The 141161-nt window shown below is 52.6% G+C and overlaps 1 protein-coding gene, 1 long non-coding RNA gene, 1 other non-coding gene and 1 pseudogene across 7 annotated transcripts; all 4 read left to right on the top strand.

Moving 5' to 3' along the window:
• Positions 1-12592: 12592 nt before the first annotated feature.
• LOC114228800 (uncharacterized) lies at positions 12593-23694 on the top strand. 5 transcript variants are annotated; one of them, XR_008556026.1, is made up of 4 exons: positions 12593-12834; positions 14773-14989; positions 17280-17371; positions 18185-18609. It is a non-coding gene; the product is annotated as an uncharacterized LOC114228800 (long non-coding RNA). The 5 variants fall into 5 exon arrangements; XR_008556027.1 differs by lacking the exons at positions 12593-12834; positions 18185-18609 and adding an exon at positions 23392-23694 and having other exon boundaries at positions 14538-14989; XR_003614917.2 differs by lacking the exon at positions 12593-12834 and having other exon boundaries at positions 14538-14989; positions 18324-18609.
• Positions 23695-29945: 6251 nt separating this feature from the next.
• Positions 29946-126597, top strand: RCOR1 (REST corepressor 1). The gene is made up of 12 exons (XM_054715722.1): positions 29946-30446; positions 30529-30588; positions 80971-81054; positions 107360-107412; positions 108886-109047; positions 109592-109710; positions 112613-112691; positions 117273-117467; positions 120951-121028; positions 121190-121247; positions 121807-122036; positions 124026-126597. The coding sequence occupies exons 1-12, from the start codon at positions 30173-30175 to the stop codon at positions 124065-124067; spliced, it is 1434 nt and encodes a 477-aa protein (XP_054571697.1). The 5' UTR covers positions 29946-30172; the 3' UTR covers positions 124068-126597.
• Positions 42796-42900, top strand: LOC114228807 (U6 spliceosomal RNA). Its single transcript, XR_003614928.2, has one exon. It is a non-coding gene; the product is annotated as a U6 spliceosomal RNA (small nuclear RNA).
• LOC129149089 (non-histone chromosomal protein HMG-14-like) lies at positions 84672-85749 on the top strand (annotated as a pseudogene).
• Positions 126598-141161: the final 14564 nt, after the last annotated feature.

Here is a 141161-nt window from a genome sequence, read left to right as displayed (position 1 = left end):
AAGGACGTCCGGTCTAATTAGCATATTATGCTTTTATTTTTATAGATGTCTTATTGATGTCAGAGAGGAAGGGAGAAGGAGCATAGACAGGAGAGGACAGAAACACCAATGATGAGAGAGTCATTGATCCGCTGCCCCACTCTAGGGATGGAGCCTGAAACCTGGCTTGTGCCCTGACTGAGAATCAAACCGTGACCTCCTGCTTCACAGGTCGATGCTCAACCGCTGAGCCACACGCTGGGCCCCCAGGCAAAATATTGGAGGCCTCTTCTCTGGAGACTGAATGCTCCACCTCTGGAAGGTCCTGGGCACTCGCTGCCCTCGCTGCACAGGCCGTGTGATCTGCTTCCGCAAAAGGACAGACGGGGGAGTGAGACAGGCGCGTCAGCCGGACACGTGGAACCGGGCAACGGAGACAGATAGTTACGAACCAAGCAGGTTACAGGCATCTAATGAACAGAAACATCCCATCTTCTGTGACCTAGGACCCTTCAGAGCAAATGGCTTCCACTCCTCCCCAGCCAGAGGGCAAATAGCTTAAATCCAGCTGCTCAGGGAGACAGCCAGCAGAAATCCAATCAGTGCCATTTGCCAGCCACACCCAAGGACCCAGGAAGCGAAGGGAGTAAATCTCACTCTGGGGCAGCAGCACAAAGCTGATGACTATGCCACCGACCCTCCCGGAAGACCGCCCCAAACTCCCAGCCTTTGAAACCCTAACTGAGCCCAGGCCTAGAGGCTCCGGGGCTGAGCGTCAACTTATGGACCAGGAGGTCACGGTTCCATTCCCAGTCAGGGCACAGGCCTGGGTGGCAGGCTCGATCCCCAGTGTGGGGCGTGCGGGAGGCAGAAGGTCAAAGATTCTCTCTCGTCCTTGATGTTTCTATCTCTCCCTCTCCCATCCTCTCTGAAATCAATAAAAGTATATATATTTTTAAAACCCTAGCCAATTTGACTCAGTGGATAGAGCATTGGCCTGCAGACTGAAAGGTTCTGGGTTTGATTCTGGTCAAGGGCACCTACTTCGGTTGCAGGCTTGATCCCTGGCCCTGGTCAGGAGGCTTGCAGGAGGAAACCAATGGATGAGTCTCTCTCACATCAATGTTTCTCTCTCTGGTTCCCTCCCTCTCCCTCTCCCTCCCAGGAGCCTGCTCTGCTCCTGCCACGCCCTCCCCTCCCCCTCCCATTCCCCCACAGGAGTGCCTCTCCTGAACTCTAGGGGACCCGCAATCCCATTGGAGGTTGATGGGGCAGGACCCCTCCCAAGCGCTCTGCCTGAGGCTGCTGAGATTCGGTCCTTGCCGTGTAGAACTGAGGACTTCCGGTTCTTGCTGACTGTTGGCCAGAGGCCGCCCTCGGCTCCTGGAGGCCAGGGGTGCCTCCTTGCCAGGTGGACGTCTCCACTCGGGCAGCCCAGCAGGCAGCGTGCTTCTTCCCCCCAAGGAGGAAGCCGGAGGCACCAGTAATGTGGGCTCTGTATGTTCCCCTCATCCCATGTATCCTGCATGTATCGCATGTATCGCCAGACTTCATGTCACCCACTTACCTCTAATGTGCTCTACTGGTGAGGGCGAGTCACAGGCATGCCCGCTGGGGGGAGGGGCTACAGGAGGGTGTAGGGAGCTTAGCAGGTGGGGGATCTCTGGGCGCTATTTTTCATGGAGACATAGTTGACATCTAACATATTAGCTTCCGATGTACAGCATCATGACTCGATAGTTGTATAGTTTGTGACATAATCACCGCGGGCCTAGTTAATAGTGAACATCTCATAGTTATAATTTTCTTTCCCTTGTGATGAGAGGAGCCATTCTATTATTATTATGAATTTAATAACGGGATGAGCTAAATGATGTTCTAATCCCACGTTCTTTTTTATTGATTTTTTTTTTAGAGAGAGAGAAGAGAGCGAGAGACTCTTTGTTGTTCCGCCCATCTGTGCGTTCACTGGCTGATTCTTGTATGTGCCCTGACCAGGGATGGAAACTTCAACCTTGGCCCACCTGTACCCGCCCAGATCGGAGCCGTTCCTGAAGCAGCCTCATCAAAGGTATTTACTAAAAGTGCCCGACCGGGTGGCTCAGCAGTTGAGCGTCGACCCAGCAACCAATCGGTCGCTGGTTCAATTCCCGGGCAGGGCACATGCATGGGTTTCAGGCTCAATCCCTGGTGGGGGCTGTGAAGGAGGCAGCCAATTGATGATGTTCCTCTTCATCGATGTTTCTCTCTATCCCTCTCCCTTCCTCTCTCTCTAAAAAAAAAAATCAATTAAAAATCATATTAAAGCCGAAACCGGTTTGGCTCAGTGGATAGAGCGTCGGCCTGTGGACTCAAGGGTCCCAGGTTCGATTCCGGTCAAGGGCATGTACCTTGGTTGCGGGCACATCCCCAGTAGGGGGTGTGCAAGAGGCAGGTGATCGATGTTTCTAACTCTCTATCCCTCTCTCTTCCTCTCTGTAAAAAATCAATAAAATATATTTAAAAAATAAAATAAAAATAAAAATAAAAATCATATTAAAAAAAAGAAAAACTAAAAGTCAGACCATACATATATGGTTATAGTCCCTGGCTCACTGGTAGACAATGTTCATGGAACCATTCTGATGAAACAGCTGAATATTGGCTTAACCAGGTGACAGGAAGGGGGTGTGTTGCAGGCAAGGGTGAGGAAGCGAAACCCTCATCTTCCCTGAGCAGGAGTTTGGTAAATCCCGCAGCTGCCGCTACCAGCACGCTATTTATAAACATGGAGAGGAAATCCAGAAGACCTGACTGTGGTCCTCTCTGGGGAGGGCGGGGTGGGACAGGGGGCAGGTGGCAGGGCGAAGGCCTAATCATCGTTTAAAAGTCTGTGTGTCATGTGGGTACCCTTTAAACGACTGCATTAAAGGGTAAAAATACACATTAATTAACAGAGAAAAATAAGGGGAGGAGAAAGGGCCTCAGGAGTGACAGGCAGTCCCCCCGGAGCCTGAACCGCCAGGAGCGCCTCCCGGGGGGCGGGCTGGCAGGGTGGCACATACACGGGGAACCGGTAACCAGAGCTTCCACGGGGAGAATACCGGAACCCCGTGGGGACTGGGAAGCCATGGCTTTCCATTTGGGAAGCTTGTGGTGTGAAGGGAAGGGACCCCCCGCCCCCCGCAGGATGGGGAGGTGGCCCAGCGGGAGGTGCCCCCCAACCCCGCCTGGGAATGCCCTCTCCGTAGACATTTCCTGGGAAGACGCTGAAGGCTCCCACCAGGTTTTGTTTGTAACTCAGTGGCTCCGCACACTTTGTTTTTATCTAAGTACTGAGTGCTGCTGGTAGACATCCGAGAGGCACGGTGTCCTGGACAAGCGCTGCCCAGCAGTGACAGCAGTGTGCTTCCAGTTCCTGGGGTCAGGTCACCCAGGGACCCGGGGGCCCCCACCCCACCCCGCCACCTCACCCCTCTTCCAGGCCTCTGTGCGGGAGACCCCTTTGTGCACGTGGCCCCGGGGTGGGGTGCAGGTGGGGTGCAGGATGTTGCTGTGCTAACCCAGCGGCGGATGGCACGCCTCTGCACACCCCGCCCGGCCTGCTTCGTGGCCCTGCGGGAGAAGCCTGCCCTGGGAGGCTGGGTCTGGCTGGGAACACTCGCCCAGGCTGGAGTCCGGCCCAGCAGCCTGTGGCCTGAATGTTTAGAGGGTTTGGTGGAAAGGAGCGAGGGGAGAGGAATGGTGGGGAGGCGTGGGGGAGGAAGGGATTTCTGGGGGTGCTTCAGTGCCTGGCCACCGCTAAGGGCACAGGGCCAGGTCTGCGGCTGCCCACGGCCACGCCGGGCACTGGCTGCCACGCTCCCTGCCCGAGAACAGCGGTTGGAGGGTGGAGCTGGCTTTACTGGCTCCCTGCGCATACGTTATTTTTTAAAATATGTTGTTATTGATGTCAGAGAGGAAGGGAGAGGGAGGGAGAGATAGAAACATCAGTGATGAGAGAGAATCATGGATCGGCTGCCTCCTGTACACCCCACACTGGGGATCGAGCCTGCAACCCAGGCATGTGCCCTGACCGGGAATCCAACCGGGACCTCCTGGTTCCTAGGTCGACGCTCAACCACGGAGCCACCGAGGCTGGGCTCCCTACGCATACTTTAAAGTGACCCTGGGCAACTCGCTGAACCTCTCTGGGCCTCAGTTTCCTCACCAGGAAAATGGGATGACAACCCACACCTGGCAGGAGGCCTCGCAGGCCGGGCTGTGAAGAAAGTTCACGGGAACTAAAATGGGAGGGGGATGTGGCCGAGCTGCCTGCTCCTGTGGCTCCACCCCCTCCTGCGGCAGGACTGGCACACCTGCCTCCAAGCCTCAGTTTCCTTCACAAATAATGGGCACGGCAGCCCCTCCTTGAAGGGCTCCGATTGTGAGGAATATCCCCCGGAGCCCCTGTAGCCCCTGTAGCCCCTCCCTTCTTCCTCAGGATGCCTGGGCCACCCCACACACACACACTTGCTGTCCTATTGGGGACCCCAATTTTGGCACAGGTGTATTTCCAGAAACAAAGAGCATCACCGGCCTAAGCCCTGGGGGTGCCTGGCTTCTGCCTGGAGCTCCCCCACCCCCAGTGGTGCCTGGACCCAGCAGGAGAGGAGTCTTGACCATGGGGACAGGGTCCTGGGGGAAGGGCTGCTGAATAATGCGGGTCCCTGGCCCGAGAGAGAGGGTGGGAGTCAGAGAGAGCGTGGGGCCCGGGAGCAGAGGCAGCAGTCGCCCACCCAGGGACCTTTAGGGGGGGTCCCCCCACCCGGTCCCAGGGGAAAGGCCGCGTTTCTTTCTAGGCACAACCACCTCCCCCCTCCTACCCTTGCCCAGAGCAAGGCCTGATGTTCTGATCCGGAGCCCACGTGCCCTGGAGCGGACACGGGGTGCCAGGCCCCGGAGGCGCCCCGAGCTGGCCCTCGGCAGCAGACGGTGCAGGCTATCAGCGCGGTGCACACAGATTCCCTTACGGAAACGCAACGCGAGCTGCGGAGCGCGGCTTCCCCTTTCACAGCGCGAGGCTCCCTCTGCCCTCTTACCTTTCTCCGATGCGGCTGCTGCATTCCAACCGCCCCAAATGGAACAACCCCATTGCCCTCCCCGGTGCACAGGGAAACGGGTGTGATATGTGTGTAAGAAGGAATGCCGCTTTGCGTGAAAATGAGCAAATTACTGAAGACACCCTCTCCCCCAGGGACGGGTTTCAGTCACCACCCCGAGCAAGGGTCCTCCTCATGCAGGAATGCCCACCGAGCGTTTGCATGTGCGTGCAAGCCTAGAACGGGCAGAGTTAGTCTATGGTGGCAGAAAGTGGGTGAGTGGGCACCTGGGCCCGGGTGGGTCGGGGAGGGCACCCCGAACATGGGGGATGGGAAGGTCTCCCTGTGACTGAGGCATACAGTGGCCTGAACTAGAGAACTGGACGCTTTACAGGGGCCACTGCGCTGTGACTGTGCTGCATAAAAGAGGATGGTTTTTCTGTAAATGACTTCATGACCCAGGAAGGAACCAGTGGCCCGCAACGCGGGGTGCGCTGACATCTGTGTGTGTGTGTGTGGGGGGGGGGCAGGGAGCACGGGTGTGCCGAGGGGACTCCCATGCTGGAGTGGTGGGGGAAAAGGAGGGACGCTAACCCAGAGCGGGGGCGAGGCCCGTGGGCAGGGGCCTGGCGCAGGTCCAGGTGGGCAGGCCCGGTGCACGCGGCTGCCGGTGGGCTTCCCCCTCGGGCGGCGGGCCTGCCTCTGCAGTGGGCCTCTGTCCTCCTTCCTGTGGTTCACCCCCAGTTCGGACTCATAGATTTTTTTCTTTTAAGTTAAAGTACATTTTATTTATTTATTTATAATATTTTTTTAATTGATTTCACAGAAAAGGGAGAGACATAGAAACGTCAATGATGAGGGAGACTGCCTCCTGGACGCCCTACACTAGGGAGGGAGCCCACAACCCAGGCATGTGCCCTGACCAGGAATCGAGCCGTGACCTGGTTCGTAGGTCGACGCTCAACCACTGAGCCACACCAGCCAGACTAAACGACATTTCATTTATTTATTTATTTTTATATTCAGGATTTTTTATTGGTTTCAGGTGAGCAAGTGTGGTGGTTCGACAAGCATTTCCTTTACTAAGTGTCCCCCTGATGGTTCCAGCACCCACCTGGCCACACATGGTTATTACAATACTAGAGGCCCGGTGCATGAATTCGTGCATGGGTGGGGTCCCTCGGCCTGGCCAGCCATCAGGGCCAGTTGGGGGGCTGGCTTGCCAGGGGGAGGGACCATGGGAGGTTGGCCCAGCAGCAAGCTAACCAACAGCCGATTCCATGAGGAATCGGGCTCCCTCCTCCCTCCTGACTGGGTCCGGGTGCAGGTGAGCAAGATTGCGGCTGTCAGGGCCCCAGCAGCACGGTCTGGGCCATGCGTATCACAGCTACCAGCTGGTCGTTCCGGTTGTAATGGTCGCTTAGGCTTTTAGATATATAGATTATTGACTATATTCCCTGTGCTGGACTGTACATACAGTAGTCTTTTTTAATGTTTTTTTAAATGAGAGAAGCATGAATGCTGAGGATGAGGGAGGGTAGTGCCAGGTGAGGCTGAGGCTGGGCTGGTGTGGCCGTGAGGGGCTCAAGGCCCCAGGGGGCCCACGGGCTCTATCCTTAGGGCACTGGGAGGCGGCTCCTCGGTGAGCCTGACAGAATCCAGCTGAACTAGGGAAGCCCTGGGCAGTCACTCGCCCCTTCTGATCCAATCACTGAGCTCGGAAAAATGCCTCGCACTGATTGGCTGACCTGATTCCTGATCAGTTCTGGAACTCTGAAGACCTGCCCACTCGGAGTGGGCACTCCCAGCCCGGCCTGTGCAGCGGCTGCTTCTGCCCGATCCCTCCTTAGCGCAGGGGCCATTGTGAAGGCGGTGAGGTCCTCCCCATGCAGGAGGCAGAGAGAAGCAAGTGAAGCCCACTAGCTCAGCCCACGTCTGCCTGACACCCACGGCCCCCAGGCCTGCTATTCTGTAGCCACAGCTTTGCTTTCTGGTTCTGTATGCTGGGCCCATGCTGTACCCCCCGAACTGCCACCCTGCTCTTGCATAAGCCACGTTGCCACCAGCTCTGGCCAGGGGGTGGAGGAGTTCTGGCCAGTCCCCCCAGTTTTGAACTTTGGGTGCCCCCACCCCACCCGAGCCTGCAGTGCACCTGGCCTCTTCACGTGGAGAGCCCCCTGCTGATGGAGGGCCTGCTGGTAACCCCTTCTTTCCTGGCTCCCCAAGTCCAGCTGGGCTTCTCTCCCCCAGAGGCCCCTCTCCAGAATAACAACGGCAATGGATGCAGCTGCGCTATGCACTGCCCTAAATTTCGGCACCTAGTAACTCATTCAGTTCCCCAACAGAGGGTTCCAGTACAGTCACCCCTTCCACACGGGAGGACACCCAGGACAGAGGCATGACTTCCCAGCAGAGAGCCAACACATGGCAACCCGGAATTCACACCTAGACTCTGACCCTATGCCATGCTCCTCCCACAGGACTATCCACCTCCTACCGTCAATTTGCCACCCAGCTGTGAGAATAAACAAGTCATCTCTTCTGACAAAGAACAGTTTAGACAGCCGCCATTTTGGACTGCGTGACTTGGCAGCCACCATGTTGGCCACATGGCTTGCAGCTCCCTTGGGGGCCACCATCTTGAAACAGCAAAGGCCAACTTCTCCCTTTGAATTAGCCAATCACGAAAGACTGTGCACCTGAGCTCCAATCAAGAGCAAGGAACAGGTCACGTGCATCAGGGATTATAAAGCCGAGCACACTGCCTGCTCAGTGTGTGCACGCGCTTCCAGACCATGTGTGCGCACCCTTCTACGTAAAAGTAAAGATGTTTGCCTTGCTGCCTGGCTCCCGAGTATGTTTTGTGTTCTACCAGGACCCCTGACTTGGGGGGCTTGCCTTATTTCTAACACAGACAATGAGCAACTTTTTATTTATTTATTTTTATTAATTTCAGAGAGGAAGGAAGATGGAAAAAGAGATAGAAACATCAATGATGAGAGAGAATCATTGATCAGCTGCCTCCTGCATACTTCCTACTGGGGATTGAGCCCACAACCCGGGCATGTGCCCTTGACCAGAATTGAACCCGGGACCTTTCAGTTTGCAGGCCGACACTCTATCCACTGAGCCACACCGGCCAGGGCCCAGTGAGCATCTCGATGGCCCCCTCTGACCACAGCACTCTGCCCAGGACCCTCCCTTGGGTAGACGCACCATGTGACCCAGCAAGTCCACTTCTAGACATGCGCCCAAAGAACGGAAAGCAGGGATGGAACACATGTTTGCATGCCTGTGTGGATTGTGCATTGTTCACAACTAGAGGCCCGGTGCATGGAATTCGTGCACGGGTGCGGTCCCTAGGCCTGGCCGGCAATCGAAGCACGAGCGTCTGGTGTGGAAGGGCAGGTCCCAGCTGACCTCTGGGCCCTGGGCAGCACTTGGGCCCCTGTGCGCCCCCTCCACCTGAGTCACGGCGCCTGAGTCCCCACACGGAGATGCAGTGAGCGTGGCCGGACGCTGCGGCCGGGTGCAGTGTGGGCCTATGGGTCGCCCAGCGACGCCGCACAGAAGCTGGGCGGGCAGCGTGCTCTCTCCCGGCCAGCCTTGCAGACTGGCTCCTGCTTGAACCCACGGTGAGCCCGACTGGCCCCTGCGGTACCGGCAGCTGCGGCCCGGCTCACCCGGGAGATGCTGCGTGGGTGCAGGGCAGGCACCTGAGCACGGGGCTTCCCCGGCACACGAGCCCTGGCGTCCTGAGGGAGGGTAGCAGGGGGAATGAGAGCGAGCTTGGGGACACCCTGCATTCTCACTGCACCTCCGTCCCCATCACCCCCGCCCCCAGGTAGCCAGCGAGAGATCGCAGTGCCTTGCTGATGTCCACCGTGTTCCGCGCCGCCCCCTGGTGGTCAACACATGTCATAGCGAGCGGTTGAACTCCCGGTCAAAGGACCACCCGAGGGGGCAATTTGCATATTAGTTTTTATTATATAGGATACCCCGAAGGTGGAAAATCCCGTGCCCACTGACAGCTGAGTGAATAAGCCTCGGATCCATACAGTGGCATACGGTCAGCCTTACGAAGGAAGGAGGTTCTGACAGATGTTCCAACTTGGATGAGGCTTGCGGACACCATGCTCGGTGAAATGATCTGGTCACAAAAGGACAAACTCTTTAGGATCCTTCGTGCACGAGGCACCTGGGGGAGTCGAATTCTTAGAGGCAGAAAGCAGAACGTGGCTGCCGGGGCGGGCAGCCTGGAGGGAAGAGGAGGCAGTGTTTAATGGGACAGAGCTGTAGTTTTGCAACGTGAAGAGAGTTCTGTGGATGGAGGGTGGTGAGGGTTACACAGCAATGTGTGTTACCTAAGGCCCCTGAACTACACTTTAAGTGGCAAATTTTATGTACATTGTTGCTGCACTTAAAACATAACTAAACAACAATCCCTCCCTTGGCCCTGCATTGCCCCCGCCGCAGGCCCAGCTACATCATTTGGGAGGCCCCTTGTTAAAAAATTAAGACGTTTAGACGGCGTGGCTCAGTGATTGAGCATCGACCTATGAACCAGGAGGTCACAGTTCCATTCCCCGTCAGGGCACATGCCCTGGCTGTGGGCTCAATCCCCAGGAGGGGGTGTGCAGGAGGCACCCGATCCATGGCACTCTCTCATCATTGATGTTTTCTCTCTCTCCCTCTTCCTTCCTCTCTGAAATCAATGTAAATATATAGATAGATAGATAGATAGATAGATAGATATAGATAGATATAGATATAGATATAGATATAGATATAGATATAGATATAGATATAGATATAGATATAGATATACACTGAGTGGCCAGATTATTATGTACTTCTTTTTTTTTTTTTTTTTTTTTTAGATTATTATGTACTTCGTTGGCCACCTTTTGCCTTCAATACTGTGGCCATTCTTCTTGGCATTGACTCCACGAGATGTTGAAAGGTGATGCGAGGAATCTGACGCCATGCCTGATGGATAGCCCTGTCCAGTTCAGAGATTGGATGGTTGTGGAACCAGCTGCCTGATGGCTCTTTTAACTTCGTCCCACAAATGCTCAATCGGATTGAGATCTGGTGATTGTGGGGGCCACCTAAGCAAGGTCAAGTCTCCCTCATGTTCTTGAAACCACTCCTGCACAATACGAGCACCGTGGCATGGCGCATTGTCTTGTTGGGAGCAGCCATCTCCACTGGGATACGCCAACAACATGATAGGATGAACCTGATCAGCAACGACACTTAGGTATGTTGTGCTATTCGGACGTTGTTCCACACGAATTAAAGGGCCCAAATCATGCCAGGAAAACGTGCCCAAACCGTAACACTGCCCCCACCAGCTTGAAGGGTGGTACTCATGCATGTGGGGTGCATGCTTTCATGCTGTTTCTGCGAAATTGTCACTCTGCCATCTGCATGAGGCAACTGGAAACGTGATTCATCAGACCACGTGACTTTTTTCCAATGCTCGACTGTCCGATCCTTGTGTTCCTGTGCGAATTGGAGACGTTTTATCTTGGTAACTGCAGACAGCAAAGGTGTCCGAACAGGCCTCCGGCTTCCATATCCCACGATGCAGTGTACGGCTAGTTTGCCTACAAACATCAGGTGGTCATAAGAATCTGGCCACTCAGTGTACACATGACATTTCAGAAAACTAAAACTAACAATTTCAGGATGCAGCAGCACAGCACGAAGCCCAGGTCTGTCTGGGCACAGGGCCCTATCCCGGCAGCCAGGCAGCAGAGTGTGTGTGGGGGGGGCTCCCCGGCTCCTGGTGAGGGACTGCGGCCTGGGGCAGGGCCCCGGCTTCCGGCAGCTTCCTGTACTTCCAGGTCCCCGGCTCCCCTGAAATCCGGACGGGGAGTGGGTGCACCTCCCGGCCACGAGCTGATGACTCCACGGACCTGGAACCAGGCGAGTCGGAACCAGGCGAGTCGCTCCCGAGTACTCGGCACCCAAGGCTCCTGGACCTTCACGCCCCGCGGGGACTCGCACCCAGGAGACGGGGCGGGGCAGAGAGCCCGGGACGGCCAGGGCGCTCAGCCAGGGGCGCGGGGACCCGCGGGGCAAAGTCAGCGTCTGCGCCTCCGCGCTCGCGGGCCTTCCCCACACCGCGTGCCCATTGCCCGGTGAGGAGACTGAGGCCGGCCTGGGCGGGCGTCCTCGGGGACAGCAGCCTGGCCGGCCCCGCTCCCAGGCCCCGCGCCGTGTGGCTGGACCCGCCCGGGCCTCCCGCAGGGACATCCTCCCGAGGCCGCTCCCCGCCCGGCCCGGCCCGCCCCCGCCCCAGCCCGGGTTCCCTCCGCCCCCGCCCCCGCCCCAGCCCGGGTTCCCTCCGCCCCCGCCCCCGCCCCAGCCCGGGTTCCCTCCTCCCCGCCCCCGCCCCAGCCCGGGTTCCCTCCGCCCCCGCCCCCGCCCCCGCCCCCGCCCCCGCCCCAGCCCGGGTTCCCTCCGCCGCGCGGAGGAGAAATCCCGCCGGCGGCCGGAGGAGGCGGCGCGGCCGGGAGCCGTAGTCATGGCGACGGCGGGAGACAAAGAACGGGCGGCGCGGGCGCAGGGGCGGGAGGAGGCGCGGGCGGGAGACCCGCGGGAAGCCCGGGCGCTGGCGGCGGCCGAGCCCTGCCCTCGGTGGCCCTGGCCGGTCTCGCTCTCTGGGCCTCAGTGTCCACATCTGGACCGCGTGGGCACCGCCCAGCCGGGTTTGGATAAACCTGAAGGTCCCCGTGGGACCTGGGGCGTGTGCTGACTTCTGGGGCGCAGGCTCCTCCCCCCATCGCAGAGGCGGGGCGGGGGGGCGGTCACCGGGCACCTGCTGGGACCCAGGGCAGCTCCTCCCAGCTGAGGGCCAGACTGAGGGGGGAGGGGGCAGGGGAATGGCACGGGGATCCCCTCTCTTGGCCTGGCCCTCGCTCAGCACCTGCCCCAGCCCAAGGGCCCCACGGGACCAGGCAGTCAAGTCACTCCACCGCCCAGACACTTGTGCCCTCCTCGTGGGTGACAAGGCCCGCCCCTTGGCGGCTAAGGCTCCCCTCCTCCTCCTCCTCCTCTCCCCTTCCTCCTCTTCCCTTCCTCCTCCTCCTTCCCCCTCCTCCTCCTTCCCTCCTCCTCCTCCTTTTCTTCTCCTCCTCCTCCTCCTCCTCCTCTTCCTCTTCCTCCTCCTCCTTTTCTCCTCCTCCTCCCTCCTCCCTTCTCCTTCCCCTTCCTCCTCCTCCCCCTTCCTCCTCTTCCCTTCCTCCTCCTTCCTTCTCCTCCTCCTCCTCCCCTTCTCCTCTTCCTCCTCCTCTTCCTCCTCCTCCTCTTCCCTTCCTCCTCCTTCCCTTCCTCCTCCTCTTCCTTTTCTCCTCCTCCTCCCCCCTCCCTCTCCTTCCCTTCCTCCTCCTCCTTCCCCCTTCCTCCTCTTCCCTTCCTCCTCCTCCTCCTTCCTTCCTTCTCTTCCCTTCCTCCTCCTTCCTTTTCTGTTTCCTCCTCCTCCTCCTCCTCCTCCTCCTCCTCCTCCTCCTCCTCCTCCTCCTCCTCCTCCTCCTCGTCTTTTTTTTTTCTTTTTGCTGCAAACAGCTTTATTGTTTCCACTTGGTCCAATGCATGGGAGTGGGCTCCAGGGTGGTGAAAAGAAAGGCTAGGGGTTTCGGGGAGAGGCTCAGGCAAAAGCCAGACACCGGGGGGGATGCAGAGGGGCCCCTCGAGGCCGCTGGGCTCCCAAGGCTCCTCGGGGTGCTTGTGTGGGGGCGGGGAGCCTTTCCACGCCCAGCCCAGCCCAGGCCACCAGCCTGCCCAGGTGAGTCAGGTGTCGCCATCTCCTTGATGAGTCCCACCTGCTCACCCGGGCAATGGCTCTCCAGGAAGTCAGAGCTGAGGGTCTGCGGGTGGGACCAGGGCCTGCAGGTCCCCATGGGCCTGGCCAGGTTCCTCCCAGGACCCTGGCGGCGTCCATGGCGCCTTGAGTTTCGCCCCTGGTGTGGGGGGGCTCACAGGCCCTGGGAGAGCCCCCCGCTGGCGTGGCGTCTTCAGGAGACCCGGGCTCTGTCTCTGCTTCTCCGCCGCCAACGGGCAGCGAGGCCGCGCCCTCCAGAGCCGCACCGTGTGGTGGAAACAGAAGCCCAGAGGGGCAGGCGGAGGCCGCGGAGGCCGGGGGCCGGCAGTAAGGAGTTTAGTAGGAAACCGGTGCCGGCTGGTCCGGAGGCGGTTCGGAAGGTGGTGACTGGGTAAGAGGCTGGGGGAGCTCAGGCTGGAAGAAGGGGATCCCTGGGTCTGCTCCGTCGTCACACACTGTTGAAGCAAGAGACAGATCCAGGGGACCGCAGACATCCCCCCAGTTCGTCTTGCAGTCACAGGCTGGGCCTCAGTTTCCCCACCTATAAAAGGGGATGAGTGGAGGCTCTCCCCTGTTCCACACTGTCAGCGGGTCTGGCCCCCTGGCCCTTGAGGAGTGTCTGCCGTAGCGGGTGGGCTAGACGCTAAGCCAGGGGCCAGTGAGGGGTGGGCCTGGTCCCTCTCCCTGCCCCAGACCCCCCAGAGCCCCCAGACCAGGATTAAGCAGGGCAGTCCGGTCAGCAGGTGCCCTCGCACCTGTGGGACCTGGGCTTGATGCCCTCACCTGACCTCTGGGTTGGTCTCAGATCCTCCTGGTGGCCGGCTGTGGGGTTCTGACCAGTGGGGATGGGGGTTCCTCACGGGTCGGGGCAGAATGACGAGTCACTCTTGGGGGGGCCTCTAAGAGGCCCAGCCAGTCCTCCTGGCCCAGCCCACCCCAGGAGCGATCCCTCCAGGTCTCCCCCGGAAGCGGGCCTGGCTGGCCGCAGCACGTGGTGCAGATAACGCCAGTCAGACAGCCAGTCCTCCTGCCCTGCGCCCCTGCCCCCTCCCCCTCCCCCTCCCCCTCCCCGCTGTCCTTGGGCCTCCTGGCTCCGGCCCCTGGGCCTGCCGCCCCTTTTTCTCCCACACCCTGGCCCTGAGCCCTGCTTTGAGTGTCCGAGGAGCTGTCTGGGATGCTGGGGGCCCATGGGCCCCGGGGCAGGAGGCTTGGGGGGCTTTGGTGGCAGCACTGGCAGGGGTCAGCTGCCAGTCAACAAGCTGCAGGGTGAGTGTGGGGAGGCAAGGAAGCCACATGGTCAGGGATAGGGCAGGGCCTGCCGTGTCCTCCGGCCAACTCCCTCCTGAGGTTCAGAGGCCTCGGCTTTGGAGACAGGAATCCCCTTCCCCTCAGGGGCAGCCCTGGCCCCCTCACCCTCTCCCTAAGGCCGACCTCCCTGCACGCGCCCAGGCTAACATCCTGGTGCTTTGGTCCCGGCTGCCAAGAGGAAACGCTCACACCGTGGGCCTGCCCACCCCACTGCCACCGTGATGGAGGGGACAGCCAGGTCGCCTGGGCCCTGGTGGCCGGCGGGCTCTGTGGTGCAGCGGGCCCTCCAGCTGAGCCAGGACACTAGGCCACGATCAGTAAGAAGGAACAGGAGCGCACGGCCTGGCAAGGTGCCTCGACCTGCTGGCAGCTGAGGGAGATGGGCCTGCTTGGAAGAGACTTCCACTGGGTCCAGGCAGGGCTGAGCCTGCAGGACTGGGCCACCAGGGGGCGGTGGCAGGAGTGGCCGAGGGTCTCCGGCGGCCCCTCCCCCCTGCTCGGCCAGGCAGCCTCGGAATTGGTTCCTAGGGGTCAAATGAATATGCTGGGTTCCCTTGAGTATAATCTGTGATTCATACCCCTCGGTTGTTCCAGAAGGAATAAGCAATGACCTACAGAAAGTGAGAAACTACCAACTCATAACAGGAGTCATAGATAACATTGAGCAGTCAAGAATGTGGAAGACATGCATTTACCCGATTCCAGGGCATTCGGGACTGGTAATTGGGCATCAGATACAGCTACGAGCTTCCTGGCAGGCAAGGCATAAAGGGAATGAGAATGGGCGTCGGAACCTCCCTATCTGATCAAGGTGAGCCTCGCAGGCAGCTAGGACGGCAATTCTATCTGGGGACTCAGCTGTCCCCGCACTTTAGCTGTCAGGCAGTCTCTGTAGGAAGCCACAGCTGTGCCCCGGGGCGGGGCGGATGGGTGGAGGGGGCAGCCTGTGCATTCCCCAGGAGCTCTCCAGGCCTCAGGACCCAGGGCCCAGGGCCTGGGATCCAACAGTCAGAGTCCCCATTCCACATTCCAGGCTGGGCTCTGCAGGCTGCTGGCTCCGAGGTCTGGGCAAGCCTTCCCCTTTCTGAGTGCCGTCCTCAGGATGGACCAGAGGACGTGACAGCACCAAACACCCAGCACCCGGAATCTTCTCTTTTCTTAAAGATTTTTTTTTAATTGATTTCTAGAGAGAGAGGCAGGGAGAGGGAGAGAGGAAAGCATCGATGTGAGAGTGTGACATCACAACCCCCACCGGGGATGGAGCCTGCAACCTGGACATGTGCCCTGACCGGGAATCAAACCAGCAACCCCCAGATGCATGGGATGGTGCCCAAACCACTGAGCAACACCGGCCAGGGCCAGAGTCTTTTGTTAATTGCCTGCAGATATTTAAAAAACTTTAAATTGATTTTAGAGAGAGGAAGAGAGAGAGAGAAACATCGATTTGTTGTTCCACTCATTAATACATTCATTGGTTGACCCTTGTATGTGCCCTGACCAGGGGCCGAAATCGAACCTGCAACCTTGGCATAGCAGGTCAACACTAACCAACTGAGGTACCCAACCAGGGCTTTATATTCTGATTTTTTATAAACAGACTAGAGGCCCGGTGTACAAAAATTGTGCACTTGGGGTGGGGGTCCCTCAGCCTGGCCTGTGCCCTCTCACAGTCCAGGAGCCCTGCAATCCATCACCCCAAAGAGGTAGGCCCTGCCCATCTGCTGCAGCCCACTGGTCGGTGGCCTGGGCCTCCCTCTTTGGGGTGATCTCGGAGCCCCCCCCGATTGATTGCCCCACTGGCTGGTGGCCTGGGCCTCCCTCTGTGGAGCAATCATGGAATGATGGTGGGCCCCCCCGACCAATCGCATAGCACCCTGGCTGGCCTGGCACCAGTGCGTGTCATAGCGTGGTTGTCCGGAAGGTCATCCGGACAGTCGTTCTGCTGTTTGGTTGTTTGGTCGATTTGCATATTATGCTTTTATTATTATAGATTTGTTTCCCCAGCTAGGCATGAACTTCTGGAGGGTGGGGACCTTGACCTCCCAAATTCTTTTTTTTTTTTTAGCCAAAACCGGTCTGGCTCAGTGGATAGAGCGTCGGCCTGCGGACTGAAAGGTCCCAGGTTCGATTCCGGTCAAGGCATGTACCTTGGTTGCGGGCACATCCCCAGTGGGGGTTGTGCAAGAGGCAGCTGATCGATGTTTCTCGCTCATCGATGTTTCTGGCTCTCTGGACATGTGCCCTGACCGGGAATCAAACCAGCAACCCCCAGATGCATGGGATGGTGCCCAAACCACTGAGCAACACCGGCCAGGGCCAGAGTCTTTTGTTAATTGCCTGCAGATATTTAAAAAACTTTAAATTGATTTTAGAGAGAGGAAGAGAGAGAGAGAAACATCGATTTGTTGTTCCACTCATTAATACATTAATTGGTATTAATGAGTGGAACAACAAATACCAAAAAATATTAAAAAAAAAACAAAATTCTTTTTTTTTTAAAATATATATATATTTTAAATATATTTTATTGATTTTCTACAGAGAGGAAGAGAGAGGGATAGAGAGCTAGAAACATCGATGAGAGAGAAACATCGATCAGCTGCCTCCTGTACACCCCACAATGGGGCTGTGCCCGCAACCAAGGTACATGCCCTTGACCGGAATCGAACCTGGGACCCTTGAGTCCGCAGGCCGACGCTCTATCCACCGAGCCAAACCGGTTTCGGCCAAATTCTTTTTTTTTTCTTTTTTTTTTTTTCACTTTTTTTTATTTAGGTATTATATGTGTACATATCTTACCATTGCCCCCCCCACACACACACACCCATACATGCCCTCACCCCCCAGAGTTTTGTGTCCATTGGTTATGCTTATATGCATGCATACAAGTCCTTCGGTTGATCTCTTATCTCCCCCACCTCTCCCTAACCTTCCCCCTGTAATTTGAAAGTCTGTTTGATGCTTTCCTGTCTCTGTATCTATATTTTTGTTCATCAGTTTATAATGTTCTTTATTATCCATAAATGAGTGAGATCATATGGTATTTTTCTTTCATTGACTGGCTTATTTCACTTAGCATAATGTTCTCCAATTCCATCCAGGTTGCTTGACCTCCCAAATGCTGACCTTCAGGTCCAAGGAAGGGAGACCTGGCAGAGTCAGGGCTGCTGAAGACTGAAGGAGATGGGACGAGGTAGGAGGCGCTCCATGTGGGGATCAGGGCCTGGGCCGGGTGGGGAGGGTGAGTCTGGAACGCTGGAGAGACCGGCAGACCAGGGTGAGAAGACACACATGTCGCTGTTTTAGAGCGATGCTAGGGAAGGTAGGCTTGGTGCAGGTCAGTAATAGGGAGCCATGGGGGTTCTTGAGCAGAGGAGTGGCTTCATGAAATTGATGTTTGGAGTGAGGCCCCTTGGGGTGACCTTGCTCCGTCCTGGCCAGGTCCAGCACCCCGGGCCGTTCTCTGCTACCCGAGGTGTGTGGAGCGGAGGTGGAGAGTGAAGACCTGGAAGTGGTCTGAATTGAAGTGGCTCAGGCTCTGAGATTGTTCTGGAAAACCACATGAACCCACAGCAGCCCCGGCACACCCTGGGTCCCCACCCCCACACCCCGACCCCAGGGTTGTGCCGGATGACCTTGGGACCTGAATCTGAGCCCAAAGACCCTCATTTTACAAATGGGGAAACTGAGGCCAGAGAGGTCCAGGGACAGCTCAGGGGCTCTCAGGCGGCCAGAGGCGAAGCCAGGCCTGGTGCACTGCCCGCTCCCCTAGGGTCCACCCAGACACGCCCTGGCAGTGGCCGGAGGGTCTGGGCCACTGTGGTACCCCCCCCCCCGACCCCGAGACGCAGATGCCAGGACATGTGGGGAGTTGGTGCCCTAATGAGTCACTTCATCTTGGGCGGCTCACCCAGCCTGGGGCCCTGGAGAATGTCTTTGTCAAAGTATTTGTGAACATTTGCCTTCTCAGCAAGAAGATGCTGTGAGAACACACTGTCTCCCGCAGGGTGGGTACTGACAACAAGGCCGGAGCTGGGCGGGTCGGCGCTTCGGGGAGAGGCCTGCAGGACAGCCTGGTCCGCTGGCCACAGCGGCACCCCCTTCCCTTCTGGGACGCCGCCCCACAGCGGCCCATTTATTCTCAGCTGCTCAGGGACGGCCACTGTGAGCCCGCACCGCTCCGGGCTCTGGAGAAAGAGCAGTGAGCAGAACAGACAGGAGGCCCGGCCGGTGTGGCTCAGTGGCTGAGCGTCGACCTACGAACCAGGAGGTCACAGTTTGATTCCCGGTCTGGGCCCAGGCCCAGGTTGTGGGCTCGATCCCCAGTAGGGGGCGTACAGGAGGCAGCTGATCAATGATTCTCTCTCATCATTGATGTTTCTCTCTCTCCCTCTCCCTTCCTCTCTGAAATCAATAAAAATACAAAAAACAAAAAAACAACAGACAAGAGGGCTAGGAGGGCCTGCCCTGGGGAGGGAGGGGCCTTCAGTCCAGGTGGAGCTGATGGCACACAGCAGTGAGAGGGCACACAGCAGTGAGAGGGCACACAGCGGTGAGAGGGCACACAGCGGTGAGAGGGTACATGGCGGCGAGAAGGCACACAGCGGAGGGCACACAGCAGTGAGACTGCTGGCGGGTGGCGTGCGGGGAGGGTGGCAGGGCGGCTCCTGGGCGGTGAGAGCTGAGTGGGGACCTGCAGGCGGGGAGCGGGGAGCGGTGAGACCGGGGATTCCTGGGGAGGCGCATTCCTGGCACCCAGGGCAGCAGGTGCCCAGGCCCTGAGGTCTGGGCGTGGTTTGTTCGAGGCCAGGCAGGAGGGCCATGGGGTAGAGCTGGTGGTGACAGGGGAAGGCAAGATGGCAGAGCAGGGTCTGAGGTCCTGCCTGCTGTGCAGGCCTTGCGGGGCGCAGGAAGGACGAGTGCAGGAGGCGGGGCTGAGTCCAGACCAGGGTCACCCCTCCAGTCCTGCAGGTGGGCCCTGATGTGGGATCTGAGGGCTGGGCTCCAACTCTGGTCCCTCAGGTCCGCGTGTGTGCGTGTGTGTGTGTGTGTGTGTGTGTGTGTGGAAACACACATAACGTACAATCGATGGTTTTACCCTTTGAGATGCCCAGAGGCAGCACGGACGTCCACGGGGCTGTGCCGCCGTCTGGACTATCTAGTGGCCGGGACAGGAGCGCCGTCGCCCAGACAGGAAACCCTGTCCCGTTCAGGGGCCGCCGCTGTCCCTCCCACCCCAGGGCCCTCAGCGCCATCGGCCTCTCGCTGTGGGGGCCTGGCCCTCGTGCGCCCTGTAAGTGGCCTTTGGGGCTCCTCTGGTCACATCGCTGTGGCGTGCCCCGCAGCTCGCTCCTCTGGCGGCCTCCCCTGTGCCCTGAGAGGCAGAGCCCCCCTGAGGGGGTCGTGAAGGGGAAATGCACCCCGAAGTAGGGAGTCCCCTTGTCCCAGGCCGAGGGCAGGGGCGGTGAGTGCGGGGCTGCCGGTCACTGTCCCCGGGCGGGGCAGGGACCACTCAGCGTCCGAGTCTTGGCTTCCGGGACTGTGGCCGTCCGACTGTCCGTACGTCCGTCCTTCTGGCGTCTCTGTCCCTGTGTTTTCATTTGCGGGGCTCCGGGCAGGACCAAAGGGCAATGGATGGGCTCCCCCATCTTTCCTTCCTTCTAAGAGTTCCTGCGACTTGGAAGTCGCCCTCTGGACAAGCCCAGCCCTCCTGGGGGGCGGGCAGCGAGGCACTGGGAGCCCCGGCCCAGCTCTGTGCGGCCTCCTCCTCCCCTCCCCTCCCCCCGCCCAGCTGCTAATGGGAAAGGCCCCCCACACACACCTAGAAGGATGCCGCCCTGCCCTCGTGGTCCACCCAGCCAGCACCCCAAACCCTCCTGAGGCCCGTGGGGCGCTAGGCCATGGGGGCAGATGCAGCGAGTCAGAGGGAGGGCTGAAGGGCGGGAGGCCCCTGGGAGAGGGAGGCCTCCGGGACGGTGGAGGCCGAAGAGGCCTTGGCCGTGGCCCTTCTCATGCAAGTGGCCATGGTGGCCTTCCCCAGACCCACCTCTTCCCCCCTCTCCCCCACTCCCCCAGTCACTGCAAGGAGGACCAGACTTCTCCCCTCAGGCCAGGATCTCCTGGGGGGCGGGGGACGGGGGCAGGACTGACCCAAGGCAGGCCCTGCCAGGCCAGGGTGGAGTCCTGTGAAGAACAAAGGGAGCCCTAACTGTCACTGAGATAAGGGTGCGGCCTGGAGGCCCTCAGGGAGGGGAGGGGGGAAGGCCCCGAGGTGGTGCCACATGAATGAGTGAATGGGGAACTGCGTCTCCCGTCCTGTCCCAGGATGAGGAACAGCCTGTGCAAAGGCCCAGGAGGCGGAGACCCAGGAGGGAGGTGGCCTGTGGGGGGAGGGGCTGCTGTGCCTTTCTCCTCCAGCCCACAGTCTAAGGAGCTGTCTGTGGGGAGGGGGTGGGGCTTGGCCGGGGACAGGGACAGGGACAGGGACACTCAGGGGGGTGCTGTGCTGTGCTGCCCTCCTGATAGGGCTGGCCCCTCTGGGTGGCCGGTCCCCGGACTGAATGTTGACAGGCCAGTGTGACCCCAGTACCAAGTCCGCAGCGATGAGCAAGGCCCCTGCTGGCTGGGGACCCCAAACACACCTGGCCCCACATGGGGCCTCCTGGAGCCCATTTCCCAGTGGGAGGAAAAGGCAGCACCCCCATGTCCTTCAGCTGGGACTGATGCCAGGAGGAGATCACGGGGACCGGGGCTGGGAAGTCAGAGGGGCTCCCTGGAGGAGGTGACCTGTGAGCCGAGACATGCAGACGAACGGGTGGCACAATTCCAGCCAATGGCCTGGTGGGAGCAGCATGCCCTGAGTAACCCCGGGAAGGAAAAAGTCCCCCAAACAAGGGAGTCTTGAGCCAGACCCGGAGCTGGAGGACCGCTGGTCTGCTGGTCTTCAACCTGGAGACCTCCCTCGGCCACCTCTCAGGGCTGGGCCGCTCAGTCCGCCCACGTGGCTGTGGCCCCGGAGGGAGTCGCCTTGGGGAGCCTGGTTGCCCCAGGCCTGCGGCCAGCTCCCCACTCCTGCCGGGGAGACTTCTCAGATAAAGAGTAAAACATTCCTGAAGGTATTTAGATAAAAATGGGGGAACTGCCCGGCCAGCGAGGCTCGGTGGCTGAGCATTGACCTATGAACCAGGAGGTCAGGGTTCGATTCCCGGTCAGGGCACATGCCCGGGTTGTGGGCTCGATCCCCAGTGTGGGGTGTGCAGGAGGCAGCCAGTCCATGATCCTCTCATCATTGATGCTTCTATCTCTCTCTCTCCCTTCCTCTCTGAAATCAATAAAAATATAGTTTAAGAACAAAACAAACAAAAAAAACAAAAGAGGGCAGAAAAGGGGCTGGGCCAGATGCTCCCCCCCAGTCCTGCCCTGACGACAGACCCAGCTGGGCCTCCGTCTCTCACGTGAGAAGTGGACCTGGTTAAACTGTGTGAGTCAGCGGACTTGGTGCATCCATCCCCACAACCAATGCCAGGCCACCTGATCGCTTCAAAAGAAGCCCTCCCGCGTTAGCAGCCATCGCCTCGTCCCGCCTCTCCTGGCCCCTGGCCACCAACAATCTACTTCCTGTCTCAATACATGCGGCCATTCCAGACGTTTCATATAAATGAAATAAGGGAACATGAAGTCTTTTGTGAGTGGCTTCTTTCATGTAACGTAACTCTTTCAAGATTCACTCATGGTACCCCAATAAATTAAATTAAAAAAGTAAAATAGGGCCTTGGTAGGTCAGTTAATTACAGGGTCATCCCCATACACCAAGGTTTCGGGTTCGATTGCCAGTCAGGGCACATACCAATGAATGGAACAACAAATCAATGTTTCTCTTGCTCTCTCTCTAAAAAAAAAAATCAATAAAATATTTTAAAAATCAACTAATGAATGAATAAATAAGTGGAACAACAAATTGATGTTTCTCTCCCCCCTCCTCTTTCTCTCTCTAAAAAATAAATAAATAAATAAATTACCTAAGTTTAAAAAAAGATTCATCCATGTTGTAGCATGTGACAGTATTTCATTCCTTTTTATGGCTGAATAATGTTCCATTGGAGACTACATTTTATCTTTAATTTTATTTTTTTGCTTTTAGTCTTTTTTAATATATGTATATATATATATATATTTTAAATATATTTTATTGATTTTTTACAGAGAGGAAGGGAGAGGGATAGAGAATTAGAAACATCGATGGGAGAGAAACATCGATCAGCTGTCTCCTGCACACCTCCCACTGGGGATGTGCCTGCAACCAAGGTACATGCCCTTGACCAGATTCGAACCTGGGACCTTTCAGTCCACAGGCCAATGCTCTATCCACTGAGCCAAACCTGGATTTGAATATATGTTAGGGTTTTAATATATATTTTTATTGATTTGAAAGAGGAAGAGGGAAAGAGAGAGATAGAAACACCAATGATGAAACATCACTGATCGGCTGCCTCCTGCACGCCCCACACTGGCCTGAATCATGAATCGAATCGTGACCTCCTGGTTCATAGGTTGACACTCATCCACTGAGCCACACTGGCTGGGCTTGTTTTTGTTTTTATATTTGTTTTTCAGAGACTACATTTTGTTCATCCATTCATCAGTTGAAGGACATTAAGTTGTCTCTACTTTTTGGTTATTGTGAATAACACCGCTATGAACATATATACAAGTTTTTGTGCGGACATATGTTTGCAGTTGTTTTGGTTATGTATCTAAGGGTGGAATTGTTGGGTCATATGAGAGCTCCATGCTTTATTTATTTATTATTTATTTTTTAGTTAATCCTCACCCGAGGATATTTTTTCCATTTATTTTTAGAGAGAGTGGAAGGGAGGGACGGAGGGAGGAGAGAGAGAGAGAGAGAGAGAGAGAGAGGGGAACACTGATGTGAGAGAGACACATTGATTGCTTGCCTCCCACATGCACCCAGTCCAGGGCCAGGGATTGACCCTACAACACAGGCACCTACCCTTGACCGGGAATTGAACCCAAGACCCTTCCGTGGGCGGGCCAAGGACACTCTAACCACTGAGAGCCACTGGCCGGGCTTGTGTATTTTTAAACTGATTTTAGGGAAAGAGAGAAACGTCAATTTTTTGTTCAGCTTATTTATGCATTCGTTGTTTTTTTCTTGTGTGTGCCCTGACCGGGGATGGAACGGCAACCTTGAAGAATCAGGATGATGCTCTAACCAATCAACTACCCGGCCAGGGCGGTAGCTCCATGTTGAACTCTCTGAGGAGCGTGAGACCGTCCCACAGCAGCTGCACCCTTCCAGCCCCACCAGCAGGCACGAGGGCCCAGCTCCTCCACGTCCTCGCCGCCGCTGGCCTCTGCATGGAGCTCATTGCACTTCTGATGTCATTTCCCCGACGGGCATCTTTTCACGGGCTCACTGGCCATCTGTGTGTCTCTTTTGGAAAACGTCTTTTCCGATACTTGATCCATTTTAAAATTGGGTTATTCATCTTTTTATTACTGAGTAGTGAGTTCTTTATATACTCTGGCTAAAGTCCCTTACCAGGCATGATTTGCCAATATTTTTGCCCATTGTATGGACTGTTTTTTTTTCTTTTTTGTTTTTTTTAAATATATTTTAATGATTTCTTACAGAGAGGAAGGGAGAGGGAGCCAGAAACATCAATGAGAGAGAAACATCAATCAGCTGCCTCCTGCACACCCCCCACTGGGGATGTGCCCGAAAGCAAGGTACATGCCCTTGACTGGAATCAAACCTGAGACCCTTGAGTCTGCAGGCTGACGGTCTAACCACTGAGCCAAACCGGTTAGGGCTACTTACTTTCATTTGTTGTTGTTAACCCTCATCCAAGGATATTTTTTCTGTTGATTTTTAGAGAGTGGAAGGGAGGGAGGAAAGGAAGAAGAGAGAGAGAGAGAGAGAGAGAAACATCGATGTGAGAGACATCCATTGGTTGCCTCCCACATGGGGACTGGGGATCAAACCTATAACCCAGGTTCATGCCCTTGACTGGGAATGGAAACTTCGAGGGGGTGGGGTGATGATCTAACCACTTAGCAACACTGGCCAGGGCTGTGTTTACTTTCTTGATGGTATCATTTGAAACACAAAAAGATTTTAATTTTGATGAAGTCCAGTTTACCTGTATATAGCTTTTGTTCCTTATGCGTTGGAGTTGTGTTTAAGAAGCCTTTGCCTAACTCAAGGTCATGAAGATTTCCCCCTGTGTTTTCTCCTAAGAGTCTTATAATTTTAGCTCTTAAGGTTAGGTTATGGTCTATTTTGAGTTATTTGTTAACACCTTAAGTAACAAGATCTGGCAGCGGGTCTAAAGCCGCCTGTGATTTTGGAGATGCGTGCACACTGCTCTGCGATCCCTCCAAGAACTGTGACGCGATGAGACAGAGTCAGGACTTGTATGGGTGGCAGAGCTGCAGCCATTGTTGATTCGGCGTACATTCATGATGGAAGAAAATGCTGGGTTCCGGTTACAGACTCATTTAAATGAAGCTGTAATTAACCTCCGAGGTCCATGGTCCCTCCAAATTCTGTCCACGGACTTCAGGTTAAGAATTCCTGGGGATGCCCAGCCGGCGTGGCTCAGTGGCTGAGCATTGACCTATGAATCAGGAGGTCGTGGTTCGATTCCCAGTTAGGACACATGCCTGGGTTGCAGGCTTGATCCCCAGTGTGGGGGGCATGCAGGAGGCAGCCTATCCATGATTCTCTCTCATCACTGATGTTTCTCTCTCTCTCTCTTCCTCTCTGAAATCAATAAATATATATATATTTTTAAAAAAGAACTCCTGGGGGTGGCAAAAATTCCTGCCCAAAGTCTCTATTTCTGAATTGAATTTTGGGGGTTTGAAACTTCCAAGACTGGCTTCAGGGCTGGGTTCCTGGTACCCCCAGCCCAGGCCACCACTCTTGGTCTGGCTCCAGCCGTGGGAAAGTTGTTCTTTGCTTAGAAGAATTTCCTAAGAAGCCATCTAACAATACTAATACTAAAACTAAAAAATTGGCTCTGACCAGTGTTTCTAAGTGGTTAGAGCACCAGCCCTCACACCAAAGGGTCAGGGGTTCAATTCCTGCTCAAGGGCACATACCTGGGTTTCAGGTTTGATCCCTGGCTCCAGTTGATGTCTCTCTCTCACATCGATGTTTCTCTCTCTCTCTCTCCTCTTCCCCCCTCTCCCTCGGCTTCCACCCTTCCACTCTCTAAAAAGCAATGGAAAAATACCCTCCGGTGAGGATTAACAACAAAAATTCCCTGGCCAGGTAGCTCAGTTGGTTAGAGCATCGTCCCAATACACCAAGGTTGTGGGCTTGATCCCTGGTCAGGGCACATACCAAAATCAACCAATGAATGCATACACAAGTGGAGCAACAAATCGATGTTCCTCTCTCTCTCTCTCTCCCCCCAAAAAGGAAAATATCAATAAATAAAATAAAAAATAACACTGAAAATAACTGAAAAAAACGCATAATTAATCGTTATGAACACTATGTGTACAAGCAGGGCATTCGGGCACATCCTTCCCCCTTGCCCTCCCAGCCTCCGGGTGTGCAGGGAGGCGCAGGGCTGCAAACTCTGTGCCTGAGACCTCCCTCTTTCCACGCCAGCTGCTTGGAGCCTCAGTTTCCTTCACTCAAGGCGTGGATGCGCCGTCATAACTGTTCATCTGGTGGGATTACCCGGCGGATCACAAGAGCTGAGAGCAGGCCCAGGCCCGGTCACACCCTGAAGACAGCTATTATCGTAGGCCTTTCCCGGGAGACAAGATGCTGTTTCTCTGCCTGCATGTTCCTTCCTCGTTCTGCACCGGGGGGGGGGGGGGGGGGGGGGGGGGGGGGGGGGGGGATGTCTGGTTATTTGTATCATTCTAGATTCTGAGCTGTAACAGAAACTCAAGTTGCTCACTTTAAAGGCCAGGGTTTCAGGCCTGGTTACAGGGTGGGGGCATTGGGGAGAGTTCAAAGATCCTATCAGGACTCAACCCTCCTCGCCTCAGGCTGGCGAGGCAGGCTGGGCTCCCAGGAGCAGGGCCCGCTCTCCAGGGCCCTGCACTGGCCCGGGCCTGCGCGGCACCTCCTCAGCCTCCCTGCCCAGGCCCTGTCCTGGAGGCTCTCACTTTTCCAGGGCTCGGGCCCAGGTTTCACACAGAAACACTTCCCTGAAAGCTCCAGAAAAGGGGCCTGATGGGGCTTTTATTGGTCTGGCATGGTCACGTGCCCACACTGAGCCAATCGCTGCCGCCAGAAGGCTGGGGCGAGCTGATTGGCCAGGCCTGGGGCACGTGCTGGGGTGGGCAGGCCGGGCCAACCACCTGGTCCTGGAGGAGGCTGGGGAGGAGGGGCCCCAGGCCCTCGCCCCCCATTATTTGACCTCTTGGTCAGGCCTCCCTTATTCCAGGAGCCCTCCCCTCTGTGCACCCACAGCGGCCTGACATTCATTTCTCCACGAATATTTAACAGGTGCTAGGCACAGAGCAGGGGGTCCAGGAGGAACCCCAACAATCACAGGCTGGAAGGAGGGGGTGGAGGCAGCAAAGGGAGCTGAGGGGGGTGCTCTGTGCGGTGGGAGAACGAGGCCTGAGAAGCGAGGGGATTTCTGGGAGGAATGTGGGCTCAGCTGAGACCAAGGGGTGACCGCTGGATTGGGCAGCAGGGAGGGTGCGGTGACCTCGCAAGAGTTGCGAGCGGGGACACAGCCCTGCGGGGCGGGGTGAGGAGGCTGGGAAGGTAGGGAGTGGAGAAGGCAGGAATAGACGCATTAAAAAAAAATCATCATTGTTGAAAGTATTACATGTCTCCCTCCCCCCCCATCAACCCCCTCCAGCCCACCCTGCCCCCGCCCTCACCACTCTACTGTCTGTGCCCATGGGCCACGCATGTGTGCACACACGGTCTTTGGTTGATCACCTCCCACCCACCCTCCCCGCCTTCCCTCCAAGATTCCGCACTCTGTTCCATGCTTCCATGTCTCTGGGTCCACTCCGTTCATCAGTTTATTTAGTTCATAAGATTCCACATATGAGTGAGATCATGGGATACTTGTCTTTCTCCGACTGACTTATCTCACTTGGCATGATACTCCCCAGGTCCCTCCATGCTGTCCCAGAGGGTGAGAGATCCCTTTTCACTGCTGCATAGTATTCCACGGTTAGACACACCTTTGGCGTTTCCTGTCGGGGGAGCAGAGAGATGGGAGGAGGCAGGAGGACATGTAGGAGCAAGGGAGAATTTCCCCACTCTTTTTGAAAATACTGCCCAGGGGGACGGAGGCTGACGGCTCAGGAGAGCATAAAGGGGAGGGCAGCAGGGGGAGGGTGCCCGAGATCAAGCTCAGGGTAGGAGAGCCCGCGGGGCGGGTGGGTGCCAGGCTGGGAGATGTGCCCGTCTGGGGACCGGAAGGTGAGAGGGATACTATGTGATGGCTTCCGTTTTTTCCACTGAGGAGGGAGGTGAGGGCTGGCGCTGGGTGTGAGGGAGGGCAGGAGGGGCTGTGAGGGGTGGAAGGCAGGGGAGAGGGGGTGAAATCTTAGTCTCAGAGTGGGAGTGTCACTGAGAAACGTGGGGAGCTGCTGACTCTGCCCGTTTGCAGTTTATCACACATTCCCAATCAGAAGGGTTGTGTGTACCCCACCCCCACCCACCCCAGCTTTAGGCGGGGCAGGAGGGTGGGAGGGCTTCCCGTGGTGGGAGGGAGGAGGAGCTGGGAGGGCCAGGAAGTAGGTACTGTTATCTGTTTCGACGACGGGGAAGCTGAGAGGTTCAAGGCCAGAGTCGTACCCAAGTGGCCTTGGGATCAGACAAACTAGTACAGGGCCTGTTAGGTGTTCCCACGTGTTTGTTGAGAAATGTGAATGGTGGGACAGCCCGGTGATGCACCCACAGTCCCGTCCGGACGCCAGGCAGCCCCAAGCCTGGAGTTGGCGGGTGGGGCTGGTGACTTCCTACCCTAAGACGTGACTCAGGGTTACCTGTGCCCTTGTGGGCCGGTCTTTTCGGAGTCCAGGGGCAGAACTTCGCAGACACCCACTGAGCATCATGCTCTCCGCCCCGGTTCTCAAGCAGTGCTCACTTCCAGAGAAGTCACAGCCCTGAGCCGGGCGGCCCAGCCCCGGGGGATGCCACCTCAGGACCTCTCCCCGGCTTTGCTGTCTACACCTACCCAGGCCAGCTGGCAGGGGGTATGCCAGGGGCTCACCCCTGCACTGCCTGGGGCTCTCCAAGGAGAGGCTCCCCTGGAAGGGCAGTCCAGGGCCATGGGCTCTGAACCCGGTGGGGCAGGGGTCCTCCTGGGGGAGGGCGGGCTCCCAGCCCTTTATCTCAAAAGCCGTTTAGGCAGAAGCGAACCCGGCCACTTCACTGAAGTTAATAATAATGGTTCAAGTTGAAAAAAAAAAACACAAAAAAAAAACCACCATAGAAGCGAACAGTAGTTATTTGGGCTATAAAACCATGAAACTCCAGATTTCTCCCTGTAGCTATTTATAACCCTGAGCTGGTGTAAACTGTCCCCATATTAAGCTCAGGTTTGAAGTAACTTAAAAGAAAAATAGCCGTCGCTGCATTTAAAAAACTCAATTACAGACCTCTCGCTTGCTAATTATGGACGAACAGCCTGGGGTGGGGAGGGGTGGGGGTGGGGCAGACGCCGACCCTCCAGCTCTCCAGTGGCCCCGGGCCGCCGGTGGGGTGGTCGGTCTCCGGGGCAGGGATGCCGAGGGCGGGGTCGGGCTCCCCCTCTCCGGGCCCGGGTGGAGGGGGAGGCCAGGCCGGCAGCAGATCCGGAAAAGTGGCTCCTGCCTGGGAGGAAGCTGACCCTCCTCCCCCAGCCCGGGCTGGGGATGAAAATAGCTTCTTCCTCTTTACCCATCCGGGCCCCCAGCCCGTTCCTCAGGTCCCCTCCCCCCGGGACGGGTCGGGCCCCGCGCTGGTCTCTAAGCGGCGTCGGGACCGCGGGGACCCTCCCGTCCGGCCTCGGCGGGCGCGGCGCGCCCCGCAACTCGGGCAATTACGGCGACTTCCCACCTCCCCCACCAATTAGCAGGACGGGCCCCGCGAGCGGCCGCACCGCCGCCTTCCCCTCCGGACACTGTCACCGGGGAACCCCGCCCTCGGCACCAGGGCTCCCCAGGCCCTGCTGCACCCCCGAACCCCTTGGGGAAAGTGGGGGCGCAATTAGTTTCTTTCAATTAGTTTCCTCTTTGTATAGCCCCATTCAAACTGTGAGTGTACTCCTCCGCGCGAGGGGGAAAGTAGTCCCGACCTTCCATTCCATTTCTGCTCTCGTGTCGCCCACATTTTACTTTTTGAAGCCGGCGGGCCCCTCGGTGGGGCCCCTCGGGGGATGTGGGGGCCGAGGCCGCCGGGGGTGCGCGCAGGGGAGGGGGTGGGCACCCCGGCAGCGGGAGGGGGCGGGGAGGCGGCGAACTCCTCGCGGTGCCGGGAGAGAGGGATCATGGGGCGTAGAGAGATTGCAAACCTCAAACCACGTACAGCGGGCGATACGCGTCAACCGAACCTGACCAACGGAAGCCCGAGCCCCTCCCCTCCTCCCGCCCCGTGCCTGGGATAGACGGGTGCGCCGAGCCAACCGGGAGGCAGCTCCCCGTCCAAATCCCACGAGAGCCAATGGGAGCGCGCGGGGGCGGAGCCGCTCCGCATCGGGTTGGGCTGCACGCGGCTTCCCCCCGCGGCCAGGCCCCGCCCCTCCCCTGCCTCCCGCCCGCTGCTCCCGGAGTAGTTGGAGCAGTGAAGTGCGGGCGGTGATGAGAGCGAAAGTTGCGCTCGGCTCGGCGCTGGGGGCTTGAAGCGGCCCCGCGCTCCGCCCGCCCGGGCCGCCCCCAGCCCCTGCCGCGCCCGCCGGGCCCCCGCGCCCGCCGCGCCCCCGTCCCGTCCCGTCCCGGCGCCCCCTCCTCAGGAGCCGGGGTCCCCGTCACTCTCGCGCGGCCCCGGCCCCCGCTGATGCCGACCATGGTGGAGAAGGGCCCCGAGGTGTCAGGGAAGCGGAGAGGGAGGAACAACGCGGCCAGCGCCGCCGCCTCGGCCGCCCCCGCCTCGGCCGCCTCGGCCGCCGCAGTCTCCGCCGCCGCCGCCGCCTCCTCCTCGGCCGCCTCGGCCGCCGCCGCCCCCAATAACGGGCAGAATAAAAGTTTGGCGGCGGCGGCGCCCAATGGCAACAGCAGCAGCAACTCCTGGGAGGAAGGCAGCTCGGGCTCGTCCAGCGACGAGGAGCACGGTAGGTGCAGCCGCCCCGCGCCCGGCCCGCGCCGCCCCGCGCCGCCCCGCGCCCGCTCACCCCGTGCTCTGCTTCCCCGCAGGTGGCGGCGGCATGCGGGTGGGACCCCAGTACCAGGCGGCCGTGCCCGACTTCGACCCCGGTGAGTAGCGCCCCGGGCCGGCCGGGAGCCGAGGGGGCGGAGAGCCCCTGGACAACTTTCTTTTTGTGTGTGCGCCCTGCCGTCCGCGGGGGGAACAGCAGGCGCGACGGGGAGGGAGCACGCCCGGCGTGGGGTGCCCGGCCGCCCCCCGCGAGTCCCCGGGACCCGAGGCCGCCCGGTCGGACACCCCTGGCCTGGGGGCCCCGGCGGTGGCCGGGCCGGACGGGCTGCGCCTCGGCCCGCGGGAGGGTGGCCGTGCCGGAGAGTTAGCATCCCGGAGCCGGGCCCGGGCGGCCTCGGACCCGGTGCGCCGGCGAGGGCTGCCCGGGGCCTCTCCCGCGGCGGTCGCCCCACGCCTCCGGGAGGCCCCGTGCCGCAGTCCTGGGACCTGTCTGCCGTGTGTGTCCCCCGGCCCCCCTTCTTCAAAGGGAGGGGTAATGGGAGACCGGGACCTGCGGGACTGGAGCCTAACCTGGGATCTCCACCCCAAGAACCCCCGCACCCCGGCCGGAGCGCTGCCTCCCCTCGCGGCTGCCCCGTGTGGAAGCCAGTGTCGAGCGGTACCGGGAAAACCCAACCAGACAAAGGAATCGGTCGGGTTAATGCACGCGGTTCTCGCCGTCTTCGGAGGTTGCCGGCGTCGAACCGGTTTCAGAGGGCGCGGTGTGACCACCCCTCCGCCCCCGGAGGAGACGCGGAGGCTCCGGGAGCCCGGAGTGGGCAGACCCCCGCGGGAGGGTCGCTGTGTCGGTCGCCCCGCTAGTTTCTTGGAGAACGGAAGAGCCCAAATGAATGCTTTTCCTTGGAAACGAGGCTGCAGGACACTGCGCGGATGAGGTCCCGGAGATCGGCCTCCGCGCCGAGGCTGCTGTTCAGGTGCCAAACTCGGGGTGTCCTTTGAAGTGGAAACGCGCGGGGATCCCCCGAGCGAGCTCTTGGGTGCCCTGGAGATGAGGGACCTTTCCACTCGCGCTTCCAGACGCTGGTCCCGGGCGTGAACCGCCGAAATGCGGGTAGTCCAGCGCCCGGCCTTCCCTTCCAACTCCGGCAGGGTTTGGTCCCCCCTCCCCCGCACCTCCTTTTTGGTCCCGTCTCCCGGACCGAGTGACAGGACCGGGCCGGCGCCTCCGTTCCCCGCGCGGCCGCCAGGGGAGCACTGCTTCTGGGCTACCGCTGACCCGCTCTGCATCCTGTAGGTCAAGTCCATCTCTGTGGCCGCTCACGGAACAAGGCTTTCCTGGGAGCAAGCTGGTCAGTTTTGGGTGCACTCTGGTTATGTTCGTCTGGAAAGCTTTTCTGAGAGAGCCCGCTGTGACTAAGGAAGAGGGCCTGGGAGGGGCGCCCCCAGGGGTAGATACCCGACCTTCCGGTGTGTGTCCAGCTCTGCGCTGCATTGAGCCTAACCTTAGAGTTGTTCTCTTCTTTGAAACGGCAACCGTCACAGGACTGGTTTGGAGTTGTCCTTGCCTGTTTGCGGGGACAGCCACAAGCAGGACCTGCCGCTCGGGCGGTGAGACTTTGGAAGAGTTCTGCCAGGTGTCTTACCGCCAGGTGACTGGGTCTGGCAGTCGCATTTCCAGATTGCCCGTTTGTGTTTGTGTTCATCTCGAAAGGCATCTGACGGGTGTGGGATACATTCGACCCTGTTGTGCCAGTCTGAGCAGCGGGTCACGGCCCTGCGTAGTGCCGGGCATTGTGGGGCTTACTGCTTCCTAGTGTTTCAGGTGTGTTCTCATCCAGCTTAAAGGCTAAGGGAGAGAGGACTTCCATTTTGGAACAGACTTAAAACCTTAAGACTATCCCCCCCCCCCCCCCCCCAGTACTAGTGAGGAGTAGTATGGATTGAGACTGTGATTGTTACTATTTCTCCGTGCCTGTTTTTTTTTAAATACATTTTTATTTAATTTTAGAGAGAGAGGAAGGGAGAGGGAGAGACAGAAACTTGGATGAGAAACATGGATGGCTGCCTCCTCACGCCCACACTGGGGATGGAGCCTGTAACCCAGGCCTGTGCCCTGAAGGGGAATCCAACCATGACCTATTGGTGCACTCAACCACTGAGTCACACAGGCGGGGCCCTGCCCGAGTTTTGAATGCATCTCTCTCTCTCTTATCAGAATTTGAACAGGTAGGTAAATGTGAAACTCATCAGAAAGGCTTTTTCCTCCCTGTGGTAAAGATGTGTGAGTGGAAGAAGTTGATTTCAATTTTTTTGAAGTCAGATTTTATTTTCCCCCAGTCTCCCAACTTGACCCTATTTAGCTTTAAAAGCAAATGGTTGAGACCAGGACCACCTGTTATTCCCTAGTATTCCAAGGAAAATTCATTCCTCTCATCCCTCGTAAGTAGTGAATGAAGTGGCCCTGACGTGCTGATTCAGCTCTTCTGATCTAATTAAGACGTAGACTAACTCAGTGGATTATGGCATAACTTGTAAGCATCTGTTTACAACAATAGAAAAAGTTTTATCAGTTCGATTTAAAAACAAAGCAGAATGCAGTCTTATACCTTCTTTTTTTGACATTGACTCTTTAAAAAAATTCTTTATTGTTTAAAGTATTACATATGTCTCCTTTTCCCCCATTGACCTCTCCCCGGCCACCCCACCCCCCAGCACATGCCCTCACCCCCCCTAGTGTCTGTGTCCATTGGTAATGCTTAATATGCAGGCATGTAAGTCCTTGGGTTGATCTCTTCCCCCCCACCCCCCTCCCCTGCCTTCCCTCTGAGGTTTGAGGGTCTGTTTGATGCTTCTCTGTCTCTGGATCTATTTTTGCTGTTTATGTTGTTCATTATATTCCTTTAACTGAGGCTTCTTCTTGCTGGTGTCTAGGCCAGCTTTCCCTTCCCAGTGCCACAGCCTGTGCTGATGTGTCGTTTCCGCTAGTTTAGTGACCACGGTCAGTAAGGGAGCCATGCTTCCTTACCCCATCCGTGGCGAGTTATCTGCTGGCAAAGCAGGCTTTGTTTGGACGTGAGTAGTGTTTTCTGAACAAAAAGGTGCGTGTTCCCAGTGAGCGTGCAAAGGGGAAGGAGCCTGGAGCCCGTGCATTTGGTGGGTCACGTCTTGACTACTCTTTCTGTCTGTTGTCTTCTCGCTGCAGGAGCGCAGGGACAGGGTTTTCGGGTTGACTCAAGCTCTGTTTTCTGAAGCATGTGTTGCTGTCGCCTTGTACCTGAGTTGGTTTTCAGTATCACAGTTCACTAATAGTAAAATTAAGGCTCTTACAGAAGAGGAAATGTTAATGGTACATATTTTTGTGGTAATGGGCCTTTAAACATGCAACCCATATTTGGAACATTGAACCCAATAGATTTAATCAGATTTGAAATTGTGGTTGTATTGGTTCAACTATCACTTCAGAGTTGACTGGTATTAAAACATGTATTACACTTTACTGTGGAATAATTTTACTGAATAGGGCATCTTGATCTGCTTTTCATTTCTTTTTATTGGTGGTTCTATGTACCTCTGTGAGCACATTATTTTCTATGCGTTAGTTTCATTGTAAAAGTCAGTTTTATAGATATCCTAAAAGTCATAAGTTACAGTGAATGGTTTGTGAGTCAAACATACTTTGAAGCAGTCTTCACCAAAAGAGCAGTCAGGGTGGTGATGGATCCTGCGAGCGGTCACGTCATTAAGCGGTGTGGCAGGGAGACCCCAGAGCTGGCCTTCAGGAGGTGGGGTGCCCGGCCTCTGTGATTAAGACGGTGACAGCAGGTAGAGTTGGTCGTTTTATTCCCAGAAGCCTGTTTCCCGGGTCATGCATGAATCAGGTTCTTTTCGTCACTGAGAGTCTGTGGTTATGCCGGGTACAGTCACCTCTAATTTCATGTTTACTTCGGGAGCAGGACAGAGCAGACGGCGAGCTCGGCCGGAGAGAGTTGTGAAACCCGCTCACCTCCTCGCAGTGCTTCTTGCCACCTGTGTGCTGACCCTTGGGCAAGACGCTTCATTTTTTTGTTGTTAATCCTCATCCGAGGATATTTTTTCCATTGATCATTAGGGAGAGTGGAAGGGAGGCAGGGATGGGTAGAGAGAGAGACAAACATTGATGCTAGAGATGGAGATATACATCCATTGGTTGCCTCCTGCACACACCCTGACTGGGGCTGGGGATCGAACCTGCAACCTAGGTATGTGCCCTTGACCAGGAATTAGGAATCGAACCCATGAACCTTTGGTACTCTGCCAACACTCGAACCACTGAGGCCACCAGACAGAGCCATTTGTTGATTCTTGTATGTGCCTGACGGGATCAGACTGCAACCTGGGCATATTGGGACAAGGCTCTAACCAACTGCGCTATTGGGCCAGGGCTTCTTCCTTCCCGTTTTTTTTTTTTTTTTTTTAATTTCAGATCAAGTTTCTAGATGTACAAAAGAAACCTTGAATCCATCCCTGGGTCAGGGAAGTACACATTAGGTAGGTTGTGAGCTAGGGAGTTTTTTTGCTTTATTTTTATTTTTATTTTTAAAAAAAATATATTTTATTGATTTTTTTACAGGGAGGAAGGGAGTGGGATGGAGAGTTAGAAACATCAATGATAGAGAAACATCAATCAGCTGCCTCCTGCACACTCCCTACTGGGGATATGCCCGCAACCAAGGTACATGCCCTTGACCAGAATTGAACCTGGGACCCTTTTGAGTGCACAGGCCGATGCTCTATCCACTGAGCCAAACCGGTTAGGGCAAGGGAGTTTTTTGCTTTAAACTTGTCTTTGAGAGTTAATGCTTTCGAGGCACGTTCTATGGCAATCTTTTCTTCCATGGGTGATGACTGTGATTAAAAGGTTAGCTAGGCCCAGCCGGTGTGGTTGAGTGGTTGGTCATGGATCTAGGAACCAAGAGGTCACCGGTTCAGTTCCCGGTTAGGGCACATGCCTGGGTTGTGGGCTCAGTTCCCAGTGTGGGGCGCACAGGAGGCAGCCGATATGTGATTCTCTCTCATCATTGATGCTTCTCTCTCTCCCTCTCCCTTCCTCTCTGAAATCAATAGAAATATCCTATATAATAAAAGGCTAATATCCAAATTGTCCATTCCACCAGGGGGCAGGGCTGGCCAGCCAACCGCCCTTGGCCCCTCCCCCGGCTGTGCATGAATTCGTGCATCGGGCTTCTAGTATCTATAATAATAAAAGCCTAAGCGACCATTGCAACCGAACGGATGACCGAACAGGCTGCATGGGGCGACCAGGTTGGCAGGGGGGTCAGTGAGCGGCGACCAAACGACTGAGCAGCAGGCTGCGTGGGGTGATCAGGCTGGCAGGGGGGGGTTTAGTGAAGGGCGACCAAATGACTGAGCAGCAGGCTGCGTGGGGCAACCAGGCCGGCAGGGGGGTTAGTGAAGGGTGACCAAACGACCAAACAACAGGCTGCATGGGGCGACCAGGCCCGCAGGGGGGGGCAGTTGGGGCGACCAGGTTGGCAGGGTCGGGGGCAGTGAGGGTCGACCAGGCTGGTGGGGGGGGCAGTAAGGGGCGACCAGGCTGGCAGGGGGAGCAGTTGGGGGTGACCAGGCTGGCGGGGGGCAGTAAGGGGCAACCAGGGTGGCTGGGGGGGGGGCAGTTGGAGGGGACCAGGCCGGCAGGGGGGGCATTTGGGGGTGACCAGGCCAGCAGGGGGGGCAGTTAGGGGTGATCAGGCAGGCAGGCAGGTGAGCAGTTAGGAGCCAGTGGTCCCGGAATCTGAGAGGGATCCCGGATTGGAGAGGGTACAGGCTGGGCTGAGGGGACACCCCCCCCCCCCCCGCACGAATTTCGTGCACTGGGCCTCTAGTTTAATAATAAATAAATAAAAGCAATGTTAAGGGTCATTTGTACTGAAGAAATTTAGACTTACTCTTATTCATTTTCCTTGGTATTATAAAGTTCTGTGGGGCAATTTAGTTTAAAACGGTTGTTGGAGATGAAACATCAAAGTTCTACCTAAGTTACTATATTCTTCCCCAGTTTACCAAACTTTTAATATTTTCCTCTCTGCTACAGAGATTGTTTTAATTGACTTAGTTTAACCTTCACTTCCTCTGAGCCTTTCTTCAGAGGTTCCATGCATAATTTAAAAGTAAGAAATAAGGCTTCTATTTTGTTCCCTTATTCTAATGGAAAACAATGTTTGCTATGGAGTAATACGTTAGTGTTTATATTCAAACAGAGAAATCATGTCTGTTTGTCTGTTTCTATAAGCATAACCAATGGACTCAAGACCCTGGGTGTGTGTGTGTGTGTGTGTGTGTGTGTGTGTGAGGACGTGTGCCAGGGTGTAGGGGAGGCTGGGGGAAGGTCAATGGGGAAAAAAAGGAGACATATGTACTACTATTTATAATACTTTAAACAATAAAAAAAATCAAAAGAAATAAAATCAATTAAAAACAAACAAACCAAAAAAACAGAGACTTTGAAATCATGTTCTGGTGAGAGCTACTCTAGCAGCACAGTGAAAGTCTGAGGAAGGTAGGGATTGTGAATCGAATGCTGACTTCATGATTGGGGCTGCGTTAATAATTCTTGCAGAGCTAAATAGCAATTGTGCAAAATACTGTGATCCTAGAAATGACAGGGAGGGGCATAATTGCAATATAACAGTTTCATTTTGTGTTCCAGAAGCTAAATCTCTGGTTGATTTTTATTCTTTCTATAATATTTTAAAGTTGGTGTAAGGTAGCAAGTGTTTTGCTAAAATGTTTGAGAGAAATAAATATTTTAAAATAACATTGAAGTTATTAAAACCCTAAAACTACTTTTTCAAATTAGTCAAATTCTTTAAATGTGTGGATCTTAATAAAAATTGCACACCAGACCCAACTCTTTGAAATTTCTCGATTCCTTCCCTCAGAGTAATGAGAGAGAAAATGATAATGTCCGTATAATCCAGCCTTCTTGTGCTCTAGACATGGAAAAGGAGACCTAGAGGGGTAAAGTGACCTGTATGTCTGTCTTTGGAAAGCATCTAAGTATGAGATTAGAGGCATTTCAGGGAGACCTGAGGCCATGATGAGGGCGAACCTCAAGGTCTTTCATTGCCAGACGTTCCAGAGCCTTGTTCCTGGTGCAGGAATTGGGAACAGTAATATGTGTTCATCACTTTATTTATTTATTTATTTATTGGCTCATTCTTACCCGAGGATATTTTTTCCATTGATTTTTAGAGCGAGTGGGAGGGAGGGAGGAAGGCGGGGGAGAGACAGAGAGTGAAACATTGATGTGAGAGAGGCACATTGATGCAGGCGGCAGCTGATCAATGATTCTCTCACATCTTTGATATTTCTATCTCTCCCTCTCCCTTCCTCTCTCAAATCCATAAAAAATATTAAAAAAATGTTCAAATAGAACAGAAAATAGCACACACAGTTATGTGGCCGCCATTGTGATGGACACTTACTGTTTGGCCATGTTTGCTTCAGTGCAGCTGAAGCTGATGCCTTCACTCTCTCCCTCCTCCTGTGAAGGTGATGGATGTTATTCCTGTGATCGTTCGTTTGTATCCTCTGAGAAGCAGGGGACAAAATAGAATTACCGTATTTTCCGGCATATAAGACGACTTTTTAACCCAGGAAAATCTTCTATACGCCCAGTCGTCTTATACGCCGGAAAATACGGTATATGTACAAGAGATGCACAAGTGTAAATGCCTGTGGAGGATAGAGAGTAGAGCAGTGGTTCTCAACCTTCCTAATGCTGCGACCCTTTAATACAGTTCCTCACATTGTGGTGACCCCCAACCATAACATTATTTTCGTTGCTACTTCAGAACTGTAATTTTGCTACTGTTATGAATCGTAATGTAAATATCTGTGTTTTCCGATGGTCTTAGGCGACCCTGCTAGCGGTTCTCAACTTGTTGCGACCCACAGGTTGAGAACCACTGCTGTAGAGCCTAAGACCATCGGAAAACATCTACCCCACTCATTGAAATCTGATAATTTTAGCCTAGAATTTTAATTTTCCAAAGGAGGATAGTATTTAAAAAATGAACTATTCTTTAAAATAAATTATTTAAAAATTATTACTTCTAATTAATGTACTTCTGTGAAAAGTGTAATTTAATAGATATGTCTCACTCTTGGACTGCCTTGGACTTCTATCTTGCTGCAATGCAGTAAAATGAGTATTTGTGTGTTTGAGTGTGTATGTATTTCCTGTTGAAGTATTTCTTATAGAAATTTCTTTTATTTTCTATTCATTTTCAGCTAGATGCCTTTTTTATTTTTGAACATCTGGCGCTTTTTCTATGCCATATATTGATGCTCTAAACTGAATTAGAGCTTTATATATCAACTGGTGAACTATGGTTTTGAGCCTTGCTTGATGTTCTGCTTGCTTAGCAACAGGTCAGTTTCCATGGCGTTGCTGTTTTACACACCACTGTCAGCGGAGCTGAGAGGTTAGGGGTGGGGTGCAGGCCCCTTACCCTGCTAAAGCAGCTATAAACTAGAAGAGCTGAGCTTTTATTTAGTTTTGCCTATTTACGTTTCTAGATAATTTTTAAAGTAGGAGTCTTATTGATGTAAAAAATTTTAAAATGACACTTTCTGCCTTATTAAGTGCAAGTGGCAGTGGCAAAGTGCAAGTGTTGATACCAATGACGTGTAGATTCTACAAACTTTAATGCAGTTGAGACAAAGCTAACAATAGTTAATTCAGCATTCTTAAAAGCATGCTGTTTCTACCTCTGTTGGACACATTTGTTGGTTGACTTTAATTGTGAAGAAAAAACACCAATAACTTAAGAACTTGTATGAAATTGGAACTATCCTCTGGAAAAGTAAGACAGGATGTAATTGTTTTACAGTTTTTAGCTTTTCAGGAACATAATTACCGTTAAGACATGTCTATTGCCTTGCTTTTTAAAAAAAATTATTGATTTCAGAGTGAGAGGAAGGGAGAGAGGAACAATAACATCAATGAGGAGAGAGAAGCATTGACTGGCTGCCTCCTGCAACCCCCTCTCCCCCCAGGCACGTGCCCTCACCTGGAATCGAACCTCAGCCTCCTGGTTCATAGGTAGCCGCTCAGCCCCTGAGCCATGCCGGCCAGGCATCACATTCCAGTTCTGTATGTGTTTTGTATGTGTTTGAGGAAATGGTGGACTGTGTGTACTGCTGGTGATCTAAGAACACGAATTTTCCTGTTACAGGATATTACACTTACATAGTTCTCCTAAACATTTAGTACATTTGCTTTTTTGCTTAAGGAAAATTTGAACGTATAGAAAAAATAGAATGTTAATGAATCCTATATGTCCAGCAACCAGATTTAATAATTGTTAGAGTTTGGCTTTATTTGCTTAATAAAATGCTTGTTTGGCTGCAGTTGAGTACATTTCCTTTTGAGTGGCACGTGCACATGACAGAAAAGCAGTCGTACCTCTGCTAGACTCCGTGCCGGGGGTACTTATCCTTCCACAGCGGAAAGCCCGCGCCCGGAGAGGGGGCCTGTGCTCGGAGAGCGGGGCCAGTGGGAGGAGGGGCTGAAACTGTGAAAAGCAGAGCTTGCGTGCCATAGGGCCCTTTAGGTGGGTCTTGAAGGACAGATGAACGAAAAATACTTCAGACTGAGGGAGCCACATGCTTATTATTTATTTACTTTATTTTTAAAATATGTTTTTATTGATTTTGGAGAGAGAGGAAGGGGGAGAGAGAGTGAAACATCAGTGTGAGAGAGAAACATTGTCGGCTGCCTCCTGTATCTACCCTGACCAGGAACTGAACCACGACCTGGGTATGTGCCCTGACGGGAAGCGAACCTGTGACCTTGCAGTGCCCGGGACGACACTCCAACCACCTGAGTAACATTGGCCACGCACAGTGTGACTTAATAACCCTAAAGACTCACGTCTCTGATGGGCATAAAATAACAGGCCTTCCTTAATGTTTGTGTAACATTTTCGTGAAATCATACATGTCATGTTGACCATGCATTTTATTTAAAAAAATTGATTTCAGAGAGGAAGGGAGAGGGAGAGGGAGATAGAAGCATCAATGATGAGAGAGAATCAGTGATCAGGTGCCTCCTGCACGTCCCACACTGGGGGTTGAGTCCGCAACCAGGGCCTGTGCCCTGACTGGGAATCGAACCATGACCTTCTGGTTCATAGGTCGACGCTCAGTCACTGTCCACAGGGCTCCCCTGTGGAGAATCTTTGTTCTCTGGTCGGGGACCTGGAGAATGCTGAGCCCGAGGGCTCTGAGTGCGGAAAGAGGATTGCTTGTGAGGAGGCTTGTAAGAGTGGGTTTGCAGAAGGTGGGGAGACTCATTCATTTGGAAGCTTTCACTGAGCAGCTGTGGACAAACCAGACATCCCAAACAGTTCTGGGAGGGGCTGCGGTGAGAGTTGTGGTTCCGGAGGGAAGGAGGAAGGGTTGGAAAGCTTCAGCTGTTAGATGGACAGACTTGAATGACAGGTGGGATGTGGGCACAGGAGGCCTAATGCTCCTGGATCGCTGCTGCAGGTGACGTGGTCGCTGTCGCCGGGGAGAGAGGCGTTTTGGCGTTGCGTTCCCCACACACAAGTCAGGCAGCACTTCTGAGAGTGGTCAGGGCTCTTCTCCCGTTTCCCCTCTAAGCTGGGTCACCTCTCTGTCTCCTTACTGTACTTGCTGCTTACCTCTATCTTAGTGCTTCTCCAGTTTTCAAAGATCTTTATTGTTAAAGTATTACAGATGCCCCCATGTTCTCCCATTGACCCCTTCTAGTCCGCACTTGCCCCCGCCCCAGGCCTTCACACACTGTTGTCTGTGTCCATGGGTTATGTATATAACAGGTTCTTGGGTTCATCTCTTCCCACCCACACACCCACCCCAGCACTTCCTACTTTTAAGTAATTGTTAGCTTTTATGTCTTCTCCCCTGCCTGTCCTGCTGAGGGTGGGACCTGCCTCTGAATGTTTGCATCCAAAGACAAGCATACTAGCTTGGAGAAGATAATTCCTCTGTTGCCTCCACTGCTCACCTCCTCTGTGAGCCATCATCATCTGTAACTCAGATTACTGCAGTAGCTTTCATAAGTCTGCTTCTGTGTATTAAGATATAAGTTAGTATGTTTCTCTCAAAACCTCACAGGTGCCCGCCCGGATTTTTACTCAGGTGTAAAAGCAGAAGCCCTCACAATGGCCTTGTAAGACCTGCTAATTTTGGTCTTGCGTTACTTTTCGGACTTTATCTCCTTCTTTCAAATCTTTGCTCAGATGTTACCGCCTCGATGAGGCTTATCTTGATACTTACCTATCCATTTCTAAGTATACGACATAACAATCTAGCTACATACTGTATGATTCCAGCTATATGACATTCTGGAAAAGGCAAAACTGTGGGTGATGAAAAGATCAGTGGTTGCGAGGGTTTAGGGTAGGAGGGAGGGATGTATAGGCGGAGCACAGAGGAGTTTCAGGGCAATGGAAAGACTCTGTCTGGTGGATGCTGTAGTGATGGACACATGGCATTATTTATTTGTCCAAACCCCTAGCATGGACAGCACCAAAAGTGAATTCTATGGTATGCTGTAGGCTTTGTGTGGTTATGATGTATCAATGTAGGTTCATCATTTGTTAGAAATGTCGCATTCTGGTGAGGGCTGTTGGTAATGAGTGAAACTGTCCATGTCTGGGGGCAGGGGATTTATGGGAAATCTTTCTGCCTTCCTCAATTTTGCTGTAAACCTAAAATTGCTCTAAAAAATAAAGTCTTCTATAAAAATGAACATTAACAAGCCGAAACCGGTTTGGCTCAATGGATAGAGCGTCGGCCTGCGGACTGAAAGGTCCCAGGTTCGATTCCGGTCAAGGGCCTGTACCTTGGTTGCGGGCACATCCCCAGTAGGGGGTGTGCAAGAGGCAGCTGGTCGATGTTTCTCTCTCATCGATGTTTCTCTCTATCCCTCTCTCTTCCTCACTGTAATAAATCAATAAAAAAAATGAACATTAACAAAAAAATCTAACCACAAACATCACAGTTAAATAAAATTAATATTGTGCTCGCTTTGGCAGCACGTACATTAAAATTGGAATGGTGCAGCCCTAGCTGGTTTGGCTCAGTGGATAGAGCCTCGGCCTGCAGACTGAAGGGTCCCAGGTTCGATTCCGGTCAAGGGCATGTACCTTGGTTGGGGGCACATCCCCAGTAGGGGGTGTGCAGGAGGTAGCTGATTGGTGTTTCTCTCTCATCGATGCTTCTAACTCTCTCTCCCTCTCCCTTCCTCTCTGTAAAAAATCAATAAAATATATTTTAAAAAAATTGGAATGGTGCAGAGAAGATTAGCATGGCCCCTGGGCAAGGATGACACGCATATTCGTGAAGCGCTCCATAAAATAAATATTTATCCCCTAGTGTAATTAAATCTCCAGTCAACTTTTTTAAATTAAAAAAATGTTTTAAATATATTTTTATTGATGTCAGAGAGAGGAAAGGAGAGGGAGAGAGAAACATCAATGATGAGAGAGAATCGTGGACTGGCTGCCTCCTGCACACCCCCTACTCAGGATCGAGCCTGCAAACCTGACATGTGCCCAGACCGGAATCGAACCGTGACCCTCCCGTTTCATAGGTCAGTGCTTAACCACTGAGCTATGCTGGCTAGGCTCCAGTCTGCTGCTTTTAAACAGTTGGTTTGTTTAGATCAGGATTCAAACATGATTCATATGTTGCATTTAAAAAAAGCTTTGTTGCCCTAGCGGGTTTGGCTCAGTGGATAGAGCATCAGCCTGCGGACTGAAGGGTCCCAGGTTCGATTCTGGTCAAGGGCACATGCCCTGGTTGCGGGCTCAATCCCCAGTGGGGGACGTGCAGGAGGCAGTCAGTCAATGATTCTCATCATTGATGTTTCTATCTCTCTCTTCCTCTTCCTTCTTCTCTGAAATCAATAAGAATATATTTTAAAAAAGCTTTGTTGAGGTATAATTGGCATTCAATGAACTGTCATATATAAAGTTTATAGTTTGACTAGAGGCCCGATGCACAAAATTCGGGCAAGAGTAGACCTTCCTTCCCCCAGCTGCCGGCACTGGCTTCCCTCTGGCACCCGGGACCCAGGCTTCCCTCACGGCCCCGGCTTCGTCCAGAAGGTCATCAGGAAGGATGTCCGGTCTAATTAGCATATTACGCTTTTCTTATTATAGATTAGTTTTGACTTACGTATACACCTGTGAAGTTATCACGATAGGGTACTGAATATATCCATCACTCCCAAAAGTTTTCTTGTGTCCTTTTGTAATTCCTCCTCTCCCAAGCAGCCACTGACCTATCTGCTCCCTCGCACGATGGATTAGTTCGCATTGTCTAGAGCTTTATATAAATGGAAGCTTAAATTATGTACTACTGGTCTGGCTTCTTCATTTAGCAGTTATTTTGAGATTCCCTTCACTGTACATGTATCAATTGATTTTCCCTTTTTGCTGCAGAGCCGAGTATTACAATGTATGGGTACACCAGAATTTTTTTTATTCATTTATCTCTTGATGGACATTAGGGTTATTTCTATTGTCTGGTTACAATAAATAAAGCTGCTATGAATATCTCTGTACAATCTTAGTGTGACCATACATTTCCTTTTCTCTTGAGTAAATACTCAGGAATGGAATCATACAGTTAGTTGTATGCTTAACTTTTTAAGAAGCTGCAAACTTCCAAATTGTACACTCCCACTGGCAGTGTGTAAGGATCCCAGGCCACTCGGGCGGGGTAGTGGGGAGGACAGCTGAGGAATTCATTCGTGGGCTCCTTCCCGCTCCCGTCTCTTCATGGTCAGAGGTGCCCGCAGAGTCTTAGCTAGCCTGTGCTCTGGGTTTGTCACGTGGCCTCTAGGCAGCTGCTGGAGAAGCAGCTGAATTGAGCATTGGAGCTGCTGTGGCTTCTGCCGTGGTGGGCACAAGGGCGGCCACCACAGCCCAGCCTTCTCCGGGAGGGGTGGGGAGGCAGACAGCTGGTGGGCTGGGCTTCCTGGTCATGCGGGCTTGCCAGCTTTTGCTAGACCTTGGGGGGCTGCTCCAGCGGTGGGGGGGGGGGGGGGGCGCAGTAGAGCAGCAGGCAAGTTGAGTGGATTTGGGGGGAGGTGCACGAACTGCATCTGTTACAGCCTGTCAGTCCAGCCTTTGCTAGTCTTTGCCCCTGTTGGTGCACTGACTGTGGCTGGAGCAACCAGCTGACTAGTCTCACTTTAAAGCGGTGCTCACCAAAGTCAGGCTTGCCCTCTACCACATCTGTCTCACTGCTGCCGTTACTCTCCTTGACAGCATTTAAATCTCACTTCAGACCTTCAGTCCTTCCCTCCGCAGCCTTTGTTTCACCGGGGAAACTTCTGCAGGCTCCCCTTCCCTCACCTTCTCCTGTACCTGCTGGTGCTTCCCGCTGAGGCCGCTCTGCATGCGCATTGGACCCTGTTGCCTTGTCTCCTCAAAGATATCACTCTTTCACCCTTTATTTGCCTCATCGAGTTTTTCTTCTCTGTTGTATTCTCAGCAGCATATAAATAGGCTGTAATTCCTCCCTTGTTTTAAAAATCCCTCTTGGCAATTGTCTGTGTCCTGCTTTCTATTTCTTTTCTCTCTTGAGCACATTCCCTCAGGCTTTGCCCCTGCTTCTCCGGAATCTCTCATACGGTCACCAGTGACCTCCGTATTGCTAAACCCCGTGGTCAGCTGGCGGGCCTCACCTTACTTGACCTGTTTACCCCAGGAGACCCAGTGAGTCACTCCTGAAAACTGGCTAGACACACTGCTCCAGAGAAACAGAACTGGTGGCACACACACATAGCACACACATATGTGTACACAGATTGTAAGAGGTTTGAGCAGTCCCAAGATGTGCAGTCAGCAAGCTGGAGACGCCGGAGAGGCCCGCGAACCGGGAGGTCCCCTGCTCCCGCTGATTGGGTGAGGGCCACCCGCGTGATGGAGGGCGATTTATTTCACTCAGCCTCCCAGTTCACATGCTGACCTCACCCAGGAACACCCTCACAGAGGCGCTCGGAATATTTGACCGATATCTAGCACACTGGCATGCTGTGTGACTTGGTCATGTTGACTCATAAAACTAACCATCACACAGCCCTTTCTTCTGTGACATCGCCAACAAAATGCGTTTAGCTCCAACAAGATCTGGTCCCTGTCACCCCTGACGCAGCTCCAGCTACCCTCCCCGTTCCCCGCCAGTCACAGGGACCTGCTGGCCGGGTCTTGGCCAGTGAGATGTGCTTCTGTCCTAGCTTCTCTCCTCCTCTTCCCGCTGCCTGCGGTGCCTTTCTGGGCTCCTCCTCTCCCTCGGCGGCTCGCTTCTCTCCCTCTGCGGGCAAGCGCACGTGCGCAGTGAGGGTTTTGTGGTCCGTCTATCTAAAAGTTCCAGCTGCATCCCCGGTGTTTCCTGCCCCTTCCTCACTTCATTGTTCTCTCACCCACTCTTATCCTCCTCCAGCATGCTTCCTCACTTGCCTTGTTAACTTCTCTGTGAGGGAGGGCTTTTTATTTTGTTGCCTTTTGTACCCCAGTTTCCAGAGTAGTGCCTGGTGACAATGTGTCTCTCAGTAACAACTTTCTGGTTGTTTAAGAACAGGGACAGGAACTCTTCCATGGAGTTTATAAAGTATAGGTTTCTAGTCTGCAGCTCTCATCAATGAGTACCTTTATTGGCTTACAGATGCCGGTTACATGTTTTTTATAGATCGGCCTTTCATAGTTCTGAAGGCGCCTTACCAGCCGCCTCACCTCCTTTCCTCCTGGCTCCGTGCACGTGTGTGTGTGTGTGTGTGTGTGTGTGTGTGTGTGTGTACCAGCTCTGTACTGCAGGCTTTACAAAGATGATCTTATTTAATCCTCATAACAATCCTACAACCCAAGAGGCATCATCCCCATTGTACAGACTCTGAGACTGAGATTTAGAGCTTAGACAACTTGCCTGGGGTCTCAGTTGGTAAGTGGCAGAACCGAACTTGGGGTAACTTGATCTAGATCCTATATTCTTGACTATTTTTACATGACATGCCACCTAGATGTAGGAGGTCATCCTGTTTTGTGTCATGCAGGAACTGAGGAATCGTGGGCAGGCTGTTTAACCCCATGTAAGAGTGTTAAATGCTTAAAGCACCTGCCTAGCATATCCTCAATACAAAGCAACCGCTCCGAGTTCGGACTCCTGTCTCAGATCAGTGCAAGAAGAACTACGCCACGAGCCTTGGTCAGCTATAGCCGCCCCCCCCCTCCCCCCGTGTCTCTCAGGTCAGACCTGGTGGTGCCTGCATCGGAGGTCCGTTCTTTGTCCGGAAGGTTAGAGAGTGGTGGCGAGGCCATTACAGAGGACCTGCCCTTTGTCACTCAAGTTCTCCACCAGCCCCACCGCCTCCGGGCTCTCTAGGAGGTTCCAGGAGCTCTGTGAGCAAACCACTCGGGTTTCAGGGCTTAAAATGACAACTGTCACCCCATGTTCCTGTTCAGCTGGCAGTGTCATTGGCTGTGGTCTGGAGGTGTCATCTGGGGGCTCACTGAGGTGCTGGGGCAGCTGGGCCTGTTTCCTTCCCCTGTCGTCTCAGGGCCTAGTCTTTCCTGGTGGGCGCGGCCTCTGCGGGGAGTTAGATTCCTCACCCAGTGCTCAGGGCTCCCAAAGCAAGCATTCCAAGAAGGAGGAAGCAGACTCGCTAGTCCCTTCACAGTGTAGGCCCAGACTGGCACATTATCACTCTGACATTTCCTTGGTTAACATGAGTCACCGCCCAGCCCAGATTTGTTGCGAGTTGACTGCAGGGCGTGGGAGTGAGTTCATGGGAGGAGGCTAGTCCAGACGGCTTTTAAGAGGGAGAGGGGCCTGTGAAAAGCTGGGCCGGGTGACAGGGGTAAGCTGGACCACTCCAGGACTAAGCTAGACAGAGGGTCATGGCCACCGTTCTCACATTGTGCCCGGAGGAAGCGAGAGAGAGGTGTTGCCTTGAGTCTCCCAGTGTGAAAACATGACTGTGTGAAGCATTGTTCTCACGTTTTAAATGGAACATGACTTCTGTACACACCCCAACAACTCTGAGTGCTCGACAGCTCGGGAAGGCGTTATTGACAGTGGAGGAGAGCTGGCTGTGAGCCTCCTGAGATGCATGTGTGTGTGGGTCTCCAGTGGGCACTTTTCCTGAGGTATTTTTCCAGTTGATTTTGACTCTGCGCCACGTTCACCTTGCTCGATGGTCACTCGGAGCCTAATCTCCTAAGACGCAGCTCCACCCTGCAGTTCAGAGGTGTCCTCCAGCTCGCAAGTGCCCTTCCCGCCGTGGGCAGTGGGCACAGGCCCCGCAGACAATGCAGAGCTGTAACGGGCTGTCATGGCCGGATGGGATCTGGACAGTGGGATCCAGCACACTTGATGGGTAAAGTGTTTTTCACTCTATACTTTGAAGGAAAGTTAGTTTGTCATCCAGAGTGGGATTTGCTCTCAGTAGAATATGAAATCTGGAAAAGTTGACTGTAAAGGAAACTGTGGGGGGGGGCTAGAAGAGGCCGGTCGGGGGCAAGAGGGGCATATGTAACACTTTCAACAGAAGAAAACTCAAGTTAGACACGCTGCTTTTCTGTCCAGTGAAAGATGTCCGAGACGTGAACCTGAAGGTCCCCTAGTGATGGGAGGTGCCTCCAGAACATCTCATCCGTGTACCGCACGTGCTTGTGCTCCCCTCACACCTCCGTGTACCGCCTGTGCTTGTGCTCCACTCGCACCTCCGTGTACCGCACGTGCTTGTGCTCCCCTCACACCTCCGTGTACCGCCTGTGCTTGTGCTCCACTCGCACCTCCGTGTACCGCACGTGCTTGTGCTCCACTCACACCTCCGTGTACCACCTGTGCTTGTGCTTCAGGCCCCAGGACGAAGGCCCATGGGTCGCCCACAAGCTTTTCAAGGGGGCGATGCAGTGCCGTGGAGGGTCGGCCCGGCAGGGCTCTATCTTGCCCGGTTGGTGAGGGGAGGTGTCAGTGAAAATTCTTGGCTTGAATGCAGTGTAGTCGCCTCTTGATTAATCCTGACCAGAGTGAAAACAAAACAGCTCTCTACACCAAGTGTCTGCAGATTTGAATCGCTGCGAGAGCTCTTGGGTTGAACAAGTTGCTGGTGTGAGTGGGGTCTGCTGAAGTCCATGCTCTGTCACCCAGGGGCAGTGATCTCAGGGCGTATAGACCACACATTCCGCACAGGTCTGACACCGCCACAGGTCTTTATATTACACTAGAGGCCTGGTGCACAAATTCATGCACCAGTTGGGTCCCTCAGCCTGGCCTGCAGGATTGGGCCAAAACCAGCTCTCCGACATCCCCCAAGGGGTCCTGGATTGTGAGAGGGTGCAGGCCAGGGTGAGGGACCCCACCGGTGCACGATCGGGGCTGGGGAGGGATGGGGGAGGCTGGCCAGATGGGGAGGGACTGCGGGAGGGCTCCAGGGTGTGCCTGGCCCGAATTTCTCAGTCCCGATCTGCCAGACCCCAGCAGCAAGCTAACCTACTGGTCAACTGTCTGCCCCCTGGTGGTCAGTGCATGTCATAGCGAGCTGTTGAGCGACCTTATTATATCATTAGCATATTACGCTTTGATTGGTTGAGCGGACAATTGGCCACTTAACATATTAGCCTTTTATTATATAGGACTAGAGGCTCAGTGCATGAAATTCATGCATGGGGGCGGGGCGGGGGTCCCTCAGCCTGGCATGCACCCTCTCCATTTGGACATCCCTCTCGCAATCTGGGACCGCTGGCTCCTAACCACTCGTCTGCCTGCCGGCCTGGCCTCCCCCTAACTGCCCCCCCCTGCTGTCCTGGCCGCCCCTTAATTGCCCCCCTGTTGGCCAGGCCGTCCCCTAACTGCCCCCTGTCGGCCTGGTCACCTCTAACCACTCTACCTGCCTGCCTGCCTGATCGCCTCTAACTGCCTCTGCTTGTCATCCTGATCGCCCCTAACTGGTCCCCTGCCAACCTGGTTGCCCCCTAACTGCCCCCCTCCCCGCTGGCCTGGCTGCCCCCTAACTGCTCCCCTACTGGCCTGGCTGCCCCCTAACTGCTCGCCTGCCGGCCTGATCACCCCCTAACTGTTCTCCCCTGCCGGCCTGATCACCCCTAACTGCCTCGGCCGCCGCCATCGTGGCTTTATCTGGAAGGACGTCCGGAAGAGGTCTGGTCTAATTAGCATCTTACCCTTTTATTAGGATAGATAGCAGTCTTGTGAAGAACATTGGCATTTTACACACCAGGGAACTAAGCCTGACTTGCCCAGTATTATATGTGGTGTAGACAGTAATTGTCAAAGCTTGGATTGGACCTCAGGCGTGCTGACTTAAAACTCTCCTGGTTCTCCTCCACCCCCCATTTTGGGAACTTGTACAAAGGTCCTTCCCAACTGCACCATGTATTCCTTATTTTCCACTAAGTGCAAAAGTTTAACCTCCCTGGAGAAAGGGTTCCATCTGGCTGCATTGCCTTCATATTGTTTGTCCGCCTATTTCTTAACATACTGAATGTCGGGCTTTTCAACCTAGGACTTATGAACCTTCTGATGTTGTGTGCAAAATGTTGTATGTGAATTTTTGTAGAAAATACCAGGATCCATAGCTTTCATAAAATTCTCAATCATTTCTGACTAAAAAAAACCAACAATCTCAAGAACCACTGCTTTATGCCGTTAATAGTTTTCTAACAGTATTATTAAGTGAATTAATACACATAAGGTACTCAGAGAACAGTGCCTGACGTTGTTCGGATATTTGTTCTGCATGGTCTTCAGAATTTTTAAATTGGATGATTATCCATGGAATAGATTACAGACATATCAACTCCTTACCATTAGCAAAGTTGGTTAAATTTTGGTTTTTTTCCTGCCCGGTCAGCATGGCTCAGAGGTTGAGTGTCAACCTATGAACCCGGAGGTCACAGTTTGATTCCCACTCAGGGCACATGCCTGGGTTGTGGGCTCCATCCCCAGTAGGGGGTATGCAGGAGGCAGCCAATCAATGATTCTCTCTCATCATTGATGTTTCTATTTCTCCCTTCCTCTCTAAAATCAATAAAAATATAAAAAAGTAAAATAAAAAATTCCCCCCTCATAACTAATTTGAGATGAATCTCCCTGTTTATAATACTCTCCTATATTGGGGATTATTTCCAGAGTCTCCAAAGGGAAATTACTGGGTCTTATGTATGAACATTAAAAAAAAAATACATTTTTTATTGATTTCAGAGAGGAAGGGAGAGAGATAGATAGAAACATCAATGATGAGAGAATCATTGATTGGCTGCCTCCTGCACGCCCCCTACTGGGGGGATCTAGCCCACAACCCGGGCTTGTGCCCTTGGCCAGAATTGAACCTGGGACCCTTTAGTCCGCAGGCCAACACTATCCACTGAGCCAGACTGGGTAGGGCATGTATGAACATTTTGAAAGCCTTTAGAACTGTTGCCAGATTGTTTTCCAGAAGGCATGTCCAGGTTATACCAGCAATTTAGTGCTATAAACTGTTTTGCTGTATGCTCTTGCTTCCACTCGACAAATAGCTAAATTTAATAAGCAAAAGATTGCCTTATTTAATGAGTATTTTTCCAGTTTCCAGAGAGGTAGAAAATTTTGTGTGCTGTGTTATGAAATGTCTTTATGTCCTTTCCCCATTGAATAGGGTTTTTATGGTTTCTTATCAGTTTGAGGTATTAACACTTGGTCATGTTACACATATGTATTCTCAAGATCGCTTGCCTTTTATTTTTTACTTATTTTTTTAAAATATATTTTTATTGATTTCAGAGAGGAAGGAAGAAGAGGGAGAGAGATGGAAACATCAATGATGAGAGAATCATTGATCGGCTGCCTCCTGCATGCCCCCTACTGGGGATGGAGCCCATAACCCAGGCATGTGCCCTTGACTGGAATCGAACCCGGGACCCTTCAGTCCACAGGCCCTGCACTCTATTCACTGAGTCAAACCAGCTAGGGCTAGATCGCTTGCTTGCCTTTTAAATTGTTCAGTTACTTTTTTTTGTTAATCCTCAACCAAGGATATTTTCCCATTGATTTTTAAAGAGCTCGGAAAGGAGGGAGGGAAGGATGGAGGGAGGGGGGGGAGAGAGTGAGAGAGAGAGAGAGAGAGAGCGCGATCGAGCAGGGGAGGGGAGAGGAGGGGAGAGAAACATTGACTGGTTGCCTCCTGCATGTGCCCCAACCCAGGACAGGGTTCAAACTTGCAACCCAGGCCCCCCAGCTGGTGTTGCTCAGTGGTTGAGCATCGACCTATGAACCAGGAGGTCACAGTTCAGTTCCCCGTCAGGTCACATGCCTGGGTTTTGGGCTTGATTCCTAGTGGGGCAGGGGTCTGGGGCTGGGGGTAGTGGAGTGCAGGAGGTAGCTGATCATGATTCATTCTCTCTCTCCCCTCCTCTTCCTCTCTGAAATCAATAAAAATATATTGAAAACAAACAAAAACAAAACAAAAGCCTGCAGCCCAGGTAACACAGGGCAACATCAGCCAGGACTAGTTACAACTCTTTTTAGTCAAACCTCTGGTTTCTTCATGTGCTTCTATTGTTTCTGATTTCTAAGTCCTCCTTCCCTGTCCCTTTTCTTTAAATTTTTTCTCATGCAAGTTTAAAAGTTTTCTCCCATATATTATTTCTAAAGTCTCCTGATAAAGCAAAATTTTGAAGCTATTTATATTTATTAGAATATATTATACATACGTATATAGAAATGAGTTAAAGGCAGCTAGCTGTATTACTTCATAGTGATTTCATACAGTGTTTGTATGGATTTAACCATAATTTGACCCTACTGATGGACATTTTCTTGTTTCTGATGTTCTGTATTACTACTAATCCTGCATAATGGTTTTTCTGCATATAATCTCTGCCCACTTGGGTTAATTTTTCTGTAGAGTGGATTCCTAGCAGTGGAGGAATTGGATAAAAATTTAGATTAAAATGACCAGATTACCTCTGTAGAAGTTATTTTGCATTCTGTGTGGATTTTGAAAGTATCCTTATTTTATGAGTAATTATCAGTCCTTTTAGCTAATGAACTTAAGCATCTATTCATATATTTATGAACCATTATTCTTTCTTTCTGTATATGGCCTATTTGTGACCTTTGTTTATTTTACTTATTGATTTATAACAACTCTCTGGATATTAAAGTAATTAGCCCTTTGATGCAAATTTTGTAAATGTTTTTATTTTGATGATGTATGGATTATTTGGCTCTTCAAAAGTTTTAAATTTTATATAGACAGATTTATCATTTTATTTATGGCTTCTGAGATTGTTACTCTTTAGTTTATGCCCTTATTTTGTGCTATTAGAAGTTTTACAATTTAGGAAAAAGTTGAATAAAGGAAGAATGCCCTTAACCTTTTGCACTTGGATGTCGAGATTAAAATTACTCTTTGAATGTATCAATAATTTGAAATATAAAAAAATCCAAATAAATAAGTTTGTATGAAAAGAAACTCCAGTTTTTTATTCTACTGCCGAGCTTTGTAAAATCTGGGGCATTTAAAAAATTAAATCCCGAGTAGAATAAAGGAATCGAGAAAAAAGCAAGCGAGTGCAAAGGGTTAAAGTGCAATGAGGGGGTGTTTCTTTATTTTCTCTTGTCACAGTGTATCAAAATTTAGTGTTTTAAAAATAGTTCTTAATGTAGAAATAAATATCCACATTAAAAATAATTGTCTTTCCCACACTTTGGGTTATGTACTTCTTTTACTTCAGATGTCCTTGTTTAAAAATGTTGGTTTAAAAAGCCAATAAAATTTTTTAACTCTATTTGGATTACAGATTTAAAATATAAAATGGGTTTCTACCTTGTGTTCAAGCCAATTTGACAGATTTTCTACATCAGAAAGAACAGTGTATCAGTTTTGGAATAGCACACATACAAATAGCCCAGGGTCATTATCAACTCCGACTCAGAGTTGTTGCTGAAGCCTTATTAATAGTTGTTTTTAGAAACATTGAGTGGGGATAAGTTTAAAGGCAGAGATTTTTTTTTTAATTAAAAAAAATGTTATTTCTTGATAAGAGGGAGAGGGAGAGGGAGAGAGAAAGAGAGAGAGAAACATCAAGTTGTTCCACTTGTTTATGCAGTAATTCTTGTATGCGCCCTGACCAGGGATCGAACTCACAATCTTGGTATATCAGGATGATGCTCTAACCAACTGAGCTACCCAGCTAGGGCTAAGGGGGGAGATTCTAATGGAAGGCTATTTGGGACTTGTAGGGAGAGGTGGATTTAATAGGAAGAGTTACTACACATTGTTCCTACCTTTATAGTATGGTTTTCTATCCAAGGTTTTTTAAAAAAAATTTTAAAAATTGATTTGAGAGAGGGAGAGAGAAATGGAAACATCAGTGATGAGAGAGGATCATCAATTGGCTGCCTCCTGGGGACTGAGTCTGCAACCCAGGCAATGTGCCCTGACCTCGAATTGAGCCAGTGACCTCCTGGTTCCTGGGTCGATGCTCAACCACTGAGCCATGCCTGGCTGGGTTTTATCCAAGTTTTGAATGTGATTCTCGGGATTATTTTCTTGATTTTTACAGCTTGCCACTGTACTGTTCATGACTGTATCCATGGGAACATAAGTAGGATGACATGACTTTATAACTTGTTGCTAAGGCAGATCTAGCTCAGAATGTAAATTTTCTCATTAAAAAGTGTTTGGATGTTTTACCTTTTGTGGGGGACGGTAACAAAATAGTAGTTTGGAATTATAACTGTGAAATTGTATAAACCCTTCATGTAGTGGGAAGGACTGGTCATGTTTTTAATTCACTGAATGTTTGACACAGAAGAGAGTTAGTTGACATGACTGACTGTGTGCAGTCAGCTTGGCCTCTTGGGCTTAGAAGGTCAGTATTCAAATGTGTGGGGACAGACGGGAGCACCTGGTCCGCCCGAGGTGCCTGTCAGATTCCGCAGGGGCAACAGCCATTGCAGGCAGCCCTTTATGCTTCTGCGGCGGCTTAGCCAGGGAAGCATCGCGGGGATGGAGGGACTTGTCTCTTATTTGGATTGAAGTTCTAACTTTCTTAATTAAAAATGTTTCATAGGTAATGTGTCATTGGTATAAAACAACTACATTTCAAAAACGTAGAGTGGAATGTAATTGGTCTCTTACTGTGTCCTCCAAGACACACAGTTCCCCAGAGGCTACCTGGTCAGTTTATAATTCAAAGAATTATTTGAGTAGTTATTTAATAATAACAGGTAATATTCATGCATTTCCACGTGTTAGCCACTGTGGTCAGGGCATTATCGGGCAACCTCAGGAAGCAGTGTTTACTACCTCCATTTTACTGAGAAGGAAACCGAGACATAGAGAAGTTAAGTAACTTGCACAGGGTTTAATATTTCTTGCCAACTAGACTGTATGCTCCAAAAGAAAGCATGGGCCATGTGTTATTTCTGCTTTATCGCCTGTATCTAATGCAGTTCCTATGGGTTTTGGATAGTGTATCCAATGTAGTATGAAGGCTGGTTTTGCAGAGATGCTGTGTCCTCATTTATAACCTTTGAACGTGTGTAGCTGTGGCTCAGACTTTTCTCGGTGGAGAAGTTATCGTATTTGAGTACTGTCGAACCTGCATTTTTGTCAGGGGAACCTTATATTTCTGAATATCATTCGAGAGAACCTCCCTTGTGATTTGATAAGGCCCCATGTTTGGGACAGGTGGCTAATACAGAGATCGATATCATTGTGACTCCATTCCTTTGGGTGTGTTTGGTTTTTACCCATTTTCTTCCACTCCTGCCTCCACTGTATCTCGGCCCAGTGTCCTTTCAGTGTCTTGACCTAACAGAAGGAAGAAGTAGGAATACAGGAATCAAACGAAGGAATAAACTCCTTTGTCAAGTTCAATGCCAATATTAACAAGTGTTTGTGATCTTGAAAACCTATGTTTAGTATAATTTTGTATGAATCGTAGAAAATAAGATTTTAGAGCTGGATAGGATTATTGGGGTTATTTGGCCAGAGGAAAATGAGAGATAGTTAAGTTCCACAGATAATTGTTGAATTATTTTCTTTGTTAAGTGGGGTAATATTTCTCTCACAAGGTTGATATGAGGATTAAGAGATAATATTTATAAAAGTCTTGGTGTGATGACTTGATGGTAATACTGGTAGTTATATTTGCTGAGCACTTAGTGTGTGCTAGCACAGTATGGGCAGAACAGGATTCTGTGACATTGTAGGAGGGCTTGGGGTATGGGAGAATGGAGTCAGGAAGGCCATTTTAAAGATTTCATAGTATTCTAAACTTGATCATGAAGGCTGAACTAAGCATTAACTATGGAAGAGATGAGATTTGAGAGGATGTAAACTAACCATATAGGAAGGGAAGTGAAAAGATTGGGTTTTGACGTCTTGAGAAATGGGATACTATACACAGTAGAGCAGTCTGAAGATGTCACTAATGTTTTGGAAACTGAGAAAATAGGTTAAGGTAAAATAGTAATTACCATGGAGGAACTGAGAAAGCTGAAACCGGAGGATAGAGTGATGCCAGTGAGAAGCAAGCAGATTGCTGCTGCAGAGCCTCAGGAAGGCCCGGGCAGTGGAAGTCGCAGGCCTCTTCGAGGCTTGGGTGTGGGGTGGAGGGCTAACCCGGAGGGCTGACCAGAAGTCTGTAGGAAGTCCTTAGGTCTGTAGAGTCTGGCTTTACTTTCAACCACCTAGCAACTCCCCTTTCCTGTTCCGTCAGAGCATGTTTGCTCTCAGTAGAGATTGAACCATTGAACCAAAGGGACACTAGATTTGCAGGGGGAAGGATGGATGGGACCGAGCATGAGAGGATGGGAAGGTGCATAGATTAAGTGTAAGTTTGCATATTGAATGGTGAGAATCTCAGAACATCCCAGAATTCTTGCATCTGGCTTAATACCCTCTAGGCCAGCGGTTGCCAACCTCACGGACCACCAGGAGTCCTCGGACCACCGGTTGGTGACTGCTGTTCTAGGCAACAGATTAGAAGAGTTCTTTGGGAGAAATGTGGCCCAGATGTAAAGGTCTATTACAGCCTCTGACATTGGTCACCCTGTATTCCAGTTAATGTTGCGTTACTGTTGCCATTACTATTGCCTCAAAATAAAGGATCGCTCGCAGCTTCTGGTGGTCAGGATTTAGGAAGGGCTTAGCTGGGCAGGTCTGGCCGGCTTGGGTTTCTCTTTCATTTTATTTTTTTCTGTCTTTTCTTTTGGGGGTGGAGGGGAGTGGAGATGTTTCTCTTTAGCTTGTGGTCACGTGGTGGCTGGAGCCGAAACAGTAGGAATGCTGAAGCAGCTTGGGCTGACCAAGCATCCTTATTCACGTGGAATCGCCTCTCATGCCCAGCCTCAGGAGTCACGCAGCCTCATTTCTGCCACAGTCAAAAGTCTGTTCAGGCCCAAGGGGAAGTGAGCATAGATTCCTTCTCTCGATGGAAGTTGAATCAAAGTCAGATTGTAGGAGAACGCGTAGATGATGTTCTGGCCATCGTTGGAAAACATGATTAAGCACAATTTGCCCTTTCATTGTAATGCATTCCTGCTTCAGGCAGATTATATTTATGTGCCTGCTCCCAATATGCCCACTCTCACCCCATTATGACAGTTGCTCTAACTTCAGGATCTTGTCATCTAAATCAGGCCCAGTTGTGACTAGATGGAGCTCCTCAGGGGTGGTTCTGGGTCTGAACACCGTGAATTCTAGAGAGAGGCAGTCTGACACTCCTTCCAGCTACAAATGGTGGGCCAGACTCAGAGTAATTGCTGTAGACACATCCGCTCACAAAAGAAGAAGGCAGGCCCAGCAGTCACTGGCCCATAGCTGTTTTGAAATTCAGCCAGGCACAAGTGGCTAGGTCATTGAGTAGGACTTAGTTCTTTTGTTTGGGAATGCTTCTCCAAGGTGTTTGGCTCTACCTTCTGAGTTTTGTTTTGACTTCTGAGTTATCCTTTTCCATAAGTAATGGCTAGGTTTGTTTTTAAAGGTGTTAAAATACACATAACACAAATTTTTTCACCTTAACCTTTTTTGGTTGTTAATCCTTACCTGAGGATATAATTTTTTTTTTTTTTTTAGAGAGAGTAGAAGGGAGGGAGGGAGGTGGAGAGAGAGAGAGAGAGAGAAAGAGAGAGAGAGAAACATTGATGTGAGAGAGACGTATCAATTGTCTGCCTCCTGCATGGACCCAATCAGGGCTAGGGATTGAACCTGCAACCCAGGTACATGCCCTTGACTGGGAATCAATCCCGCAAACCCCCCCCCCCCGTGTGTGGGCTTATGCTCTACCCACTGAGCAACACAGGCCAGGGCCCTTCTTAACCATTCTTAAGTGTATAGTTCCATGTATTAAATATATTTATAATGTGCAACCATCATGCAAAATCTACCTTTCATCATGTAAAACTGAAACTCCGGACCCATTAAACACCATTAACACAAACCCCCCATTCTCTCCTCCCATCCTCTGGTTATCACCATTCTACTTTCTTTCTCTATGATTTCGACTATTCTAAATACCTCATATAAGTGGAATCAGACAGTATTTGTGTTTTTTTGTGGTTGGCTCATTGTGCTTAGCATAATATCTTCAAGGGTCATCCATATTTGTAGCCCATGTCAGAATTTCCTTCCTTTTTAAGGCTGGGTACTATTCCATGGTATGGCTGTACACTATATTTTGCTTCTCTGTTCTGTGGGAGGACACTTGGGGTTACTTCCATGTTTTAACCATTGTGAATATCGCTGCTCTGAACACAGGTATACAAAATGCCTCTTCAGGACCCTGTTCTCAGTGCTTTGGGGTACAGACCTCGAAGTGCAATTGCTGGATCATAGGGTAATTCTATTTAAAAAATTTTAAGGCATTGCCATACTATTTTCCACAGTGCGTGTGCCATTTTACATTCCACCAACATTGTACAAGGGCTCCAATTTCTTCACATCCTCAACAACTTATTTCCTTCCTTCCTCTCCCCTTCGCTTCCCCCTCCCTTTCTTCCTTCCTTTTTTTTAAAATACATTTTTAAAATTATATTTTTAATGATTTTAGAGAGGAAGGGAGAGGGAGAGAGAGTTAGAAACATCAATGATGAGAGAAAATCATCGATTGGCTGCCTCCTCCACGCCCCCTACCGGGGATCAAGCCTGCAACCTGGGCATGCACCCTTGACCGGAATTGAACCCGGGACCCTTCAGTCCGCAGGCCAGTGCTCTATCCACTGAGCCAAACTGGCCAGGGCCTTCCTTTCTTTTTTAATAGTATCCATCCTAAGGGGTGTAAAGGAAGATCTCATTGTAGATTGGTTTGCAGTGAAGTTGAGCGTCTTTTTCTGTGCGGCTTAACCGTTTGTGTATAGACACACCTTAGGACCCGGGCCTAACCGTTTGTGTATAGACACACCTTAGGACCCGGGCCTAACCGTTTGTGTATAGACACACCTTAGGACCCGGGCCTAACCGTTTGTGTATAGACACACCTTAGGACCCGGGCCTAACCGTTTGTGTATAGACACACCTTAGGACCCGGGCCTAACCGTTTGTGTATAGACACACCTTAGGACCCGGGCCGCTTGCAGACGCTGCAGCAAAGCGAACAGTGCGTTAACACAAAGGGTAATCTTTTTGCCGGTGGGAGGGTCTTGCCCTTTATGTGTTTAAGACACAGCAGCTGAAGTGCAATACAGTGAAGCACAGTGAAACGCAGAAGACCTGTGTCTTGGGGGGATGTCTGCTGAAGTCCTTAGCCCATTTTTTGGAATGGGGTTGTTCTTTGAAGTTGGAGTTTTTGGAGTGCTCTGTATATTGTGAATATTAATCCCATATCAGATCTATTGTATGGAAGTATTTTCTCCAAAAAATGGCTGATTTTTAATAGCTGACTAGTTTTCTTAGCCTGCTTCACATAATATTTGGGGAGGAACAAAGGTCTTAATTTTGCACTGTTTTCTATCTTTCAGTCTAAACGGATCCAGTTCCTTTATAATTCTTGTGGGTTCTCTCTGTACCAGTTTCTAATCCAATCTACTAAACAAAAGCCACACTTACACATCTCTGTGGTAAGTCCTTCGCTTCCTTGGCTCCGTGTGAGTCTGCTGTGGAGAGCCACTTGGAACAGTGTTAGAAGCTCCGCTGTTTAAGTGGAGGGGATCTTCAGAGGTGGCCCTTAAGATCTTTAGAAGGCCCTGGGTCTGTTGGAAATGCCAATTTGAAACTTCCTTGGATCTTTCTGACTTTTTAATAAAGTTACCCAATCATAACCTGGATTTGACCCCCCCCTACCCGCCCCCCCCCGCAGCCATTTCTTATTTTGAGAATTGTTTTGCCTTCAGAACATGCTGAGGATGAGAAATACCCCTTTTTAACCCAGCAAGTCCTGACCCCTTTATTTTTTATTAAAATTTTTTTAATCCTTACCCGAGGATATTTTTCCATTGATTTTTATTTATTTTTTATTTAAATGTTTTTATTGATTTCAGAGAAGAAGAGAGAGGGAGAGGGAGAGATAGAAACATTAATATGAGAGAGAATCATTGATCGGCTGCCTCCTGCACGTCCCCCACTGGGGATCGATCCCGCAACCCGGCCCTGTGCCCTGACTGGGAATCGAACTGTGACCTCCTGGTTCATAGGTCGTCGCTCAGCCACTGAGCCACGCCGGCCGGGCTTTTCCATTGATTTTTAGAGAGAGAGTGGGAGAGAGAGGGAAAGACAGAGAAACATGGATGTGAGAGAAACACATCGATGGGTTGCCTCCTGCATGAGTCCTGACCAGGGTCCGGGCTGGGGAGGAGCCTGCAACCAAGGTACATGCCTTTGACCAGAATTGAACCCGAGACTTTGGTCCGCAGGCCGACACTCTCTCCACTGAGCCCTTTGTTTTTGACAGCCTGTGCGCCCAGCTCTCACCTTATCCGAGGCCGTGTGAAGGCACTGCTGGTGCTCAGGACCTGCCTGAAGTCTCCTCGGAGAGGTCATGGGGTCCATTGGGCACATTTCCTGTTTTCCCTTTTACTGCAGCCGCATTTCCCACACCTCGTAACAGGGGTGCCTTTTCTCCGGCCTACAGCCATCGCTTCCTCACTCCCCTGCGGTCGTCTCCTGTGGCGGCCCCTCAAGTCTTCAGAGCCTCCGCCAGGCGTGTCCACCTGCTGCCGTCCCAAAGCCAGTTCCACGTGCTCTAGGTTTGGTTGCAGCAGCTGCTCCCTTGCAGGTGCCCAAATCTGCCCCATTAATCTTCCTGCCTAAAAAATGACCCCCCCCCCAAATTAGGTGACTTCATATAATTCATGGTTTCCAGGGCCGGGCGGTTGGGAGAGCTTGGCTGGGTGATTCTGGCTCAGGTCACTGTGTGTTGCAGTCAGCTGGTGGAGCTGGAAGAGTAGCAGTGGGCGCGGGGCAGGGGAGGAGGCAGCGTGCCCACCCGGGCTCCTCCCTGCGTGTGTCCGGGCCCCTCCAGGGTCCCTGTGTGCGCCGGCTGCGCTGCTTCTCCGGGCGCCCGCTCAGGTGGCCTGCACCATGCTCTCTGCCCAGATGCCAGAGTCTGTGTCCCAAGGAGTCAGGCAGCACGGTCCTCTCTTCACGACTTACTCTCCGGAGGCATAGCACATCACGTCTGCGGTGGCCACAGGCTGGCTCAGGTTCAAGGGGAGGAAGCAGGGCCCTCCTCTTCTGAAGGCCAGAGCTCAGCTGGTCCCACTGTGAGGAGGCCCTGTGGGAGCTAGGGGTGTGGTCCTTTAGGAAATACAGCCTCCCGGCTCTTAGCGAAACAGACCCCTGTCTGCTCCCCCCGCAGGCAGGCCTCGCTGCTTTTCTTCACACGAGACGAAAACCCGCTTTTTAGTTAGTGCTTCCTTCCAGCTGCGGCTGAACAGTCCAGGCCATCATGATCTGAAGGAAGCCTCGAAGTCTGACACAAACACATGAAAGGAACCGAATGAAGAAACAGGACACGCAAGCAAGTTGCAGAAGAAAAGTTCACCTTCAAAAATGAAAGGCTTAAAGAACGGAAAGACATGTTAAACCCATGACCCCAAACCAGGACGGCACAAACAGGGCTCCTTTAGAGACTGGGAGGGAGGTCCTGGAAGTGGGGCGGCAGGGAACTTTCCATGGGAAGCCGACTGATCCTCCAGAGAGGAGCAGGCAAACGGACGCATGAAAAGAGGACGGACAGTGTCTGAGCCTCCATTGGACTCTTGATTGAGAAATACTGTTTGAGGTGGGAAGCGGAAATGTGGAAAAGTGGACATGGACTGCATGTTAAGTGGAAGTGAACTAATGTTAATCACACACAGCAGTGCACTGTGGTCCTGCAGGAGAATGCCCTTCTTAGGAGGCGCACACTGAAGGAGTTAAGTATTAGGTGTGCATTTTTCAGATGGTGTGTGTGTGTGTGTGTATGTGTGTGTGTGTGTGTGTATGTCTGTGTGTGTGTGGTGTGTGTGTGTGTGTGTGTGTGTGTAGGGGGGAGAGAATTAAAGCAATTATGGCATAATGTAATAGAAGAACAAAACAGAAAGGAATATGTCAGAGGTAATGGATCAGTTCAGGAGACCCAACATCTGCATTACTAGGTGTCCTCCAGAGAGAGAAAAAAGGAAACCGAGAGGGAACAGTGATTAAATTACCATTTAAACATTTCCCAGAACTGAAGGTCACAAGTCTCCAGATTAAACAGACCACCACGTGCCCAGCACAATGAATAAAAGCAAAAATAAGTCTGTACGTCCCAGTATCTCACAACAGAGAGTAGAGCGTCCCGCAACCTTCCAGGGGACAGTGGAGCCACAGCCGTGGCCGCAGGGTCCGCACGCCGGAGGGAGCACCTCCAGCGGGGGAGTCCATGCCTCTCTATAGTGTGCACCCTTTTGGGGACCATTTGAGAATAAGTTTTTGTTCCTCAGTGTCTGCCACAGTTCTCCACGTAGAATTATTTAAAAGTATTTTGTATTACTGTGTAATATTTTGTGAGGAAGCAGTTTGTGGCTGTAAATTCTGTCTTTTATTTACTCCTTTATTTTTATAAGTGTGGACTCACGGTTTTCCACCTTACTCAAAGAGTTACCGCTCATAACTGTCATATTTATTTGATGCTCAGATGAGTCCATATTTGGCCAGTGGGAGCCCCTTTGAGCCGGCTCGTGTCCTGTTGACAGACCTCCGCCATTCTTCAGCACATGCTGGCCTATGAAAACATTCCAAGTCCATGTTGTATGTCCCCTGCCCCGGGCGTGAGCCAGTGCTTTCCTTAAGGAGCACCGACTCTCCTGAGGGGAGGAGAGTTCATAGACCAAGACCTGGGCAGTGCCTGTGCTCGGGGCCGCAGGCGTCATTGCTTCCAGGCCTGAGAACTGGGAACCAGACCTGGTGTAGATGTCTGCACATCTAGTATCTGTTTCTAAGCCTCTGCGGTTATACATGTCAGAAAGCATGATCATCCGTGCCCCCATTTTTGGTCCAGCTCCATAGGGTGCCTTCTGGCCTCACTCTTCTTTTTCCTAGCGCTCCTTTGACAGTGAGGAGGGTCCTGGTTCTCATTATCCTCAATGTAGTCGCCTATTTGCTCCATCTTGAAAGCTTAGCTCAGACACGGGACCCAGATCCAGGTAATGGAATTCAACAAGGAGCTAAGGAGAAGGGGATCCCTAGAGGGATGCAAAGAGAAATCTTGGGGTAGTAGCTGTGCAGGCAGCAACCAGCCAGCCCCGATTGGCCAGGGGCCAGGGCTCCAGAGGGACGCTCTTGAGAAATGAACAGCTGGCAGATGAGCCTGATGTGCTGAGATTTATACTTTTCGTGGAAGATTGGGAGTAAATTACTAGTAGTGTGAGGTTTGCAGAAAACCAAGCAAGGAAAAAGGACAATCATTAGTGCCAGCAAAAACAGGGTGCCCAAAATGAGCCTGTAATAATGAGCGCACTCCCCCTGTGGGAGCACACTGACCACCAGGGGGCAGCTCCTGCACTGAGCGTCTGCCCCCTGGTGGTCAGTGCGTGTTAAGGCAACCAGTAGTTCTGCCATTCGGTTGATTTGCATATTACGCTTTTATTATATAGGATAGGATGATTACAAGCTAAGTGCCTGGCACATAATAGATGAGCAATAAATATTTCCTTTTATCTTGTCCCTTCTCTCCCTCTCATTAGTAGTGTATATAAAATAAAAAAGATGAAAAAAACTGCTAACCAGATTTTAAAATTAAGCTTGTGTAAGTTGTAATGTTTCATAGCGAACCCATTCATTTGAGTAAAAATTAGTTATTTTCATTATTTGAATTCACTTTGCTCAGATATTAAAAAACATTCCTCTAGGCTTGTTTTTTCTCTTATAATTTCACCAGGTTGACCATGTAAACCCAAACACATACCTGTGGCAAAGGGTTCCGAAGATATTTTTACAAAATGCTTCTCATCACTGTATGGATGCTGATGTGTGCGCCGAGTGTCCACACGTAGGGTTTCCCTCCTGGGTTGTTCTCACGCAAGTCCTAGGTGACTTCATCCGCTCATGCTTACGGCATACGGCATATTGACTTTTTGTTAGGTGCCTTAAACTCAAGTATTTTACCCTAATCTAAAACTGATTTACTCCACTTGGAGCTAATTTATACTAACCTTTCTAGTGAGGCAGTTTTCACTTCAGAAGAAGATTGCTATAACACAGAGGTGCTGTGAGGATTTATTAGTTAATGGCTTTGAAGATGAAAAGAACTTCATAATTGGTATGTAATTAGACTATCATCACCCTGGAAACCTACCTGGAGTATAAACAAAACTTTCAGTCTTATCCATTCTTTTTAAAATCCTCACTCAAAGATATTTTTATTGATGTTAGAGAGAGGGGGGGAGAGAGAGAGAGAGAAAAAAGATTGATATGAGAGAGAAACATCAATCTGTTGCCTCCTGTATCTGGCCTATCTGGAGATTGAACCCACAATGCAACCCGAGTATGAGCCCTGACCAAGGATCAAACCCACCACCTTTTGGTGTACAGCAAGCATGTCAAACTCGCGGCCTGCGGGCCACATGTGGCCCACAAGGAATGTTTTTGCGGCCCAGCCAATATAATGGTGTGTGAGAAATGTTTTAATAAAAATGTTGTAACTTAATTTTTACAATATCTTGTTATACTTAATCTATATAATAAAAGCCTAAGCGACCAATACGGTGGAACTACCAGAATGACCAGTCACTATGATGCATTCTGACCACCAGGGGACAGACGCTAAACACAGGAGCTGCCCCCTGGTGGTCAGTGCGCTCCCACAGGGGAGCTCCGCTCAGCCAGAAGCTGGGGTCACGGCTGGTGAGCGCAGGGGCCGTGGCGGGAGCCTCTCCAGCCTCCGCGGCAGCACTAAGGAGCAGCAAGCTGAGCGGTAAGGAGCAGCAAGCAGGCAGTGGTAAGGAGCGAGGGGTCCCGGACTGCGAGACACCCCCCAAGGGCTTCTGGACTGCGAGAGGGCACAGGCCGGGCTGAGGGATCCCCCCCCCCTCCAGTGCACAAATTTTGTGCACTGGGCTTCCAGTTATTAATAACGAACTACAACATTCGCTAATGACCGATTACTATAATCGTGTTACAGTCATTTCCCTACACGCCTTATACACAGGCGCACCATTTCTCTCCACTAATACCAGCAGCAAATATTTTAGCAGCGGATTGCCACGTCATTAGTCTTGTACTGACTTGTTTGGTGTGTGCAACAGGAATATTTCACTTTCGGAAAACAAGAAAAATAGGTTTATTTGCGTTACACTTACTAATTTGTGCAGTTATTCAGTGTCTGGTAAGTTAATGTTCAAGAAAAAAATATTAATTTTTATTAAAATGTTCTATTTTATGTTAACAATTACTCATTTATTTCAGCCCTTTGTATTCAGTATGTCTCTGTCGAAATAAACCAATGTTTCTATGAAAATGGAAGCTTTTGTTTCTTTGTTTTTTTTTAAATAAATTTTTATTGTTCAGATTATTACATTTGTTTCTCTTTTTCCCCCCATAGCTTCCCTCCACCTGGTTCCCACCCCACCCTCTGCCCTTACCCCCCCCCCCCCCCCCGGTCCTCATCCATAGGTGTACGATTTTTTTGTCCAGTCTCTTCCCTCACACCCCCTTCCCCCCGAGAATTGTCAGTCCACTCCCTTTCTATGCCCCTGATTCTATTATATTCACCAGTTTATTCTGTTCATCAGATTTTTTTAATCACTCGATTTTTTTTATCACTCGATTTTTAGATTCACTTGTTGATAGATATCTTTACCTTTTTCTTCTTCCTCTTCTTGAAGAGTACCTTTCAGCATTTCATATAATACTGGTTTGGTGTTGATGAACTTCTTTAGCTTTTTCTTATCTGTGAAGCTCTTTATCTGACCTTCAATTCTGAATGATAGCTTTGCTGGGTAGAGTAGTCTTGGTTGTAGGTTCTTGCTATTCATCACTTTGAATATTTCTTGCTACTCCCATCTGGCCTGCATAGTTTCTGTTGAGAAATCAGCTGACAATTGTATGGGTACTCCCTTGTAGGTAACTGTTTTTCTCTTGCTACTTTTAATATTCTCTCTTTGTATTTTGTTCTTGGCATTTTAATTATGATGTGTCTTGGTGTGGTCCTCTTTGCATTCCTCTTGTTTGGGGTTCTCTGTGCTTCCTGGACATGTAAGTCTATTTCTTTCACCAGGTAGGGCAAGTTTTCTGTCATTATTTCTTCAAATATGTTTTCAATATCTTTCTCTCTTCTTCTGGCACCCCCATAATTCGGATGTTGGTACGCTTGAAGTTGTCCCAGAGGCTCCTTACACTATCTTCATATTTTTGGATTCTTTTTTCTTTTCCGGTTGGGTGTTTTTTGCTTCTTTGTATTTCAAATCTTTGACTTTATTCTTGGGATCCTCTAGTCTGCTGTTGGATCTCTGTATATTATTCTTTATTTCAGTCAGTGTATGCTTAATTTCTAGTTGGTCCTTTTTCATATCCTCGAGGATCTCACTAAATTTCTTGGAGGTTTCTAGAAGATTCTTGAGTAACCTTATAACCGTGGTTTTGAACTCTATACCCAGTAGTTTGCTTTCCTCCATTTCTGTCATTTGTGACCTGTTTCTTTGTCTCCGCATTTTGGCTGCTTCCCTGTGTTGATAGAGTGGCTTTGTGTGCTAGGTGTCCTATAGGGCCCAGTGGCTCAGCCTCCCCAGTTACCTGAGGTGGACACTCTTGGTGCACCCCTTTGTGGGCTGTGTGCACAGTCTTGTTGTAGTTAAGCGTTGATTGTTGTTGGTATCACTGGGAGGAATTGACCTCCAGGCCAATTAGCTGTGAGGATCAGTTGTGTCTACTATTGGAGAATTGTGCTAGAGACACCCTCATGGGGCAAGACTTGCTTCAGTGGGGCTTTGGTGCTCACTGAGTCTGCCCCCTGAGTGTGTCCCTTATGGATCTGAAGAGTTGTAATCTGGATGGTCTCACTCTGACCACTGGGTGCACTGGCTCTTGGAACTCCAAGGAGGTGCAAATTTAGCCTCTGCCTGAAGCCACCCAGCAGGAGCTACAGAGAGATCTGCAGATTCCTCTTCTTTGTTTGGGGTTTGGAGGTGCCCAGATAAGGCCCAGCTGTGAAGCAATGCAAGCTGCTGTGGGGCCTTGGGCCTTCTTCTGGAAGTTCTGGGGCTCTCTGACCCAGCTGCAGTTTGTTAGGTAATTTTAGATTGCAAAAGGCCAGGCCATTCACATGCAAAAGCCTCTGCACACAGCTTGGGTGGGGTTGTAAATTGGGTGGGGCAGGGTCTCAGGGAATCAACAGGGCGGAGCAAACAGCAATGGCTGACTGTCAGCCCTGCCCTAAGAGGACCCCGGTCTTAGGGTCCCGCGGTAATTACTGCAAGCACCTCTGAGAGAAAGCCGCCCTCGTGTTCCAGCCCAATGCCAGACAGTCCAGTTTCTCCCCGTATGAGTCTGGGTCCCCAGAGTCTCTCCCAGAATTGGAGTTCAGAGCAGTCAGGAGCTTGTATCTCCCTCCTGATTGAAAAAGACAACCTCATCCTCAGTAGCCAGCCCTTTCTGTGCGCCCGCCTCCGTACCTCCGCACTTCACTTCCGCACCTCCTCTGAGTCTCAGTGTGCTTTTCTCTTCCCTTCTAGTTGTAGAATTTCCACTCAGCCAGCCTTCCTGTGGTTCTGGATGATGTCCGTTTTGTCTTCTAGTTGTAGTTTTGAAGTGGTTGTGCGAGGCAGCAAGTTCAGGTGTTTACCTATGGCGCCATCTTGGTTTCTCTGGAAGCTTTTGTTTTTTTGAGGCCCACGTAAACTTAAACCTTGTTTATTTTGCCATGTTAGCCTTTGAGTTTGACATGCTTGGTGTACAGGATGATGCTCCTGCTGACAGCCACACCAGCCAGGGCTATTTATTTATTTTTAAAATTCTATTTATTGACAAGTGAGAAAAAGTGGGGGCGCGGGGAGGGACACATCGATTTGCTGCTCCACTTAAGTATTCACTGGTTGATTCTTGCATGTGCCCTGACTGGGGAACAAATCCACAACCTTGGGAATTGGAACAAAGCTCTAACCAACTGAGCTCCCAGCCAGGGCACATGTATTCTTTCAAATTAGTGTTTTGTGTTTCTTTGGACAAATTCCCAGAAGTGGAATCATTGTGTCATAAATCAGTTCCTTTTTTAGTTTTTTGAGGAAACTTTGTACTGTTGTCCACAGTGGCTGCACCAGTCTGCATTCCCACCAGCAGTGCACGAGGGTTCCCTTTGCTCCACATCCTCACCAGCACTTGTTTGTTGATTTATTTTTATTTATTTTATTTTTTAATTGATTTCAGAGAGGAAGGGAAAGGAAGAGAGAGATAGAAACATCAGTGTTGAGAGAGAATCATCGATCAGCCACCTCCCACACGCCCCCCACTTGGATCGAGCCCTCAACCTGGGCATGTGCCCTTGACTGGAACAGAACCTGGGACCCTTCAGTCCGCAGGCTGACACTCTATCCTCTGAGCCAAACCAGCCAGGGCTGTTTGTTGATTTATTGATGACAGCCATTCTCACAGGCATGAGGCTGTATCTCCTTGTGGTTTTAATGTGCATGTCTCTGATCAGTGACATTGAGCATGTTTTCATATGTCTGTTAGCCATCTGTATGTCCTCTTTGGAGAAGTGTCTGTTCAGGTCCTTGGCCCATTTTTTAATTGGAGTGTTGTGTGTGTGTGTGTGTGTGTGTGTGTGTGTGTGTGTGTGTGTGTGTGGTGTTTTGTAAGTTCTTTATAAATTTTGGATATTAACCCCTTACCAGGTGTATCACTGATGAATATGTTTTCCTGTTCAGTGGGTTGTCTTCTCATGTTGATGGTGTCCTTTGCTGTGCAAAAACTCTTTAGTTTGATGTGGTCCCATTTGTTTATTTTTTCTTTTGTTGCCCTTGCCCAAGGCGCTATATGAGAAAAAATACTGCTACAAGAAATGTCTGAGATTTTACTGCCTATTTTTCTTGTAGAGTTTTTATGGTTTCAAGTCTAACACTTAAGTCTTTTATCCATTTTGAGTTTATTCTTGTGTACGTTGTAAGTAGGTAGTCTCATTTCATTATTTTGCATGTATCTGTCCAATTTTCCCAACATAATTTTTAGAATAGACTACTTTTACCCCATTGTATGTTTTTTGTCTTCTTTGTCAAATGTATTAATTGGCCATAAAGGCATGGATTTATTTCTGGGCTCGCTATTCTTTTCTATGATTTGCATGTCTGTTTTTATGCCAGTACCATGCTGTTTTAATTACTATAGCCCTGTAATATAGTTTGATATCAGATACTGTGAGTCCTCCAACTTTGTTCTCTTTTCTCAAGATTGCTGTGGTTATTCAGGGTCGTTTTGTAGTTCCATATAAATTTTTGGAATATTTTTTCTAGTTCTGTGAAATATGCCATTGGTATCTTGATAGGAATTGTATTGAATCTATAGGTTGTATAGCTCTATGAATTTAATGTACAATATGATATTTAAGTGATTTGTAAGTGATTTATAACAGATGAAAATTTGCATAGATACTTTTGTATAGGTTACTCTTTGGGCAAAAATAAGTTTCTTTTTGTATCTTGTATAATAAAGTTAGCTTTTCAGTCTGTTCTAAATTAAGAAAATAAGAGCTATGCCTCCTCTTTTGTGACTGGTAGTAAGAAGGTGACAGCCGTTGGCTTTCCGCCATTGTTAAAGTGTGATATTATCAGGGCAGTGTGCTAATGAGAGTTTTCATCCTCAAGTATGATGTTAAAGATGGTTGTTTCCTCAATATGATATGAGTTGTATAAAAAAGTCTTATAAATTGGTTCAGATTTGTTATTAAAATAAAGCAGCCAACACAGCTGTGTATGTGATGTTGCTGTGCTCTTCTGGGCTCGAGGTTTGTTTTGTCAAGGCGCTACTGTCTGAAATAGAATGGTGCCGGCTGCAGCTCCAGGCTGCGTGGACAATGGAAGACCATTGCCTGCAGGGATGAAATGGCACCCCCAAAAGTCTATTATTATTATTATTTTTTAATATATTTTTATTGATTTCAGAGAGAGGAAGGGAGAGAGAGAGAGATTGAAACATCAATGATGAGAGAGAATCATTGATTGGCTGCCTCAAGCCCACTACCTGGGCATGTGCCTTTGACCGGAATCGAACCCGGGACCCTTTCAGTCCACAGGCCGAAGCTCTATCCATTGAGCCAAACCGGCCAGGGCCAAAAGTCTATTATTAAACTGTTTGCAGAGCATCATACATCGAGAAGAGAGGAATCCCCTAGTCCGCATTTTAAGTCACAGTGGGAAGTCTCCTTGGTGTTCTGGTCTGTGCTCTCTGGAGCTTGGGTACAGAGTTCTTTCCATTGCTCTGGGTCCGTGGGGCCGGCACAGTGAGGAATGGTCAGGCTGCAATAGGGCTTTTTTCAGACTGTGTGGGACCAGGAGTGGCCACACTTTCAGAGGGGCCACGCACTTGGTAAAGCGCGCTGTGGAGGTAGGAATCTAATAAAATCTTCACGCCTCTGCATTAGTTATGGGAAAGTCAGTAATAATTTCAAAAATCTGATCCTTTGTGCTATTTTTTATTCCACCAAAAGAATGAATTTTCATTTATTTGTCTTTCATCAAACTGTGTCAGTGGCTTTATCTTCCAGCATCCTCTAACCCAGTGATGGGCAACCTTTGGAGCTTGGTGTGTCAGACTTCGCCAAAAAACTGAGCAGAACTCGGGTAGTGTGTCACTTTGAGGAAAAAACATTATTTCACAAATGTTTCATCCTCGGCATGCGGCCGCCTCAGCGGCCCCGTGTCATCAGAAATGGCTGCGCGTGTCAGTGCTGACACGCGTGTCACAGGTTCGCCATCACTGCTCTAACCTCATAGACTTCAGAGGGAAGAAATAGTTTCTCATTCAGAAAAATTCAGTCACCAGCATGATCATTTATCACGTGTGAAGCTTCGGGAAAGCCAAGGGCAGGAGGTGCGCTCAGGAGGAGGGGGCCTGCGGGCGGGCCGGGTTTAGTGCCGAGCGGCGGCTGCATTTACGGGGAGAACTTTCCCTGGCCGTGAGTCGTGACGCTGGGCGGTTCTGTAATCCAGCCCTTCTTTGTAACCGGCTGTTTTACTTCTGTATCTGGAGGACCAAATGCACAACAGGTGGACTCCGTGAGGGAAGCCATAGGCATGAGCTCGGGACCCAAGCGGGCTGTGAGGACGCCACTGATTCCCAGGGTCAGAGCTGACGTGGCTGCAGTGACCCACACGTTGTCCCCCGTCATTGGAAGGCCTCCACAGCTGCCTCTGATGTGTGCGTAGTTTCTTTCTTTTCTTTTTTTTAAGTTTTCACTCAAGGATATGCTTTTACTGCTTTTAGAGACAGAAGGCGGGGAGAGAGGAAGGACCAATGATGAGAGAGAAATACCAATTGATTGCCTCCCTTACTCGCCCTGACCAGGGATCGAACCCGCAGCCTAGGTCTGTGCCCTGACTGGGAATCAAACCTGCAACCTTTCCGGGCCAACACTCCCATCAGCTGAGCCCCCGCCAGGGCTGCACCCCGCGCTGGGATGGCCCCTGTGGGACACGGGGCCTGGCCCCTGGCCTCGCCACGCCAGCAGCACGGGGTGAACGGCTTTGTGGGTGACTTTGGGACACAGTGCGCACTGCCTGCCTTCCGGAAGCCCGGACCGAGCCAGCCTGCAGCCCTTCCTATCGGCTTGCGCTGCCAAACCTGGGGAAGAGCTCCATGTCCTCTTCTCCTGACTCGCCTCTTGGAGGAAACGCCAATAACGGGGTGGTGGTAAAGGGCTGGCCTCGGCTAGCTGCTGGGGAAGGGGAGCTTCCCGGGCCGCGGGGCATGGGCTGGTACCCGCACCCTGTGGGCTGAGGGGCTCTTCCGGGGGGAGCGCCGGTGACCCCGCACAGGCGGACCTCGCTCTATCGCGCTTCCAGACACGGCCTTTCACACGTTGAAGCCAAGACCCTCCACCAGCACCAAGAGGACGCCCGGCTGAAGGCGTGGCGGTTGTTGAGCGTTTCCGAGCAGTCAGGTTCGGTTGGGGGTGCACATTGTTTCAGACCCGTGCTGCTGCACACGGAATAGACGCCAGCATGGGGTGAACGTCACCCGTACGCCGGGAACCCAGCGCTCCGGGGCGTTAGCTGTGGAGGGAGGGTCGGCCGGGGCCGGGCGGCCCGCGTGGCTCTGCCCTGACTAGTGTGCGTGGGGCAGTCCTGGTGGAACAGCCTGAAGGAAAACAGAGGGTCCAGAGTGTGAAACATCCGCTGTGAGACCGGCTGGCCTCCCAAGGGCCTTGTCCCCTTCGCTTTGGTGTCAGGGTTGCACGTGGTGATACCACATTGGTGTTCAGTGATGAGTCGGATAAATTAGTAACGGGGGGACAGTGTTTTCTCTAGAGAAGACTGACTCGGACCCTGTGGGCAGGGAGAAGGGAGGAAATAAGATGCTCTGAGCTAGAAGGAAACGGAGACACAGCTCCAGTTCGTAGTGTAGACAGAGCTCACTTTGCAGCATTGGGTTAGCACCTAACTTCCTTCTCAGAATTAGGAAAGGCCCACAGACCAGGCCCTGGCCGGACTCATTACGGGACAGGGATGCCACCCGTTCTCGGGGAGGCTTCGCCGCGGCTGTCCGCGTGGACTAGCGTGAGCACGCGTGTTTGAAATGGCCTCCCCCCTGCAGGTGGTCGATGCCTGCTGAGGGCAGGGTGCTAGCTGGCAGAGGGCGGGCGGTGGGGTGAGGGCTGCGCTCTGGAGGGCAGGGCTACAGGAGTCGTCCAACCTGTTGGTTCTCACGCTTGTCCATCTGGACAGCTGCAGTGAAAGAAAGGGAATAGAACAGTGTGCTGCTCCCTTTCTAGAACTTTCTATCAATTGGGCACCTGACTTGTTACTTTGTGCATACTAATTTATTCAGCTTTGTCCGGGTGGCGTGGCTCTGTAGTTGAGCGTCGACCTATGAACCAGGAGGTCACGGCTCGATTCCTGGTCAGGGCACAGGCCCGGTTTGTGGGCTCGATCCCCAGGTTGGGGTGTGCAGCAGGCAGCCGAACAATGATTCTCATCATTGATGTTTCTATCTCTCTTTCCCTCATAAAATGAATAAAAATATATTTTAAACAAATTTATTCAGCTTTTATGAAACACCTATAATGTGCCCGACAGTGAAGATACAGAGGTCTCAAGAAGCTCAGCCTAGCAAGGGAGACAGAAGAGAATAATTGCCATTACTTATGGTTATTAAGTATGTACCAGGCACGTAATATGTGCCTTTTGTAATCCTCACAGAAGCCTGGGTGCAGAAGGCAGGTGTTATCTCCCCATTTTCCAACAGGGGTCGATGAAGCTGAGTTCATCGTCACTTAGTGACAGAGTGGCAGAGGGGTTCAGACCAGCCTGGTGTAGTCTCAGAGAGGAACTCCGATCCCAGGCAGTGCTGGGCTCTAGCACAAGTCACTTCACCCCTCTTTCAAACAAAGTAGAACATCCTATCTCATAGGGTTATTTTGTGTATTACAATGAGATCTTACTGATCCCAAAGCCACTAATAATAATTACAGTAGATCCCCCTTATCCACAGGTTCACTGTGGTCCCAAAATATTAAATGAAAAAATACCAGAAATGAACAATGAGTACGTTTTAAATTGCCTGCCATTCTGAGTAGTGTGATGAAATCTTGCTCCGTCCTGCTTTGTCCTGCCCGGGTGTGAATCATACCTATGTCCCGCGTACCCACGCTATATGTGCTCCCAGCCGGTTAGTCACTTAGTTGCCGTCTCCGTGACCAGATTGATTATCAGAGAGAGAGGGGCACACACGCACACGCACAGGGCACACATTCATGTAACTTGTAAGACAGTGTATTGCTGTAATTGTTCTATTTTATTATTAGTTATTCTTGTCAATTTCTTACTGCCCCTAATTTATAAACTAAACTTTGTCATAGATATGCAAGTATGGAAGAAACACAGTATGCAGAGGTTTCGGTACCTTGTGCCGTTTCGGGCACCACTAGGGGTCTGGGAACGAGCCCCTGTGGATAGGGGCACTGCAGTACAGTACCAGCTGAGTCTTACTTACAGTGGCCTTCTTTCCGCAACAGCAGGCGTCTCTGTGCAAACCATTAATGATGCGTCTAAGCTGTGGGAGAGGACGGTCCTCAGTGGTGTGGAGTACTGAGGAGGGAGCATTGCAACCTGGACTGAGAGTCAGAGCAGACTTTCCAAAGACGGCGCTCTGTGGGCTGTCCTGAAAAATTAGTAGAAGCCAGCTGGTGGGGAAAGATGGGGAGGGATATTGCAGCGAGAAGAAGGTGTAAGGGGGAAGATGTGAGAAAATGAAAAGGCAGGCAGAGGAATTACCATGTGGGGGATAGGTGAATCCCGAGAATGGGACAGGGGAAGACAGGTAGCCTGGTCAGATTGTGTAGGGCCTGGGATTCGAGGTAAACTTTTTATTTAGAACTAGTGGCCTGGTGCACGGATTCGTGCACACTTAAAGGAAAATAATTAGAATAAGTCTATCTATCTATACTAGTATATAAAACTCTTAATATGCAAATAGACTGAATGGCAGAACAACCGAACAACCGGTCACTATGACGTGTGCTGACCACCAGGGTGTGTGTGCGGAACATGGTTTGTGTCCGCAGCAGGCAGCAGAGCACGGAACATGGTGGGCATCGGCCGCAGCGGGATGATGGAGCAGGTGAGCAGGGGGCGCCAGACCAAGGCAGGGCGCCGGTCGCTGTCATCGGGGCGAGCCTCTGGTGGTTACTGAAAATTCTTTGCTTCCGTGCATCGCGGTCCCACCTGCTGCCGCACCTGCTGCCGGCGCCGGCCCAGCTTGCACCCGCTGCCAGCACCAGAGCTGCCGCTCACACCCGCTGCCAGAGCCCAGCACCGTCCCCGATTGCTCGGCGCCGTCAGCAGGTGCGAGCAGCAGCTGCCAGCCCCGATCGCCCCTCAGGGCTTCTCCACCTCCCCCTGCTCCTGAGGGACGATTGGGGCAGGCAGCCGCCGCTCACACCCACTGCTGGCACCGGCCCTGCTCGTACCCACAGCCAGCACTGGAACTGCTGCTCGCACCCGCTGCTGGCGCCTGGCCAGTCCCAATCACTCGGCGCCATCAGCGGGTGCGAGTGGCGGCTGCCGGCCCAAATCGCCCCCTGAGGGCTTCTCCACCTCCCCCTGCTCCTAAGGTGCCATCAGCCACTTGTACCTGCTGACGACGCTGGCCCCGCTTCCACCCCCTGCTGGCACTGGCCCCAATTGCACCAGGCCGTCAGCGGGTGCGAGCGGGGCCGGTGCCGTCAGCGCATGGGAGCAGCGGTAGCAGGAGCAGGGCTACTGGCAGACGGGACCCAGGCCGCGGCAGGAGGTGCTGGGCGGGGCGCGGAGGATGGGCCAAGACCTGCCCCTGTGCCCACTGCAGCCTCATGGCCCACAGTTCCTTTCAAGGTGCACGAATTCGTGCACTGGGCCCCTAGTATTTTAATATTGCTATTTGCCCTTTCTCTGTAATGGATGCTGGTTGCCGTCTGAGGGGCGATTGGGCTCCCGCCCTGCTCCCTCAGTGCCTGGGAGCTGGGCGGTATCCCTGCCCCCCTGTCCCGCACGGCTGTCCCTGGTTGCCGTCTGTGGGGCGATTGGCGGGGTGATCAGGCCTCGCTCGCATCTGCCTTGGCATGGCGCCGCCCGCTCACCTGCTCTACCATCTCTTCATGGTCCCGCTCTCTTCAGGGCCCATCAGGGCCAGCAGTGCCTCCACTGCCGGCTGCCAGCGCCGCGTTGCTGACGACCGCCATGTTCCACCCTGCCCCCTGGTGGTCAGTGCACGTCATAGCAAGTGGTCGAACTCCCAGTCCAGGGGACAATTTGCATATTAGGCCTTTATTATATAGGATAATTTTAGACTTACAGAAGTTACAAAGTAGTACAGAGAATTCCCATAACCCCACACCATGTTGCCCTATTATTAATGTCTTACATTAGTATGGTACATTTGTTACAGTTGATGAACCAATATTGGTCAGTGTTATTACCTGAAATCATACTTTATTCAGATTTCCTTAGTTTTTACTTAATGTCCTTTTTCTGCCCCAGGATCCCATCCACGATACACATTACATGTGGTTGTCATGTCTCATCAGGCACCTCTTGCCTGTGACAGTTTCTTACAACTTTCCTTGTTTTTGGTGACTCCAGTGGTTTTGAGGAGTATGAGTCAGGATTTTTGTAAAATGTTCTTCAGTTGGGACCTTCTGATGTTTTTCTGTTTATTACACTGAGCGTTTGGGAGGAGACCCCAGAGGTGAAGCGATGCCATTCTCCTCACACCCCAGCGGCACACGCGAATGACGTGACCAGTCCGTGTCGTTGTGGACTGTCATCCCTGTCATCACTGTGTGTGTGGGGTCTCCTCGCCCCGCCCACTCAGTCTAACACCTAACGCTCATCTTCCAGCTCTCGAACACCTGAGCTATGATCCTACCACCCAGAGCTACATGTTAGTTTCTGTCCAGAATTTTAGTTCTGTTCTTTTTAAAAACTCCTTAAATTGGACATGTTTTTTTAAAAAAAAGTATTGTTATTGATTTCAGGGAGAGATAGAAATATCAATGATGAGAGAGAATTATTGACTGGCTGCCTCCTGCACGCCCCACACTGAGGATCGAGCAACCTGGGCAGGTGCCCTGCCTTGGATTCAAATTGTGACCGCCTGGCTCATAGGTCGACACTCAACCACTGAGCCACACTGGCCGGGCTGGACATGATTTTATTTTTTTATAGGTAGTGCTTACAAAATCTTGTTTAGTTACTTTTCTTTTTGAATATCAGCCTTCCTTTCAGGATCTTTTTCCTGAGCATATTCTTTAGTGTACTTCAAGTCTCCATAAGTGTTTATGTGAAAATGTTCCCCTTTTGCCCATGTTTCTGAGAGTTTTGCAGGATACATTCTAAGATTTCCTCTTGGTCCGTTAAAGATAGTATTCCACTATCTCTGGCTTCTATTGCTGTTGGTTTGTCATTTATTTGGAGATGATATTTTTCTCTCAGGCTTTAAAAATTTATACCAACCTTTACTCTAAAGGCATTTAAAAAATATATATATATTATATACACACACACATATATATATTTTTTTAAAATTGATTTTTAAGAGAGGAAGGGAGAGGGATAGAGAGTTAGAAACATCGATGAGAGAGAAACATCGACCAGCTGCCTCTTGCATGCTCTCCACTGGGGATCGAGTCCGCAACCAAAGGTACATGTCCCTGACCAGAATTGAACCTGGGACCTTTCAGTCCGCAGGCAACGCTCTGTCCACTGAGCCAAACTGATTAGAGTTTGTTAATCTTCACCTGAGGATATTTTTTCCATTGATTTTGAGAGACAGTGAGAGAGGGAGAGAGAAAGACACAGATGTGAGAGAGACACAGCGATTGGTTGCCTCCTGCATGGGCTCTGACTTGGGATCCAACCTGCAACCTGGGTATATACACTGACCGGGAATCGACAGTGCTCCAACCAGCTGAGCCACACGGGCCAGGGCCGGGGCCCTCTTCTCCATTTCCTCTCCCAGCCCTGCAGTCAGCCATTTCTCCAAGGAGGCCTGTTTCTTTTCCTGTGAACCCAGATCTGGGAGCGCGAGGTGCTCAGTTGTTGCTGGATTGTCATTGCATCAGGACCCTCTCAGTGGGCAGAACTGGGAAGTAAACGAGTGTGTGCACGCAGACATGTGCACACACCCACGTTTCTAATTCTGTCGAAAACTATGATGTTGTACTGTTACCCTCATTTCTCTGGAGCACCACAGAACTTTCTCTAGCCTCCCCCTTTCTGTATTTGCAACTCATTCACTCAGAGTAATTGTTTTGAGGATCATTCATGTTATGTGCTTCAATAGTTCATTCCCTATTATTGCTGAGTTTTATTCCATTGAATGGATATACCACATTTTAGGAAATTGCCAGACTTTCCCCCCAAGTGATAGTATCACGTTACATTCCCACCAGCAGTGCGTGAGAGTACCAGTTCCCCCACATATCGCTACACCTTGGTGTCAGCCTTCATTGTAATTTGCAATCCAAATGAAAACTTTAAATAATTTTCAACTACAATTGACGTACACTATTATATTGCTTTCAGGTATATGTACAACATTTATATAATTTACAAAGTGATCACCCCAATAAGTCTAGTACCCACCTGACACCATCCTATATAATAAAGAGGTAATATGCAAATTGACCATCACTCCAACACACAAGTTGGCCGCCCCCATGTGGACACAAGATGGCCTCCACAAGATGGCCGGCAGGGGAGGGAAGTTGTGGGCGATCAGGCCAGCAGGGGAGGGCAGTTGGGAGGGACCAGGCCTGCAAGGGAGGGCGGTTGGGGGGGACCAGGACTGCAGGGGATAGGCAGTTAGGGGTGGCCGGGCTGGCAGAGGAGGGCAGTTAGGGGTGACTGGGCCAGTAGGGGGGGACAGTTGTGGGGGTGACGAGGCCTGCAGGGGGGGGGACAGGTAGGCGTCGATCAGGCTGGCAGGGGAGTGGTTAGGGGGTGATCAGGCTGGCAGGTAGAAGCGGTTAGGGGCAATCAGGCAGGCAAGCGGTTGGGAGCCAGCAGTCCTGGATTGTGAGAGGGATATCAAATTGGAGAGGGTGCAGGCTGGGCTGAGGGACACCCCCCCACCCATGCATGAATTTTGTGCACCGGGCCTCTAGTAGTTATTTTAATATTATTGACTATATTCCCTATGCTGTACTTTACATCCCTGTGACTGTTTTTATAACTGGCAATTTGTACTTCTTAATCTCTTCCCGTTTTTCATATTCCCAAACCCCCTTCCATGTTGCAACCATCAAAATAGTCTCTGTATCTATGAGTTTGTTTCTTTATTTTCTTTTTTAGATTCACGTATTAGCAAGATCATATGGTATTTATCTTTATCTGTGTGACTTATTTCACTTAGCAAATCTCCGCGCCGCCCCCCCCCACCCCCCTCCCCCCGGGTCCATTTCTGTTGTCACAAATGGCAAGATTTCCTTCTTTCTTCTGGCACTTGTACATCTGTTGGGCCTATTGTTTTGTATCACAGATTTTTAAGAATTTGAGTGCACTTCAGAAGTTTCCTTTCAAATTAAATCTTTTTAATAAGTTATCCTATCCTATCTAATAAAAGAGTAATATGCAAACTGACTGTACCTCCGCCACACCCACCAGCCACGCCTACTAGCCAATCAGGAGCAAGTATGCAAATTAACCCAACCAAGATGGCTGTGGCCAAGGAGCGAACAGGAGGCTTGTGTTTCCCCGGTGATGGAGGAAGCCAAGTTCTTGGCCTGCCCTGGCCTCTGCTGAAGGCTACAAAAGTTTCAATTATAGAAGATAAATAAATCCCAGATTCCAGGGCCTCTGCTTGGGTTGCTGGGGGGCGTGGCCGGCCTGCAAACCACCACAGGACCCTCGCTCAGGCCTCCCCACACCCCAAGGGAACCCCCACCCTGATCCAGGACAACCTTCAGGGGAAACCAGCCGGCCCCCACCCGTGCACCAGGCCTCTATCTTATCTAATAAAAGAGTAATATGCAAATTGACCATCACTCCAACACACAAGGTGGCTGCCCCCATGTGGTCAAAGATGGCTGCCCCCATGTGGACACAAGATGGCCGCCACAAGATGGCCAGCAGGGGAGGGCAGTTGGGAGGGATCAGGATAGCAGGGGAGGGCAGTTGAGAGGGACCAGGCCTGCAAGGGAAGGCAGTTGGGAGGGACCAGGCCTGCAAGGGAGGGCAGTTGGGGGTGATCAAGCCTTCAGGGGAGGGCAGTTAGGGGTAAGCAGGCCAGCAGAGGAGGGGAGTTAAGGGCGACTGGGCCTGCAGGGAAGGGCAGTTGGGGGGGGACCCAGGCCTGCAGGGAGAGCAGTTGGGGTGGGACCAGGCCTGCAGGGGAGGGCAATTAGGGGTGACCAGGCCTGCAGGGGAGGGCAGTTAGGGGCAAACAGGCTGGCAGGGGAGCAGTTAGGCATCAATCAGGCTGGCAGGGGAGTGGTTAAGGGGTGATCAGGCTGGTAGGCAGAAGTGGTTAGGGGCAATCAGGAAGGCAGGCAGGCGAGCAGTTGGGAGCCAGCAGTCCTGGATTGTGAGAGGGATGTCTGACTGCCCGTTTAGGATCAGGTCTAAACGGGCAGTCGGACATCCCTCGAGGGGTCCCAGATTGCAGAGGGTGCAGGCTGGGCTGAGGGACCCCCCCACCCCCTGTGCACGAATTTCTGGCTCCGGGCCTCTAGTGTAATAAAAGCCCAATATGCTAAGTGTCCTGTCATCCGGTGACTGGTCAACTGTTCAACCAATCAAAGCGTAATATGATAATGATATGCTAAGACCGCTCAACCACTCGCTATGACAAGCACTGACCACCAGGGGGCAGACCCTCCGACCGGTAGGTTAGCTTGCTGCTGGGGTCCGGCTGAACGGGACTGGGTAAGAAGGGGCTGGACTTGCCCTGGAGTCTTCCCGCACTCCCTCCCCGGCACCAGTCATCCACCGGTGGGGTCCCTTGACCTGGCCTGCACTCTCTCGCAATCCGGGACCCCGCAGGGGATGTCAGAGAGTGACCTGTTTAGTAGGAAGATAATAATTACACCTGCTTGTTAAATAAGGAATAACGTAGGAAAAGACTTAAAAACGTTTCCGGGGACTTCAGAGCCTGCTCCACGCCCCCATTACCCTGTGGTGGTGGCGAGTGTGCAGGCTCTATTGGGCGGATTTCAGTCCAGGGTGGGTGATGGCATCAGGTTCTGAGGTTAAAGATCAGAGTCGTGTTGTTGATCATTGCTTCACATGTCTGTTAAATTACAACAAGCATTCTCTTTGTTTCTACCAAGCCAAATTAGCAAGACGCAGTCAAGAACGAGACAATCTTGGGATGCTGGTCTGGTCACCTAATCAGAATCTATCAGAAGCAAAACGTAAGTTTTAAAGCACCTTTATTTTTCACCTTCTTACTTAATGCAAAGTTTTAAATAAGTTTTGTAGCTGAAAGTCCCTACATATGACAATTCTCTTACATTTTTGAAATAATTTCAAGAGTTTGAAAGTATATTTCTTTACTGTAGCCTGTCATGATGATTGAAAGATTTCTAACCTATGGTTTCACAATTTGCTTTTTTCAAAATGCACAGCTAATACTGAAGTAACTAAGAGGAAAGGCCTAGAGGAGAAGGAACATTATAATGCAATGTATAACTCCATCAGCCGGGAGTGTATAGGGTTGTAAAGATGAAGAGTTGAACAGATTTCTAATTTGAAAGATTACAAAGGTCAAATGTGTGATTTTGGAATGGGCATCGTAATACAAGACTTAAGCCTAGCTAGAAGTAAAACTTTGGAACTGGCTGTTTCATGTGTTTAAAATCTTATTAGGATGACTATTCTGGGCTACTTTGGATTTGTATGGGGAGGGGAGGAGGTAGGGGACCTAATGCTATTAGTAATATTAATTGTTGTATTTTCAGAGTTTGCTTTTTCAGATTTTCTGTCCCTTTTGCTCAAATGATACATTAAAAAATAATTTTATATCTAATGTATTACCAGACCTTTGCCATTTTCAAAGTTTTTTTTCCCTTCATAACTTAAAAGAGAGAAGAAAAACTAAATTTCTGTCCTAGTTGGTTTGGCTCAGTGGATAGGGTCTTTGGTTCTATTCCCGGTCAGGGCACATGGCTGGGTTGTGGGCTTGATCCCCAGTAAGGGGCATGCAGAAGGCAGCCAATCAGTGATTCTCTCTCATCATTGATATTTCTATCTCTCTTTCCCTCTCCCTTCCTTTCTGAAATAAAAATATGTATTAAAAAAAAAAAAAAGAAAAACTAAATTTCCTTTGAGAATTTTTTAGTGGGGGTCTGGATGGAATTAATGGGAACTTGGAAACTTGGAAATCACATGCAAAATTTTTGGGCACACATGCATTTTCTGGAGAAATGACATTGGATTTTCCAAAGGCTCTTTGACCAATAAAAAAGGCTAATAGTCAATTCTGTAAAATAGGAATCAGTGGTGAATGCTCATTAGAAAACGGTTAAGTTGTGAGCAGAGGCTGGACTCTTAGGCTTTGACAAGGGTTCCCATGTTCTGTTCTGCAGCATTAAATAGTGTGAACACATTACTGCCAAGCAGTGTGACGATGCTGCATGTTAAATACCCCCCTCTTGTACTCAGCATCCGTGTTAGCATTTATGACGCAAAGAGCTCATATGGTAAAGAAACATGTTTAGTTTTGGTCAAGAAGGATCCTTTTTGGTACATTACCCTCCCTGGAACATGGGAAACTGAACTGCTCTTACTAATGCTAAATTTAGCAATAATAATCTATAATAATAAAAGGTGTAATATGCTAATTAGACCAGACAGCCAAATGACCTTCCGGACATCATTCTGGACGTCATTCTGGACGTCCTTCCGTACGAAGCTGCAGAGGCGGGGGCCAAGGCAGAGGTGGTTAGAGGCGATCAAGCAGGCAGGCAAGTGGTTAGGGTTGATCTGGCAGGCAGGTGAGCAGTTAGGGGCTATCAGGCAGGCAGGCAGAGTGGTTAGGGGTAATCAGGCAGGCAGGTGAGTGGTTAGGAGCCAGTGGTCCTGGATTGCGAGAGGGTGCATGCCAGGCTGATGGACCACCCCCCCACCCCCCCCCCCGCACGAATGTCATGCACTGGGCTTATTAGTCTATATCTAATAAAGAAGGAATATGCAAATTGACCGTCATGCCACAACAAGATGGCAGCACCCACAGCGGAGGTGGGGGTTTCTGTAACACAAGATGGCTGCACCCACAGTGGAGGCTGAGTTCCTGTAACAAGCCTTAGCGAGCAGTCAGTTGGGACCTGAGACTGCATGGCGCTGGGCCTGGGCAGGGGACCTGAGGCTGTGCTCCCTGCCCAGTGGGGCTTGACAGAGGATCTCAGGCCGCACCCCCCGCCCCGGCGCCAAGCCGGGGGACCTCAGGCTGCGCCCCCACCATGGTACCGGGCCGGGAAACCTGATGCTGTGCCCCCCCACCCCAGCGCCAGGTCGGGGGACTTCAAGGTGTGCCCCTGCCCCGGTGCTGGGCGGGGGGACCTCAGGTTGTGCCCCCTGCCTGGCAGGGCTTGATGGGGGTGGGGCCAGCCGGGTCTGGATCTTGCCCAATGGGGGTGGGGCTGGCCGGATCTGGGTCTTGCATGATTTCAAGGTGCAGGTGGGCGGGGACTTGACTCTAGGTCCCACGACGCGCCCAAGATTCTGACAGGAGGAAGATTTTCATATACATTTTACTAATTTTCTTTCATCTCTGACATTTCTATTATAGAGAAAGGGCAAATAGCAACATTAAAATATTTCCTCTAATTAATTCCCTTTTAATGTGCATGAATTTCATGCATTGGGCCACTAGTCCTATATAATAAAGAGATAATATGCAAATTGACCATCACTCCAACACACAAGATGGCTTCCACAAGATGGCCGGCAGGGGAGGGTAGTTGTGGGCGATCTGGCCAGCAGGGGAGGGCAGTTGGGAGGGACCAGGCCTGTAAGGGAGGGCGGTTGGGGGGGACCAGGCCTGCAGGGGAGGGCAGTTTGGAGGAATGAGGCCTGCAGGGGAGGACAGTTGGGGGGGGTCCCAGGCCTGCAGGGGAGGGCAGTTGGGGGCGACCAGGCCTGCAGGGGAGGGCAATTAGGGGCAATCGGGCCGGCATGGGAGCAGTTAGGCGTTGATCAGGCTGGCAGGGGAGTGGTTAGGGGGTGATCAGACTGGCAGGCAGAAACAGGGGCATTCAGGCAGGTAGGCAAGTGGTTGGGAGCCAGCAGTCCTGGATTGTGAGAGGGATGTCAGATTGGAGAGGGTGCAGGCTGGGCTGAGGGACACACACACCCCTGTGCACGAATTTTGTGCACCGGGCCTCTATTATACATATAAAAGCCTAGGCAACTGGTTGTTATGACACGTGCTGACCACCAGTGGGCAGACACTCAACGCAGGAGCTGCCCCCAACCTGCAGGCTCCCTGATTGCCGATGGGGCCTGCGGCTAACCTCCTGGTCCCTCCCCCCGACTGACAAGTCCCAATTGCCCAATTGGGGCCGGGCCCCGGGCTGGGACAGGGAACCTGGGGTGGGTGAAGGTGGACGCGGGTGGCGAGGGAAGGAGGGTAGGGGAGACGGGGAACTGCGCAGTGGTGGCACACAGGCGGTGAGGGAAGGATGAGGCGGGAGGTGGGGAACCTGATTGGCCCTGATCACAGGTCAGGCCTAGGGACCCCACCCGTGCACGAATTTCGTGTACTGGGCCTCTAGTATCAATATAATCTGCTTGTAAGAGTGCCTTGATTTCGCCTCCATCAGACTGCTGCTTGATGAGTTTATAGTGGAGAACAGAACAGCAGAAGGAAGTGTGTTGGCATTCCTGATGCCTTCACTGCAGGGAAGACCTAAAGTACTCCCTCTCTTTTTTGAGCACTTGCAGTAACTTACAAAAGCACCCGGTTCCATTTTGAACATGTTCTTTCTACCAGAGAGCTGAAACGCTGCTGCCTGAGCGCTGTTTCCTGATCTCTGCTCACTAACCTGCTCCCTGACGTCTCTGAGATGTTGTCATCCTACCTCGTTGGCCGTCTCGCTGCAAGTTAAGGGTTATGAGATGGTTGATTTTGGGGTCTCTTTTTATCTCTGTTGCCCTCCTGGATATATTGTATTTGGTGACAATGCCCATTTTAAAAATATATATATTTATTGATTTCAGAGAGGAAGGGAGAGGGAGAAACATCAATGATGAGAGAGAATCATTGATTGGCTGCTTCCTGCATGCCCCCCACTGGGGATCGAGCCCTTAAACCGGGCATGTGCCCCTGACTGGAATGAAACCCGAGACCCTTCAGTCTACAGGCTGACGCTCTATCCACTGAGCAAAGCAGCCAGGGCGACAATTCCCATCTTAAATTACGGTGCCCAGAACTGAATATTAAGAATATTGGGGCGTGGCAGGTGGGCTCCCAATCCAGTTTCCGATGGTTTTCCCACCGCCCCCCATTGTGGGTCCCAGCAGCTTGGGCAGCTGGGATGGCTGGAGAAGCAGCAGCGGCCACAGCGGCCAGTCAACCCAGGTTCTCAAAGGCCCAGCCCTCAGGCCCCCAGCTGCCTGCCACCTCCATGGTGCCCAAGAGGAAGTCAGCTCCCCTCTAGGCAGCGAAGGAGGAGCCTAGGACGAGGTCAGCAAGGCTGTTAGCCAAACCTGCTCCTGCAAAAAAAAAAAAAAAAAAAGGGAACAAAGCCAAAAAAGGTGGCAGGAAAGGATAAATCTGCAGACAAAAGTGCATACGGAAGGGAAAGGGGAGCAAAGTAAAAGCAGGCCCAAGTGGCTGACCAGGAACCTAAAGATCTACCTACGGAAAACGGAGAAACTGAAAAGGAGGAGAGGCCAGTGTCGGGTGAAGCAGGAGAGAAAGCAGCCAAGTCTGATTAATATCACACACCATGTCTTATCTGTGGTCCCTGTCTCCCTTCTTGCACAATCTAGAGGAAGATTTTTGTTGTGTAACGCTGGTGGTCTTGATCCGGCATCTAGAAGGGTTCAGGAAACCTGGAGAAGGGCTGTGTGTAAATTAAATAAGAGTCCAGAGACGAAACATAATTTTGAAAGGCATTTGGGGCGGGGAGAGGGGGGAGGGCAGAGGAGCTTGGCTGAAGAAACCAAGTTCTCCTTGTCTCAGAACCCCTTGCTTTTTATTAACACAATTTGTCCTAAGGCAAGGTGGAGATATACACATCAAAGGGTAGGGTTAGGTCCAGAATCCATTGTCAGATTGGGGAATTGCCTTTGGCTGTTCAGGTGTTTGGCCAACAGGAGGCAATAACATATAGATTAAGATGCCCTGAGCTGTCTGGCAGCAAGCAATCAATTTATGTGTCCCTTTCAGGTTTGGGGAAATGCCTTTAGCCATTCCCAACAGGCGATAACATACTTGATTCAGCCCTTGTTGAGTCCCCAAGTTCCATCAACCTTTCGATGAAACTCTTACAATTATGTCATTCTGGAACTTGCTTCTGGCAGTGTGAATCCTCACCCAAGCTTATTTTTTCATTGATTTTCAGGGAAAGTGGAAGAGAGAGGGAAGACAGCGAGAAACTTCAATGGGAGAGAAACACATCGATTGGTTGCCTCCTGCATGCCCCCAGCCAGAGCCCGGGCTGGGGAGGAGCCTGCAACCAAGGTACATGCCCTTGACCGGAATCGAACCGGGAGACCCTTTGATCCGCAAGGTGACGTTTCATCCACTGAGCCAAACCAGCTAGGGCCAGGGGAAGATTTTTTTATCAACTATTTTGCAAATGCAAGTTTTTTTTAGTAGCTCTAGAAACATTTTTAAGAAGGAGGAAATTCTACCTCATCCCAATTTATAAGAAATAATTTTCTGGTTGTTTATTTTTTGGTACAATCAGAAAATAGTGGGATGTTGAATATGTGAGGTTTTGTCTTGAGTGTCAGCTAAGCATTACGTAGATGGAGGTAGTTCTCATATCCTATCCTACAAAGCATACTAATGGCCAGTTGGAGTCAGTCGTGCATATGTCTTGAATATTTTCAATTACTTACATTCCATGTTTTTGGCAGAATTGTTTCCTAAAGAAAACCACTCCTCCATCTTGACTCTCCCTGTCAGAACCTTGTGCGCTGACGGACGGTGGCCTGGGAGCCTGTCCAGCTTTGCTGGCTCTGCCCCTTGGCTCATGTTCTGAACGCAACTCGAGACTTGGGTTCATGAGCTCCAGTCCTCTCTGCGTTGCAGCCACGACCCTGTTCTTACAGTTCCCGCTGCCAGTGCCTCCTGCTGTTGGGCTCCCTGTCGGCATCTTTGGAGCCAGAGTTTGATTTTAATATTATCTTATCCAGAAGAAAGGATCAGAATATGAAAAGTTAATAGATTTTAAAATAATGGTATTGGCTACAGTAAAATGTCAGCTTTAACGTAAGCCCTTCCTGTAATGGTTAAAACTTTAAAAACCAATCTAAAAGTATTATTTGTAAATTTTGTTGAAAGTTCAGAAGACACAGAAAAGAATAAAGCACCCGTTCACTCGTTATTTCGTTATCCAGAGATACTTGTTAAACATCTGGGGTGTTTTGTAACCCTCCTCCCCGCTGTGCATATTTACATAAGTGAGGTGATGGCATTTCTGTCTATGCAGGTGCATACAGTAAGCTTTCACTTACATCATCAGTAGGTTCTTGGCAACTGTGACTTTAAGTGAAAAACAGAGTCTAACAAAACCAGTTGTACCCCAGGCTAGTTGATAGAACAAGAGTTAAGTTACTGTTCCAAACTTCTAAATGAAGACCCAAAACATTCCTTTTTAAAAAATATATATTTATTGATTGATTTCAGAGAGGAAAGGAAGGGAGAGAGAGATAGAAACACCAGTGAAAAGAGAGAAGCATTGATTGGCTGCCTCCTGCACGCCCCCTGCTAGGGAGTGAGCCTGTTACCTGGGCATGTGCCCTGACTGGGAATCAAACTGTGACCTCCTGGTTCATAGGTCGATGCTCAACCACTGAGGCACACTAGCTGGGCAAAACATTTCTAATCTTAGACATTGAAATAAATGTGAGTTATACAGACATCTAAGAATGCTGAATAAAAACAAGTCAGATAACGATTTTCCAACCCACTGATTCCAGTTCAGGGTCACAGGTGGCTGGACCCTCTCTTGGCTGCTCAGGGTGCAAGGTGGGACCACCCTAGACATCCTCCCATCTCAGGTGACCTCACAACCACTAACACACTCACACTGGGACTGTGTAGACACGCCATTCACTTCCTGTGCACGGCCCTGGTCAGGAATCAGTTACTGCCTGCCCCCTGCCCCCTCCCCCCAATCAACGTTATACAAAACGATGTTATTCCAGGACCTGCTGGATGTGTGTGCCTGAGCACTGTCTTCCTGGACACACTGACGTCAGCATTTCCCTTTTGTGAATCTCTTGTACATATTTTTTAAGGAAATTGATTTCAGAGAGGAAGGAAGAGGGGGGAGAGAGAGAAATATCAATGATGAGAGAGAATCGTTGATCGTTTGCCTCTTGCACACCTCCTACTGGGGATTGAGCCTGCAACCCAGGCTTGTGCCCTTGACTAGAATCGAACCCGGGACCCTTCAGTCCGCAGGCCGACGCCAAACCGTCTAGGCTCTTGTACACATTTTAATAGCTGTGGACTCTTCTAACATGTGGGCATGTCAGTGTACTTAACCATTCTTCTAGGGAATAGTTAGGTTGCTTCTAATTTGTTGCTTTTGTAAAAGAAGGCTGAAGCAAAAACCCGAACCGTAGAGCTTTGTCCTCTTATTTTGTTATTTTGTTGTTGTTTTCATTGTGTTTTAGTATTTGCCTAGGCTGTATCCCTAGGAATGGAATGTGCGTTGATGGAATTTATTTATCTGCTCAAGTGTGAGTGTGGGCTTGTGAGCAGGTGCTGGTTTGTGGAGCTTTGGGAATCATACTCCTTGATTAATAGTCTAATCATAAGCCTTAAGATGTGATTATAGTGTCAGTGCAAACTTCACTAATGATTTCTCTGCCATCTGTCTTCCCCCCATTATGTAGGCAGAAAAGAAGTCTTTTATTTTGAAATAATGTGAAAGCGTTGGTTGTCCAACGCTGGTTCTGATTCTGCTGAGAAATGGGGTAATTTTGAGCCTGTAGATTTCTCAGTGAGGCCCCTGTGCAAGTCCTGTGTTGTTTCTGCTCAAGCAGCTGCTGAAGTTCTGCCTCTTAGGGTGACTGCGAGTTCACAGGATTACTCTGTGGCCATGAAAGTAAATGCTGTTGTAGTCATTTCAAGCAATACAGAACGTGGAATGTAGACAGGTAAAGCCCTCTGATAGTTACTGTTTACAATAGATACGCTTTTGCTAATATTTTAAAACTTTTTATCACAACATATGAGCTGTTCAGCAACTTACTGTTATCAGTATATGTGGGACTTGGTTCTGTCTCAATAAATTTACCTAATTTTTAATAGGTATGGGTGTGTCATAACTTAATCTTTTATTATTTTTTTAAACCAAGTTCCCTATTGGTGGATATTTGAAATCTTTTTGATCCTTTTTAAAACTTTTTAAAAAGCTGTAGTGAACATACTTATTTCTTTAGGATAAATTCGTAGTTCTAGGACAAGGAGCAAATATATTATTCTTATTTTTTTTCTTTTCTTTTTAAAAATAGATTTAATTTTTAGAGCAGTTTTAGGTTCTCAGTCCAGTTGAGCATAAAGTAGAGCTTCCCCACATACCCCAGCCCCCACACAGGCACAGCCTCCCCACGATGGGCGTCCCTCACCCGAGTGGCACATCGCCTACAGTCAGTGACCCCACATTCCACTCACACATCGTTATCCCCCAAAGGCTGCAGTGACATTAGGGTTCACTTTTGTGTTGTACATTCTATAAGGTTTTTGTTGTTGTTTTGAATTTTTATAAGAATTTAGGTAAGCCAAACTGACTACATTCTGGGGAGCAAGATCTCAAAGGCTGCCCTATCAGTTTTGACAAATGTATGCCAGGTACCATCCTTGTAGCCTCCTGAGTCCTCTGTGCTCTGCCCCTGCAGGCCTCCCAGCCCCCAACTCCAGGCAGCCACTGCTCTTTTACTGTCTCCATAATTTTGCCTTTTCCAGAATTCATGTAGTTGGAATCATACAGTATGTGTAGCCTTTTTCAGATTGGCTGCTTTGACTCAGTAATAATGTACATTTGAGATTCTTCCATGTCTTTTCCATGGGCTTATAGCTCATTTTCTTTTAGTGCTGTACCATATTCCACTGTCTGGATGTACCACAGTTTATCTATTCAAGGGCAAATATGAATGAAGCTGCTGTAAACATCTGTGTGCAGGTTTTTATGTGGACAAAAGTTTTGTGGACAGTTTTCAACTCTTTGGACAGATGCCCAGGAGCAGGAGTGCTGGGTTGTCTGGTACGAGTACATTTCATTCTGTGAGAAGCTGCCAGCTGTCCTCCGAAGGGGCTGCTCGGCGCCCTCACCAGCGGCTGGCGCTCGTGCTGGGTTTGGGCCATTCTAACAGGTGTGTGGCTTGTTCTTCTAGACTAGAGAAGAACGCATGCACACTAGTAAAGTAAAGTAGTGGGAAATACTCTGCGTCTCCCAAGTTAGTTGCTGTTACGTTAATTTTCTGGGTGTCTGTTAGTTTCTATGAACATGTCTTGGTGTGTGTTTTTATGTCACACTAGTAGCCCTGCGCACAGATTCGAGTAGCTTGCTGCCGCTTGCCTCAGCTGGCCACCCGCCCACCGCCACTGGTAGCTCTCCGCTGCTCATAGCTCGCTGCCCCGTCCTCCTGCAGCTCTCCACCCACTGCCCTGCCCTCCTGGAGCTCCCCCCTCCCCACCCTCATAGCTTGCTGCCCTGCCCCCTCCTGTAGCTTGTAGTTCGCTGCCCCACCCTCCTGCAGATCCGTGATCTGGTCGTTACGCCTTATGGCGTAACGGATAATTAGCATATTCCTCTCTTATTATATAGGATAATGTGGGTGTTTCATAGTTTTAAGCATTTCTACTAGTAAACAGTGCTGCAGAGAGCATCCTTGGAGTGGTCAAATGGTGCATGCATTTAAATTTTATGGATTTTTCCATGTTTTGTCTAAAGATGAGTGTGTCTCTTTTCCAAAACCTCCCTAACACTCTGTGTATTAATTATTTTCTCTAAAAAATATTTTGCAATTATATTTAACTAGCAGCCCTGCGCATGAATCCGTGTGCCAGTAGCTCTCTGCAGGGCATGGCCACTCCACACCCACTGCCCAGAGGCTCTCCGCGGCCCAGAGGCCCATCAGTGGCCGGGCGCAGAACGCTTGCCTCATCGCTGGGGTGACAAAGCAAGCATTCCGCCAGGCCACTCATGCTGCCTGCTCTCAGCAGCTGCTCCCCCGGCACTGGGGGACTCTGGCGGGGCTGAGAGGACTGGGCGCCGCCATCTTGTGGCTATGGGCGCCACCATATTTGTGACAGAGTGATGGTTAATTTGCATATTACCTTTTTATTAGTTAGGATGGTAAAATATGCACAACATAAAATTTACCATCTTAACTTTTTAAGTGTACTGTTCACCGTTATTAAGTACATTCACATTGTTCTGCAAACAGTTTCCAGAACTCTCTTCATCTTGCAAAACGGAAACTCTGTCCCGGAAAATAACAACTCTACGTCTCCCTCTCCCTCCACCCCTAGCAAACACCTTTCCACTGTGACTCGGTGGATTGGCTGCTCCAGGTCCGCATGTAATGGATGCATGTAATACTTGTTTTGTGTGACTGGCTTAGTTCACTTAGCAAAATGTCCTCCAGGTTCATCCACTCAGTGACGTCGCCATTTCCTTCATTCTTACGGGTGAATAATCCCCGTTATGTGGGAGGCCACATTGTGTCTGTCATTCGTTGACGGGCACGCGTGTGGCTTTTACTTTGGCTGCTGTGAATCATGCAGCCGTGAACATGGGTGTGCAAACATCTCTCCAGACCCTGCTTTCCGTTCTCCTGGGTGTGCATCCAGAAGTGGGGCATCCGGGTTTGCTAATGCTGGTTTTTTAATTTTTTGAGGAACCACCATGCTGGTTGCCACAGCGGCTGCTCCATGTTACCCACCTCCTAACAGTGCACAAGGGTTCCAGTTCTTCACATCCTGGTCAGCACTTCCTTCCTGTTTTGTTTTGTTTTGTTCTGTTTTGCTTTACAGTAGTCATCCTGCTGGGTGTGAGATGCATCTCACTGTGGGGCATATGAATTTCTTAAAACTTTGCTGAGCTGATCAGGAAAGGATTTTCATGAATTATTTTGGAGGTTGAGCATCTTTGTATTTTGACTTTTTAATTTTTCTGTAAATAGCAGTCAACCTAAACATTTTTTTATTTTATTTGTTGCTTTTAAAAATTATTTTTAGTTAAATTTATTAATCTTATCTGTGGCTTCTAGTGTACAGTCATGTGTCAGAGCAGGGCCCCTCCCCCTCAATATTATGGACACGCATACCTGTTTCTTCTGTCCTCCCTCCTCGTTCACACCATTGTTCTACCTGGAACATTGAACTTGTGCCCTTCACTTACGTTAAACTCATATGCACTTTGGTCTATGACTGGACTCTGGATTTTGTTTCGTTGGTGTATCGGTTGATTTGGTACCATTTTACTTTCTCAGTGTTCCTGGCTCATGTCTTTATTCTTCTAGGTGGATCTTTAGTGCATCAGGATTGAGGGTGACAGGAAGCTTATATTCTAGTGGAGAAAGAGGGAAAAATGACTGTGCAAACAAATTTCTTCTAGTCTCACTTTTGCTTTTCAGGTGTTGAAATCTGAGTTCAGTCTAATGTTTAAGGTCCCACAGCTAGTTAGTAGCCAAGTTTCATCTAGACCTCTGGTCTGTAGCCTGCGTTATTACACACATCTGCCTTCCCGTCCTGCTTCGTTAAATAAACGGTAATTGAATACTGATAGCACACTAGCTGCTTTGGGCTGTGTCTGAGATGCAGCCTTTGGGGATGCCGAGAAAATGGGTCTTGTAGAGACATTTCATGTAGAGGAAATGTAAGTCATTTCAAGTAACACAGAGAACAACAGGGTGCAGATAGTATAGTGAATGACTGTGGGAGATTGCTGAACCACGCCATGAGACTCGGGGACAGTGGAGTGCAGGGAGGCTGAAGCATGTGGTGGGATCTGGAGTTGGACAGGGAGAGGAACTGAAAGTGTTCTCGATTGGAGAGTGGACAGTGGGTGCTCATGTTATTTTAGCGCCAACGTCTCCTCTGTGTTTGGTGCTCTGATGCTCCCTTGGGACCCGGCAGGAAGAGCTCCGGTTTCCTGGGCGGCACTGAGGGAAGCGGTGGAAGCTGTTGACATTTAAGTAAAACACTGAGGCATGGATGGGTTCGCGGGCTGGGCCGGGGGCACCAGTGCATTCTAGACAGAAGAGAGACTGGCATTTGCACAGGCGTGTAGACGTGGGAGGAAATGCACTCTTCACTTCGGAGCCCAGCCTGGCTCTGACACGTGTTGTCCCTGGGCAATGAGAAGCCATGAAACGGGAAAGGCAGGCAGACTTACAGGGATGAGGATTTTTGAGGGGTTTTAGCTAGAAGCAAAATAATTTACATTAGAAAGCTCTTGACAGCCTGTGATTTAGAGCAGAGCTGGGGCATGGGAGGTTTGGGGGGTCTGGAGGAGGGGCTGGGGTTGGGGACTGAGGGGGCGTAGGGGGGCCTGGAGGGACTGGGAGGACTGGAGGGACTGGGACTGGAGGCTTCCCTGCGAATAAGCCATCGCGCACGTCCTGGTGAGAATCTGACGCTCTTACTAGGCCAGTGGTGTTCTGGGAGGCTGTGAAGGCAGCAATGTCAGGAGTGGGTGAACTTGCTCAAAGAAGATGAGGTCATAGGAGTGTGGGGCTAGGTGCTGGGCCAGGTGGCCTTCAGCATGCCTCTAAGCAGGATGCTTTCTGTCTGTTCATCAGCACTGTTAGAAATAAGGCGAGCCCCCCAAGTCAGGGGTCCTGGTAGAACACAAAACATACTCGGGAGCCAGGCAGCAGGGCAACCATCTTTACTTCTACGTAGAAGGGTGCACACACATGGCCTGGAAGCGTGTGCACACCAAGCAGATGGGCTGCTTGGGTTTATAATCCCTTACGCACGTGACCTGTCCTTTGCTCTTGATTGGAGCTCAGGTGCACAAGTCTTTCGCGATTGGCTAATTCAAAGGGAGGGGTTAGCCTTTGCTCTTTCAAGATGGCAGCCCCCAGGGGAGCTGCAAGCCATGCGGCCAACATGGCGGCTGCCAAGTCACGCAGTCCAAAATGGCGGCTGTCTAAACTGTTCTTTGACAGAAAAGATGACTTGTTTATTCTCATAGCACTGTTCCATCATTGATCCCTCATGGGTATGAGACGCCTGCTAGGCCCTTGGTTCTGCCCCTGTCTGGCCCTGTTGTGATGCGTGCAGCTGCCCTACAGGGGTGCTCCTCTCTGCTCCTCCCCACCCCATTCCAGGCTGCCCTCCCTCAGGCCTCCCTGCTCCTCCACATGATCTGCACCCTGCTTTGGCAGTCTCCTCCCCACGGGCCGCTGCTGTGCTGGGTGCAGTACCTGTACTTCCACGCCTGTGGAGACCTACCAGAGGTTTGCACTTGGTGTAGAGAAGCAGTTGAGGGTTAACTAAACACGGGATCTCAGAAGGTGTTTTTACTAGAGAATCTTGTCTTTGAAATGTATTTAGAGTTAGGCCAGCTCTTATTCACAGTTCATTTTACCGTTTTAAGGAGAAACAAAAAATATAAAACTGTGGCCTGAGAGAATTCTTAGCAGGGAGCTTTAGAAGAGAGAACAGGATAGGAAGGGGAATATTGAAGGTGATTTTTTATTGTTGGATTCCTTTGAAGGGAGGGTTTGAAAGAGCTGACTTGGCACTGGAGGGGAGGCCTGCGTTTCAGCCACGCTCCCTGCTGGTGGTTTCCCAAAGAAGTGCCTCCTAGACTCTGCCGCAGGGGCTGCTGGGAATCAGTGAAACGGTCGTCGTGGTTACGTGTTATGTATTTCATCAGTCGTACCTAATGGGTGCTTTTGCAGTTATTTAAGTGACTGATGGTACTGTTTTTTGTTTTTTTAAATTTCTTTATTAATTAAGGTATTACATATGTGTCCTCATCCCCCCATTACCCCCCATGATTGTACTGTTTTTATTTGATGACAATGAGGAGAAACTGGTGAAATGGTGAGAAGCACTGGTCCTTGAAGAGGCCGGGATGGGACTCATTGGCTATGCGTCAGGCTGGCTGGGTGGTGCTTCAAGCTGGCTGACTAGTAACTGTAGAGAAAGAAACTAACACACGCAACATGCTAGACATGCCACATTTAAAATTGTGTCAAAAACCAAAGGCAAATTCGAGACTTTAAAATAAGTCTACTTTCTTGGAGTGAGACCCGCCTGAGACCTGCAGCATACGTGGAACTCGTTCTATGTCAGCGCATGTCCTTCACACATTTCCAGGAGTATGCTGTGTGCGGAAGTTTCACAGTCACGAAGTCAATGTAAATGCCTAAACTTTCACGTGAACATGTAGTGAATGTCAGGAGTCTCTATTCAGAACATTCCAGTCCGCTATAAATTCAAGCCAAAGACCTGGCCGTAGGGCATCAGACCCTGCATCGCCCGACCCGACCCGACCTCTGCCTCCTGAACCTTCCAGCATGCTCCCCAAGCCGCGCTCCTCCCAGCCCTCCTCGCCATGCCGCAGCGGCGCTCTCCAGAGGCCTCCTCTGACCACACTAAAGTGGCCACGTGCTCGCTCCTTCCTCCCGTCGATCACCCGGCCTAGCACTACTGTGTCTCCTCTGGCGAGCGCAGGGGCGGCCCTTTGTTCAGTTCTCCATCAGCCCGCTGTTGGCATGTGGGAGCCGCACCGTGACCCCCTGTCCGGTGAGCGAGCAGATGATGGGGTGGGCACTCCTGGATGGAGATGGTAAGTACAGGCTTGGGGGCTCTGTTTTACAACTCGGGCCATTTGGGGACCATTCCTTGGCTCAGTAAATATGGGAGCGGCGGGATGTGTCCGGCACTGGAGGAAGACAAGACTGAGCATGCTAGCCCCGGCCAGTGCAGCTTTGTCTGGTGGGAACCGCCAGCGTGATTGTGAGCTCACTGCCCCAGGGAGCAGGACTTCACATTCTCACCTGTTCGTTCTGTGACAGGAGGAGGCAGGGGTTCGGGTGGGATAAGCTAACGCTGGCCTTGGTTTTCAGCTTGTTATGAATAAACTAGAGACCCGGTGCACGAATTAGTGCATGGGTGGGGTCCCTCTGGGTGGCCTGCGGGTATGGGGCCGAAACCTTCAGTCCAACGCTGCCTGCAGCTTCTACCTACTGCTCCCACTCATCCCGGCCCCGATCGGGAGAGGCTTGTGCCGCAGCAGCACTCACCAGCCGTGAGCCCTGCGTCTGGCGCCCTCCCGAGGGGAGTTGCAGAATCTGGCCGAAATCAGCTCTCTGACATCCCATGAGGGATCCCGAAGTGCGAGAGCGCGCAGGCCAGGCCAAGTGCAAGATTGGGGCCAGGGAGGGACTGCGGGAGGGCTCCAGGGCATGTCCAGCCCCATCTCACCCAGTCCCCATCAGGGCCAATCAAGGCTGGCCAGCTGGGGAGGGATCATGGGAGGGCTCCAGGGCGTTTCAGGCCCATCTCACTCAGTCCTGATCTGCTGGACCCCAGCAGCAAGCTAACCTACTGGTTGGAGCATCTGCCCCCTGGTGGTCAGTGCACATCATAGCGAGCAGTTGAGTGGCCTTAGCATATCCTATCTAATAAAAGAGTAATATGCAAATTAACCATCACGCCGCTGCACCCACAAGCCACTCCCACCAGCCAATCAGGAGCAAATTAACCCAACCAAGATGGCTGTGGCCACGGAGTAAGCAGGAGGCTTGATTTTCCCCAACAATGGAGGAAGCCAAGCCTTCCGCACACCCTGGCAGGTCCAGGCCTCCACTTCAAGGCTACAAAGTTTCAATTATAGAAGATAAATAAATCCCAACACAAATGGCGGCAACCACAGAGCTGGAGAGAGCAGGAGGCTTGAGTTGCCCCTGGTGATGGAGGAAGCCAAGCTCCCGCAGCCCTGGCCTGCCTTGGCCTCCGCTACAACGTTTCAATTATACAAGATAAATAAATCCTAACAAAAATGGCTGTGGCCACGGAGCAAGCAGGAGGCTTGGCTCTGCTCAAGGCTACAAAGTTTCAATTATAGAAGATAAATAAATCCCAGATACCAGGGCCTCCGCTTGGGTCACTGGGGGGCGTGGCCGGGCCTGCAAACCACCACAGGACCCTCACCCAGGCCACCCCCAGCCCCAAGGGAACCCCCACCCTGATCCGGGACACCCTTCAGGGCAAACCAGCTATCCCCCACCCATGCACCAGGCCTCTATCCTATCTAATAAAAGTGTAATATGCAAATTTACCATCACTCCAACACACAAGATGGCTGTCCCCATGTGGACACAAGATGGCCGCCACAAGATGGCCAGCAGGGGAGGGCAGTTGGGAGGGAGGGACCAGGCCTGCAAGGGAGGGCAATTGTGGGTGATTAGGCCAACAGGGGAGGGCAGTTGGGAGGGACCAGGCCGGCAGAGGAGGGAAGTTGGAGGCAATCAAGCCTGCAGGGGAGGGCAGTTGGGGGGGACCAGTCCGGCAGAGGAGGGAAGTTGGGGGCAACCGGGCCTGCAGGGGAGGGCAGTTGGGGGAGACCCAGGCCTGCAGGGGAGGGCAGTTGGGGGAGACCCAGGCCTGCAGGGGAGGGAAGTTAGGGGTGACCAGGCCTGCAGGGGAGAGCAGTTGGGGGGGACCAGGCCCACAGGGGAGGGAACTTAGGGGTGACCAGGCCTGCAGGGGAGGGCAGTTGAGGGGGACCAGGCCTGCAGGGGAGAGCAGTTAGGCATCAATCAGGCTGGCAGGGGAGTGCTTCTAGTCATTAGAATATTACCCTTTGATTGGTTGAACAGCCAGACCGGTCACCAGACCGGACACTTAGCATAGTAGGCTTTTGTTATATAGGATGGCTATCAAAGAGCTTGAAGCTTGTGGTTAAAATGCTGTTTTTTAGCCTGTGAAAATTATTTGTATTATTTATTCTCTTTTTAAGTGCTCTAGAGTTAGCCAAAATGTGCAAAAACTTACCAGCAAGACATAGCTAAATCTGCACATTGCAAAGGAAGCCCTCATTACAATCAAGGATTACTTTGCCCTTTAACCATATCAATGAGTCTTATCTTCATCCTTTTAAACTTGAAATTTTGTTATCATGATTTAGCCTCTCTTCTCTGCACATTTGTTTCGTTTTGACTATGACAGCTGTTACTGCTGGGAATATTCCTTGACCTGTGTCTTGATATCCATCCTGAGCATAGGGGTCAGCTCTACAATGAGTGCCAGGTTGTTTCCCAAAGTGGCCGGACTGGTTTATACTCCTCCCAGTGAGATGCGGGGGATGTGTCCGTGGTGTCTTCAGTATCGAGACTGTAAGACTGCTGAGTGTTAGGTGAGCCAGTGCATATAACATCGTTTCTCATGCCAGGGAAGTTTGCTGCTTTTCTTAGGTATGATAATGGCATGTGGTTTTGTAAAAAAATAGGTTGGCCTTTTTAAAAATATATATAGATTTTTATTAATTTCAGGGAAGAAAGGAGAGGGAGAGAAACATCAATGATGAGAGAGAATCATTGACCAGCTGCCTCCTGCACGCCCCACACTAGGGATGGAGCCCGCAACCCAGCATATGCCCTTGACCGGAATTGAACCCAGGACTCTTCAGTCCGCAGGCCAACGCTCTATCCTCTGAGCCAAACCAGCTGGGGTTCTTGGCCTTTTTAAAAGAATGCATATTGATGAAATACCTGGACTTAAAATTCTTTTTTTTAAAAATGAATCTTTATTGTTCAGATTATTACAGTTGTTCCTCTCCCCCCCCCCCATAGCTCCCCTCCACCCGGTTCCCACCCCACCCCACGCCCTTACCCCCGCTACACTGTCCTTGTCCATAGGTGTAAGATTTTTGTTCAATCTCTTCCCGCACCCCCACACCCCATTCCTCCCAAGAATTGTCAGTCCACTCCCTTTTTATGCCCGATTCTATTATATTCACCAGTTTACTCTGTTCATCAGATTTTTTTAATTCACTTGATTTTTAGATTCACTTGTTGATAGATATGTATTTGTCATTTTGTTGTTCATAATTTTTATCTTTACCTTTTTGTTCTTCCTCTTCTTAAAGAATAACCTTCAGCTTTTCATATGATACTGGTTTGGTGGTGATGAACTCCTTTAGCTTTTTCTTATCTGTGAAGCTCTTTATCTGACCTTCAATTCTAAGTGATAGCTTTGCTGGGTAGAGTAATTTTGGTTGTAGGTTCTTGCTATTCATCACTTTGAATATTTCTTGCCACTCCCTCCTGGCCTGCATAGTTTCTGTTGAGAAATCAGCTGACAGTCCTATGGGTGCTCCCTTGTAGGTAACTAACTGTTTTTCTCTTGCTGCTTTTAATATTCTCTCTTTGTCTTTTGCTCTTGGCATTTTAATTATGATGTGTCTTGGTGTAATCCTCTTTGGATTCCTCTTGTTTGGGGTTCTCTGTGCTTCCTGGACATGTAAGTCTATTTCTTTCACCAGGTAGGGGAAGTTTTCTGTCATTATTTCTTCAAATAGGTTTTCAATACCCTCACCATGTGGGTATAACTGCTAACGTGTTGCTTTCACGCCTTGTCACTAGGCTCGTGTGCACTCCGCTTTTAGGCACGTATGGATCATACTGTATAGAATAGTTTCCAGCTTTAATTTTCCTGATTAGAAATAAACTGAATTTTGATCCTGAATAATATTCCAGCATGTGTAACCATGCTGATGTGAGTTCAGAGCAATCGGGAGCTTGTACCTCCCTCCCGACGGAAAAAACACAGCGCACTCCGTCGCCAGCCCGCTTGATTTGTTTAACCACGTCCCCATTCTTGACCACGGACACATTCTCATTTCCCTGCTAAAGGAACGCGCGTGAGCAGGCTCTCACAGCGTCCGTCCAGTAGAAACCAAAGTCCTTCCTTGATTCTGCAGGTCGTTTCCAGGCCAGCGCATTCATAGCTCTTCTTCTCTGCACGTGTGGCAATTGGAACTGATTGTTTGTGTAATTGCTCTGCCAGGCGCGGAGCTCTAGAAAGCACTCTTTTCATCATGGCTGTGGAAGCAGCATGGGGCACACACAGTAGGGCTAACAGACTTACTGAATCCGCGGAGAATAGCTCAATGTAAACACACTAGTGTATTGTAAAACCTCTTCCTCTGCAGCCTGCTTTGAAAGCTCAGGTTTCTTTACTGGCCAGGGAGCCCCATCCCCCTAAGATTGAAGCATTGAAAACAGTAGGACTTACCAGGGGAAAAGGTGTCCCCTCCCAACAAGCATGCCCCCTCTGTTCTCACTATGCCACCCCGCAGCTTAGCTGAAGAGACGGGGTCCACAGAGGGCAAGTGACTTGTGTACAGGTTGTGGTGGGCAGAGCCTTGGGGTCGGCCCCAGGTGCTGGCCATCGCCCAGCCTCCCGTGGCTCCTTGAATCTCACTTAGGCCCCACTTGCTGTGCGCTCGTGTAGGATGCATCGCGTGAGGGAAGGCCAGTGTCTGCCTCGGTGGGAGAGGTGGGTCAAAAGACACATGCCCTGTGAAGCGAGGTTGGTGTAAAGCTGTACGGAGTCCTGCTCGCAGGCGTTTAAAGCCTTCCCGGACCACCTCCTTCCCCTGCTGGTCACCCCTCAGCAGGAGGCAGCCTCGAACGTGGTGCTTTTCAAAAGAGCCTCTTTGTTGGTCACTGAAAGGACATTTTTTTGCTTGGCTGAAACTCACAAATTAACAAATTCACAACCTCAAGCCACATTTCTTCTTGTGCTTATGGCTTTGCTGTTGTCATAGTCTTTTCAGTACCTAAACCTTAAAACACGTGTTGCTGTTGAGAAGACTTTTATCACATTCAAATGGGGAATGTTATCAGACCCATGCTCTTTACACACTGCTATTTGCTCCAGCTCATTGATTCTCAGAACTGCCCGTCGTTACCCCTGGGAGCTCTAGAACAACAGACCCAAGCCACCTACAGCGCGCGGGGCCCTCGAGCTGGGTGTGTGTGCGCTGAGAATTCACCAAGCTGTGTCCTCCTGTGTGCGCTGTTCTTTATCACAGCACGGCACGCTTCCTAAAACTGTACATACGCGCAAGGTATATGGATACATCCTGTACGTGCACACACCAAACACGTGGAAGCACACATAGATGTATGTTCACATGTATGTAACACGTGTGCACCACAATATATAGATGCGTGTGCATGTACACACATATGCAGCTGTGCACACGAACATACACAGCAGGGCGGAGCCCAAGAGCGGGATGGGAAGAAGCGGAGGAGGTGGCTCAGGCCGGGCTGGGAACTAGAGCTGGAGCAGAGTTCGGGGCACGCCAGCCTCGGTGGGTTCTCTTGCTAAGCGAATGCCGTGGTTCCAAACGGCACCCTCGCCTGTAGCTGACGCTCCCCAGCACTTAGGAAGGAGTCATTCTGTAACACCGCATGTGCACGTCTCCGCTCTGCTGCCTTGGGCGGACTGGGCAGGCTACCTGGCCTTGCTCTGGGTCTAGGGAGAGCCGTGGCTGCAGCCTGCCGGTTCCCGACGAGCCGAGGACGGACGCAGGGTCAGGGCTGTTCCCCAGGAGGCGCTCAGCTGTGTGGCTGAGGCCCAGTCGATGTTGCCGGGCTTTTTTTACCGGCCCCCCCCCCCCCCCCCGCAGGCCTCTCTTCATGTGGGGAATGTTGCCTTTAGTAAAGGGAGACGCAGCCCTTGTTTGAGCATGGTTCTGTTCTTAGCTCATATTGTACAAAGCAAAACATGAGAGCAAACAAAATTATTTTGAGTGCAGTTGCCTGCGAGGGTCTGAGTCATGAGTAAGTTGACTTGATGTGAGAGACGCAAGGAGAGTGTGTCACTCGCTGACTTGACTCTGTCACGTTAAAACTCAAGAGATTACTCATACAGTGTTAGCCATGGAAGACACTTTTAAGGTCGTAAACCTCCACTCCCATGCGGATAAGGAAACGGGCGCAGAGGCAGGGTGAACTTACCGGTCATGCGCGCAGATCCTGGGTGGAGGGCGGTAGGGGGTGCAGAGCAGCAGCAGGTGCTGAGCTGCCTGCGGATGTGGGAGGCTTGGCCGGGCGCTCACAGTTCTCATTTCCACCTGATCCAGTGTCTCCGGGACTGGCCTGGGTTGTGTCGTATTTACTGGGTGCAGGAGGGTGGGGCGCTTTTTCTTTCTTTTTTTAAAATATATTTTTATTGATTTCAGAGAGACGGGGAGAGGGAGGGAGAGATAGAAACATCAATGGTGAGAGAGAATCGTTGATTGGCTGCCTCCTGCGTGCCCCACACTGGGGATTGAGCCTGCAACCGGAATCAAACCTGGGACCCTTCAGTCCGCAGGCTGATGCTCTATCCACTGAGCCACACCGGCTGGGGTGACTTTTTCTGTAAAGTGGGGTTTTAGCAAAGCCACAGTAAGAAACGGCATTTTCATGGAGGACGTGTGTTGGTTGCTGACCGGGGAGCACCGGCTCATTGATCTTCCTCTGGCTTGTCTTATGGCTTGTGCTCTCCTTTTCCCCTGAATTGGGGTTGGAGGGGTCGCATTGAAATGTTAACTGTAGTGACAGTTATGCCCACCAGGTGGCATCATTGCTTTCCTTACATGATTTAAGCTCCTTTGGAGCCTGAGGTACAGTGACCGCTCGTTTTGTTTTAATAATAAAAGGAGATGCCACGATATTTATTACATTCTTGAAGAGAGAAACTGGTGCCATGCTTCCTTTTCAGCACCTGATGCTACTGCCGAGGTTATCACGATAAACCCTTTGAGAAGCTCACCCACCTCCTGGTGCCTGCTCCTGCTCTGCATGGGACACGCACCGCACAAGGTGTTCCGGCTCGGGGCCCCAGGGAGGGGCCGGGGGGTGAGGTAACTGGCGGTTTCCGTCTGCGCTATTCCTTACGTTTGCAGTTGAATTTGAGACTCTGACTAATGGTACTAAGGGCATGTAGCTCCCTGGAGTAAACATGAATATAGAAACAAATGAAGCCTAGCACACGGCAGCCACTTTTCACCACTGCCTTCACCAGCCGGAGTTCTGGTTCCTTAACCCATTCACGCGGATACACCAGGCTGAGCAGCCTTGGTCTGCTCTCCGTACCGTGGAGGCGGTGCGACGTGACTCGGACTTCTCCCTCCCTCTGCTTTACTCCAGAGAGAGGGCAGCATGGACCAGCTCCCGAGCCAGACACTGAGTTTCCGAGTCACCTGCCTTCTCTGAGCATCAGTGTCTTCGTTGGTGAGTGAGGGTGATAGTTGAAGTGTTGGAGAGAATCAGAAAGAAAATCCTTAGAGCAGTGGCTGGCACAGTGAATTATCAAGTGCCATCTGCTGTCATCACCCAGTGTAACTGTCGAATCTCTAGGAAGTGTCCCCTGATTATCATCATCATTATCATTATTTACCGATCTCTTTGCATGCCCTTGCCATCTGCATCTGTGCTGTGATTTGGTATCTATACCTGGTATTCTCTTCTGTTGCCTGTGTGTTGTTTCAAGCTACTGAAGGAAGTCAGCTTATCTTCTGTAGTTTGGCCTGCTACTCAGTAGAGCCTTCTGTACATAGTAAGGGTAGCTCAATATATTCTTGATGAGGCATTTGTGAATTTTCTTTTTTAAAAATGTTACTTTTTAGTTAAAGTTTACATTCACTATTGTTTTGCATTAGTTTCAGGTGTACAGTGGGTAGACAGTCATACTTGACAAAGTGTCTCCTGATGTTTCCAGCACTCACCTGGCACCATATGTAGTTATTACAATACTAAAGGCCTGGTGCACGAAATTCGTGCATGGGGGGTCCCCTCAGCCCAGCCTGCACCCTCTCCAATCCAGGACCCCTCGGGGAATGTCTGACTGCAGGTTTAGGCCCAATCCCTGGTATCGGGCCTAAACTGGCAGTTGGACATCCCTCTCACAATCCTGGACTGCTGGCTCCTAATCGCTCACCTACCTGCCTGCCTGATCACCCCTAACTGCACCCTCCCACCCCCGCTGGCTTGATTGCCCCTCACTGCCTCTGCGTACCGGTCTGATGGCCCCTAACTGCCCACCCCCGCTGGCCTGGTCACCCCTAACTGCCCCCTGCTGCTGGCCAGGTCACTCCCAACTGCCCCCTCCCTGCCAACCTGGTTGCTCCTAACTGCCCCCTCCCCCCGGGCTTGGTCACCCCTTACTTCCCCCCTTGCTGGCCTTGTCGCCTCTTACTGCCCCCCTGCTGCCGGCCTGGTTGCCCCCAACTGCCCCCCTCTGCCAGCCTGGTCACCTGTAACTGCTCCCCCCCACCCCCCGCCAGCCTGGTCGCCCCTCACAGACCCCCCGCTGGCCTGGTCGCCCCACTCAGCCTGCTTGTTCAGTCGTTTGATCGACCCTCACTAACCCCCCTGCCAAACTGGTCGTAGGCAGCCATTTTGTGAGGGCATGAGGGTTAATTTGCATATTACCTCTTTATTGTATAGGATTATATAGGACTAGAGGCCCGGTGCACGAGATTTGTGCACTGGGTGGGGGGCAGCCTGTGCCCTCTCGCAGTCTGGGGCTTTTGCAGTCCAGGACCCCTCGCTCCTGACCGCCCGCCTGTAGCAGAGGAGGCGAGAGAGGCTCCCGCCACCTCCGCTACACTCGCCAACCATGAGCCGGCTTCTGGCTGAGCAGCGCTGTGGGAGCGCACTGACCACCAGGGGGCAGCTCCTGCGTTGAGCGTCTGTCCCCTGGTGGTCAGTGTGCGTCATAGCGACTGGTCATTCCACTGATGGTCAATTTGCATGTTAGCCTTTTATTATATAGGATTATATAGGAGGATTACTGACTGTATTGTAAATGTTCTTGATGAATCCACTCTACTTTTAAGTGATGTTACCCCCAAAACATAACTTAGTCACCTGTGCTTTCCATAACATTAAGTACTTGTCAAAAAAGCAAAGGCTGCATACAGACTGTGTAATTCCTTAAATTAGCAGAGTGCTGTATATCTTATGCATCGTCATTTAAGGTTGGACTGTTTTCCTGGGTGGTTTCCATGGGAATTTTCAGGTGTTGGAAAGACTGCATTCTGCAGTGGCAGGCTGCTTCTGAAGCAGAGGGCACTGAACTCTGACCCGGTAAGCTTCCGACAGACAAGCTGGGGTCAGCTAAGTGCACAGGCCCGTCCGCTGCTTCCCGCACCCAGGGCTCCCGGTACTGACCCCTGCGCACTGGGGAGGGAGGGCAGGGCGCCGGGTGCGAAGGTCCAGGCCCCAGGACATGTCCTGGTGGCTTAGCCACCTTCCGTGATGGACTTTGCCCTGACCACACCTTCCGTGATGGCTCCCTGCCTCAGGGGCTCGCTCCCTTCCTGTTTCCTCTCATCCCTGGGGAAGCATCTAGTCATCCTTTGTTTTCTTACCAGGGCATGTGCAGTGGATTTTATTTTCTTAGGCTGAAAGCTTAGTTTTGCTTAAGGAAATCGCGGGAGGCTTTGAAAACTCACACTTCATTTTCATTATGTCTTCCCAGCAGCTACTGGCACGTGGGTGAGGAGTCAGGGAGGTGGGGAGTCAGGTGCCAGAAACGGTGGTGGTCGGTGGGGCCTGATTTGTCAAGGAGGAGCTCAGGACGGCGGGGCTGGGAAGGCAGGGCCGGTGCACAGCAGTGCTTGTTCAGACCCTTGTTCATTCTGAACGAGGCCGGGGAGCGGGGCGCTGCTGAGGGGAGCGGCCTCCACCTGACCTGCAGTGCCCAGTGTCCACCCCGGCCCAGGCCCTCGCTCTGTCAGCCAGAGCCGGGCTCCACCTGCGCCTTCCTCCCAGGGCTAACCTGGCCCCTTGCCCCTGCCGGGAAAGGGGCCCCACCCCCCACCCGGCATGCCACAGCTCCCGCACCCACTCAGCAGGTGTTTGCTCATCTCCGTTGGACGTGGGACAAGGAGAGGAGTGAGCCCAGTCTTTGCCAGTGGGAGTCAGATAGGACCCTCCCACAGGTCACTTCCTCCCGCCTGCCAGGGCCGGGAGCACTCCTACTGCGCATGCCTGAGTGGGCTGGGGTGTGGGCTCTTTCTCCCCTCCCCTCGAGGTGCGGCCCGGGGACCCTGCAGGCGGGGCCTTACAGGCCACCGTGCGCGCACCGCCCTGCTGGGCGCCCGCGAAGAAGGTTGCGTCCACCTCCGTGCCGCACCCGCACCCGCACCCGCACCCGCACCCAGCTGCGCTGCGCTGCCAGCGGTGTTCGCGTTCAAAGCACAGCAGCAGGTGAGAGCGGAGCGCGTGCGAAGAGTGCTTTTGTTTCGAGTTTTCCAGCCGATGGTTCCGCTAAGTCTGGTGGCAGCAAGGGGGACAGACGGGCTTCCTGAGCTCTGTCCCCGAGGGGGACGCCCCGCAGGTGCGGGCAGTGCGGCCACTGGGCCTGCGCTCGGCCCAGGGAGATAGTCGTGTGGCCGTCGTGGCTCGCAGAGCTGGGTGGAGGCAGACATGTGCAGTCCCTGCTGCGTGCTCACCAAGGCCGCACTGAGGTCATTTTGTTCAGCGTCGCCAACCCGTGGCCCCGGCCCCTGGTGGTCCGTGAGGTCCGAAAGGTTGGCGGCCGCTGGTTGAGTTCATTGACTCGGGTGCACTGGAGTTTTCCTGTTCTGAGCACCGGGGCGGCCAGCTGTGCGGACTTGACTGTTGAAGAAGGAAGCGGATGCTTGGTGTTGCCTGAGCGGCAGGCTGCACTGTGGGTAGTTACGGTGTGAGCCAAGGTGACCTTTTCCCTCTCTCAGTGGAGAAACGTTTTCTCTAGCGTTGGCATGCACGCTAATAAAAGAGGCTGAGTTATTTTTTCAAAATGGATTTCACTTCTACCGCAGTGGGACCAGGGTTGTGGCCTGACTGCAGTGCCAGGCCGCGCGCTCCCTGCAGCTGGGCGAGCGCAGCTCTCAGAGCCTGGCCCTCCCCCGAGCCGTCCTCTCGGGGAGGCTGACCTTCTAGGACAGGGCCAGGGCCGTGGGCACTTCACTGTTTCATACAGGTCTATCTGGGGGTGTTTTGAGCTTGTGTCATTTTTGTGGTTTACGACCATGAGGAAGTGCCATAGAGGAGGAGTGCCTTTTTTTCTGAGAAAAGACTAGAAAATATCAGGTGGAAGCAGGTTCATCTTTGGGTCCGTTTTCTCAGTGCCTGAAAGCGCACACCAGGCACTGGTTCACATCACTCCTCTCAGGTGTTTAAGAGACAGCGATAGGTGGCTTGTTCTGTAGCCTTGGCTCCTAAAGACAAACCCCAATTTAATGTTTCTGTTTATTTACAAATAATTATTTTTCAGGGTCCTAAAGAAATACTTGTTTATGGAAAATAAGTAGAACCAAGTTTAGGAAAAAGAGCCATAATTTTTCCCTCCAGAGATAATAAGGGCTTTAATATTGAGTATGTTTCAGCCGAGTCCTGCGGGGCTTCTGCATGTAGGACCCGCGCGGGCCTGTCCTGGGCCTGCAGGCCGAAGCCCACATCCCGCGCCCACACCGGCGCTCGGGCCCCGCGGCCCTGCTCACGGCCCGTCTTGTCTTTCAGTGGACGAGTACATCGCCATCGCCAAGGAGAGGCACGGCTACAACATGGAGCAGGTAACGAGCTTCCGTCGTTAGGGTCGGGCTTGGAGCGGCCACTCGGTGTGGCGGGGGCGGAGTGGCTGCGGGTCACCCGGGCTCTGGCCCCTGCGCCGCCCGGGGGCCTGCGTGCGAGGGGCCTCGAGGTGGGTGGCGGTGGACGGTCCGTCCCCCGGGGCCGCGGGGCAGGGGGGCCGTGGTGCGGGACGCTGGGCACGCGCTTTCTTACGGGACCGTGTGAGCTGTCCTTTTGTGGCTGTTGGTGGTGTTTCCTGACTCAGCCTGCCACACTCGGACCTGTCGTGTTTCAACATTAATTGTTTTGAGCCACTTTCAGGTGTCAAATTGGGCCAAGGCTTCATTTAAAAATGGTTCGAGCCTGTTGCAGCCTCATTGTGATCACTGTTCTCGAAGGGGACACGCGGAGTTGGGCCGGTGCTTTCCTGGCGTCGGTCTAGGTTGCACAGCCTGGAAGGCGCTAGCATTTCCACTTGCCCTAGTGACTGAGGTCCCCGTCCCGTAACGGAGGTGATGTAGACCTGCACTCTGTGTACAGCCTTGCCCTTGTTTTTAATTATTCTGTCCTGGTAGCACTGCTTACAAAGGCAGCTGTAAGAAGGTAGTTCCAGAATCTTTCCAGCAAGAACTGTCTGCTTCTCCTGTTCTGACCCTGCTCGTGAGCTGCATGAGTGGCCCAGAAAACTCATCCATGTTTTATTCTGTTTAGAGAGTGTAGCCATCATTGGGTGATTGATTGCGAAGTATCCTTGTATGAATTTTCAAGGATTCTGATCTTCAAAGTATGATTGTCTTCGCTTCAGAGGTGTAACACAGGACCCTCCGCAGGGAAGTCCTCGACTCCCTCTCCATTTCTCCTTTATTCCTCATCCATTGTCTGTTTTTTCCTTTCTGAGCTAATTTACCCCACAACATCATATTTGCAGGGGTTGTTTTTTTCCCAATCCTCACCCGAGGATATGTTTTTGTTGGTTTTAGAGAGAGAGGAAGGGAGAGAGGGAGAGAGAAAAACATTGACTGGTTGCCTCCCGTGTGTACTCCAACCCACAACCTGGGTATGTGTCCTAGGAATTGAACCCGCAGCCTGTTGGTGCCAGGACGGCGCCCCAGCCTCCTGAGCCCCCAGCCGGGCTGGTTGCGTGGGCAGAGGAATGACGGCAGGGCGGCTCTGCGAGGCAGCTCTGCTTCCCGGTGCAGGGCCTGCGGTGGGACCCGCCGGCACCCGTGCCAGAGCCCCTTCCCGGCTGCGGCGTGGGCGGGGCGCTTAGTGCCGCAGGGCCTCCAAGTCCAACCTGAGAAGTGAGGGTGGTGGGACGCAGAGCTCGTGGGCAGGAGGCCATGCCGCCGGGACAGCCACGGGGCGGGCCGGGAGCAGCTCTCTGCCGGGGGAAGGTGTGCGCTCTCGCCGGCCTGGTTTCCAGTCCGCGTGCGTTCACGTCTTTGGTCTGAGATCTCACTGGTGCTCTTTTCTAGGCTCTCGGGATGCTCTTCTGGCATAAGCATAATATTGAGAAGTCCTTGGCTGATTTGCCCAACTTTACCCCCTTCCCAGATGAGTGGACTGTGGAAGACAAAGTCTTGTTTGAGCAAGCCTTTAGTTTTCACGGGAAAACTTTTCACAGAATCCAACAGATGGTAAGTAGATGGGACCCCCCATCCCCCTTTCCCAGCACACCCGGGGGCAGGGGATCTAGCACTGCAGGGAGCACTTCCTGGCACTTCCCAGCCTGCGGGCCGTGACCCCCCCCACCCCCCACCCCCCACCCCCGTTATTCAGACGCCCCAGAAGGTTAGGGAAGGCTCCGGAAAGGCTCTCGGGTGTGAGGAGGTGGCGCCATGGCCTGTCTGCCTGGGAAGGGCTGCTGTCTGGGGGGCTCCTTCCCCGCTGCTGGGACATTGGGGCTCAATGAACTTCCTGAAGTAACCCAGAAGTTCTGTCAGAATACGTCAGCCTTTAGGCGGTGAAAGCGGGTTCATCCTGAACTGCCGAGTTTCACTTACAGTCACACTTCGGCGTTTGGAAACGGATGAAGAAGCCGCTTTTTCATGATTTCCCCTTGTTGTGGAGGGCTGTGACTTCTGACATTCCTCCTCAGAAACGAGCGTGACCCTAACCAGTGTACCTGAGCACGTGCTTCTGAGAGTCCGTTTTGGTCTAAGCCAGCTCTTCCTCCCTCAGCTTCCTGACAAGCCCATAGCCAGCCTGGTGAAGTTCTACTACTCCTGGAAGAAGACGAGGACCAAGACCAGCGTGATGGATCGCCACGCTCGCAAGCAGAAGCGAGAGCGGGAGGAAAGGTGAGTGGCGCCGGGGGTGCGTCTCCGCACTGGGGACCTTCGGGGTCACAGCACGCTGTGAGCTGGGGACACAGGCGAGATCGCGGCCGCGTTTCCCCAGCGCCTTCCTGCTGGAACCGGACTCAGCACGTGCTTCCCTCCCTGCACGCAGCGCAGGGAGGGAAGCTCCCCCACACCTTCTGTCATGCCCTTAGGGCGGCTTTAAAGGAAAGTGGATTAAGAAAGAGGGTGGGAATACAGTTTGTTGTCCCCTTGTGTACACTCTCCTGGGGACTCCGGATGCGCCCTGGCCAGGGGTCGGACCTCAGTCCTGTGCACCGGACGACGGTCTCCAGCCCCTGAGCACGGGCCGAGCCAGGCGTCTCTAATAGCAGGCTCTGTGCTTTCCTGTGTCGCTTTCAATCACTTTTTCTGTTAATCCCACTCGAGGATACTTTCCTATTGATCTTTTAGAGAGAGTAGAAGGGAGAGGGGCTGAGAGAAACATCGATGTTGGTTGCCTCCTGCATGCGCCCTGACCAGGGCCCAGGCCTGGGAGGAGCCTGCCACCGAGGTACGTGTCCTTGACCGGAATCGAACCCGGACCCTTCAGTCCGCGGGCCGACGCTGTGTCCACTGAGCCCCACGGCCAGGGCTCTGCGTGGAGCCACCGGATGTGCTTGCGCAGATGCATCGGCGTGTGCTCGTGCTTGGGGCGGGGGTGCTCGTGCTTGGGGCGGGGGTGCTCGTGCTTGGGGTGGGGGTGCTCGTGCTTGGGGGGGGGGTGCTCGTGCTTGGGGCGGGGGTGCTCGTGCTTGGGGCGGGGGTGCTCGTGCTTGGGGGGGGGTGCTCGTGCTTGGGGGGGGGGTGCTCGTGCTTGGGGCGGGGGTGCTCGTGCTTGGGGTGGGGGTGCTCGTGCTTGGGGTGGGGGTGCTCGTGCTTGGGGGGGGGGTGCTCGTGCTTGGGGGGGGGGTGCTCGTGCTTGGGGCGGGGGTGCTCGTGCTTGGGGCGGGGGTGCTCGTGCTTGGGGCGGGGGTGCTCGTGCTTGGGGCGGGGGTGCTCGTGCTTGGGGGGGGTGCTCGTGCTTGGGGGGGGGGTGCTCGTGCTTGGGGCGGGGGTGCTCGTGCTTGGGGCGGGGGTGCTCGTGCTTGGGGCGGGGGTGCTCGTGCTTGGGGTGGGGGTGCTCGTGCTTGGGGTGGCAGATGCCAGTGCAGTTTGGGTTTCCTTCTTCCCTCTTCGACCGTCTGTTTTGTACACGTGAGAGAGAGAGAAGCGTTTCATGTTTTCTTAGTAAACGTGAGTTTTACAGCGAGTTTAGTGAAAGGATGCATCTTGGTCATCAGGCCCTCGGCCTCTGTCGGCACGGCGCAGGGGGAGTGGCTGCGCGGGAGCAGGCGCCAGGCCTTCAGTTCAGCCCCAGCCCCAGCCCCAGCCCAGCCCCTCGGCTGCAGGGGAAGGCGCTTCAGGGCCAGGCGCCAGCACCCAGCACCGTGGTCTGTGGGTTAGGTTGGTGGTGATATAGGCAGCTTTTTAAAATGACATTTTCCACTTTATAAACCAGTAATAATCTGGCCCATCCCAGAAGAGTATTTATGATTTCACATTAAAGAGCACAACACGTGGGACAAGTTGAGAGTGGAGCAGCCCTCCGGGGCTCAGCCTCTCGGCCCCTGAGCGATGCTGAGACCTCGCCTCGCTCTCCCACTCTGAGCCGTGTGTGCTGACCCCGGGGCGGCTGCTGGAGGCTTGGTCTTCAGCCGCACACGGGGCTCCTCGGGCCAGAGAAATGTGGCAGACCTGCTTAGGAGTGTCCTCGGCGCAGCAGCTTTGCAGTGACATGGCTGTGCCCGCTACAGGGCCGCTCTCGTTGCTGAGTGTAAGTCCGGCTGTTCCTGCCGGCAGATGCGGTCTGCTCACCGAGTCGGCAGTCAACACCAAGGCAGGTCGGGCCGTGCTGAGTAGGAGGGACGCCCCAGGTGGTGTGTGGCTCCCTCCTCCCGCCGGCACGACAACCCCCCAGGGTGCAGACAGGAGGCGTCCGCGGGGCAGCGGCACCGGCTTGTCTCTGGTGGGACCTGCCGTGGTGCCATGGCAGGGACGGGGCCAGAGCGCCCTCAGCCCCGGCTCTTTCTTTCCGTCACACTCTTTCCTCAGCCAGAACTTGTACCACCTTGGGCCGTGGAGGGTGGGGTGGGGGGAGAGTGGGGTGCAGGGGGCGTGGTCATCTGGATGCAAGGGGGATGTGGCTGTTGGAAAACCCGAGCCCTCTGGCGCGATCTTGGCGATCTTGGCGTCAGTGCTGGGCTAGCCGGCTGGCTGCCCGGGGCCTGGTTCCCTCATTTCCTAGGGAGCCCCCCCACCGAGCTCTCGTCCTCTTTGGATACAGGCTGCGTGGAGCATAAGCTAGAGCCCTGGCGGCATGAGGGGCCTTTTGAGATGGACTCATTTTAAAACGCCCGTTGTTCCCGCCCCAGGCCCGGCCTGCGCCCAGCCTGGGGCCGTGGGCGGCGGGCGGCCCGACCGCAGTTCTGTTTGTTGGTCAGTTCGCTCCCTGCGCAGAGGGACTGCGTTCGTGAACATTTCTCAGTTGTAGCTAATGGCCGTGTCCCAGTTTGCCACCAGGTAATTATGAGGAAGTAAAGCAAATGTCTTAAATTTTACCTTTTCAGCTGAGAGAAAACACTTTATAGAAAGCAACAGGGTTGTAGGCCAGTTTGGGAGTTAAAAACCATTTTAATAGTTTATTTTAATCATTTAGACTAAAAGAACTGTGGAATTGGTATTTTGTTTAAATTGTAAAAAGGTTTTTATCTCAGAGTCTGAAAACATTCTAATTTTATATCAAATCAATGTATTGCTTCAATTTGTATATTAAGTACATTAATACAAAATAACCTTTCAGTAACTTTTTCTTGTCTTTCAGTGAGGATGAACTGGAAGACGCAAATGGAAACAATCCCATTGACCTTGAGATTGATCAGAATAAGGAGAGCAAAAAGGAGGTATTTTTCCCCGTTAGGCAAATAGGTGTTTTGCTAGTTCATAAGCGAAGCATTCCTTCCTCTCACGCATTCTACTGAAGGTATGAATGCTCTGTGGCACAGGGCATCATGATACGCATTTTGAGCAATGATGACCTGGCTTTAGAGAACTTAGCCTCGCGTTCGCCAGGAAGCGAGAGCAAAGGAAGTCTTGAAGGGAGATGGCAGTGACGAGTGACAGCCTGTGGAGCGAGTCCTCGCTGCCACCTTTCCGGCGCTGGCTCAGCGAGCCTTAGAGAGGGGTGCTCCTGAGGCCAGGCGGGCGGGCTCCCCCGCGCTGTCACGCCCGGGCTCCCCCGCGCCTCTCCTTACTCACAGAGGTGAGCCTCACCCGGTGAAGTTTAATCGCTCACATCTTGAAAGGCATATGCGGGGGTTTTTAGTGTGGATTCAGGGGCCTGCCTCATAAAACCCCATAATTGTGGATGACTTTTGTAACCTGTCCACCGAGAATAGGGGGGTGTTGGGATGTTAGCCTTTTGAAATGGGGGTCGCAGACTGGCATTATTTTGTCCATTCATAGCATTGGATAAAGCATCTGTGGGCCCTCCGAGGAAACCCTGGCTCCGGGCTCTGGGGGAACCCCACAATCCAGCACTGCCTGCGGCAGGCCCGGGCCACGGGACCCTGGAGGGCAGGCCCGGCTCCTCAGGCTGCGGTGTTGGCCCCACTGTGGCAGGACGCTCAGTGGGGGTCACGTGAGTTGTTCTGAAGGCAGAGCCTGCAGTTCAGTCAACTCGAGAGTTCTCTGTCTCAGAGGCTCTAGGCCAGGGGTCCTCACACTTTTTAAACAGGGGCCAGTTCACTGTCCCTCAGACCGCTGGAGGGCCGGACTATAGTTTAAAAAAAAACTATGAACAAATTCCTATGCACACTGCACATATCTTATTTTGAAGTAAAAAAACAAAACGGCAGAAACACCCGCATGTGGCCCGCGGGCCGTGGTGTGAGGACGCCTGCTCTAAGGTCAGAAAGCCGTTTCAGGCAGGAAACCAGAAGGGCTAGACACACCTAACCTTGACCTGACATCAGTACCATGTACTTTTTATGGACAAAGTACGAATACAGCTCATCGAAAAGGGGAGAAGGACACCGCTTACACACACAATCACCATTAACATGTTCCTCTGTAAGAAGTGTGCGGGTGCTGGGTAGCTGTGGCTAGAGTGTTGTCCCTACACACCAAGGTTGCAAATTCGATCCCTGCTTGGAGCACATAAAAAAATCAACCAATGGGTGTATAAATAAGTGGGAAAATAAATGGATCTCTTCCCCTCTTTTTCTCTCCCTTCCTCCTCCCTCTCCCTTTCTCTCGCTCCCTAAAATAAAACTTTAAAAATGTTTTTAAGTAGCCCTAACCGGTTTGGCTCAGTGGACAGAGCGTCGGCCTTCGGACTGAAGTGTCCCGGGTTCGAGTCCGGTCAAGGGCACAGGCCCAGGTTGCGGGCTTGGTCCCAGTAGGGGGCGTGCAGGAGGCAGCCGATCAATGATTCTCTCTCATCATTGATGTTTCTACCTTTCTCTCCCTCTCCCTTCCTCTCTGAAATCAATAAAAATGTATTTTTTAAAAAATGTTTTTAAGTATATACCTATATATCTGAGTAAATATTTATTTTAAAATACATAAAGGGGATCTTAATCTATATATAAATTTTATAACCTTTCACATTTACTCTGTTTGAAGCTATTTTTATGTCCAATACATTTGTATGCACAACTGTGCCGGGGTGGCCGGCAGCCTGAGCGAGGATGAAGGGCTGCTCTCGCCCTTTCTGTGGGAGGGGAGAAGGCACTGCTTGGCTGTCGCCGCCAAGTCGCCTGCTCGCTGGCCTCCTTGGGCTTTTGTTGTCACAACAGCTGGAACTAAAATCAACCTCTGGACACAATCAGCAGGCAGCATCCCTGAGGACGCACCTGCTTCTCCAAGCACCTGCTTCCACAAGGTCGGGTCTTAAAGACGAAACAGAGGTTCTAGCAAAACCCCCGGGGGATCGGACTTGCTTGGAAAGGTCAAGGCAGGGGCTGCCGCCTTCGGCAAGGTCCCCCCAGAGGCCCCCGGCCTTTCGGAGAATCCTCCTCACAGACATGCCAGCCAAGCCCCGTGCTTCCCGCACAGCTGGGCGTTTCCGTCACACACCTCTCACACTCGAGTAAAGGAATCCTCTTGGGTTTTTACAGTTCTGCCCCTGCTTTTTGCAGTTATAAACAATGCCGAACTGCTGAGCTCATTACTAAGTATTTGTGCACTTAATTTTTTCCATTACAGTTAATTTTTAAAAAATATATTTTATTGATATTTTACAGAGAGGGAGAGGGAGAGAGAGTTAGAAACATCGATGAGAGAGAAACATCAATCAGCTGCCTCCTGCACACCCCCTACTGGGGATGTGCCCGCAACCAAGGTACATGCCCCTGACCGGAATCGAACCCGGGACCCTTGAGTCCGCAGGCTGACACTCTATCCACTGAGCCAAACCGGTTAGGGCTACAGTTAATTTCTGTATGTGGACTGTGGATCAAAGTGTTCTAGAAGTTTTTAAGGCTTCTTTGGTCTGGTTATATCACCAAATGGGGAGCTAGTCATTCTTGACAGATGGCACTCTGCCAGCGACTCACATGAGTCCAGATAACAAGACTGCTTTAAGGGTTAGAGCAGTTAAGACTGTCTGAGAAATCAAATTGGACTTGGGATGTTTAGTAAGCTTTTTTTTGTTGCACTATTAGGTTCTTCAATGGAACATTTTAAATGGAAGAGAAAAGGTTGATTTTATATTAATTTCTGTAATTATTTATATAGCTCAATTTCTCAGAAAGAAAAATGCTTAGATCGTAGTTTGCTTGCACACTAAAGTGTTATTAAAACAGACACGCTGTCCATCGGCGGTCTTTGCTGGACAGCATAGCCCTGTGGCGGCATCATGGGCCTCTGCTAGCACTGGGGGGCTCACTGCCGTGGCCTCTGCTAGCGCTGGGGGACCCACTGCCGTGGCCTCTGCTAGCGCTGGGGGGCTCACTGCCGTGGCCTCTGCTAGCGCTGGGGGGCTCACTGCCGTGGCCTCTGCTAGCGCTGGGGGGCTCACTGCCGTGGCCTCTGCTAGCACTGGGGGGCTCACTGCCGTGGCCTCTGCTAGCGCTGGGGGGCTCACTGCCGTGGCCTCTGCTAGCGCTGGGGGGCTCACTGCCGTGGCCTCTGCTAGCGCTGGGGGGCTCACTGCCGTGGCCTCTGCTAGCACTGGGGGGCTCACTGCCGTGGCCTCTGCTAGCACTGGGGGGCTCACTGCCGTGGCCTCTGCTAGTGCTGGGGGGCTCACTGCCGTGGCCTCTGCTAGCACTGGGGGGCTCACTGCCGTGGCCTCTGCTAGCGCTGGGGGGCTCACTGCCGTGGCCTCTGCTAGTGCTGGGGGGCTCACTGCCGTGGCCTCTGCTAGCGCTGGGGGGCTCACTGCCGTGGCCTCTGCTAGCACTGGTGGGCTCACTGCCGTGGCCTCTGCTAGCGCTGGGGGGCTCACTGCCGTGGCCTCTGCTAGCGCTGGGGGGCTCACTGCCGTGGCCTCTGCTAGCGCTGGGGGGCTCACTGCCGTGGCCAGTCTGAATGGCCTTCAGCTCGGTCTCACAACGTGACGGTATTTAAGTTTATCAGCAAAGCACACGCACTTCTTGCTCTTAAAAGGGTGAGCAGGGAGACGCCATGGCTCCACTGCCTTTCGTTTCTGCAGGTTTGGGATTCAGAGAGAAAGTGCTTAAAAAATTAGCAGCAGCCGTGCATTTCCATGACAGCTAACAGTGCTTGAAGGAGGTTTTTAGGGCACAGTTGCCCTAAAAGCTAAGTGTCATTCCTCAAAAAAATGTGTAAAAAGTCACAGTTTCATATTGAAATTTATATATTTTTAAACTTGTATAAAGATTTAAAGAATTTAAATGGATCTTTATACATGTGCTGAACCAGCCGCCCTCCCTCCCTTCCTCCCTTTCCTTCCTTTCTTCCCTCCCTCCCTCCCTCCCTCCCCTCCCTCCCTCCCCTCCCTCCCCTCTCTCCCTCCCCCCCTTCCTCCCTTTCCTTCCTTTCTCCCTTCCCTCCCTCCCTTTCCTCCCTCCCTCCCTCCCTCCCTCCCTCCCGCTCTCCCTCCCTCCCCTCTCTCCCTCCCTCCCTCCCCCCCTCCCCCCCCCCCCCCCTTCTGTCCGGTCCAGTGTCCCTGTGCCCGGTGGGGCGTGTGAAGACCGGCAGCTCCTGCCCTCTGTGCAGCCGGCGCAGCGCACAGGTGCCCTCCCGTCAGTGCAGGGAGCTGAGGCGCTGCCGTCAGAGCCTCCGAGTGAGAGTGAGGGTGCAGCCGTGGGCAGGAAGTGGGGTCCTCTGCCAGGCGTCCAGGCAGAGCCCAGCAGCCGGCGGCTCTGCCTGCCTCCCTGTGAGGGCGGGAGGTGCGGTGACGATGCAGCCTGTGTTTGTCATAGACTGTTTGGAGCCGTGGTGAGGAAATATGCGTTTACTGTCCACTTGGCATTTAATTTTCAGTGTCACATTCATCAAATCTGTGTATTGTGCAGGCGCCCCCTACCGAGACCGTCCCTCAGATCAAGAAAGAAAAGCACAGCACTCAGGCTAAGAACCGAGCCAAAAGGAAACCTCCGAAAGGGATGTTTCTCTCCCAGGAAGACGTGGAGGCCGTGTCTGCGAACGCCACCGCGGCCACCACGGTGCTGCGCCAGCTGGACATGGAGCTGGTCTCCATCAAGCGCCAGGTACCCGCCCGGACGGGGGGCGGGGGGGGGGGCTGACTAGGCCTTAGGGGTTCCCTGTTCACACACGCGGATGGTCTCCTCCCCCACATCTCCAAAGGGCACTGTCCCCCAGGAACGGGCAGAAGATCTTCGTCCTGGCTCACCGCCTTTTCTTCAATTCACTTTGAAGTCGATGTTAAGTGTGTGCATATAAATGCTTGTGTGTGTTCTCGCTGATTTCCACACGGTGCACACGCCCAACTAACCTCTCTCTGAGCCAAGAAATGGCCGTTGGCTCCGAAGCCCCACTCGCGTCCCTTCCGGTCACTGTCACCCCAAGCACAGCGTCGCCCCGCTCCACTCGTGCCTCTTGCTCACCCCGCCTTCTCCAGGGCGTGGCTACTATTCTGACTTTAAAACCACCAATGATTGCGATGCATTTTTGGATTTTATAGAAAAACGAGAGGCCCAGTGCACGAAAGTCGTGCACAGGTAGGGTCCCTGGGCCTGCCTGGCTATCAGGGCCGATCGGGGCCTTCCTTCTTTCCGCACCACCTCTGGTGGGCAGCGCACGTCATAGCGAGCCATCGCACTCCCAAGGGGACCATTTGCATATTAGGCTTTTATATACATAGCTATATAGATGACATGATGTGGTTTTTTGCATGTCTGGTTTTCATGTAACGCGTGAGAGCATCCGTGTGTGTAGAGCGGTGGTTCTCGTTCTTCCTCACTGCTGGGAACTGTGTACGGGTAGACATCTGGGCATTGCAGGTGACACAGGTGAACATTCTTTTATGTGGCCCTGGCGCCGTGTGTCCTGTGGGGAGCGTGCATGTGTCCAGCCTCAGAGCGGTGAGTGTGGGGGCCGTGCGCAGGTTCCCGAACCACCACTGCTGAGGCGTGCTGGGCAGTTCTCCTCTGTGGGGCGCTGTCTTGTGCCTGAGAGAGTGCCGGCAGCATCCCTGGCCTTCACACACCCCCCCCCCCATGCTGGCAGTGCCCCCGCCCACGTGACCACAGAACTGTCCCAAGGCGTTGCCAACTGGCCCGGGAAGAGGGGCGCAGATTGCCCGTTTCTGTTTAAGGCTTGGCTTTCCCTCTCCTCATGGTATCTTTTGAGTCACAGAAGTTCTTAATTTCACGTCGCCCAGTTTCCCATTCTTGTCCTCTCTGGTTAGTGCTCTCTGAGTGCTGTTGCCAACCTTCCCTAGGTAAGGAGGATGTTCCGGCATGTGGTCCTAGTGTTGTTTTGCCTTTTACATTGAAAAAGTGTTCATTTTATGTTATTTTTTTCAAAACATCACCATTTATTCCCTCTATGCCTCATCCCCCTCCACTCATCCCTTCCACCCCCCCCCCCATCATCACTGCTGTCCGTGTCCATGAGTTCTCGCTCTCTCCTTTTTTGCCCCGTCTCCCTCCCCAACCATACACCGCCCCCCCAGCTGTCAGCCTGCTCTCTCTCTGAATCTGTCTGTTTTACTTGTTAGTTCAGTTTGCGCATTAAATTCCACATATGAGTGAAATCATATGGTCCTTGTCTTTCTCTGATTGGCTTATTTCGCTTAGCATAATGTTCTCCAGGGCCATCCATGCTGTCACAAAGGGTAAAAAATTTTCTTTAAAAAAAAAAAAAAATTCTTTTTACAGCAGAGTAGTATTCCATTGTGTAAATGTACCACAGCTCTTTTTCTTTCTTTTTTTTTCTGTTTTAAGTCTTACGGAATTTTTTATTTCATTTTATTTTTTTGGTACCACAGCTTTTTTAGCCACTGGTCTACTGATGGACACTTGCGTTGCTTCCAGATCTTGGCTGTTGTAAATGACGCTGCGGTGAACATAGAGATACACATATTCTTTTGAATTAGTGTTTTGGGTTTCTTTGGATAAATTCCCAGAAGAGGAATCACTGGGTCATAAGGCAGTTGCATTTTTCAAAGTTCTTTATAAAGTTTGGGTATTAACTCATCAGATACATCATTGGCTGATACGCTCTCCCATTGAGCAGGCTGTCTTTTTATTTTGTTGATGGTTTCCTTTGCTATGCAAAAACTCTTAGTTTGATGTGGTCCCATTTGTTTATTTTTTCTTTTGTTGCCCTTGCCCAAGGAGATATATCAGAAAAATATTGCTACGAGAAATGCCCGAGATTTTACTGCCTCTGTTTTCTTCTAGAATGTTTATGGTTTCATGTCTACCTTTAAGTCTGTGACCCAGGCTGAGTTCACGCCTGCGGTGGAAGGTGGTCTGGTGGCATTTGTCTGCGTGTATCTGTCCACGCCTCTCACCGCGTGGCCCTCAGTCTGCCCGGGGGGTCCTGTGTGTGCTCTGCGGGTCCGTGTGCCGCGCGGCTTCTGGTGAAACCCGTGCTGTGTGCGGAGAAGCTTGCCCTTCCCCGCTGCAGGGCAGGGCCTTGGTTTTCCGTGCAGCTCCCGCCGTCAGTGCGGGTTTCCTGTCTGCTCGTGGTCTGTCTGTCCTTCTTCACAGCATGTGCTGCCTGCAGGGAGAGTGGAAGTCAGGGGTCTGGTGGTTCAAGTCCTCCAGGCTTGTCTTGGCCATTCATGGCCCTTTGTATTTCCATTTAAATTTAGAATCATCTTCTCAACTTCCAGAAAAATAATTCTACTAGAACCTTGATTGCGATTGTACTGAATCTAGAGGTCAAAGTAGAGAATTAACACCCTCTGACCCATGAAGCACCCACACTTACAGCGGCCTTCAGCTTCTCTGCGTTCTGTTGTTTTCAGTGCATAGGTCTTACCTAGCCTTGCTAGTTGTTCCGAGGTGTTTGGTACTTTCTTGATGTTCTTGTAAAGGACATTGTTTCTTAAATTAACCCTTTTCTGCCCTGCCCCCTCACTCTTTCTTCCTCTCTCAAATCAATAGGAAGAGAAAAAAAGTACCCTTTTCTGTGTATTTATGCCAGCGTGAGAAACAGCGTGTGGTTTGAGCCTGATTTTGCCTGAAATGCACCTGCGCAGCCTCCTGTCGCCCTTTTCCGTGCTTCCCCTCTCTGCCCGCCCCCCTCCTCTCCCTCTGTCCTGAGGGTTTACTGGAGTTTTTGCTGCTGTGACTTGCTTGAAGGTCCAATAGGAGGCCAGCGCTCACTTTGGGGATGAGAAGCGTGGGTCCGAGGCCGGGCCTTGTGGTGCAGGAGGGAGCGGAGCCCAGGACGCAGGCCCGGGCCGAGGCCGGGCTCCTGGCGTGGCGGCCGGCACAGCTGCACTCTAATCGCGGGGCAACCACTCAGCTTCCGGCCTCTTTTCAAAGAGGAGGTCAGTCCTCGCCGCCCGCCCTCCAGGGTGCCGAGGGCCACAAGCCCTGCAGCCACCGCACCGTCCAGGCTCTTCAGTGTCGCTGGCCCCGCCTCGGATCCCCACCTGCTGTCAATCACTTTCCTGCCACTTCCTCCTGCGGCGCAGAGCCCGCTGCCCGCGGACCAGCCCGCGCGCCCTACCTCAGAGCTGTTTTATTTTAAAAAAGCAGTCTTTTCTCTCTTAGATTCAGAACATTAAACAGACCAACAGTGCTCTCAAGGAAAAACTCGACGGGGGAATCGAGCCGTACCGACTCCCCGAGGTAGGCCTGTCAGCGTCATCACAGAGGCCCTGCCCGGGGTTTCCCGTTGGAGGGTCCCCAGTCGCACCTCTCGCCCTCTTGGGGAAGGTGCGGCCCTGGCCTGAGAGGGTGGCTGCTCCTAAGGAGGGGTGGCTGCTAACAGGACTCGTTTGGGTGTCCAGGTCACTCAGAAGTTCAACGCGCGCTGGACCACAGAGGAGCAGCTGCTCGCCGTGCAAGGTATGGCGTCCTTGTCGTGGAGAGCTTTCGGGGGAGACTGGTGAGATCCCCCCGCCCCCACACCCCCGTGCCCCGGTGCCCAGTGCACTGCTCACGTGGCAGCAGACTCCGGGGGGTCAGGTCTTGCCGTGGAAGTCATTGTTAGCCACAGCACCCTCGCGCTGGTCGCACAGATTAAAGCTGGTGTGGAGGTGTCAGTTTTACAGGGGTGAGTAGTTCCCTTTAGCAGACTGGGTGTCAGGGTTTGAGGTCGGGGTGTTGTGGTCCTGGGACCTGAGAGGATGGGTGCAGAGTGCCCACGCCCATAGTCATTGCTGGGTGGCGTGTTCACGGGCCGTCTGCTGGCAGGGCCGCCTGACCTCTGGTGAGCCGTCTGTGGGTGCGGCTAGACCGCCCCTCGGCCTGGGACTGGGGAGGCCCGCGGGCGAAGCCTGTAGGTCTCCTTACCTCATACAGGAAGGCCTCAGCGGGTGTGCGTGTGTGTGTGTGTGTGTGTGTGTGTGTGTGTGTGTGTGTGTGTTCATCCGTTTCTCTGTGCTGCAACCAACGTTCTCTTCAGCCATCAGGAAATATGGCCGGGACTTCCAGGCCATCTCGGATGTGATTGGGAACAAATCAGTGGTACAAGTGAAAAACTTTTTTGTAAATTATCGACGCCGCTTCAACATAGACGAAGTTTTACAAGAATGGGAGGCGGAGCACGGGAAAGAAGAGACCAACGGGCCCAGCGGCCAGAAGCCCGTCAGGTCCCCGGATGGCGCTATCAAGGTCCCCGAGGAGGAGGAGGAGGTAAGCCCGCAGCACGCTCTTCTCCGCCGGGCCCTGCCCCTTCCCGCCCGTCCCGCTGCTGACGCCCGCACGCCCGCGGGCAGGTTCCCGGTCTCAGCGGTCAGTAACGGCTTTAGCCTGTAAAGGCCATGATCTGTGTGCGGAGTTCATTCAGGTGTTTGTCCCTGGGTGTTCCTTACATTTGACTTCCTGGACACATCCCTCATGTCACCCTGGTTCCCCCAGCCACCGGCTGGCGCACACTCCCACCATCTCGGAAGCACGGAAAGCGCTCTGCCAGGGAGCGGAGAGCTGCCAGTGCCCGCGTGTCCACGTGCCCGCGGAGCGCAGCCCACACGCGGGGCTGCCGCCTCACTGCGCGGCTGGCGGACTGCTGTGCGTTCTGCCCCGGCCGCGCAGCGGGCTCACTGCTTCCCCGGGGGCAGTTCGGGAGCGGTTGGCGGGACGGTCAGGGTGGTGGTCCGGCAGGTGGACAGGCTGTTCTGTTTCCCACCGTGGCCTGGCCTGGCCTGGCCTGCCCGGCGGCACAGGGCCCGGTCATCGCCATCACTCCTCATTGGCGTTGTTCAGAGCTGGTCGCTTCCCGGTTAGCGTGGCTTTACAAGGGAAGTCCCTCTCCTCAAGCCTCCCGCAGCCTGGGGATGCCGGGCACCCGTTTCCTGCCGCTGTGCTGTCCTCCCGCCCTGAGTGGGGGAGGGTGCGGGCCTGTGGGCAGCGCGTGCTGACCCGGACCGCTGGTCAGAGTGAGACCAGCCCCTGCTGAGAAGCCCTGTAGGAAGTGTGGCCGATGCGAGGGTCCCGGCCAGTGGCGCGGGGCCTGCCTGCAGCCCTGGCTCGCAGCAGCATCTGAGCGGCACGGAGGCATCTTCGTCTTTGGCCGTGACTTCGTCCCGTGCCAACTGCCCCTTAGCAACACAGCGAGGTCCTGAAGTCCTGGCCTCCACTCAGGAGGCGTTGAGGGTTGAGGCCTCCCGGGGGCAGGACATTGGAGATTGCAGAGAGAAGGCTCTCCTCCGTGCGCGTGCCCTTCAGACTGAGAAGGTCAGGGCGCCCCGGGTCTGGGCTGCTGAGATCCAGGGTTCGCTGAGGAGCCAGCGGTGGGCCCGGGGCTGGGAGTGTCAGACAGGGCAGAGGGAGCGCTGGGACGGAGGTGGGGACGGAGGAGCTCCCTGAAGTGAGTGGACGGCTCTGTGTCGCTCGGAGGCGGCTTGCGATGGACGCCCAGCCCTCCCGGAACCTGAGCGCCCTGCAGGGTGCGTGTGCAGCTTCTGGATGCGGGGCCGTTGTTTCCTGGCAACAAGACGCCATGAGGGGAGCAGGGCCTACAAGGGACCTTTATGCTGGAGGTTGGGGGTGGGAGTCCGGCTTGAAGACGGGGGCGGAGAGTGGAGGAATGCCGTGGCAGCTGTGACAGAGGGTCCTGCCATCTTCGGGGTCTTAGGTGTCCTGGGTCCCCACAGGAGCCCGGCGGCCTCCAGCCGCGCTGCCCTCGCCGAGCACGCGCTCACTGCCCTGGCCGGGTTCTGTTTGTCCTGGGTGCTGGGCGCCGTGACTGTGGATTCTGCAAGGAGACGGCTGGAAAGGGCAGAGCCAGGCTCTGAGCCGGGCATCTGGCTGCAGGGCCACGCTGTGCAGCCGCCTCCTGGGCCGCCTCAGGAGCTCTGCTGCGCCCGCCGTGTGCAGGGCAGGCAGCAGGCCCACCTCTCGCCTTGCAGGACGCCAGAACAAGCCATTTGCATCGTTTCCTGCCCTTCTTTTATAAAAAAATTATTTTTATTTCAGAGCAAGGGAGAGGGAGAGGGATAGAAACATCAGTGATGAGAGAGAATCATCGATTAGCTGCCTCCAGCACGCCCTCCATTGGGGATGGAGCCGCAACCCAGGCATGTGCCCTGACTAGGAATTGAACCGTGACCTCCTGGTTCAAAGGTCAACACTCAGCCACTGAGCCATGCCGGCCGGGCTGATTCTTTGTTCTCTTTTCCTCAGGCTGCTTCTGTTCTTGACGTCAGATATGCATCTGCCTCCTGAGAAACTCAGGCAGCTTCCCGCGCTTGGTATGGGCGCCTGTGTTACCCAGATATCAGGTATGACAAGGCATCACCTAGCCATCTGCTCACATCTGTGGACAAGCAGCTATTACCAAAAATGGCAACACTTCCGGTCCCGTGCTACATCTGCCTTAATTCTTTGCTCGTTCCTCCATGTCGGCGCCACTAGCTGGAGAGCTCGTGCATCTCACGCGCGGTCTACGCGCTGGGATCTCGCGGCTGCACGGCGCCCTGGCCCGGGGCTGCCTCCCCAGGCGGAGCTCCGGGCCCCATGGCAGCTCTCCCCATCCTTCCGCCGCTTCAGAGCAGGTGGCCGCCTGGCAGGCACGCCTCTTCCTGCATGGCCCGGATCGCTCCTTTGTGCATCATGTCGTTCTCAGCAACTGGACCTGCTGGCTTCTAGAGGGTTCTCTGGTCCGGTTCGGAGGCCCCACCTAAGAGATCATGTTCTGGACATCACCGTGTGTGCAGACTGCATTGTAACCTTCATCGTGCCAAACGTCCCGATTCGGTCCTGCTTCCCGGGAGCGGGCAGTGATGGCTGATAAGCCAGTCCGCTGGCCCGCTCCCTCTGCCTGCCCGGCTGGCCCACAGCTGGCTCGCAGCAGCTCTCGTTGGACACGTAACTTAAAAGGAACGTGGACTCCACCCTCTGCCTTCAGCTCTCAGCATGGCGACCCCAGGATGGGTGCCGCCCTCTTCTTCCGCTCCCCCCAAAACCAACTCCAAGAGATTGGGTCCGTACACTGCGCTGGTGCTGTGCACTTGGACTTGGTGCCTTCTCCTGGGGCAGCCGCGTTCTCAGTCCTGTTTCTGCTTCAGTGTCGTAGCTCCTTCGCGTCCATTGCTTGCCAAAGATGACATCCCCGAGCGTAAGAGAGCCCGCCGCCGCGCCTGACGGAGCAGACTTAGGTGTCAGGCAGTCCACACGGGAACAGAGTAGCCGGGAGGGTTTCTCAAAGTGCACGTTGTTCCCCTCCTCCTGGGCAGCCTGGCTTCTGCCCGGCGCTCCACACCCCTTGGTCCTCAGGCCCGATGAGGCCACACGGCCCCGCCCTCTCCCACAGCGTGGCACAGAGCGAGGCGTGAGCAGGTGGCTGGTGCTGGTGAGCCCGCGATGAGAGCAAACAGCCCGCAGGGGTGTGCACTGCCTGGTTGGACTGGGTGCAAGTGAAACTTTCTAAGAAACGTCCCGGGACGTCCAGAGTCGCTTCTGCTCTCAGCCGACCCGGAGCGGCTGCGGGCTGTGGTGAGCCTGGCCCCCTCCCCCAGCGCCGCCGGCACTGGCCACGCTGCAGGAGCTTCTGTGGTCGTTTTCCCGTCATTTAAACACTTTCCTGCTTTCAATACCAAAAAAGAAAGAAGTGCGAGGCTTTAAGGCGCATAAGCAGTTCTTAAGAATTTAAAATATGCAATTAAAATGGGATGTGTTTTGACTCTCAAGCACCTTGCCTTTTTTAAGTCAGCTGATTTTAGGAAGAGGTCAGCTAGAATCATAGCTTGTTTGGAATTGGACCTTTGGTTTAAAGGAATCGACAAAGGTCATTCAGAAGGGGCAGTAAGGTAGGACTTCCTGAGCTCGCGTCCTCTGTCCCTGCACTGGGAGTCCGGGCAGGGAGCGAGATAACACTAGGAACCACCCACGCTTGGCCGCCTCTGCATCGCAAGCCGGCTGTGTGATTGCAAGTGCAGGGCACCGCGGGAGCGCTCATACGTTTGCACATCGCCGTGAGGGACACGGCCTGGGCAGGGGCTTTAGGCTCCTTGCTTCTTCTCGCGGCCTCCCTCCTCCCCGGTCAGCAGGGCCTCCTGCAGGGGCTCTCACTCTGCCTGCAGGTTGTCCTCCCCTCGGCCCAGGCTGTGTTCCTTGGGACCTGGTGCCCCTGGCCGCGGGAGCTTGGTGCCCGTCCTGCGGCGAGGCAGGGCCAGGCGTCGGCCTGCTTGGCACCACGTGCTCTTCGGTCTTCACCTGCTTCGGCGCCACCGCGCTGGTCTTCCCGCCGGCACAGCAGCTGACGTGGGCTGTCTCCCGGGGAAGGGGCCTGTGGTTTCCGTCCGCCAGAAGGAAGAGGCGGCGTCTTGGCCTGGCTGCTGGCTGCTGGCTGCTGGCTGCTGGCTGCTTCCTGCTTCGCCGGTTTCACACCTAAGAGCACGGTGTCCTCAGCTGTCCTCACTGTCTCTGCAATGATGTAAATGCAAGAAACCACTTTGCTGAAAGCGAGTGACTGGTCTCACCGATGTGAAGACCCTTTTAAACATATCAAGACTTCGGTGCATCACAGGCGTGCGTGGGGCGGGAGGTCAGGGACCATGTTCCCTCAGCTTCGTCTTCTTAAAGAGTATCAATGTGAATGTCATAATTATATCTATTTTTGTGCAAGATCTCTCCTAAGTATAAGTTATTGTGCAAAATATAGTACCATTGAAACAAATGATAGTTTTAGTTTAGAAATCCTAAAAGATATAAATTGTATTGCGTATGCATTAAAAGTTTGTTTTATTTAACTTTATGTAGCTGTGTGAAGTGTTAGGTAGTTTTTCTCGCTTCTCCATGGAAACACCTTGTTACTTGAATGCCGTGCTGGCTGGCGTGAGACGGTGATCAGTTCTGTAACGCAGCTCTTACCCAGGGAGCCGCCGCCTCCCGGACTGAGCGCGGCCAGGAGCCGAGGTCGGCGGCACCGCGGGGCGGGCTCGCTGTGCGTGTCACCCAGACGCCAGTCCCGGGAAGTGCTTGGATCGTTTTTAACCTGTAAGACCCTTTGATGCTCACAAACCTCTAATCAGAAAATTCGTATGAAGATACAGTTGGTTTACAACCTGACTGCGGGACAAAGCAAGCAGTTTCCTGTGTGTGCAGTTTCCTCAGATGTCACACGCCTGTAAGTGTGCTCGTTGTCACTTTAAACCCCCCCCCCCCCATTTTTGTCTTTGTGAATATCACATGTACTGTCGGTATAACCGGGCACCAAAAATCAGCCACCAGTGCGAACCCTGGCCAGACCTGCCTGCGCGCGGGAGCCGAGCCGCCTTCCTCTCCAGCCCCTTGCTGAACCCTAGGACCCAGGATTCAAGCTTTTGTTCTGTTTTAAATGCATTATTTTATTTATATTCATACCAGAGTCCCAAATTTATAAAACAGCTCTAAACCTGTATGCAACAACTAAAAATGACACATTCTTACGTTATTGCCATCACACCATCGACGAGTTCGTTTCCGAGCCGCCGAACCGTGTGCCGGGGTCGTTTTCCTCTGCTCTGCTGTGTTCTTAATGGTTTGGGCCCTTGGGCCTAAAGGGCGTGTAGGTTTTGTTCCAGGTTCACGTCTGCCGAGGAGAGCAGCGGGTTACAGTAGTGGCTCCACCGTCCGCCTCGTGAGTCTTGAAGGCTTCTTGTCATTCTGCCGGCTCGCTTTGGAGCACAGCACCCCGCGGCCCCGGCACAGCGACCCCCCGGAGGAAAGCCCATCGCTGCTTCACGAGCCTTCCCACCGCGCCAGCCAGGCCGTCCCGCCGGGCTTTGCTCCGTCGCGGCCTCGTTTCCCGGAATGCGAAGGGCGCTCCCGCATCCCGGCGCCAGCTGCGTGTCCGCGGGGCGCCCTCCGCGGTGGAGGAGCCTCCTGGGACCACATCAGGCGCTCCGTGCACCCTTCACTCGCTGACTCGGGTTTTCTCGTCATGAGCCGAAAGGTTGGTCTTTGAAACACCGAATAATTCCCTTATCTTACCCAAAAAATTTCAAAGTATGAAACCTTAATGTGAATACCAATTGGTCATCCCTGGAACAAATGTAATGACAGATGCCTTGCACTATTCTTGGACTAATTCCCACGCCTCCGGACCATGAGGCGTTCCCTCCCTGTGTCTTCCCGGAGGATGTCTGTCCACACGCAGACACGGTTCCCTCGTTCCCCGCAAGGACACGGTTCACCGCCCTCTGCGCCCTCCGCGCACGCTCCAGGCGCGCTGGACTGGAAGGCATGTGGCTGGGCGCGGTCTGGCCCCATCAGGACCGCGTCTCCTGTCACTCGTGGGGGGGTGGGGTGCGCTCAGTCCTGGAGGAAGCCCGTGGTGGCAGCCGGCCTGGGGCCTGGAGGCTGAGTCCATCCGCGCTGGCTCCCCCACACCGGCCTGGGCAGACTGCGGGGCCGGGGGTTCTGGAGGTTGGGAAGGTGGTCCCCTCCTCCCCACCCACTGCCTGCTTCCCGGCTGCCCCACCCCCACCCCCACCCCCAGTCACGCCTGAAGCCCAGACTCCAGCTTTTAATCATGTGCAGCTTTGCCTCGAGCCAGGCCTGGACGCCCAGAGCGGGCACCCCTGCGCCCGGCCCCCCCTTTCCCATCCAGACAAAGCACAACCCCGCGGCGCGGCCCGTCTCTGCGCGCCCTCCCGGGGCGGAGTGCTTTGTGGTTGCTAAAAACTTGGGGATTTTGAAAGATGTGTAAGGTTAAGTTTGACACGATAATGGAGATGCTGTATATCTTTTCAAGTGATGAAGTCCACCTGGGGACTTCAAAGAACAGTTGTAATATGCTGTGTGAGTAATATTTCACTGTCTCTGCCGGTTCCCATGTCAGCACTCATCATGTGACTGTTCATAGCATGACCATTGCTTAGCCATCGGAGGATAACATTTGTTAGTGGAGATCGGAGAAATTTATTTGTGAGATTCTGCAGAGTTCATTTTTCTATTCCCAATATTTGCTGAAGTTAAATAAAAATTTTCAAGCCATTGATGTAATAAAATATGAAACAACAATTTTCTGCACCCCCTCTCCATCAGAGCAGTACCCCACCCCCTTGCCTGGGCCCTGAGGTTCTGAGTGTGGACACAGCCCTGTGGGGCTGGGGAGGCCTCTGTCTCCCTGAACCACCTCCTTTCCGCACGGTGGCCTCACGGCTGGGATCACACTGAGGTGCCGAGCCCAACAGTTGGCGAGGACTGAGGGCTGCGCCGAAGGGACCCCAGGGCAGGGCCGGTCCTCTGCTGGACAGCCCCTTCGCTCGCAGCTCTGCAGGGCTCACCTGGCCACGGCCGAGGCCGCCTCAAACATGCAGGGTCTATCCACTGAGCCCAGGGTCCTGGTCCCAGCTCCTGCGCCCTGGGGTCACTTCAGAACCAAATTACTCCAAACCCTCCGTCCCACATTTTTTTGAAAAAAGGACCCAAAAAAGTTATATGTGGAGTTTCAACTGCATGAGGGGTGGGTGCCCCTTACTCCCGTGTTTACGGGTCCACTCTTCCCTGGCGCTGGCAGAGGAGATGGGAACTGAAAGGGAATCTGAGAAGCAAGGGGCCCACAGAGGGAATAACCTAACTGCAAACTGACTGAAACCCGCCCCGCCGGCCTGGCTCAGTGGTGGAGCTTTGACCTATGAACCACGAGGTCACAGTTCAATTCCTGGTCAGGGCACATGACTGGGTTGCAGGCTCCATCCCCAGTGTGGGGCATGCAGGAGGCAGCCCATCAATGATTCTCTCTCATCATTGATATTTTTTTTTAATCCTCACCAGAGGATATCTTTCCATTGATTTTTAGAGAGGGAAAGACAGAAATATCGATGTGAGAGAAACACATTGATTGGTTGCCTCCTGCATGCGCCCAACCAGGGCCAGGGCCAAGGAGGAGCCTGCAACCAAGGTACCTGCCTGGGTACGAGGAATCGACCCCAGGACCCTTCAGTCTGCAGGTCGATGCTCTATCCACTGAGCCAAATTGGCTAGGGCCATCATTGATGTTTCTATCTCTCTCTCCCTTCCTCTCTGAAATCTGTAAAAATGTTAAAACAAACTTGACTGAAATCCTTGACTGACTGCCCAACTCTACAGGCAGAGGGGCGTACACCCCGCCCCAGGGAAGCTGGTAACAAAAGCTGCTGCTGGAAGCTGAAGGGACTGAGCAAATTCAGCTGCTGCAACTGTGGGCTAAGACGGAATTTGTAGTTTGAATACAGGCCCTGCGCTCCAAAACAACAACAAAGTAATCATCACGAGAACACAGCAGAATCCAGAATCACTACAATGTCTGATTTTCAACCAAACCATGCAAAGAAGCAGAAAAATGTAGGATCAGGAAAAGCATAGAAATTGTCGCCAAGTGGACCATGGTGCTGAACTTAGCAATCACTTCAAATCATTTTATAAATATGTATCAATAATCAAGGGATAATTATTTTAATGAGTGAGCAGATAAGGAAGCTCAAGAGATTTTTTTTTAAAGTTAAATGGAATTTTTAGAGCTGAACAGTATGAAAACTAAAATGAAAAATGTGTGTTTTTAGATGGTTTTTTTTCTGTTCATCAGATTTTTTATTCACTTGATTTTTAGATTCACTTGTTGATAGATAGGTATTTGTTGTTCATAATTTTTATCTTTACCATTTTATTCTTCCTCTTCTTAAAGAATACCCTTCAGCATTTTATATAATACAGGTTTGGCAGTGATGAACTCCTTTAGCTTTTTCTTATCTGTGAAGCTCTTTATCTGACCTTCAATTCTAAATGATAGCTTTGCTGGGTAGAGTAGTCTTGGTTGTAGGTTCTTGCTATTCATCACTTGGAATATTTTTTGCCACTCCCATCTGGCCTGCATAGTTTCTGTTGAGAAATCAGCTGACAATCGTATGGGTGCTCCCTTGTAGGTAACTAACTGTTTTTCTCTTGCTGCTTGTAAGATTCTCTCTTTGTCTTTTGCTCTTGGCATTTTAATTATGATGTGTCTTGGTGTGGTCCTCTTTGGATTCCTTTTGTTTGGGGTTCTCTGCGCTTCTTGGATTTGTAAGTCTATTTCTTTCACCAGGTAGGGCAAGTTTTCTGTCATTATTTCTTCAAATAGGTTTTCAATATCTTGCTCTCTCTCTTCTTCTGGCACCCCCATAATTCGGATGTTGGTACGCTTGAAGTTGTCCCAGAGGCTCCTTACACTTTCTTCATATTTTTGGATTCTTTTTGCTTTTCCGGTTGGGTGTTTCTTGCTTCTTTGTATTTCAAATCTTTGACTTGATTCTTGGGATCTTCTAGTCTGCTGTTGGATCTTTGTATATTATTCTTTATTTCAGTCATTGTATGCTTAATTTCTAGTTGGTCCTTTTTCATATCCTTGAGGGACTCACTAAATTTATCAACAGTTTCTAGAAAATTCTTGAAAAAACTTATAACCGTGGTTTTGAACTCTATATCCAGTAGTTTGCTTTCCTCCATTTCTGTCATTTGTGACCTGTTTCTTTGTCTCCGCATTTTGGCTGCTTCCCTGTGTTGATAGAGTGGCTTTGTGTGCTAGGTGTCCTATAGGGCCCAGTGGCTCAGCCTCCCCAGTTACCTGAGGTGGACACTTTTGGTGCACCCCTTTGTGGGCTGTGTGCACAGTCTTGTAGTTAAGCGTTGATTGTTGTTGGTATCACTGGGAGGAACTGACCTCCAGGCCAATTGGCTGTGAGGATCAGTTGTGTCTACGGTGGGGAATTGTGCTGGAGACAACCTTATGGGGCAGGACTTGCTTCAGTGGGTCTTTGGTGCTCACTGTGTCTGCCCCCTGAGTGTGTCCCTTATGGATCTGAGGAGTTGTAATCTGGATGGTCCCACTCTGACCCCTGGGTACACTGGCTCTTGGAACTCCAAGGAGGTGCAAATTTAGCTCTGCCTGAGGCCACCCAGCAGGAGCTACAGAGAGATCTGCAGATTCCTCTACTTTGTTTGGGGTTTAGAGGTGCCCAGATAAGGCCCAGCTGTGAAGCAATGCAAGCTGCTGTGGAGCCTTGGGCCTCCTTTTGGATGTTCTGTGTCTCTGACTCAGCTGCAGTTTGTTAGGTAATTTTAGATTGCAAAGGGCCAGGCCATTCATATGCAAAAGCCTCTGCGCACAGCTTGGGTGGGGTTGTAAATCGGGTGGGGTGGGGCCTCAGGATATCAACAGGGTGGAGCAAACAGCAATGGCTGACTGTTAGCCCTGCCCTAAGAGGCCCCGGGTCTCAGTGTCCTGCAGTAATCGCTGCAAGCACCTCTGAGAAAAAGCCGCCCTCGTGTTCCTGCCCAATGCCAGACAGTCCAGTTTCTCCCCGTATGAGTCTGGGTCCCCAGAGTCTCTCCCAGAATTGGAGTTCAGAGCAGTCAGGAGCTTGTGTCTCCCTCCTGATTGAAAAAGACAACCTCGTCCTCAGTAGCCAGCCCTTTCTGTGCGCCCGCCTCCGTACCTCCGCACTTCACTTCCGCACCTCCTCTGAGTCTCAGTGTGCTTTTCTCTTCCCTTCTAGTTGTAGAGTTTCCACTCAGCCAGCCTTCCTGTGGTTCTGGATGATGTCCGTTTTGTCTTTTAGTTGTAGTTTTGAAGTGGTTGTGTGAGGCAGCAAGTTCAGGTATTTACCTATGCCGCCATCTTGGTTTCTCTCTCTCTCTGTTTTTAGATGGTTTGAATAGCACATTAGAGGTGGCAGATGAATTGGTGAACTTCAAGATAGAGCAATAGAAATTAACCCAAAAAATGGAGAGAACAAAGAGGAAGAATGAACAGGGTCTCAGAGCTATGTGAGACCATATGAAGCAGCCAACACACATGTAATTGTCTCAGAACGAGAGGAAATGGAGAAAGGGACAGGACACACATCTGAAGATATAATGGCAGAAACCACCCAAATTTGTGAGCCATGTTAATGCTAGATCCAAGAGTCTCAGTGAGCCTGAAACAGAATGAAAACATGGAAACCAGTCCTAGGATCACCATAGCTGACCCCTGAACACCAATGGGAATGAGAAAATCTTGGAAGTGAGAGAAAAACAGGTTACACAGAGGGACAATGACACGATTAACTGACTTCGCAGCAGAAACAATAGAGGATAGAAAACTTTGGAACGTCAAAATGCTGAAATTAAAAATGCCACATAAGAACTCTATATCCAGCAAAATCTTCAAAATGAAGGCCAAGTAAAGACATTTTCTATAAACAAAAATCGAGAGAATTTTTCCTATGCAGACCTTCATCCTGAGAAACGTGAAAGCGAGTTGGTGATGTTGAAGGGGTGTCTCTAGCTGGCATCGAAGATGTACGGCTGGATGGACGGCAATGCAAGTGGTAAGAGTGTGGGTCAAAGACTAGATGTGTCTCCACATCTAGTCAGAGGACAGAAACCACTCATGTCAACGAAGAAGGTTTTTTCTTTTCTTTTTAATTATTTTTTTTGACATTCCATCTCCCTCTATAAAAGCCTAAGCGGCCATCTGACCGTTTAACCATCTGACCGGTAGCTATGACATATAATGACTTAACGGGGGGCAGATGCTCAACACAGGAGCTGCCAAGCTGTGGTGACTTTGCAGCTGCTGTTCTCGGGTCATGCACCCGAAACCAGAGAGGAGGGAGCCCGATTCCAGGGTGCAAACCCGAGAACCACCCTCTCGCAATCTAGGACCCCTCGGGGAATGTCAGAGAGCCGGTTCTGGCCTGATCCCGCAGGCCAGGCTGAGGGACCCCACTGGTGCACGACTTCGTGCACCGGGCCTCTAGTTACAGTATAATTGACTATGCTGTGCTTTACATCCCATGACTATTTTGCAACCACCAGTTTGTACTTCTTAATCCCTTCACCTTTTCACCCAGTCCTCCAACACCCCTGCCATCTGGCAACCATCAGTTTATTCTTTGTATCTGTGAGTCTGTTTGTTTGTTTTGCGCTTTAGATCCCACACATAAGTGAAATCATATGGTATTTGTCTTTGTATGACTTATTTCACTTAGCACAGTACTCTCCTGGCCCATCCCAGCTGTCACAAATGGGAAGATTTTGTTCTGTTTTGTGGTGATGTTCCATTGTGTGTGTGTGTTTCGTCCACTTGCCTATTGAGCACTTGGGCTGCTCCCATAGCTTGATTATTGTGAATAACACCACAGTGAACGCGGGGAGTACATATGTCTTTTCAAATTAGTGTGTTGGGTTTTGTTTGTTTTCAGAGAAGTACCCAGAAGTGGGATCACCGGGTCATAAGGCAGTTCCATTTTTAATTGTTAATTTTTTAGAGAGAGACATCGACTTGGTGCCCCACTTGTGTATGCACTCATTGGTTGCTTCTTGGATGTGCCCTGGCCAGGGATCGAACCCACAACCTCGGTGCATCAGGTCGATGCTCTAACCAACTGAGCTACCTGGATGGGGCATTTTTAACTTTTTGAGGAACCTCCATACCGCTGTCCACCGTGGCTACACCAATCTATATTCCCACCAACAGTGCACGGGGTTCCCTTTTCTCCACATCCTCACCCACGCTTATTGATTATTGATGGTAGCTATGCTAACAGGTGTGAGGTGATACCTCACTGTGGTTTTAATTTGCATTTCTCTGAGCAATAGTGACCTTGAGCTTCACCTCACATGTCTGTGTCTGGGTGGGGCAGCTCTGGGGCCCCTCCCTGTTGGCCCAGGAAGCCCTGGGGCAGGTCAGGGCCCCTCTGCCAAGCATGGTTTTGCCCGGAGATGCCCGTCCCACCCCATTCCCAGGGCTGACTCTCAGATGCCCCAGGGGAGGGGAAGTGAGGCACACCGAGCCCGTGCCCCGGGGGCTGCCTGGCTTGGGGTGAGCCCATGGAGACCCTGTGTTTAAAAAACAACAAGCGCGGGTGAGGATGGGGAGAAACTGCCGGAAGCAGCTGTGGAGGTGTCGAGGGCCCATGTGCACGTGGGGGTGTGGGGAGGGGAGTCTGTAGCGTCTAGGCCCTCTCTGTGCCCAGGACCTTCTGGTAGCTTGGGGTGCAAAGTCCCCAAGAAGCCATTTTAGGGAGGTCCAGGGCTTGGCTGGGGAAGGGCCCCTGGGCCTCCATCCACTCCCAGAGGACCTCTCTGCCGGGAGGTCCCGGACAGTGAGGAGAAGGGCCCTGGGGGCTCAGCTGCTCCTCCCGTCCTAACACCCCCCCCCCCCCCCCAGCTGCCCCTGCCGCCGGCCCGCCTCCAGCGCTTCCCGCAAGCTTCCCCTGGACCTCTCCTTCCCCTGGGCCTCTCTCCTTCCCCTGGGCCTCTCTCCTTCCCCTGGGCCTCTCCTTCCCCTGGGCCTCTCCTTCCCCTGGACCTCTCTCCTTCCCCTGGGCCTCTCCTTCCCCTGGGCCTCTCCTTCCCCTGGGCCTCTCTCCTTCCCCTGGACCTCTCCTTCCCCTGGGCCTCTCTCCTTCCCCTGGGCCTCTCTCCTTCCCCTGGGCCTCTCTCCTTCCCCTGGGCCTCTCTCCTTCCCCTGGGCCTCTCCTTCCCCTGGGCCTCTCTCCTTCCCCTGGGCCTCTCCTTCCCCTGGGCCTCTCTCCTTCCCCTGGGCCTCTCCTTCCCCTGGGCCTCTCCTTCCCCTGGGCCTCTCCTTCCCCTGGGCCTCTCCTTCCCCTGGACCTCTCTCCTTCCCCTGGGCCTCTCTCCTTCCCTGGACCTCTCTCCTTCCCCTGGGCCTCTCTCCTTCCCCTGGGCCTCTCCTTCCCCTGGGCCTCTCCTTCCCCTGGGCCTCTCCTTCCCCTGGGCCTCTCTCCTTCCCCTGGGCCTCTCACCTTCCCCTGGGCCTCTCTCCTTCCCCTGGACCTCTCTCCTTCCCCTGGGCTTCTCCGGGGAACAGGTGAATGTGAGAGCCCAAGGTTACACCTGCCCCGGGTTACACCTGCCCCGGGGTACACCTGCCCCGGGTTACACCCGCCCCGGGGTACACCTGCCCCGGGGTACACCTGCCCCAGGGTTACACCTGCCCCGGGGTACACCTGCCCGCCCCCCCCCCCGTTACACCTGCCCCGGGGGTACACCTGCCCAGGTTACACCTGCCCTGGGTACTGAGGATGGGTCGAGGCTGCTCTGGGGAAGGTTCGGAGCCCCTGGCAGTGGGCAAGGAGACCCCTGATGGTGCTTGGCTCTTGCATCAGCCCCGGTAAAGCAGGCGCTCAGCCCCTGGCCCAGCCTGGCCCGGTGCCTGTGTGGGTGCCAGGGCTGTTTCGTGCCTGCAGAACACTTATTTATTTTTAAACCAGAGGTCCAGTGCACAAATTCATGCACTCAGGGAGGGTCCCTCAGCCCGGCCTGTGCCCTCTCACAGTCCGGGAGCCCTTGGGGGGATGTCCAACTGTTGGCAGTCGGACATCCTTAGCGCTGCTATGAGCCGGCTCAGGGCTTCTGGATGAGTGGAGTTCCTGCTGTGGGAGTGCACTGACCACCAGGGGGCAGCTCCTGTGTTGAGCATCTGCCCCCTGGTGGTCAGTGCACATCATAGCGACCGGTCGTTTTGCTGTTCAGTTGATTTGCATATCAGCTTTTTATTATATAAGATATATTTTTATTCAGAGAGGAAGGGAGAGAGAGAAACATCAGCGATGAGAGAGAATCATGGATCGGCTGCCTCCTGCACACCCCACACTGGGGATCGAGCCCCCAACCTGCACATGTGCCCTGACCAGGGATCAAACCATGACCTCCTGGTTCATAGGTTGATGCTCAACCACAGAGCCACGCCGGCCAAGCTGCCTGGGGTTCATTTAAAAAAAAGAAGGCTCTGAGGTGGTAGAGCCAGCCCTGCCGCTCCCTGCTGTGTCCAGGGGGGCGGGGGCGGGCAGGGGGGGTGAAGAGGGGGGAGGTGGCCAGGAGACCTGGGCAGGACAGAGAGGGAGAGCAGGGGTCCCATGAGGCTGCTGGGCACCCACCGCAGGGCAGGGGTCAGCTCCACCCGCCACAGCCGTTAGGGCTTCCTGCGCTGGGCAGGGAGGGCTCAGGTGACAGCGACCTGGAGCCGGGGTCCCTGAGGAAGGGGCTCTTGACCATACCTGGGCCCGCAGGGTTCGGGGGAGCACGGGGTCCCTCAGGCCTTGGGCAGGGCCGCCAGGGTGCAGAGGGTTGTTTGCGAGGCCAGCGCTGTCCAGCCTGGGCAGAGGCGTGGGCTGTGGGGACAAAGGTCTCCCTGGACCAAGGGTGCCCGCGGGCACCAGCCGGGCCGGCTGTCAGGATGCCAGAGCGAGGGGAGCTCATGAGTTCAAAACATCACCCCCGTGATGATGCCGGCCCGGCCAGAGCGAGGGGAGCGGGTGCAGGGGGGTCCCGGGGCGGTGGGTGCGCCCCTCCCTCCTCCGCTGGCCAGCCTGTCTCCGTCCCGCACCCAGGGGCGTCCCGCGCCGTCCGGGGAGCGCCCACACTGCTGGCTGAGCGGGGGGACGGCTGAGCAGGGGACTGGCGCTGCGGTCAGCGGGGCTGTGTGCCCCATGCAGGCCCCAGTGGTGCCCGGGGATGTGGACACGGGAGCGGACGGCCACCTCGGCACAGGCTGGGCTGTGCTCACACTCTCAACCCCACGTCAGCTCCGCAGTTTTGCGCCCCCAAGTCTGCGCCCCCAGTGACTGCCTGGCTCAGCCACAGCCCGGCTGCCTGCAGCGCCCAGTCCTCGGACCCGGGCCCAGGAGCCTGCCGCTCCACGGCTCATAGAAAGGAGTGGGAGGCACCCCCGTGGCCTCCGTCCGTCCGGGCCGCGCGTCCTCACGGGGTGCGGTATTTTGAACTCATGATATCGACGCCCAAGAGCGCGCCCAGCCCCCGCCCCGCCGCCGGCGCCACCGCGGTATTTTGGTGACCAGACCTTTTTAGCCGCGGACCGTGTCACTTCCCAGGCTCACCCCACCCGCCCGCTCACATGGCCTGGCTCCCGCCACCTTCCCCGCTCCCGCCCCTGCCCCGGAGCTACCGGCCGCAGGGACAGGCCCTCTGTGGACCCCGGAGCCCGTGCCAGGCCCAGCGGCACCCCGTCCCATCGCCCTGCGGGGTCAGACTCACGGTGCCCAGAGCGTGGCCAGGAGGCTGCACCTGGAGCGGCCGCACAGCCCACGCAGAGACCCAGACGCGCTCCCGCCAAGCCCGGGGCGCTGCCGGGCTGCCCCCTGCCCTGGGCGTGCCGCCCCCGCCCGCCCCCTCGGGTGCCCGGCCGGCCCGTCCTCACTGCCCTGCAGATGGGCGCTGGCCCGCCCTCCGCTGTCCGGCTCATCCCCACGGGGTGGAGGCCCTGCGCTGGGGTCGCGGCCTATTCCTGTCTCACACCTGCCGGGCGGCCAGGTGGAGCGGGTTCAGGGGGCAAGGCCCCAGCTATTTTTAGCAGCTTCAGCTCCAAGGCCTCCGGCCCCCGGAGACCTCGCCTCCCTGCCTGCGAGCCTGGAGGAGAGGTTCCCTGCCGATTCTCCTCCTGCGGCAGAAACCGCCCCTGCTCCCCCACATCCCCCACCCCCCCCACCCGCCCCACCCCCCCGCCACCAGCGGATTCTCCCAGAGCTGGCGTCCGGCCCAGCCCGTCTGCCCGTCTGCGTGAGGCCACACTTGGGGCTGCCCGGGCGACAGCCCTGACCCCAGAATCAGTGCAACAAAGAGAGGCCACGTGTGTCCCGCTCTGCCACCACCGGCCGCTCCACGCGGGCCCAGCTGTCAGCAGACAGGAGGAGCCTTTCCCCGTGTATTTGTATTGATTCAGAGAGGAAGGGAGAGGGAGGGAGAGAAACATCAGTGATGAGAGAAGCATTGGCCGGCTGCCTCCTGCACGCCCCCCACTGGGGATGGAGCCCACAACCCGGGCATGTGCCCCGACCGGGAATCAAACTGTGACCTCCTGGTTCGTAGGTCGACGCTCAGCCACTGAGCCCCGCTGTCTGGGCAGGGACAACTCTCGATGTCACCTATGTCGCACGTTTCCTAACGAGTTCATGCCCCAGCGTCTCACCATTTATTGAGACGACGCAGCAACATCTTGAAGGCGCTGATCCCAGGGGAGGAGCCCCCCAGCCTGTCCCATGCCTCAGGGGCGCCTGCGTGCTGAACCCCGCCGCTGGCTCGGGCTCCCCTCTGCGCTGCTTCCCCGCCGCCCCGGCTCTTCCGGCTGCTGGTTCTGTGTGTTTTCAGAGCAGGTGGGGCAGGGCCTCGGCCTGTCCCTCGTCCCGTGGCCGCGAGGCACTGGCAGAATATTCTGGGCTTTGCTTGAATTCGCCAGAAGCAGCAGGAGCGAGGCGGGCGCGGTGGGGATCTGTGCTGTGCCAGCCCAGGACCAACAAGCGAGCAGCCAACCAGCCGCAGTGCCGCCAGCAGCCACCAGGAGCAGGCGCGGGAGCCACGGCGGGAGCCATCGGCCTTTTGCATCTCTCGCCCGCGTGTCCCTCCCGAAGCGTTCACGGTCACGGCCAGGCTCTGCGGTCACGGCCAGGCTCTGCGGTCACGGCCAGGCTCTGCGGTCACGGCCAGGCTCTGCGGTCACGGCCAGGCTCTGCGGTCACGGCCAGGCTCTGCGGTCGTCCTCAAACCGCCCGGCACACCCTGCGCCTGTCTTCTGTCCCCCTTTCCCGGAGTGCACAGAGGTCACGGCCGGCCAAGTGCCCGGAAGCAGAGGGTGAGCAAGGAGCCGGGCGCAGGCCGTTCACCTGGCGATCAGGCCGGCGGCCAGCAGTGAGGGCGCTGGGCGTTCAGTCCTGAGTGGGGGCGGGGGACCTGGAAATCGCCTCGCCTGTACCTCAGGACAGCCCATCAGGAGGGGGTGCTCATCCAGAGTCCAGCTCCCGCTGGTTGAGGGCTGCCCCTGGGGTGATGACACCCCACTCCTTCCGCGGGTGCAGGCTGTGGCCTTCCCTCTTCAGAGGAACCCGTGAGCCTGGGCCTGACACAGCACGGTCCGCCATGGCTGGGCAGAAGTCGGGGTGCAGGGCAGGGACACCCAGAGAAGGTGATGATGGTGACAAGGTTTGTTCCTACAAAACGCCCCCCAGAGGTAAAGGTCAACAAAATCCTTCACGTTTCAGCCACAGCCAATGTGCTGCAGGAGCCACGGACGGGCCCCAGGGAGCCGCCTGCCGGCTCAGGGAGCCGAGACCCGGTCTCTGACACCGGGACCAGGCAGTGGCCACAGCGCAGGAGCGAGGATGGCACCTCCGCCGGCCAGAGGGCGGGGAGAGTTGGCGCCTTGGGTCAGTGAGAGTTGCCACCCAACGCCAGGCCCACTGGTGCCCTGCCCGGCACCCAGTAGGACAGCAGCTGGGCAGTGTCCAGGCTGAGCATCTCCCCATGCAGAGTGCAGTGCACACGAGCTCCTGCGAGGGAGGTGCGGGGCCAGCCGGAGAGTGAGCGGGAGGGCGGCACACCTGGCCCAGATCTCGTGGGAAGGACACCGAATTGTTCAGTTTGCTCAGCCCGCCCTCCGTCCCGTTGTCCATCGCGGCAGCCTCACCCCAAGGACATCTCCGCTCTCGTCACGAGGGAGCAATGGCCATGGAGGGACCCACTTGGAGGGCCCAGTGTCCAGAGGGCTGAGCCCTGCCCCAAGTCCTGGCTTTGGGAGGTGCTGAGCGCACCGGCGCCCGGCGGGCGGCATCCCACAGCCTAAGTATAGACGAGATGGCGCTCTCGGGACACAGACAAAGCCTTGTTTGGGGTTGGCCAACTGGAGTCACATCTGATGTCGCAGGATTCTTCCGGCCTGTGTGGCTTCAGGACAGCGGTATATTGGGAAGGTCTGGGACGTGGCCAGTGTCCCTGTGCAAACAGCGGCCTGAGAGGAGAAGAAACGGACTTGGAAAGCTCGGGACCTGCAGGCCAGTGCCTCCGGGGACAGCCCGGGGGAGCGTGTGGCCCCGAGAAGTCACTCGAGGACACCACAAGCCAAACACGCCTTCTCGGTGGCATTTAGTGTTTTTTTAAAATATATTTTATTGATTTTTTACAGAGAGGAAGGGAGAGGGATAGAGAGTCAGAAACATCGATGAGAGAGAAACATCAGCCAGCTGCCTCCTGCACACCCCCTACTGGGGATGTGCCCGAAACCAAGGTACATGCCCTGGACCGGAATCGAACCTGGGACCCTTCAGTCCAGGGGCCGACGCTCTATCCACTGAGCCAGACCTGTTAGGGCTAGTTTTAATTATTTAAGAGAAAACTTCGTGAGACATTTTCAGAGAAATGAGATCTTAATACACGGAGGGCTCATGACAGCCCTCAGCGATTCAACCCCACAGAGCCCCGTGGGGAGCTGGCTGAGGGGCGGGTTTGGGGGACCAGGAGCTTGGGGCACGAGGGAGCGAAAACGAGGCCTCATTTTCCCATCTGGGGCCTCAAGCTCAAGGG

This window comes from Eptesicus fuscus, chromosome 5, assembly GCF_027574615.1.
Source record: "Eptesicus fuscus isolate TK198812 chromosome 5, DD_ASM_mEF_20220401, whole genome shotgun sequence".
Classification (NCBI taxonomy): domain Eukaryota; kingdom Metazoa; phylum Chordata; class Mammalia; order Chiroptera; family Vespertilionidae; genus Eptesicus; species Eptesicus fuscus.
Note: the sequence above shows the minus strand (reverse complement) of the source record. Positions and strands in the feature narration are given on the sequence as shown.

Coding starts and splice junctions, on each gene's coding strand:
- RCOR1 (XM_054715722.1), top strand. CDS start 30,173: ATGCCGACCATGGTGGAGAAGGGCCCCGAGGTGTCAGGGAAGCGGAGA. Junction 109,048..109,591: donor TTCACAGAATCCAACAGATG/GTAAGTAGATGG, acceptor TTCCTCCCTCAG/CTTCCTGACAAGCCCATAGC. Junction 121,029..121,189: donor AGCCGTACCGACTCCCCGAG/GTAGGCCTGTCA, acceptor TTGGGTGTCCAG/GTCACTCAGAAGTTCAACGC.